The sequence below is a fragment of the Lithobates pipiens genome, unplaced genomic scaffold (genome assembly GCF_037356315.1).
Source record: "Lithobates pipiens isolate NorthernLeopardFrog02 unplaced genomic scaffold, aLitPip1_a1.2 Scaffold_13, whole genome shotgun sequence".
NCBI classification, from domain to species: domain Eukaryota; kingdom Metazoa; phylum Chordata; class Amphibia; order Anura; family Ranidae; genus Lithobates; species Lithobates pipiens.
Window position 1 is genome coordinate 23,509,247 of NW_027507718.1, and position 144,179 is coordinate 23,653,425.

The window sequence follows — 144,179 nt, forward strand, 5'->3', positions numbered from 1 at the left end:
TACCAGTCCTTAAGGAATAGCAGACTGTACCTCACTCAACCCTATGTACTGTAGTGCCCTATACCTTACCAGTCCTTATAAGGACCTTTGTGGAACTAGTAGGTTGTGAATGATTAGCAGACTGTACCTCAGTCCCTATACTGATAAAGGACTACTGCAGCAGAAGGGCAGCAGTCAGCAGTAGTGCACCTCAACCCTATATATTGTGGACCTATACCGGTCCTTAAGGAATAGCATACTGTACCTCACTCAACCCTATGTACTGTAGTACCCTATACCTTACCAGTCCTTATAAGGACCTTTGTGGAACTAGTAGGTTGTGAATGATTAGCAGACTGTACCTCAGCCCCTATACTGATAAAGGACTGCTGCAGCAGAAGGGCAGCAGTCAGCAGTAGTGCACCTTGACCCTATATATTGTGGACCTATACCAGTCCTTAAGAAATAGCAGACTGTACCTCACTCAACCCTATGTACTGTAGTACCCTATACCTTACCAGTCCTTATAAGGACCGTTGTGGAACTACTGCAGCAGAAGGGCAGCAGTCAAGTATAATATTCTTTCTATATTTGGAAGAAAGAATATTATACGTGTACAAGCCTATTACCATACCAGTCCTGAAATGAACCTTTGTGGACCTAATAGTAACAGCTACTGATTAAACTGACTGTCCCTCACTGCCTCACACACAGTTTTTCCTGCCTGTCCCTATTTAAACTGACAAAACACAGGCTGCTGGAACAATAACTTGAATAGCACTTTTGTGGACCTAATAGTAACAGCTAATGATTAAACTGACTGTCCCTGCAGCACACAGCGTCCTGTCCCTCTCTCTACACTGACAAAAGACAGGCTGCTGCAACAATCAGTAGCACAGCAGTGCCTCAAACCTATATCCTGAACTACACCTAACACCTATACCAGTCCTGAAAAGAACTTTTGTGGACCAAATAGCTAGCAATTTGGGTCACTGCAGTCTCTCCCTGCTCCACACAGCAACCTCTCCCTATAGTGACAGAAGAAAGAATGCAAAATGGCCGCCGGATCGGGTCTATTTATAAGTTAGGGGGAATGTCCAAGTGTCCATGTGCTGTAATGTCTCAATTGGCTGTCCTGTACCCCATGATGGATGTGTCATCATAGGTCAAAGTTCTTTTACACAGTTAACACGGAAGTCCGCCTGGCGAACGGCGGCAATAGTCCGCCGATCGGGTGGACGGCGAACAGCCGAAATTCGACGTGAAACGACCGCCGGGCAAACCGTTCGGCCATCCCTACTCAGAACTATACGTCGTTAAACTTGCAGTAGTGCACTGAACTATATGGCGTTAAACTTGCAGTAATGAAATTAAATATTCAACGTTATACTTGCAGTAACGCACAGAATTATTTGGCGTTAAACTTGCAGTAACGCAATTAAATATACTGTGTTAAACAGTCACTACACTCACACTTGACAAACTATCCCTACATTCACACTAATGTAAAGATGAATGGTCCCAATACACTCACACTGAACTATCCCTAGATGCACACTACACTGATATTCTACACTGACAATAGAATTAGAATAGCACACTATAGTACACTAACTGTTAATAGTACTGAATAGAGCCCTGTTCTATCTCTCCCCACACCGCTATCACACTACAAATAACTGCTATGGAAAGAATACATTTAAGGTGTGAGGCGGGATTAAGAGCAATGAGCCATGATTGGATACATTCATCGTGACAGCATCAAATCATGGCTCTGACAGTGTTCTGTTCCCTAATTGGGTGAAGCTTTCATTGTTTCAGCTAATGAGGGCTTTCAATGCACTATGCTGCGGCGCAGTGCATTGTGGTCATTCGGTGTGCCGAACAAATGGTCGAATGACCCTATAATTCTGTTGTTCAATTAAATTTGTTACTATTCATTACTATTTAATTTGGAGATCCAGATACATCTGTATCGAATAACCAAAAATTTGTCTGAATTTTTATTTGGACCGAAACAAATTGCACATGTCCAGTTTATGCTGTCTTTGAATGAGTAATGCCGCCTACACACGAGCGGACTGTATGGCGTACTTAGTTTGTCATACAATCCGATGGACAGTCCGTCGTACTTTCCACTGAACGGACTTGACCACACACGGATTCCCAAACAGTCCGTCGAAAGCTTGCGCGATGACGTGTACAGCACGTACGACGGGACCAGAAATAGGAAGTCCAAGACACAGCAAAGCACCCTTCCGCCGTGTAAATCCTTTCTGGGCATGCGCCATTCTTAGTCCGTCGAACTAGCATACTGACGACCGTACTGTCCGCTGAAACCAAAGTACGACGGACAGAATTTCTAAAAAAACGAAATTCTTAGTACGTCGGACTGCACGCTGAAAAAGTCAGCTGAAGCCCACACACGAGCGGATTGTCCGCTGAAATGTGTTTCGACGGACTAAGTGCGCCATACAGTCCGCTCGTGTGTACGCGGCATATGGAAAAACAGACTTTATATCAAACTGGAGAAATGTGAGTTTGAACAAAACCAGATCTAGTTCTTGGGATATGTTATTTCTCCAAAAGGAGTGAGCATGGATCCAGTGAAGATAAAAGCAGTGGTGGATTTGCTTGCCCTAGAAACACATAGGAAATACGATTTGTTTGATTTTACTTCTACAGAAAATTAATAAGAAACTTCTCTAAGGCAATAGCACTGATTATGCAGCTGATAAAGAAAAAGATGCTCTTTGTGTGGTCACCTAAGGCACAGACTGCCTTTAGCAAGCTAAAGACTTTTTTTTTTACATCTGCCCCAATATTGGTACATCCTGATCCTGAAAAGAGTAGTATTTTTTTTCCCCCAATCATGCTTACCTCAGCGGATGCAGCATGGGTCCAATGCTGCATCTTTCCTCCCTGGCGCCTCTGCACTGAAAATCATGCGTTTGAACACCGCTGATCGCTCAGTTTTCAGAGCTCCATGAGCAGGGAGCTGTAGACTGTCTATCACAGCTCTCTGCTCTTCTCCCTTCTCGCTCATTGGAGCTCTGAGCTGTGGAGGGGGCAGAGCAGGCCGTATCAGGCTCTCAGCAGGACACTGAAAGGCTGAGACTGGTGTCAGTCCAGGCACATGGCGGATCCAGGCTCCCATTGTAGGGATGACGTGCTGCCTGGACTGATTTCTATGATGTCAGCAGGGAGCCAGAGTTTTTAAGGCAGAAGAACTTTAATCACGTTCCCTTTGGTGGCCTGGTTACAAATATGATTTCAATATGGGATTTATTTCCTAAAGCTGGAGAAGGCAAAATAAGGCTCACTTCTACATAGAAATCAGCTTCCACGTTTTATTTCCAAAGCTTAATTGAACAAGCTCAGATCAAAAACTGATTGGCTACCATGCACATCTGCACCAGTTTTTGAGTGCACCAGTTTTAGTAAATCTACCCCTATGTGACATTGTGTTTGCACACAGTAAGACACCCCGATCTTCTCCTTTGGGGTTACTCCAACCACTCCCTATTCCATCAAGACCATGTGGGTCAATTCGTATGGACTTTGTGGTTGATTATGATTATTCCTCCCTTGAAAGAAATGACCACAAGGTAGGTTGGAGACTGTCATCACGCTAGTTTCCCACAGAGTAGACTACCATGTGTTACTCTCCAGTTCCCTTACAGCTAAAATCACATCTCAAGATAGATTCCACCTTGCAAATTTTTAACCATGCCGTTTAGAAATTTGGCCTTTCTTCAACCCATCTACATTTATTTATGATACTCAGTAATCCTGAGATTGCTCTAGGTGCCACAGATGGTCTATTCGCACTTTACTTTTGAGAAAAACAGAAGAATACACTAGAAATTGACTTCAACCACTTGCCACACTGCGATGTACCCGTATGTGACAGGACTTTGAGTGTATCAGGATGATCTCTGAAACTGCAGGAATCATCCCAGTATTGTTTTTTCGGCCAGTGGAGCACCTTTCTTTAAAAACAATCCTAGGGACTAAATACCTGCTGAGTTGCTTTTACAAGCCTTCCATCTGCTTCCTGGGCTCTCTTGTCCCACTGGGGAACCCAGCATTGCAGCCGGCAGTTCCATCAGCTGACCATAGAACCCCAATCATCTCTATGGTCTAAGAAACTGGAAGCGACAAGTATTTTGTAATTCATTGTTTCCCCGATTGTAAACTAACCATTACTGGTCTGAGAAAAGAGAGAGTAGAGGACCTGTGACTGCATATTGCTATCACAAGGGAATATTTACATTCCTTGTGATAAAAATAAATGTGATAAATAAAAAATGTAAAAGTACAGCGTAACAAAAACAATTAATAAAAAAACTTTTCAAGCAACCCCATCCCCCGGTTCAGGCAATGACTCTTCTTGCAGAGCCACCTGGAATACTGGATAGTTCACTGGACAATGTCTTAAATGATTCTGCCTTGAACCTGGGTTGCCTTGAACATTGAACTCTCTGCTTCTCCCATGAACTTCCTGATTTAAGTCATGTCTCTGCACTTGCTGTTTTCCAGATTATTGCACTCTCTCCAGCCATTATCTCACTTTTGTCTCTCCTGCTGCCATCCATATCTTCACTAATATTTGTTACCAACCCTCGGCTTGCTCCTCGACTACAATTCTCAATCCCAACTTGCTACCATTTCTTACTGACTTTTGGCTTGTTTACTGAATATGCTTCTACTTGATCCTTACCTGTTTATCTGCTACTGGACCCCAGCTTGCTCACCTCCTGGTGGGGTGATCCTGGGGGCTGTGACCTGGTACTAACATGCAGCAAGCTCTGGGGAATGCCGATTATTACTTAGACCCCGTGCCTCAGGTGAACCTGTGTCATCAACCAGGGTGACCTGCTTGTATACCTGTCCCTTTTGTCTGTGAGTGCCTGACTCCAGACCATGGGAGTCTAGTAGTATATGTGTTTCATCTGGTAAGGTCTCTGCCTAGAAGAGGCCTAATAGAATGGTATAATTTCTTTTACATGTGTACTTTCATTTTGTTTTAAAGAAATATGGTCAAAACCAATTTTTTACATTTGATTTTGCAAGTAAGTCTTTGGGCTGCAGTACTGAACTTTCCAGGATCATTTTGTGGAGGGTTTATTGAATCCTGTCTGACAGTCATGAAAACTGAACTTAGCAGCAAATGCCATTGAAGTCCATTGGGGGTGAAGCCTGCTTCTGGTTTCTGGCCATTTTTAAGGCTAATTGGCAAGCTGTTGACAAAGAAAGGACATGGGGTGCTGGGTACTACCATGGAATACATTTAACAAAGTAAAAAAAAAATGTAATGAAAAAAAATATTGGTGAGCTGGCAAAACAAAATGGCTGTTTAGGGAAAAAATTTTTTCATTGTAAGAATTTTAATCTGTGCTTATTTTTTTCCTATTTTTTGCACACTTGGCATACTGCAAAAATAACTCCGATGATTTACCAAAACTTCTGATTTATGTTTGATATAACCTGTGGCAAAAAAAAATCCTGGAGATCAGCATCTGGACTTTATTTTCAAATGGCACATCAACCCACAAGAAATAAACATCCTCTTATGATAATTTTTTGATGAACCAAGATCACAAGACAATTAACGCAATGCTTACTGTAATCAAATTATTCTTTGGTCAAGCTTATAACTAGACACAACCTACATGACATATGTCACATCATCTGAACACTTAATCTGAGAGTACACCACATTAAAGTAAAAATGGCTTACTCATCATACTTGAGTCTGCCTAGTCTCTATGTAGTTACTTAATATCGTATGAATTGGGTATCACTGACTAACAGATGCCAGGTATCTGAGTAGAAAAATCCCACAACAGGGGAAAGATTTCTATTAATGCCATTTTGAGAGTGACATGAAAAAAAAAACACCAATCCATTTGGTGTTACATGCTTGGGTGATGCATTAAAGCAGAATAATAGGATGCATAATAACCCACCTGCTTAATATTGTTTCCCTTTTGCCGAATCTCCCTGCATACTTTTTTCATTAAATCACTGTCTAAATATTTTTTTAATATGGCTGCAAAGCCTCAGCTAGTCTGTATGCCATGTGTGGACAACAACACCGCTGAATTTCATAGAATGGTGACATCAGCCCTCCAGTGTCCATAGCTTTCAGGTGTTGTCAGCCAGGATAGATTTAATGAGTATCAGCTACACCAGCAATGGGAAAAGGAGATTAAGCCAGAACTACATGGATTCCATTCTTGGCAGTTGTTTACTAGTGGACATGTGATCACTCTGATTGGTCACAGTGATCACATAGTACCCGGGCCAATCACTGCGACCCAATACCAAAAACTGTAATCCTCTGTGTCCAGTGGACACTGCGGTCACAGATTGCATCACTGTGTGCCGCAGGGGGCATAGGGGAGATGCTCATACAGAAGGTCATAAGGGTACTTCCTCCTGGAAATAGAGAGCATCCGCTCCACCGTTTTTATAAATTGGCTGGGCAGAAAGTGGTTAAAGTCTATAAACTAGTATATACTGTCCTGGATAGCAGCATTACCCGTAACCCATACAAAGCTGTCTTTAATCTCCAGCCAACTGTATGCACCAGTAAACAGTTCAATCTTGTAATCTTTATTTCCACTGCAGCTAGACACTGATTATGCACTGATCCTAAATGCCATTATATACAAGATAGTTATACACTGAACAGATGTATTTAATATACAACAAAATTGGTTATATTTTAACTATAATTTAATTGTATAATAAAGAAGATTGTGAATATTTTATTCATGCACATGTGTACAAGCTTTTCCTGGCACGGAGGTGCCATCATTTATTTTTCCTCAATGCCCTATGAACAGAAGAAGTAATTTTGTTGTCTACAAATAAAACTATTATTTTATTCTAAACTAAAAAAAAAATTCAAATTGCCAACTTTATACTGAAAAAGTCTTTTGTTTACTTCCAGAATTGTGTTTAAAAATATGAGCTTTTCTGTAACGTTTGTGATTTATGACATCAGTAGTAATCTTCAAGGTTTATGATAATGACTTCATCACACTTTAGACACGTGTATTTCTGTTACTATGTCAACAGTTTATAGGCAAATGAAAACCTCTGGATGGGTTCCATTATGTCTCCTTTGGTTCAATTCTGCCACAGCACATGAATAGCTGTGTGGGTTGTAATAATGTTTCTGCTATCTGGCAATTTTATTCACACTTAAACAGCTGTTGGAACATCTGTCCACTATCTTATGACTCAGCTTGTTTTACATTTTTGTGTAGAAGTAGAATAGGTTTGATGTCATTTTAAACACAAGGTGTTGATTTCTTTCCAGCTAACTGAATATGTCTGTTTTGTAATTAAAAAGAATATATATTTTTGTTCCTTTTATTACCAACTGCACACTTATACATACAATATATTACCAAAAGTATTGGTACGCCTGCCTTTACGTGCACATGAACTTTAATGGCATCCCGGTCTTTGTCCGTAGGGTTCAATATTGAACTGGCCCACTCTTTGCAGCTATAATTGCTTCAATTCTTCTGGGAAGGCTGTCCACAAGGTTTAGGAGTGTGTCTATGGGAATGTTTGACCAATCTTCCAGAAGAGCATTTGTAAGGTTAGGTACTGATGTGGACAAGAAGGCCTGGCTCGCAGTATCTGCTCTAATTCCTCCCAAAGGTGTTCTGTCAGGTTGAGATCAGGACTCTGTGCAGTCCAGTCAAGTTTCTCAACCCCAAACTCACTCATCCGTGTCTTTATGGACCTTGATTCGTGTACTGGTCCAAATCATTTGGTGGAGGGGGGATTATGGTGTGGGGATGTTTTTCAGGGGTTGGGCATGGCTTGGCCCCTTAGTTCCAGTGAAGGGAACTCTTAAGGCGTCAGCATACCAAGACATTTTGGACAATCTCCCAACTTTGTGGGAAGTTTACGGATGGCCCTCCCCTTTTCCAACATGACTGTGCACAAAGCAAGGTTCATAAAGACATGAATGAGTGAGTTTGGGGTGGAGGAACTTGACTGGCCTACACAGAGTCCTGACCTCAACCCAATAGAACACCTTTTCTAGGTCTAGGTTTTCTAGGCCTTCTCGTTCAACACCTGACCTCACAAATGCGCTTATGGAAGAATGGTCAAACATTCCAATAGACACACTCCTAAACCTTGTGGACAGCCTTCCCAGAAGGGTTGAAACTGTTATAGCTGCAAAGGGTTGGCCAACTCAATATTGAAGTCTATGGACTAAGACTAGGATGCCATTAAAGTTCATGTGTGTAAAGGCCTGTGTCCCAATACTTTTGGTAATATAGTGTATGTGTTATATCTCTGCATGTGAACATTAATTATATTAAACCATAGTAGCAATCACTATTTATTGTATTTATCTTGTATGTATTGCTTTACTTCAGCCCCCAAAAAATGTTATCCACTCTAGACTTCCCTGCCAGACTGCACTGGCAGTATCTGACCTCACTTTTCCCTGCCGCAATTAAAGTAATACAGCTTGGTCAAGGACTGCTCTAGCTTATGATTGGATAATCAAGGAGTGGCAAAACACCAATGAGGTCAACTCTGGTCTTTCTCCTCTTTTGTACCAGCTTCCATTGTAGTGTGCAATGTAGTTAGGCCTGGCTGGCTTACAGCTTTGTACTTTCTTCTCCTAGTTTGAATTATATTGTATAGGGAACTACAAGACACAAATATAAATGCAACAGAAGTACTATTTATGAATGCATGTCCATGTTTTAATGAATATACAAGATGATTAAATTGTGTTATTGTATATCTCCCTACATATTTGCTTTGTTTAAAGTCCATTTAAAGAAAACTTTATCTTTAAAGAGTAACTCCACTTTTGTGGGGGAAAAAAATAGCAAAAAAAGAAAAAAATAATATAGTGTATACAATTGTGACACAAGTCATATTGTATTGTAATGTTATTAAAAATTACCTTTTCTTTTCCATCTGCAGCCGCTGTAATTTTCTGAAAATGCAATGCAGTATGGTCACCTGGAGTTGTTCTGTACACAGAATATGTATTGAACACTCCCCAGAAATATAATTCCCTGCTTGTATGATTGGCCCACTGATTTTCCCAGAAGTCTGCCTAAGATACAAGTCAGATTTCAGGTATCCCCTGCAACAAAAATTGAATTTTTGCTGAGATACTCCCAATAGAAACATGGCTAAAGGGATGCAGGTCCAGTGCCTTTCCTCATTAGTGTTCTGCAGGTGCACAGCTGATTGATAATTATGAGACCACTCCCATTAGACCCACTATGCACAGGGGCACAGAGGAACAAGAAGTGATTTCTTAAGAATAACAAAAGGTAGGAATCTGCAGCAAAGGCTGTTATAATCCTTGCGATGTACATAGATAGGGGAATCTTTTTTCTCAACAAAAGTGGAGTTACGCTTTAACCTTAAATCTGCCCCCACCCACCTCTGATTCCTATGCTAGCTACCCTGTAGGAACAAGATGCTTATATTTACCTATTCAAGGGGTGCTCCAGTCCAGTCATGTGATTGGTTCCCAGCGGTCGGCTTCAGGTGAGAGGAAGGACAGCCAACAACAAATGCCCCATAATAAGCCTATGGGTGATGTCACCGCCCAAGCATTCCATCCATTGGTAATGCTCTCTTCTCTCTCCTGAAGCCAGCGGCTGGGAAGATTACATGACTGAACCGGAGTGCCCTGAGAATAGGTAAGTATAAGCATCTTCCTTTTACAGAGTAGTTAGTATAGGTGTTAGAAGGGGGTGGGAGGAGGTTTAAGTTACAGCCTGGAATTTCACTTTATTTTCTCAATCCCTTTTCTAATAATGTCAAAGCTCGTTTGAAGTGTAGGTATAGCCAATACTTGTTTTTAGTTTTAGAAGGTACAGGTTAAAACCTCTGCCTAGTTATCTTTTGCTGTCTGGGGGCCAATGGGGAAAGTTACCTTTCTGTCCCAGAAACACAACAGGATGTTAGAGGAATCTCTTAAAGTAAGGGGAAATCCCGTTTTAGACTGTTGTCTCTGGAATAGGTGTTGCCATTGTAATGTTTTCTCTTAACAACACTGAAAAAGAGGAATGGACATGTGGGCCCCAATTTATGAATCTAAGAGTGGTACCAACATCCAGACTAGCATGGAAAATACACTGATTAAATTGATTGTTTTTTTTAACCAATAATAAATAGAGATATATGTATTCAACATACTGGGTATACAGACTATCACATTAGAGGACTATAAGGGGGGTTGTAGCTCCCACCCCTAGGAGCCTGCAGGGGCAAGTTGGCTTACATAGTGGTAATTATACAGCTCTCCATTTGCATGGAAGGTTTTACCATCTTTGCATAAGGTACATACGGTATATTATTTAGATATGTTTGCCAAGTAATAGGTTTAATTATTAAATGACACTTCAGGAAACCTGTTCTGCTTTTTCCTCTGTTGTATCCTCCATGTCTTTAGAAACATGTTGGGGTTGATTTACTAAAACTGGAGAGTGCAAACTCTGGTGCAGCTCTGCATAGAAACCAGCTTCCAGAAAAATGGTAGCATACTGGATAGGGGATTTTAAAGGTACATATTTCAGATATACACTACAACGTGTTATTATAAAAGTACAAAAAACGTCTCTTTATTTATACACAACACTCCAATAAAATGGATACAGACATATATTCAGAGTCATAGGTATATACACAGAATCCATATTAGCAACACCATTAAATGCTGCAATTCCATACTTAAAATACTTCTACAAGTTTTGCCAAAAACGGCTTCATCAGGAAAAATGGACGAAGTTGTTCAAAAGTAATTTTTAGATAAATTCTGATATAGATTTTCAACCTTTGGTGTATAGAAAAGAAAAAAAATACAAATCAATAAAATACACATAAACATAAACAGCATTAGATCAATCCGAAGTGGCCACATGAAACCCCACCGGGGACGTTCATATCGGACGTAATCTCCCAATCCTATCCAAAATCCCTCCCCTTACACAAAGAAAAAAAAATAGGGATTCTGTGTATATACCTATGACTCTGAATATATGTCTGTATCCATTACTATCCAGTACTCTACTATTTTTCAAACGAAATGGGATGTCGGTACCTTTATGCATAAAGATTTTTTGGAAATTGATCTCTAGCCACATTTTGACAATCAGCTTCCAGGTTATATTTTTGTTAAAGCTTAATTGAACAAACTGAAGCTGATTGGCTACTATGTACAACTGCACTAGATTTTGCACTCTCCAGTTTTAGTAAATTAACACTTTCTGTTCTTTCTTTGGGGTGCTAGCATTGACCTGCATACTTCAGGTCCATCATCCTTAGCATCAATATGTTTGTGAGTTTTCTTTGGATAAATAAAAAAAAAAAAATTATATGGAATTATGATTATTTTGTGACAACACTCTCTGTATATATTGTAGAATATCCATTTCTTTTCTACTCCTGATGAAGTTGTGCAATTCACAAAACACGGTAAGAACTTTGGCTCCTGAAGCACTTAGTTTCTCTGACCATCGATGCTGACTTACCTATATTGCAGTGTTGCCAACCCCCCGAAGTGAAATTTACTGGCAGAAAACCAAAATTTACAAACGGCACCAATTTGTTACTGCAAAAAAATCATGAAATTTACTGACAGAACCACATTCTTTACTGGCACTGCAAAAAAGTCCCTAAAATTACTGTTTTAGTGCTAAAGTGCAAATGTCAATATTTGAAATATAAACACATAGCTAGTGTTATTAGCAATGTGTTTAAGTTAAACAAAAGTAAAAAAACACATATTTCTCAATTTATGAAGGTCAGGATACTATAACCCAGCCAGCACAGAGTTCTCCCTTACATCAGAGTCTGCAGGATGATGACCAGAGACCACCTTCTGCAGAGTGAATACACTAAGGTAAGGGGGGATAACTAATATAGGGCAGAACTTTTATATCAGTGTGCCCTTACATTATTGTATTCACTCCCCCCTTACATCAGTGACCCTCTTCAGACTGGCGTGGCGGCGCTGTCACTGACCTCCTCTCAGGTGCACTGTGCAGGGCTCAGTCAGACGGCTCCAGCTTGGCGGCTCTGGTTTTATTCTATAGTCTCCTCTCCACAGTCCACACATGTCTTTCTCTTCCATAACCCCCATCCCGGCGGCGCTCCCACTCTTGACTGCTTTGTAGGATCCCCCTCAGAGACTGCAGACATGATAAAAGACAAGAGATGATCAGAGGCTGCGGACATGATACAGCAGGTGGACAGAGGCTGCGGACATGATACAGGAGGTGGACAGAGGCTGCGGACATGATACAGGAGGTGGACAGAGGCTGTGGACATGATATAAGAGGTGGACAGATGGTGCAGACATGATACAGGAGGTGGACAGAGGCTGCAGACACAATACAGGAGGTAAACAGAGGCTGTGGACATGATACAGGAGGTGGACAGAGACTGTGGGCATGATACAAGAGGTGGACAGAAGCTGCGGACATACTAAAGGAGGTGGACAGAGGCTGCGAACATGATGGTGTCCTCCTTAACCCCCCACAGTAGCCTCCTCCTCTGTCCACCATCATATTACTTCTCCACATCATGAGTGTCCTGTGTCCTCCTCCTGTGCCCCTTTCACCTCTCCATAGGTCAGGGGAGCAAGGTGCTGCCCTAACCTGTGGAGAGGTGAAAGGGCACAGAAGGAGGACACAGCCCACCAATGATGTGGAGAAGTAATATGATGGCGGACAGAGCGCATCAGCCTCTGTCCCCTGCATGGCACAGCTTCAGCCTCCCAGCAATGTATTCCTCTCACTCTGTCCCCTTTTTGCTATGATATCATACCACAGTTTCACTCTCCACCTCCACCCATGATGAGTGCACTGCAGGAGTCGCCGGCTGCCATTATGTTACTGCGCATGCACTGCCCGGCTGAGCGCGTATGATCTTTCCTGGCCAGCTTCAAAACGGTGCATGCACAGTTGGCAACACTGCTATATTGTGATGATTAGTATCTGCAACCAGGGGCAGGCTGACAACACTCAGAGCCCCCGGACCAAATAAAGCAAGGGCCCCCTGTCAGGCCCCAGCCCTATACTTTGCACAAATGAGAGTCTCTGTTAGAGAAATCCCCCTCTCCAGGTCCCATTAGAGACTACAACAGTCTAATGGGACCCGGAGGGGGTCTCTGTCTAACAGTGTCCATTAGAGAGTCTCTGTTAGAGAGAGACCCCCCTCCAGGCCCCATGAGAGACTACAAAGGAGACTAGTGGGACCTGAAGGGGGCCTCTTTCTAACAGAGTGTACAGTGAACACCTCCATTCCCTCTGGTCCTTACGGGACTCCCTCCTTCCTTCTTGTGCCATGACTCTTACCCCTACCCCAGCCTCTCACAAAGTGGAAATAAACTTGGCACTGTGTATCGCTCCTCTTGCCTTAAAGCAGAAAGAGGGATTTTCCAAAAATCTTCCATTCGTACAACGCCCCACACAAAACACTAAAAAGTTATTATATTTGTGAATTTTCTTACTGTTTAAGAGATATGTCTGATTTAATTTTCAGAAAGTCAGCTCTGTGATTCAAAAAATGCATCATCTTTTCTGGCAAGGAGGATCTCTTATAACAGTGATTGCATCATATCCTCTTCTCTCTCTCTAACTGTAATCAGCCTACATTTCCCCTGAATCTTTGGGATTGGAGTAAATGTGGGAGGTACACTAGGCTTGTACATGTAAATGTGAACTCACCCACTTCAACATAAATCACACCCTTCATTCTGCAGCCAGCAAGCCATACATAACACACAGTATGATAGGTTACAGCCTTATAAATACAAAGCATTGTCAGTGACATGTCAGTGTCCACCATTCCCGAATGTCAGGGACCACCAGAGCCAAATGTCAGGGACCACCATTGCCTAATGTCAGGGACCACCAGAGCCGAATGTCAGAGACCACCAGAGCCAAATGTCAGGGACCACCAGAGCTAAATGTTAAGGACCACCATCAGCGCCGAATGTCAGGGACCATCACCAGTGTTGAATGTCAGGGACCGCCACCAGTGCCGAATATCAGGGACCATCGGTGCCGAATGTCAGGGACCATCGGTGCCTAATGTCAGGGACCAGCAGTGCCGAATGTCAGGGATCACCAGAGCCAAATGTCAGGGACCACCAGTGCCACATGTCAGGGACCACCAGTGCTGCATATCAGGGACCACCAGTGCAGATTATCAGTGCCCATCGGTGCGGTGACAGCAGTGCCGTGACACTCTTTGGTACACACAAAGCAAGTAGAGGGATTCTTCTCCTTTTAAAAATCAGCCAAATACATTTTGTTCTTCAGTGTTGAATTATCACTTTTAGAATACCGTTCTTGCTTTTGATGTATGAGAATATACAGTACACTACGCTCGTTCCTGTAAAAAGATGGTACTCTCAACACTATACTGTATATGAACACTGCAGAAAATAATTTGCAATAGAAGCTTCCAGAGAGAAATCAGACAAAACTATTTCAATTCTAAACACTTTTGACAACATATTCCATTTAAAATCAATACTAATATTTGATGCTAGAAAGACTAACAGTCAGGTGCCGCATTTGACCCTGAAATACGAAATTATCTAAAAAATATAATCTTTTTTTCAATCAGAAGCATACTTTCATTCTCACATCTGCACTGGCAAAATTTTATTCTCACTGCTATAAAATGATATACATACAATTTTTAATTCAAACTTTCTCCTATTGCCGATATCCACTTTCCAGGATGGCTGCTTTCAAGCACTACAGTCTTTAGAAAATAGCAGGATCTAATAAAAATCTTACTCATAAATTTTTATTTGCTACGTGTCACTACAATAAACTTACAATGCTTTGCAAAGTCATTTCACTATGCATTTTCATAATTAAATAAGTCATAGGACTTTTCCTACAGATCGAATTGTTTTAACTTGTCTTCTACTGTTCATTTATCTACATGTTGTCATTTTCAGAGTTTAAAAGCTTATGGCTGCTCCCACCATGTAAAAAAGGAATAAACCACTAAAAGATAAATTGGCTTGTGCCTAAGTGTTTTGCCAAAAGTAGATACCCAAGTTGAACAGATCTACTCTGCATTGATTATTTTGTTTAATATATTCCAGCTATTCAAAACATACTCTTGATGAAATTATGTGTCGGAGAAATTGTCAAATTAAACTTGGGCCCACAGTGCACAATCATAATTGCAACCAAACACATTGATAGCGCTTACCCTTAAAGCGACAGCCAAAATAATATGTATGTGCTACGTAGAAACTGCTGTATGGTTTATAAAGGTTGCTTTTCTAAAGGCAAATGGGCTGTTCACTTTGCCACAGAAGTTGCACTTTGCAAGGGACTTTGCCCCAGAGCTTAGCAAATTTGGTGAAATTTTACCTGGCAAAGTCTAAACAATTATTTGCTAGGAAAAGAAAAGAAAAAAAAAAAAACTGAATATTTGATAGTACATGAATGGATGATGAAGGTTAGCAGAACGTTACCTAATTTGCTAAACTTTAGGGCAAATTTTCTTTCAAAGTGCAAATACTGAAAGTGAGCAACCTATTTGCTTTGAGAAGTTTAACCCCATTGAAACATCAAATGAAACCTTAAAACAAATGTAAAGCCTGTTAAGGAATACTATTATTTTCTTCATGGCGTACACCAGGTGTCTCCAGTACAAGGGCCATATCATATATTGTATATTACAAATATTCCGGGGCTGAAAAAATACATTTTTTAGATGAACAATTCTAATTTAAATAAATGAATACATTTTACTTTTTTTTCAACACAATATGAGTTAGAGAAAATTAGTACAAAAAACGTCATTAAAAAAAAGCAATGAAATTCCAAATAAACACAAGCCCAAGAATTCCCCTTTACGTCAGAGTCCCCTTCGGAGTTCCCCCTTACATCAGGGACCCCATCAGAATCTTCCCTACATCATTGTTCCCTCTATCATCAGAGTTTCCCCTTAAATCAGAATCCCCATCAGAGCCCCCTTACTTGCAGCGGACTGGATTTGGCCTATGAGTCATAGTTTGGAGACCCCTGGTATACACTAAAATAAGCGTGATTGTAAATAATTTAAAGTTAATCTACAATCACAGCATTCAGAAAACAGCCCATAAACTCCACTGCTGATAAACATCCAAATACGCCCATAGGAACATAGGATAACATAGAGGGGAGTTTATGGGCTGCTAAAAAAAAATCCAAACTCCCAAAAACGGCAGTTTATGAGCTTCAGTGTCCATGCAGCCTTAAATCGGGCTCAGGAGTTGTTCTTCTAACCAAAAAAAACCACCAAGCTCTCATAACTGCTGATAAAGGTCGATAAACACTCAAAAACGTGGCTCACCAGCATTTAACTTTTTTGATCCATTGAAAAAAAAAACGCTAAAAACAGCCCTAATGTGGAAAAACGCAAAAAAACGCAAATAAGCGATATTGCAAAAACTTTAAAAAACATTGAAAGACTCACTGCAAATCAACTGACGTTTTTATAATGTTATTTTAACATCACGTGTGCATGGAGCCTTAAGCCATTTCAAACTAAATGCATTCAAGCACAGAGGTTTCAAGGTGGAATGTTCTGACAGCTTGCTGGATTTGAAAGAAAATAATTTTTAGTGATGTCACCAGTGTGTGGCCTGTCATTATTTGGATAATGACAGATCTATTCTTTTTTTTATTTTTATAAAGAATAGGGAATGATTAAACCTCAACAGGTTTTTATTGATATCTGTATCTCTACTGAACAGATTGCCCCCCCCCCCCCCAACATTTACTCCAAGTGACCATCGTTATAGGGACGAATAGTGATGCATAGAGAAAACTCTCTCTTTACTGAGCAAGTGAAGGTGTTTGAACAACTTTTACTATTTGATATATCTGTAGAAAGGGTTTGCCCTCTCTTGACTTTATTTTCAACAGTTTTCTTCTGGATCATGGCATGTAGAATAGGCTTGTGCAATTATTTTTGTAACAAATCGAAATTCGGCCAAATTTTCCATCCGAAATATGCATCCAAATGTCCAAATAAAAAAATAACGAATTTCAACTAATACGAAAGAAATGATAGTGGATATAATGAATGAATTCGACATGCTTTGGCAATTCGTTAAAGATTTAATGAAACAAAAGGTCAGCGCAAAGTAAATCCTAGAGTTCAATCAGCTGATTAATTTTGTGCTGGAGGTTGGATTACTGGCAAAGTGCATTCCTGAGAACTGAGGGAGAAGGGTGTTATATTTGTATTTGAGCAGAGGAGAAGAGATATTCTCATTGTGCGTGTTAATAGATTCAATAAACTACTTTTCATTATCAGGAATATATATACATAAATATCGAATTTGAACGAATACGAACGAAATTATAGTGCATATAACGAATGAATTTGACAAGATTTGAGATTCAGTATAACAAATATTGACACTCTACAGAAATAACAAATTATCCGAAAACATCTCAAAACATAACATAATGAATATAACAGAACGAAATTATGTATTTTACGAATGACAATGAATGGAAACCAAACAAAATTTTCCGTTGTGCACAAGTCTAATGTATAATGATTGGAGCTGTATTATTACATTTGTAACAACACATTTGGGTGAAAAATTACAAGAAAAACCCTAGTGTGCACCATAACAATATGACAGATAGAAGGCCCTCGTCTGGCAACTAGAGAATTATGAAGTCTATCCCTGTATTTACTGTGACTTAAAGTTTGCTTTTGGTCTCTTTTGCTACCACACAACTGTGTTACCTATTACTCTCATGGATCTACTCCACTTCTGGTAAACTCATATTACATTTTATGTATAGTAACCTTCTTAGTTACTTTTGATTTGTCTACAAGATGTTCATTGTTATACTGTTAATTTTGGATGCAAATCATTAAATAACGGGAAAAAAAACACAGTTGAGTACTAGATTATCATTTTTATTTTTTGTTTGCAAAACATTTTTCAGGACAAGCTTTCAAGAGATACAATGACTCACTGACTTTTTCAGGTTCATACAATGTGGGAGGCGAAACATGGCACCAATTGGCCAACATGGATTTATTGGCTACTACTGGCACTACTGCTTCATTATGGAAATACTGCAAACGTGTAGCATGCTAACTGAATGCTTTTTTTGTTGTTGTTACAGCTCTGAGACAGAATGCTGACTTTGTTTTCATACTTCCTTTCTATTCACTCACTGCCTAATTTCATGCCATTTATAGCTTTGACAAATTACTAGATGTGGAAAATTCTGGAGCTATTTCCTGAGTATACAGGTGACCTTGTATTCAGAGGGATATGTAGAACATCAGCAGTTCTCTGTTTCTAAATAAAAACATTCTGAATACATTTGAGACATTTTTCATTCTCTAGAACAGGCGTAGGCAACCTCAGCCCTCCAGTTGTTTTGAAACTACAAGTCCCATGATACATTGCAAGACCCTGACAATCACAGGGATGACTCCTAGAGGCAGAGGCATGAAGGAATTTGTAGTTTCACCACAGCTGGAGTGCCGAGGTTGCCTACTCCTGGCCTAGAAGTAGTATATGGGCAAAACCAAATGAAAGCAACAAAGAACAAAGCCAGAAGGTACCAAGTTAAGTAAGCCGTTTGGTAATTTGTAAAATAAATAAGGAGCTTCTAGGCTATATTTGCACTTGGTTCTCTAAAATGCAATCTGCAGGGGATCGCTTTAGTATGTAGTTAAGCAACCCCTGTCAGGCTTTCCGGAGGTGATCCTGCTGCCTCAAGAAGGCCTTTTCAGCGGAGCTGTATGAACGGTTTGTCGGATGTCTACAGCATTGGAGTTACGGTCGGCACATTTATGGGGACAAAGTTGTTATTTGCCGACCAGACAAAGATAGTGCCGTTTATTTTATTACCACTGTGGATGCACAAGAGAAAGACTTAACCTTACCAGACCCATGTTTCTATTGGTAGGAGAAAGGCTACTGGAACTATGTTTTTCTGAACTTAAAAAGAGTTTTACTTTTTTTCTCTAATTTCCTGAAAAAGGAAAGAAAAGGAACTGTGGGGTAGTTAGACAGGGTCAGCTCAACAAAACGCCATGTCAAGGTTACCTTATGGGTCACAGTACCTGCTTTAGGGAAAGACTGCACTTTAGTGACTCTTACAACTAGGTGGCATGAGTCAGCAAAAACAGTACTGTTTTTACCTGTTGAAAGAAGAAAAAAAAAAGTGTTAAAGTTTAGGAGAGAGGGCTCCATTGAGGCTGGGATGGAACCCTGCCTTCTAATAAGTTTGTGTGCAATTTGTTGGCTGTGTATTTTCTTCTTTTTTTTAGGATTCACCAAAGAACATCTATCAAGCTGCCGGAGAGTGGGTGGTTTAGGTAGACAGGTTTTGGGCTGCACTGTGTGCGTGTGATAATTCTGTGTTACTAAACAATGTTTTAATAATGTTTAAAGTTTTATTGTTCTTCCCTTTTCCCCATTCCCATCCCAAAGTTCAGGTACTCAAGTTTTCTAGGTTTGGGAACTATTTTTTTCCTAGACGATGGGGGCATTGTCTAAATTGGCAGGTGGTGTGTGTAGCGCTAGCTCCTGAAGAACATGCGCTATGTTTTTGAAATGTAATGTTACACCTGAACTGCAGTTTGGTTTGGGTATAATTATTCCACATTTGGACCTCAGCATCAGTCTGACTGGACTATAGGGTGTTCAGCCTGGCCATAGGGGGCACTGTCTCTTCTGGCAGGCATGGAACCACAGTCTGGTTGGGTGCTTTAAGGTTACTTTCTCTCGGAGCCAGCCCAGTGGGAGTGTCACTCTTGTTGTGCTTTCTGGGAGAGGGTACTTAAGATGTGGATGTCACGTGGTTCGGGGTTCCGGGCCAGAAGTATGTTCTGACTCCAGGGTCCTGGTCCTCCTGACCAGCCCTTAGGAAGGCTATGGCCTGGGGTGCAGATCCACCTGATTTTATGTCTTGGGGCTGGCTAGCCCGAAGCAAGGAAACTAAAGAAAGGATTCCGAGGTGGTCCGGTGCCATATCCGGTTGTGGAGAGGCCCAGTAACTTCGTAGCTATCCAGGGGAGGACTCTTCAGAAGGCCACGTACGGGTTGACTTCTTAGCAAGAGCCTGGTGAGGCTGAGAGACCTAAGTGAATCCAATCTCGTGGGTATCGCCGAACCAGCTGAAAGATACTGGTACCACACAAATGTTCTACAAGTTCTAGTTTCCTACATGTTCTACAACAACGTCTGTGGCAGAGACTTATTCCTACATGTTTTACAACAACGTCTGTGGCAGAGACTTGTTCCTGATTTAAGCACCTTGTTGGCTGCTAGGCCTTGTGTTAGAGGGACTATCCAACTTGAGTGAACATCCAGCTGTAAATGGCTATTCTCTGGATTTAGTTGAAGTAAGCAAGTCCTTTATCATTGACTTTGACACAAAAAGTACTGAACTTTCCTCCTAACCCTCTGATCCTATACTAAGAGACTGTTCATTATCTACATTTTTTGCAAATAAAAATCCCTTTAAGCGGATCTGTCGTCAGTCTCTAAAGTTTCTGGGCCATCTACCACAGGAAACCCCTAGATACAAATCAAGGTGAAGAAGGTAACGGTAAGCCCAATCAAACCAACAGCTCCTTCGGGGGTTAGTGCTACATGTATATCTGCTGTTTTCAGCTTTCTACACTCTTGGAAAAGATCATGTTAGAAATCTTTCTTCCTCTTTCAGCAGTGGATAGGAAGTCCGCACTTACACTGTGTGAGAGCTGATTGGAGGGAAATTACCCCCCCCCCCCCCCTGATAGGCAGAGGAACAAAGGAACATGCAGAGCTGTAGTCTAAATAGACAATCTCCCTGCTAATCTCCCTCTAATCTCCCTCCCCAACACAAATTTACAGCTGCTGTTATCTAATTTGTCAGAGAGCTTTCAGAAGTGACTCTGCTGATAACAGAGGAACGAAGCACCAGAGAGAAACAACACTAAGAGCTTTGGAGAGACATAAGTAAACACTACAGATATGTGTGTTTCATGAATAGCATTCACAAACACTTTAATGAACAAACTTAACTGAGAATCTGATTGATTACTATGCACAGCTGTACAGATTCTGGCTGCCCAGTCTTAGTAACTTTCCCTCAATTGTTTCCATATTTTCAGACACATTAATGTAGCGTACTACTCCCTTGGGAGCTGCTGGGTGTGTTCATACCTTTCTGTTAACTTTCTTCCACCCCTGCACGAATATCACAACACAGCAGACAGTCCATAAATTCTTAAAAAACGTTATTTTCTTGGTTGCAGTATGTTACAAGATGGCTTAGGGCAGTGATGGTGAACCTTGGCACCCCAGATGTTTTGGAACTACATTTCCCATGATGCCCAACTACCCTGCAGAGTGCATGAGCATCATGGGAAATGTAGTTCCAAAACCCATCTGGGGTGCCAAGGTTCGCCATCACCGGCTTAGGAAAATACAAGCTGCCTCTCTCTTTCTTGTTCCTGAAAGTAAATTAAAGTCCTTTCCTATGGTGAACTGACCAATGCTCTGTGGTAAAGGGATGCTGGAAGAGTCAGGCCTCACCTGCCTATCTTGACTCCTGCGATCATACCCCATCAGTTCAGGAAAGTTTTGGACGAATAAACACCTCTGGGTTGCACTTCCACTGCACTCTCCCACTGACAGTCCATGATTGCCACAGAAAGCCGATCCGTCGAATGCGTCCTATTTGCAGCTACTTTCCGCTCAGCATGGTCGGATGCATCCCAGGCTGAGATACCCGATCCACTTCTCCCGGAGTTACATGGTGTGTAGTGTTGTTGAACCATCCAGCACTGAGGTCTCTGAACCCTCAGGCCGCGTACACACGCGGGGACTGTTCGCCCAACTTTGTTCGTCAAACAGTTTGAGCGGACAGTCCGCTCAAAATTAGCATGGACGGACTTGGCCACACACGACGAACGAACAGTCCGCTGAAACTTGCGCGATGACGTGAACGGCACGTACGACGGGACTAGAAATATGACGTCCTATACACTGCAATGCAACCTTCGCCGTGTAAATCCTTTCTGAGCATGCGCGGAACTTAGTTTGACGAACAAGCCTACACACGGGCGGACTGTCCGCTCAAACCAAGTTTCAGCGGACAGTTTTACGGAATTTCCGAAAAACTTTGTTCGTCAGACTGTCCGCTGAAACTGTCCGCTGAAGCCCACACACGAGCGGACTGTCCGCTGAAACACTGTTCAGCGGACAAAGTTGGGCGAACAGTCCCCGCGTGTGTACGCGGCCTCAGGCATTCCGGTCTAGTCTATCCTGCTATCCAGTGCTGGGGTCTCTGCACCCCAAGGCCTTCAAGACTGCTAATTGTGGGTTACATTCTTGCTGCTCTGGATCCAACTCCTCCCATCTCCTCCCAGAAGCATGCGACCCTCAGTTTATATGCAAGGCCTGCCCCTGCCAATACAGTTTAATGGTTGGTCCAGGGCTCTCCATTCAAACTGCCTGCACCCCAGTCCGCCTTCCTTCCAGAACATTTCAACAGAAGGTAAGGGAGATCTTTCAGGGCAGAATGCAGGTGGCCACACCCTCCTCTCTCTACTCTGTCACTCCTCCCATCCAAACCAAACAACCAGGTCTAAAGAAATGTAAGGCCCTGACAAATTTACCTAACTCTTACCTAACTAGCACTCACCTACATTAATCCTAAATATTTATGCAAACTGGGATTTCTAACCTCATGAGCTAATTGTTAGGTATTTGATTTGAGAATCATTGAAGCCAAAGGATCAGCCAAGAAACTAGCATTTATAGAAGGTCAGCGGTAACAATCCATGTATTTCAGAACATGTTCTCTTCTATAGCATACCCTAGAAGAGTTTTGAGCAAATATTCTAGAAACCCACTGTGGAAAAAAATGCTGCCACGCTTGCTGCCTTTAACAAGTAAAAATGAACCCCTGATATAACACAGTGCATGAGAGGAGATGGTTACTGTCTGTTGAAATATATATTTTACCCCATTATCTTTTACCATCACCTGATGTGTATTGTCATTTATAGTTCATTCTTAAAGTGGAGAAATGTGCCAACATTTCTTAGTGACTGCTGTGTTCTTCTACACTGTTATGCCGCAAACACACGATCGGAATTCTCATCAGAAAAAGCTCTGATGGTTTTCCTGCCAGAATTCCAACGGAATTCCACTCAAACTGTCTTGCCTACACACGGTCACACCAAATTCCGACAGCCAAGAACGTAGGTACATACAACACGTACGACGGAACTAGAAAAAGGAAGTTCAATACCTAGTAGCCAATAGCTTTCATCTTGTAGTTGAATCTGAGCATGTGTGAGTTTTTGCTCGCCGGAATTGCATACACACGATCGGAATTTCCGATAGAAAGTTTTTCCATCTGTAAAATTTAGAACATGCTTTCAAATTTTTGCTGACGGGAATTCGGCCAGCTAAATTCCGATGGAGCATACACATGGTTGCATTATCCGATGAAAAGCTCTCATCGGACTTTTGCTGGCCGAAATTTCCGATTGTGTGTATGCGGCATTACTGTATTATATAGCTCTACATCTTACATCCCTGCCTTGTCATAAAGTAGCAAGACTGACATTTTTTATAAATTTCAGTTTATCCGAATATATTGATTGCACCCCTAAAAGGGCAAGATCATTATATGTGTTGCTACAATACATCAAATTTTTTCTCAACGGATTTGTTGCCGTACAATAACCTCTTTTATTTGAAGAGTAAATTTGGAGTCTACAATAGGTAGAATTGACAACACTTTTAATGCATATTCCCATACAATGTTCTCAAAATACAAAATGACCAGCAACCTGGAGGTTTTAAACAATAGATCCACTACAGCTATGTCTGAACCAAAAAACAAAAATCACAGGTAGGTAAGCTATGTTTCTTTATGCATTGGGAGGCTTGATTTCCAATCCTGACTGAAGTGTGGGGTTACATAAAGAATAATATGTTACACTGCATTGGTTTATGCCTCTAGATTCCTTGCTACATTTACTCACATAGCTGTAGTGTTCGCAGAATACAAAACGTGTAATAGAGAACTGTATGGTTTTCTCATTTAGCTCCTATTCTCTGCACTGCTTAAAGGGCACCCATAGATATTAAAAAGATGAGCAGACATCATCTGATCACCCTCAGGCATAAACAGATAACTTTAGAATTGCCAGGCTTTTCTTTTCTTGTGAATGAAGTTAAAAGGTGGGGGGAGGTAGGAAATGATCAGTGCTGGCAGGGGTTCCTGCCAGTACCACCTATCTTAGGGGAAAACAAGAATTGCATCGGGCTTCTAAACCTGCTTTATGAATGTTACCCCAAACCGCAGCTGGCTGATGGGGTTGTAGCTATATGATGCTAAAAAATATTTAAAACTAAAATGCTTTCCTGGGTTTCTTTTTCCAAGAGGTGGAGTGATGCTCCAGTGGAGTAGGGAGAACTAAGGATTGAGAAGCGAGTTTTGTAGTGACAGTCCATATCTAAAATAAGAAGAATTGGAGGGGAAACACTGCGCTATAGCTAAAGTGAGGATCAGCGGCTAACACCCAAACAAACAAAGTTCAGTGAAAATGGGGAAAAAAATGGTGTAGCGCTAGTGAGTGAATAAAGGAATAACTCAAAAAATTATATATTAAGGAGTGATAGTAGTAAAGCTAGTACTATACCACATACAAGTGACAAAAAAAATGCGTGAACCGAAATACAAATATTAATTCGCTAAATATGTAGATACACAATATATGTATAAGTGCACACAACTCTTGGTGGATGTCAGTGACTGAAATATAAGTCCCAGCAAAACAGTCCACATATGTTGGGTAGTGAACAAGTATCAATGTTAGTCTTCCCAGTGAAAAGATCAGGAAACCCACAATTCGGTTGGACCGGGAACAACGACTTGTCTAGAGTAATTTCAGAGAAAAATAAATACTCTTACCAGAGAGAATGGACTCATCTGTCGTATGACAGTGGGTCAACTGCGCTTGTAATCCCAGGTGATGTCAATCGGGTGTTGTAAGTTGGTGGTAGGTACACATAGATCTCCGCGCTATCTCCGGATTTCGCGGACTTCCAGTATTGGAGGCTGTAACGTGCGTCTCCCAGGTCAACAGGGTCCAGTTATTCGCATTGGGGGTGCCATCCCGAGTACGGTGGATCATAAAGAGATATTCAAAAAAAGGAAAAGGAAAAAAGGCTCCAAATGGTGCAGGTCAGACGGTAACCATTGGGTTTATTTAAGAAAGGTCATAAAAACCATGACATAAAAACAATATGTGATCACAAAATAAAATAGAACATAGAAAAGCAATGCGGGGTGCAAAATGCAATCCCGACGCGTTTCGACAACAAAAGGTCTTCAACAGGGGCATATTGTAACCCTCCACATTGCTACTAAATTTATAAACTGACCTATATCCGGTCCGCCTATTAAGGGGCGGAACCGAAATTAAAATCAGGGTGTGTGTAAGGTAGTCGTCCAATGGGTGCACATCAAAGAACCCATGGGCGGTCCACCCTGCACATCATAGCCAATGGGTGTCAGGTCGTCAATCCCATGTTCCCTTCATTTAAATGCAGATGAGCCCCATACATTATAAAGAATATATATAGACACCATAGCTTCAAATGATAAAGTTAGAGCACAACACTCACGTTTAAGCCAGAAATCCCACATCTCACCCTCATCCCATATCCTAAAAGATGTGTTTGCCAGTAAAGTAGTACATCATTCATCGGAGCATATGGGGACAAGGGAAGTTGTGGGCTTATGAGTGGTCAATCTGTCAGCTGATCTACGTCAGACAAGCCAGTCGCTGGGGGTATACAGCCGTCCAAACCCCTCTCACACAGGGGTTTGGCGCTCACCCTGTATGTCACAACGGGCAGCCTTCACTAAATCAGCGGTGATCTTACCTCATTAGGTAGATATCGCTGTGTGGATCCTATGGCGTCCGTGACATGTATTTTCCCGTTGCCATGACAGTGTACAAGACGCTGAACAGGCACTTCCTTGTTCTAGATCACGTCACCCCCGACGTCAGCGTTCTGTGTATTGAACACAGGCGCTCAATAGACATCATCACTGATATTGAAGTGGGCGTCGCCACTGCCTGTGTCCCCATACACAACTTTAGGCAAACGGAACTGAATCACACAGCATGTGAGGGAAAGCAACTAGTGAATTAATATAAAGATTATGCGGATTATAACCTGAAATATAATCTATCTTGCCTGTAATGTACAATACAATGGCACAGAAAAAGAGCTAAATAGACCTCTATATGTAGCAAAATGTAACTCTGCATAAGAAATGAAACCTAATAGTGAGTGTAACCAAAGGGATAAAAATATAGTAAATAACACCCAATATGAAAACATTGGGATATCTAGATACTCTGTGCAAAAATTCAATCGTGTGAAAAAGAATTTATATAAACATGATGATAGATATTTAAATTATAAAGCGCCAAAAGAGTAACAGCAATGGCTATATGCAATCAATAGATTTATATAGGATCATATTAAACTTCTATTAATAATAATTTTAGAGCACACTTTATATGTCTCCACAATTTAGTGTCAACGGCATATCGCCCGTGGGTCTAAAAGAAATATGGAACATCAAAAACTATAAAAATATAATAAAAGTGTATAAGGAGCATATTCGTCTGATAAAAATGTGTATCTCTTTTGAATACAGATTTATGCTTGATTAATAAAACAATTAATGTCCCAATCGGTGTTCATGCCGTGGGGTGAATAGCACCTCAACTCATGTATCCAGAAGGTTTTGAGGCGCGATACACCCCGCAGGCATGAATCACCTCTCCAATTGGGAATGAATCTGTCGATAATTTGAAACTGGGTACCTGTCGAGTCTCTACCATGATGCTCCAAAAAATGCCGGGGGACGGTGTGTTTGTCACAACCCTTTTTTATTTTTGCGAGGGGTTCGTTAACCCTAATCGAAAAGTTTCTGATGGTGCGACCCACGTACTGTTTTTTGCACGGACACGTAATAAGGTACACTATGAATCTAGTTGTGCAAGTAGTGAAATGCTTCATAGAATATACCCGCTGCGTGGTCGTAGATGTGAAAGTATCACTCTTTTTTCTCCCTAAAGCATTGTGTATACACACATTGCATTTTCTGCATGGGAAGAAACCCTTACATTGTGGAAAGAATTGAATAGGTTTCGGAATATCAATCGCATTGGGGGCAATATCGCCCTGAATGTAAATAACCCCTGCTTTCTCTGGGATCAGACGTCCAATGATTTTATCATTACGGAGTATTTTTCAATGTTTATTAAAAATATTCTTAGTAGAAAAGGTCATAAAAAATGACCATTTGAATTTGTCATTTTTATTAGTTTTGGGCTTTGTTTCAAGAAGCGAGGTCCTATCAGTTTGTAGGGCTGATGTTATGTCGGCATCCAAGTCATGTGGTTTATATCCCTTATCTATAAATCTCTGCCTGATAATATAGGCTTGAGATTTGAAATCACTGTCGTTGGTACAAGTACGACGCAACCGAAGGAATTGGCCACGTGGCACCGATTTTAGCCAATGGTGGTGGTGGCAACTATCCACAGGGATGTAGCCATTCCTATCGGTTGGTTTGAAAAAGGCTTTCAGCTCAAGGCGTTTTTGAATGACAGTGATTTCCAAATCCAGAAAATGTATACTGGTGGTACTGGCTTCAAAATTTAGAATGATGCCACGATCATTATCATTGAGAGTTGCCATGAAAGAATCTAGGGAAGGCCTGCTCCCTTTCCATAGGAGGAGGATGTCGTCTATATATCTAGCCCATAGGACCAACTCGGGCCTATTTAGGGCATAGACGACATCCTCCTCCCATTGGGCCATTAACAAAATGGCCAAACTTGGAGCGTATTTGGCTCCCATGGCTACTCCCTTAATCTGAGAATAAAAAGTGCCCTGAAACCAAAAATAATTATGTCTTGTGGCAAATTTCAAAAGTTCCATAACGAAATTCCTGTGAATGAAAGGGAGAGTAGAGTCTCTGGAAAGAAAGCACTCAACTGCGTTAAGACCCAAATGGTGTGGGATGCAGGTATACAAGGCAGATACATCAGCCGTGACCAAGATTAAATCATCATGATATTGAACCCTCTCTAGAAGTCTGATCGTGTCTCTAGCATCTTGTAGATATGATGGAATACGTCTCACTAGGGGCTGGAGATGAAAGTCGATGTATTTCCCAATTCGGGAAGTCACCGAATCGATGCTACTAACTATTGGACGTCCAGGCGGGTTGACAGGGTCTTTGTGTATTTTGGGTAATTGATAAATAATAGGGATACGTGGTGCCAATGGAATCATAAACTCTTTTTCTTTTTGGTTAAGTATGTTGAGGGCAAAACCTTTGTTTACAATTTCAATAAGTGCTTTCTTGTATTTTGAGGTAGGATCCCCAGGTAAGGGGCTATAAGTGGTGCGATCTTCTAGTAACCTGTTCATTTCCTGAATGTAGCATTCTTTGTCCAATATTACTATCCCACCCCCCCTTGTCGGCGGGACGGATCATAAGATCCTTCCTTTCACAGAGGGATTTGAGGCCAGCCTGTATGGCTGGATCTTGATGTATTCTTTTATTGGGCAATTTATCTAAATCGTTCAACACAAGATTGCGGAAAACATTAATCGATGGAGCTATGTTACCCGGGGGGTTAAATAGGGAAGGATTCGCTAATCCTGAATGCCTATCAGTATTCCGATCTGGGACTGCAATATTCCCAGTTGGCATAGATAGAAAATGCCTTTGGATATTAAGTTTACGAATGAATTTTTGCACGTCTATAAACGTAGTGAATTTATTCAACTTCCTAGGTGGGACAAATTTGAGGCCTTTATCAAGAATGCGTTTTTCCCTTTCAGACAGAGTCACTGTACTGAGATTGAAAATGCCAGTTCCTATTGTGTTCGCTTTCTTTTTCCGTTGGATGCGCCACCCTCCTCTGGAGCCTCATTTGGTTTTGTATTTCCTACATGATTGGGGGTGGGCCTGTGAAAATCCTGGTGTTGTGATGGTCCAGGATAGCTATGATTATAATTATATGGAGTCATGGGGATTTGTTCATCCTTATGGGTCATATAAGAATAGGGGTCACGATAGGTATCATATGGGCCTTCATCCCTAAGGGGCATATAGCGATTGTGTGTACGTATAGGGGTGCTATATGAATAATTGTCCCTCCTATTATTGAATCTATCATCGTGCCAAGGTCTAGTAGTGTCTCGGGGGGCCTCGTGGTGATATCCATTATTGGTTTCACTATGATGGTTATCTCTGCCACGATTATAGTTACCTCTACCTCTATTTCGGGATTGGTGCCTGCCTTTTGAACCATTGGATGGCACCCCAATGCGAATAACTGGACCCTGTTGACCTGGGAGACGCACGTTACAGCCTCCAATACTGGAAGTCCGTGAAATCCGGAGATAGCGCGGAGATCTATGTGTACCTACCACCAACTTACAACACACGATTGATATCACCTGGGATTACAAGCACAGTTGACCCACTGTCATACAACAGATGAGTCCATTCTCTCTGGTAAGAGTATTTATTTTTCTCTGAAATTACTCCAGACAAGTCGTTGTTCCTGGTCCTACCGAATTGTGGGTTTCCTGATCTTTTCACTGGAAAGACTAACATTGATACTTGTTCACTACCCAACATATGTGGACTGTTTTGCTGGGACTTATATTTTAGTCACTGACATCCACCAAGAGTTGTGTGCACTTATACATATATTGTGTATCTACATATTTAGCGAATTAATATTTGTATTTCGGTTAACGCATTTTTTTTGTCACGTGTATGTGATATAGTACTAGCTTTACTACTATCACTCCTTAATATATAATTTTTTGAGTTATTCCTTTATTCACTCACTAGCGCTACACCATTTTTTTCCCCATATCTAAAATAAATCTTTTCCTCTCCAAGCCTGTCCATTATAGCCAGGGGACTCTGTCCTAGAAAAACCTTATAGGAACAAGATGTGTGATCTGCATAATTGCTTTAATTGCTTTAATTGCAGTTGGTTTTTCAGAGTAGCCCTGCTGTCAAATTTAACAATGACTCAGAGGCAGAAATACCTTAAAGCATGTCAATGTAACATTAAAGAATCTCCTGTTACTATTGACATTCATTTACGAACCAAATGTAATCACGAGAATAAAATAATTAGTAATAAAAGGTCTGTTCAGAGAGCAAGGACAGTTACCAGCCAATGAGAGATTAACCCTCTATCTTGCTGGTATGGTAATTATGTTTATAACTTTATGTTAGCATGCTGTTTAAACAGACATAGGTGCAACAACCATTCTCATATACTATACTGTGAAAAAAGGGCATTTTACTGTATGCTGTGTGAGATCATGAGTTGGGACCCCTTCCCGTCTAGGCTCATTTCAATCAATGAAAAGTGAAAACAGTATACACCTGTGCTGCCCTAATGCCTAGTACACATGATGAGACAATCAGATGAAAAATAGCATCAGATAATCTAAATGTTAGTACACAGCTTTCCAGAACCGATCATGACAGTTCATGTGAAATTATCCGAAGGGACAAGATTTTTTGTTTTGTGCAATAACAGAACAAACGATTTTCTTTTAAACAGTACAGTATTTGTCCATAAAAAATGAGCAACCAAGGTCGCACATGTTCGGAAATGAAAGAATACATTACGATACTCTACATCATCATGAGAAGGTGTATTCTGTCTTATGAGAATTTTAGTAACCTATTCGTTTTTGATATGAGACTAGCATGCAAAAAAATAAGGATGATCATTCATCCAATATTCTCCAGGCTTTTGAAAATGTGTTAATTTTTCAAATCATTACTGTGCCGTGTCAGTAACAATAAGAACTGTGGGCAATCACCTCAATGTGTTCCCACATTAAAATTACAAATTGAAGTGAAATGATGCTCTCACATTAAACTACATTTGCAATAAAAATTATATGTGTTCAAAAAAAAATTATATATATATATATATATATATATATATATATATATATATATATATATATATATATATATATATATTACTTAAAAAATGAATTTAAAATGCCCAAATAAATTACACCAAATCCACCATATGTATGGCTCCACATGCATATACAAAACCAAAAAAAGAGTGGAGCTGGGTGATGTCCTGGGAGTATTATTTGCATAATATAGTATCTTGGAGTACCGGGAGAAGTACCAGGAGTGCTGTGATTGACGCAGGGGTGCTGTGATTGACACGAGGGTGCTGTGAGCGATGCGGGGGTGCTATGATTGATGAAGGGATGCTGTGAGTGAAATGGGGGTGCTGTGAGTGATGCGAGGGTGCTATGATTGATGTGGGGGTACTGTGCAGGAGTAACTTGGAGTAGTGTAGAGTACTAAGTGTAATTATTTAATATCCCCAATAGAGTATCGGGTAAAATGTCCAACAGGATTGGTGATGCGACCCAATGCACATCTTGCTCCATGTATGCATTCCTTGAAGAGCCGTTTGAGGGTGAATACTGCTGTGCTAGATGTGAGTGAATTGTTTCTCTGGAAGCCGAGATCCTAGATATAGAAAACAAGGTGGCAACACTGCACAGCACCTACAACCTGGAAAGCAGTTTGGACATTACTCAGCAGGTGCTGGTGGGGGCAGTTTATTTGAGGGTGGAGACATGGAGGCACAGGAGCCAAAGGTAGGTAGCTGGATGGCAGCTAGAATCAGGGTAAGAGGAAAAAGAACTAGGGAGGCTTGTCTTGACTTGTTAAACCCCAACAAATATGCCAAGATGCATGATGTTGGGGATATCAGCTCAGGGGTGTCAGTGCTGGAGTAGGCGCCCTCCCCTTGCTGCCAAGGAATGACTGCTCCGGTAAGGGGGGGGGGCAACGATACAAGAAAGGTTAGACAGGTATTGTTGGTACTCAATTATTAGAAGGGCAGATAGGGAAATCTATCACAATGACCATGATCGCCGATCAGTATGTTGTTTACCTGGCACTCGGGTTCGACATATCGCAGATGGGATGGACAGATTTTTGGGAGGGGCTGGGGAGGACCCAGCTGTCATGGCCACACCTAAGAGACAGCAGGAGCTTAGGGAACTTAAAGTGGAAGTAAACCCATCGATTTAAACAGTTTTTAAAAAAAGGCATCCCGGGAATGCTAACTGCACATTGGCTGTGCTCTCAGCCAAACTATCAAACCATCCAATGGCTGGTGTAATAACGAATCACATGTGCAGCACCATAGCAGTTGAAGATTAAACAGAGGCAAAGATGGCAGCTTCCTTGGCTGAAAACGATAGGGGAGTTTACTTCCACTTTAACAAGTGACTGAGGAACTGGTGTAGGAAGGGGGTTTTGGGTTCCTGAAGAACGGGGCTGACTTCTCAGTAGGTTACCAGCTCTTTTGTAGGGACGGGCTTCACTTTAATGGGGAGGGTGCAGCTGTGTTGGGAAAAAAATGGCCAAGAAGTTGGAGGGGCTTTTAAACTAGGTGTTGGGTGGAGGGTTTAGAGGTAGCGATACCCGGCAGTGAGCAGAAGACAGGGGGTGCTAGTGAAGGTAATAGGGATAATAAAAAACAAAGCTTGAGAAAACATAAGGAGAAAATAATATGCACCCATACAATACTGAGAGGCGTATACACAAATGCGAGGAGCCTAGCTAACAAAATGGAGGAACTGAAGTTGCTGTTACATGAGGAGGACTTTGACTGCTCACACAAATGGCTGGCAAATATCAAGAGGTATTTGTTGAGGAACGGGGAAAGTAGAAAAGGGGGAGGGGTGTGTCTATATATCAAGAATGATTTACGGGTGGTAAAGAGGAGTGACATTACAAAGGGAGCAAGGGGGAGGTGGAATCCGTGTGGATGGAACTTGATAGTGAAGAAGCAAGTGGGAAATTAATAGTGGGGGATGTTACAGGCCCCCTAACCTGAAGGAGAAGGAGGTGAACATCCTATCACAGTTATACATGGCAGGGGGGCAGGGAAATGTAATCAGAAGGGAGGACTTCAACTATCCTGATACTGACTGGGCAGAGGGGACAACGCACTAATTAAAGGCCTGTCATTTCTTAAATGTCTTGCATGACAACTTTATGTCCCAATTGGTGTATTCGCCATCTAGAAAGATTGCATTACTAGAGATATTAATTACGAATGATCCAAATGTGATCACAGATGTGGAAATATGGGGCACACTGAGATCTAGTCATCACAGGGTGATCACATTTAGCTTAAACCATAGAAAAAGGAGGCACAAGGAGAGTACAAAATACAACATTTCAAACGAGCAAACTTTTCTGAAGTGTGCTCAATACTACAAGACATTAATTGGAACCAAATCCTAGAAACATTGAACATGTAGGAAAAATGGGAATGCTTTAGGAACATATTAACCACTTAACAACTGGGCACTTAACCACTGGAGATCCACGCTATAGCCGAATGACGGCTACAGCGCGGACCTGCTTTGCCGGGACTACGTCTATTAACGTCGTCCCGTGCACGAGCGGCTTGCGTGATCAGCGAGTCTATGAGAGTCGTCTGATCACGTATCGGAGCAAGGGGTCGATCCTGACCCCTTACCACTTGATCAGCTGTCAGCCAATGACAGTTGATCATGTGACACAAAAGCAATTTTTCCTCCTCGCGCTGACAGCGCAAGGAGAAAAAAAAAAAGCCGATCACCGGCGGCCGATCACAGCCAGCTCATCAGTGCCCACCTGCCCCCTGCCAGTGCCACCTAAATATTAAAAAAGTGCCACCCATCAGTGCCCACAGTGCCACCCACAGTGCCCACAGTACTGCCTTATCTGTGCCTATCGGTGCCACCTTATCTGTGCCTATTAGTGCCGCCTTAACTGTGCCTATCAGTGCCCACCAGTGCAGACTATCAGTGCCCACCAGTGCAGCCTATCAGTACTAGGGATGAGCTTCGTGTTCGAGTCGAACGTACGTTCGACTCGAACATTGGCTGTTCGGCCGTTCGGCGAATTCCGAACGTTTGGGCCGTTCGCGTCAAAATTCGAGTGACGCGCGCGCGGACCACAATGCACTGCGGTGGCGCAGTGCATTGCTGCCCCATGATTGGCCAAGCATGCACTGTGACCCCGCATGCTTGGCCAATCGCAGCGCCGGCAGCGAGGAGAGCCATGATTGGCCACAGGCATCCTGCCTGTGGCCAATCATAGCTCAGGCTGTGTAGTGCACGCCCCACACTATATAAGGCCGCCTTTGAGGCGGCCTCGTGTAGTGTGTTACTTAGCATCTGAAGCAGTGGGTGTTCTGTGTACCTTCAACACAGTACACACCAATCGTTTTTGGCTGATTTCCTATCTTGCTGCTGTGTAGTGGTTGTTGTCTGTGCCCTGACTGCAGTATACACCACTATATTCACCTCACCTACATAGCTAGTGATCTAGCTTTAACCACTTAACAACTGCCCATTGCCGATTAACGGCTTCAGGGCGGTTGTTTAACTCTGAGAGGCCGCTAATTAACGACCTCCCAGAATTCTGCTCTCGCATGCCCCGAGGTGCGCGCACTCGAGAGCATCCGTGACCGCCGGGTCCACAGGACCCGGCGCATCACGGATCACGGTAAACGGCCGCTCATAGCGGCCGTTTACCACGTGATTGCTCCGTCAAATGACGGAGTGATCACTTGGAAACAAACCGGCGTCATGTTATGACGCCGGTTCCTCCCTCCCCTCTCTGTACCGATCGGTACAGCGGAGGGGAAAGAGATCGGTGTCAGCAGCGATGTGGGCTGCATCTGCAGTGCCCACATCGCTGCTCACCGAATTTAACCCCTCAATTCCCTGCCAATACTCTGCAATACCAGTGTATACTCTGCAGTACCCTGCCATTACTCTGCAGTACCCCGCCATTACTCTGCAGTACCCCGCCATTACTCTGCAGTGCAGTACCCCGCCATTACTCTGCAGTACCCTGCCATTACTCTGCAGTGCAGTACCCCCCATTACTCTGCAGTACCCTGCCATTACTCTGCAGTACCCCCCATTACTCTGCAGTAACCCCCATTACTCTGCAATAACCCCATTACTCTGCAGTACCCCCCAATACTCTGCAGTACCCGCCATTACTCTGCAGTACCCGCCATTACTCTGCAGTACCCCCAATACTCTGCAGTACCCTGCCATTACTCTGTAGTACCCCCCAATACTCTGCAGTACCCTGCTATTACTCTGTAGTACCCCGCCAATACCCCGCCAATACTCTGTAATACCCTGCCATAAATTGCCATACCCAGCCATACTCAGAGATACCCAGCCATACTCGGTGATACCCTGAAATACCCAGCCATAGACGCCCCCCACCCCTCACCGCCCTCCGGTGCTTCTACCAACTCGCCAGTACGATCAAAGCCAGAATCTTTTTTTTATTTTTTATTTCAGGCTTCCCAGCCTAGAGGTGAGATGTGGGGTCATATTGACCCCCCAGATTTCACTGTAAAGAGGACCTGTCACCCCATATTCCTATTACAAGGGATGTTTACATTTCTTGTAATAGGAATAAAAGTGATCAAAAATATATTTTTGGGGAAAAAAATGTCAAACTAAAATAAATAAAGTAAAATTAACAATAAAAAAATAAAATAAAAATTAAAGCGCCCATGTCCCCATGTGCTCACATGTGCCACACATGTGAGGTATCGCCGAGAATGTTAGAGCGAGAGCAATAATTCTAGTCCTAGACCTCCTCTGCAACTCAAAACATGTAACCAGTAAAAAAAAATTTAAAGCGTCGCCTATGGGGATTTTTTAAGTAGCGACGTTTGGCGCCATTCCACGGGCATGTGCAATTTTGAAGAGTGACATGTTTGATATCTATTTACTCAGCATAACTTCATCTTTCACTTTATGCAAACATTGGGCTAACTTTACTGTTTTTTTTGTTTGTTTTTTAAGCACAAAACTGTTTTTTCCCCCCAAAAAACGCGTTTGAAAAATTGCTGTGCAAATACCGTGTGAGATAAAAATTTGCAACGACCACCATTGTATTCTCCAGGGTCTTTGCTAAAAAAAAAAATATATATATAATGTTTTGGGGTTCTCTGTAATTTTCTAGCAAATAAATGGTGATTTTTACATGTAGGAGAGAAATGTCAGAATTGGCCTGGGTGCTCCAGAACGCCTGATGGCGCTCCCTGCATGTTGGGCCTCTGTATGTGGCCACGCTGTGTAAAAGTCTCACACATGTGGTATCGCCGTACTCGGGAGTAATAGCAGAATCTGTTTTGGGGTGTAATTTGTGGTATGCATATGCTGTGTGTGTGAAATAACCTGATAATATGACAATTTTGTGGAAAAAAAAAAAAAAGGAAATAGGCCGTCAGTACTTCAGGTGTGATCAATTTTCAGATATTGGCACCATAGCTTGTGGACTCTATAACTTTCACAAAGACCAAATAATATCCACCAATTTGTACTTATTTTTACCAAAGATATGTAGTAGTATGAATTTTGGCCAAAATTTATGAAGAAAAAATGACTAATCTGCTAAATTTTATAACAGAAACGAAGAAAAATTCATTTTTTCGCAGAATTTTCGGTCTTTTTTTCTTTTATAGCACAAAAAATAAAAAACCCAGCAGTGATTAAATACCACCAAAAGAAAGCTCTATTTGTGTGAAAAAAGGACAAACATTTCCTATAGGTCCAGTGTTGCATGACTGAGTAATTGTCATTCAAAATGTGAGGGCACCGAAAGCTGAAAATTGGTCTGGTTATTAAGGGTGTTTAAGTGCCCAGTGGTCAAGTGGTTAATAATAGAGCTTGCAGTCAGTAGTGTTAGGAGATAGTGCGTGCTATCTGCGTGCTCTGCACCCAGTACATACCGCTATAATATAGGGCAGGCCCCTACTTTCAAACATCCAACTTACAAACATCTCCTACTTGCAAACGCAAGGAGACAGCAGCAAGTGAGATGAAAAAAGATGGACGACAAAACAAATTATACAGGGGTGATAACCCTTCCCTATGTTTTCCAAAAAGCTTAAAAATCGTTTTTTTGACTGGAGCTACACTTTAAAAATGTACCGGTTGAAAATGACAAACAGATTCAACTTAACACAACAAACCTACACAGTCCCTGTCTTGTTTGCACCGCCTGTATACTGCTGTTCTGAGTATATAGGGCCTGGGGGCCACACGCATTTCCTTTTTTTAATATGGGTACGGGGTTCCCCTTAATATGCGTACAAGACCCAAATAGGCTGGTAATGGGCAGGGAGGGCTACCCATGCCATGTTTCTCAATGATTTTCAACCATATTGCAGGAACCAGATATAACATTAAAACCGCAAGCAGTTTTAAATGGTGTTATTTCCGTTTAATGTCATTTTGTGCAGGGACTGTTCTAAATACGGGAAACACGTGGCACTTCACAGGCATACTACAGACACCCCCCAGTCACCATATTTAAAGGAATATTTCACTTTTTTTTTTTCACTTTAATCGTCATTAAAATCAGTGCTCCCGCCAAAACGGCAGTTTTTAAAACTTTTTTTTGCAGTGACCCATGTCCCCTGAGGCAGGAGGCAGGTCCCCAAACCCTTTTTAGGACACTATCTTGCATATTAGCCGTTAAAATTAGCACTTTCCATTTCGAACGTTCGAGTCCCATAGACTTCAATGGGGTTCTAACGTTCGTACCGAACGCGGGGGTCGTTCGCAAGTTCTGGTGCGAACCGAACCGGGGGGTGTTCAGCTCATCCCTAATCAGTACCCACCAGTGCCGCCTCATCAGCGCATTTCAATGAAGGAGAAAAATGACCTGTTAGCAAAATTTTATAACAAACTATTAAACATGATTTTTTATTTTTTTGCATCTTTTTTTGTTTGTTTAGCAAAAAATAAAACTCTCAGCTGTAATTAAATACCACCAAAAGAAAGCTCTATTTGTGGGAAAAAAATGATAAAATTTCATTTGGGTACAGTGTTGTATGGCCGCGCAATTGTCATTCAAAGTGCATCAGCGCTGAAAGCTGAAAATTGGTCTGGGCAGGAGGGGGGTTTAAGTGCCCAGTAAGCAAGTGGTTAAACCCCCCTCCTGCCCAGACCAATTTTCAGCTTTCGGTGCTCTCACACTTTGAATGATTTGCACCACAGAGATCATCTCTCATTGGACACGCCGATCGCGCTGTAAACGGCCGCTGTGATTGGCCATTTACAACGATCTGTGACTGGCTGTGTCCAAGGGACATGGCCAGCACAGAACTTCCCCGATGCGTGCTTGTGGGAGCGTGCATTGCGGAAGTAAACAGGAGGATGTCCAGGGATGCCCTCCCGGAAATTGGCGTCTGCGTTGTATCCGTCTTTTGGCTATAGCGCGGGTGCGAAGTGGTTAAACAAAGGTATCACACTGCATTCCAATGGGCAATAAGTATAGAAGGTTAAACTTGGGTGGCTAAACCGTCATTTGAAAAGTCTTATTAAAGAGAAAACAGGCCTTTAAAAACTATAGTGATAGGTCATCGTCAGCATTTCAAAATGACAAGGAATGCAATAAGAAGTGTAAGAATGCAATCAGGGCTATGAAAGACTATGAAAGACACACAGCAGAGTAAAGAAAATCCCAGGAATTCTTTGTAGATATATTAACACTAGGGATGAGCTGGGTGTTTGAGAATGCATATTCGACTTGAACACCGGCTGTTTGCCCATTCGGCGGAACCAGAACTTTATGGGCCGTTCGCGCTATATTCGAGAGGCGCTCATGGCCCATAATGCAGTGTCATTGGAGTGCATTGCTGGCTGATGATTGGTCAAGCATGCACTATGACCTGCATGCTTGGCCAATCACAGCGCCGTCAGCGAGGAGAGCCATAATTATGGCTCGGGGGTTCAGTACACGCCGCACACTGTATAAGGCTGCCTGCGTGGCAGCCTTGCATGGTGTGTTGCGGGCAGCTCATAGAGACAGACACAGAGATAGTGTCTTCATTTCCTTTGAACCTAGTGCAATTACAGTCAGTGTGTTGTGCAGCCCTGCACAGTGTACACCTGAAGCTAGCCCATTTCCTGGTGTTGTTCTGGTCCTATACCACAGGTAGCTGTAGCAGTTACAGGCGGTGTATTGTCCCACCTGCACAGTGTACACCTGAAGCTACCGCAATAGCTGGTGTTGTTCTGGTCCTATACCACAGGCAGCTGCAGAATTTACAGTCGGTGTATTGTGCCACCTGCACAGTGTACACCTGAAGCTACCCCAATTGCTGGTGTTGTTCTAGTCCTATACCACAGGCAGCTCCAGCAGTTACAGTCGGTGTATTGTGCCACCTGCAAAGTGTACACCTGAAGCTACTCCAATTGCTTGTGTTGTTCTGGTCTTATACCACAGGCAGCTGCAGCAGTTACAGTCAGTGTATTGTGCCCCCTGCACAGTGTACACCCGAAGCTACCCCAATTGCTTGTGTTGTTCTAGTCCTATACCACAGGCAGCTGCAGCAGTTACAGTCGGTGTATTGTGCCACCTGCACAGTGTACACCTGAAGCTACCCCAATTCCTGGTTTTGTTCTTGTCCTATACTAAAGGCAGCTATAGCAGTTAAAGTCTGTGTATTTTGCCACCTGCACAGTGTACACCGGAAGCTACCCCAATTGCTCTTGTTGTTCTAGTCCTAAACCACAGGCAGCTGTAGCAGTTACAGTCGGTGTATTGTGCCACCTGCACAGTACACACCTGAAGCTACCCCAATTGCTTGTGTTGTTCTGGTCCTATACCACAGGCAGCTGTAGCAGTTATAGTCAGTGTATTGTGCCACCTGCACAGTTTACACCTGAAGCTACAGTAGGTGCCGCCGATATTGTGTTTCCAGTACGACAGTATCGCGCTGGTTCCCGGCGACAGGCTTCTCTAACCAGCGCGATCCCATTGTGCTGGCTGCAATAGGAAAATGTCATTTTCCTATAGCAGTCAGAGCGAGGCGATAATGTCGCCTCACTCATGAAGCCTGCATGCCTTCTCGGGGGCATACCAGGCCCTTAGGTCCGGTAGGGATTTTAAGGGGAATCCCCTTCGCCGAAATAAACGGCGTGGGGTTCCCCCCAAAATCCATACCAGACCCCTATCCGAGCATGCAGCCCGGCCAGTCAGGAAAGGGGGTAGGGATGAGCGAGCCCCCCCCTCCTGAGCCGTACCAGGCCGCGTGCCCTCAACATGGGGGTGCCTTGGGGGAGGCCGTTGGTTGTCGGGGTCTGCGGGCGGGGGGCTTATCGGAATCCGGGAGCCCCCTTTAATAAGAGGGAACCCGGATCCCGGCCCCCCATCCTATGTGAATGAGTATGGGGTACAATGTACCCCTACCCATTCACCTGTGAAAAAAATGTACAAAAAAACACACACACAAGGGTTAAAATAGTTTATTGTAAAGCTCCGGGGGTCTTCCGTCTTCGGGGGTCTTCTCGCTGGACTCCTCCACTATCTTCTGCTAGCTCTTTTGCTAGCGGAGGAGCCTGGCTTTCTTCTTCAGTAGTTTCTTCTGCAGTAATTACAGTCGGTGTACTGTGTCATCTGCTCAGTGTGCACCTAAAGCTACCCCAAGTGCTGGTGTTCTCATCTCCCTGCAGGCCATTAGTATGTCTGGAAGGCCAACAAGGAGAGGCAGACAGTCACGAGCCAATAAAAGAGGGCAAGTAGGCTCTATGTCTAGAGGCAACAGGGCTGGTTGTGGACGCGGTGCATCGTCATCAGCACATGGCCATGGGACACGCTTTTCCTTAATTCGGCAGCTGGTTGTGTTGAGCTGCAACATGCCAAAGACTTGGTAGAGTGGATGACCAAGCCCTCCTCATCCTCTCTCACCCAGGCTCAGGGTACTGGCAAATCAGCTGCCAACGTGGCCTCTTCCCTCGTCTCAATGTCATCAGTCACTCCTTCCCTAGACCCACCATGTCCTCCTGAGGAGTCCCCCTAATTGTCTGAGCACAGTGTTGGGTACATGCTCCAGGAGGATGCCCAGCGTTTTGAAGGCTCTGATGATGATATCCAGCTAGAGGGAGGCAGTAGCATGAGCCCAGAGAGAGGGGATGCCCAAGAGGGACATCAAACTGGCAGTCATGTTCCACCAGCATACTGCCAGGTTTGCTCCAGTGATGAGGAGGGAGGGGATGATGAGGTCCCTGACTCCACGTGGGTCCCTGATAGGAGAGAGGAGGAGGAGGAGGCAGATCTCCAACGAGGAACAATGCCCTCCAGGGGCCAGCTTAAGGGCAGCACACTGACTGAATCACAACGCAGAGCTCTGCCTGTGCAGGGCGCTGACTCTGCGTGTTATTCCAAAAGTTTTTTGGTGTGGGCCTTTTTTGAGACGAGTGCATCAGATCGCACCGCTGCTATTTGCAACATATGTTTCAAGCGTATCTCACGTGGGAAAAACATCAGCCGCTGGGGCACCACATGCTTGACCAGACATATGTTGACCTGCCATGCAGTTCGTTGGCAAGCGTACCTTAAAGACCCACATCAAAAAACAAAGCGGACCTCTCCTTGCTCCTCATCAGATGGGATCTCCAACCCCACTATACCTTCAGTCCTCTCTGAAACCTGCACTGAGAGGAATGAAGGTGTAGAATTAGGTGTGTCACAGCCAAGTACTTGAGAGCACTCTGCTAGCAGTACACTGACGTCCGATTGTACCAGGCAAATTTCCCTGCCCCAGCTGCTGGACCGTTGAAAGAAGTTCACTCCCAGCCATCCACATGCCCAGCGGTTGAATGCTAGCTTGACTAAATTGCTAGCACTTCAACTGCTCTCTTTTCATTTGGTAGACTGGGCCACCTTCCATGAGTTTTTGCAATGTGCGGTTCCTCAGTGGCAGGTTCCCAAACGCCACTTTTTCTCACGGAAGGTGATTTCGGCTCTCTACCAGCATGTGGAAGGCAACATCCATGCCTCGCTGGACAGGGCGGTTAGCGGTAAGGTGCATATTACCGCTGGCTCATGGTCCAGCAGGCATGGACAGGGATGTTAACTATCTTTCACGGCACATTGGGTGACTCTTCTGGCAGCTGGGAAGGATGCAGGACAAGGTGCAGTAGTGTTGGAGGTTGTTCCGCCACCACGCTTCCAAAATGCTACTACTGGTTGTGACACACCTCTCTCCTCCACCCCCTCCTCTTGTTCTTCCTCCATGGCCTCTTCCTGTGCTTTGTCCTCGGAACCAGTGGTGCTCCATAGGCGTTCAAGGGGCTACGCAAGTATGCAGGCAAAAAAATGCCATGCCGTTCTTGCTCTAGTGTGTTTGGGGGACAGGGTCGACACTGGGGAAGATATTCTGCCAGCTCTTCAGGGGCAGGCTGAGAGGTGGTTGACGCCATGCCAGCTTAAGCCAGGAATGGTGATTTGCGACAATGGCACCAACCTCCTCTCCGCCCTCCGACAGGGACAACTGACCCATGTGCCCTGTGTAGCTCACGTCCTTAACCTGGTGGTGCAGCGGTTCAACGGGCGTGCAATTACAATTTTTAATGCAGTATTTTGCAGGAGGGTTCGTTGCTGAGCTCAACTACAATATTTGTGAGTGGTTGCAGTGTTGTGGCACCAGCACCAGTGCCTAAGGCCCAATTTTGAAGCCCCTGTTTAACAATTCTTGATATAATATTTCACAGCAGGGCTCGTTCCAGCACCCACCGAGAGTAACTGTGAGCACCACCACCACCACCACCAAAGGCCCAATTTTTCTACCACTGTTGAACAATGGCATGTAATTACAATTCTTGATATAATAACTCACTTTGAGGGCTTACAGTGTTGTGACAACACCAACACCTTAGGCACAAATTTCTGCAGAGCATATAGGGCAGGCCCCTACTTTTAAACTTCCAACTTACAAATGTCTCCTACTTGCAAATGGGAGGAGACAACAGAAAGTGAGCTGATAATAGACGTACAGCAAAAAGATTATACAGGGGTGATAACCCTTCCCTATGTTTTTCAAAAAGATTAAAATTCGATTTTTTGACTGGAGCTACACTTTAAAAATGTACCAGTTCAAAATTACAAACAGATTCTACTTAACACAACAAACCTACACAGTCCCTGTCTTGTTTGCACCGCCTGTATACTGCTGTTCTGAGTATATAGGGCTTGGGGGCCCCATGCCTTTCCTTTTTTTAAGTTGGGTACAGGGTTCCCCTTAATATCCGTACAAGACCCAGAGGGGCTGGTAATGGGCGGGGGGGGGGGGGGGGGCTACCCATGCCATTTTTCTCAATGATTTTCATCCATATTGCCGGAAACAGACATTACATTAAAACCGCAAGCAGTTTTAAATTACCTTTTTTTCCGTTAGAAATGTAATTTTGTGCAGGGACTGTTCTAAACACGGGAAACACGTAGCACTTCACAGGCATACTATAGACACTCCCAGGCACGATAGTTAAAGGAATATTTCACTTTTTTTTCAATTTAAGCGTCATTAAAATCAGTGCTCCAGAAAAAAAACGTCTGTTCTTAAAACTTTTTTTTGCATTGATACATGTTCCCTGGGGCAGGAACCGGGTCCCCAAACCCTTTTTAGGACAACAACTTGCATATTAGCCTTTAAAATTAGCACTTTTGATTTCGAACATTCAAGTCCCATAGACTTTAATGGGGTTGTAAAGTTCGTACAAATTTTCGGTCCATTCGCAGGTTCTGGGGGGTGTTCCTAATTAACAGTAAAAAAGCGAGGTCAAAGCACATTGGCCACATAAAAGACGATGAAGGGAGGATGGTTACAGATGACACAGAGAAGGCAACTGTACTAAATGATTTCTTCTCCTTCGTTTTTACACAAGAAAAGGAGAGGTGTACTGACCAACACTGTATTGCTAGTAATACTTTGCAGGGTGTACCCTCATGGCTAACAGAAGCCGGTGTTGTGAAAAGACCAAGAAAAGCTTAACACAAATAAATCACCAGGACCAGATGGCTTACACTCGAGAGTCCTCAAAGAACTCAGTCAGGTTATAGCCAGACCATTTTTCCTAATCTTTGTGGACAGCATACCAACAGGAATGGTACTAGCTGATTGGAGAAACGCCAATATGGTATCAATATTCAAAAAGTGTCACAGACATATAAAGGTAAACTACAGGCTAGTCAGCCTAACATCAATAGTATGTAAACTGTTGGAGGGGATGATAAAGGACTATATCCAAGAATTTGCTGATGAAAATAGTATCATGAGCAGAAATCAGCATAGGTTTATGAAGGGTCCTATCTGCTAGACCAATCTGTTAACATGAGGAAGTGAGCTGCCAGCTAGATATGGGAAGGTCGGTGGATGTGGCATATCTGGATTTTGCAAAAGCATTCGCTACAGTTCCCGATAAATGCTTAATCTATAAACTGAGGTCTGTAAGCATAGACCATAGAGTTTTTTCATGGATAGAAAACTGGGTACACGGGTGTGTCCAAAGGGTGGTGATAAATAATGTGTATAATCAGAATGGTCTGGAGAAGTAAGTGGGGTACACCCTGGGACCAATTCTGTTTAATTCATTCATAAATGATATAAAGGTTGGTATAGAATCTCAGTTTTTGCAGACAACACAAAAATAAGCAGGGCAAATACTTTACCTCAGGGTATAGACATTTTACAGAAAGACCTAAAAAAATAATAATGGGATGGGCAACTACATGGAAAATTAGGTTTATTGTTGAAGCACTTGGGGGCTAAGAATATATATGCAAACTATTCACTAGGGGGAGAACCTTTGGGGGAATCAAGGATCGAGAAAGATCTGGGGGTCCTGGTAGAAGACAGACTGAGCAATAGCAGGCAATGTCTTGCTGCAGTAAGCAAAGCCTCCAGACTATTAGCTTGTATAAAAAGGGAATTTACTCCAGAGATAAAACAATTATCCTGCTACTTTATAAATATCTGGTCCGGCCACATCTGGAGTATTCTGTTCAGTTCTGGTCACCAGTCCTCAGAAGGGACGTGGTGGAGCTGGAGAGAGTCCACAGAAGGGTAACTAAATTGGTAGGCGGATTGGAAGACCTCAATTACGAGGAACGACTGCAAGCACTGAATTTGTTCTCCCTAGAGAAGAGACACTTGAGAGAACATATGATAGCAGTATACAAATACCTCAATGGTGACCCAAGCGTAAGAAGGAAACTTTTCAGTCTCAGGGAATGTAAGAAGAGATGGGGCCACACAATGAGATGAGGAGAGGAGAAGCGGTTTAACCTTAAGCCGCATAGGGGATTTTTCACTGCCAGGGAGATAAGGATGTTGAACTCTCTTCCACAATTGGTGGTGTCAGTGGGGAGACTCTTGGACGTGCATCTTAGTGAACACAATATACAGGGATATGGGAAAGGATTATTAACCACATAAGGACCGCCGCATGTAAATGTACGTCGGCACAATGGCACCGACAGGCACAAGCACGTACATGTACGTGCTTGCCTTCCAGCGGGTGGGGGGTCCGATCGGACCCCCTCCCGCTGGCTACGGCGGTCCGTTTCGCTTCAGGAGCGATCCGGAATGAGGGGATGGCCGTTGGTTTCTGGCCATCCCCTCTCGAATGCTCCTGGCGAATGAGAAGCTTCCCCCGCCTGTGTAGTGTAAACACAGGCAGGGAGGAAGTGATGTCACTCTCCTCGGGGCGGTCTTTTTGACCGGACTGCGAGGAGAGCAGAGATAGTAAGTGCACCAACACTACACTGACATGTAGGTACACATAGGCACACAAATCACCCCCCGATCACCCCCCCGGTCGCTCCCGATCCCTACCAAGTCCCCCCCCTCCCAGTCACAGTGTCACTGATTGCAGTGATCATTTATTTACTGATCACTGCATTTAGTGTCAGTTGTGACAGTAAAAAGTGTCAGGGCAGTTAGTGTTAGGTCCAGGGTAGCCCCCTACCCCCCTAATAAAGGTTTAACCCCCTGATTGCCCCTAGAGTTAACCCTTTCACCCCCCTTTGCCAGTGTCACTAAGCAATCGTATTTCTGATCGCTGCATTAGTGTCACTGGTGCCGCTAGGTAGCTAGTTATTTTTTTAGGTTCACCACCAGGTTTTTATAGCGTTAGGTACCCCCATATACTAACTAATAAAGATTTTAACCCCCTGATTTCCCCTAGAGTTAACCCTTTCACCAGCGATCACCGTATAAGTGTCACTGGTGATGCTGGTTAGCCAGTTAGTTATTTAGGTTCCTGTCAGGTTTTTATATAGCGTCAGGAACCCCCATATACTACCTAATAAAGATTTTAACCCACTGATTGCCCCTAGTTAACCCTTTCACCAGTGATTACCGTATAAGTGTTACGGGTGACTCTGATTAGTTAGTTTGCTTTTTATAGCATCAGGGCACCCACCATTTATTACCTAATAAAGGTTTAACCCCCTGATCACCCGGCGGGTGATATCAATTAGGTTTTAGGGTCAGGGTCTGCGTCGCCCCAGGCAGCACTAGGTTAGTGCCAGTACAGCTAACAGCCACGCGCAAAGCATATACCTCCCGTAGTGGTATAGTATCTGAACAGATCAATATCTGATCTGATCAGAACTATACTAGCATCCCCAGCAGTTTAGGGTTCCAAAAAAACGCATTGTTAGCGGGATCAGCCCAGATACCTGCTAACACCTACGTTTTGCCCCTCCACCCAGCCCACCCAAGTGCAGTATCGATCGATCACTGTCACTTACAAAACACTAAACACATAACTGCAGCGTTCGCAGAGTCAGGCCTGATCCCTGCGATCGCTAACAGTTTTTTTTATAGCGTTTTATATTTAAATCCTGAAGGCGGTGCTTGGTTTTTGGGGTCCTGTACGCGGCTAGGCTCCCAAAAAGTCCCCCACATGTGCTATCCCCGTACTCAGGAGAAGCAGCAGAATTTATTTTGGGGTGTAATTTCACTTATGCCCATAGCATGTGTGAGCAATATATCATTTAGTGACAACTTTGTGCAAAAAAAAAAAGTTTGTAATATTCCCGCAACTTGTGGCAAAATATTAAATATTCCATGGACTCAACATGCCTCTCAGTAAATAGCTTGTGGTGTCTACTTTCCAAAATGGGGTCATTTGGGGGGGTTTTGTGCTATTTTGGCATTTTATGGCCTTCAAAACTGTGATAGGTAGTGAAGAGTGAAATCAAAAATGTGCACCCTTAGAAATCCTGAAGGCAGTGTTTGGATTTCAGGGTCCCGTACGCGGATAGGCTCCCAAAAAGTCCCACATATGTGGTATCCCCGTACTCAGGAGAAGCAGCAGAATATATTTTGGGGTGCAATTCCACATATAACTATGGCATGTGTGAGCAATATATCATTTATCAACTTTTTGTAAACTTATTTTTTTTTTGTGTCATTATTCAATCACTTGGGACAACAAAAAAAAATATTCAATGGGCTCAACATGCCACACAGCAATTTTCTTGGGGTGTCTACTTTCCAAAATGGGGTCATTTGGGGGAGGGGGTTGTACTGCCCTGCCATTTTAGCACCTCAAGAAATGAGGCAGTCATAAATTAAAAGCTGTGTAAATTCCAGAAAATGTACTCTAGTTTGTAGAGGCTATAACTTTTGCACAAACCAATAAATATACGCTTATTGACATTTTTTTTACTAAAGACATGTGGGTGAATACATTTTGGCCTAAATGTATGACTAAAATTTAGTTTATTCGGTTTTTCTTATAACAAAAAGTAGAAAATATCTTTTGTTTTCAAAATTTTCAGTCTTTTTCCTTTTATATCATAAAAATAAAAATCGCAGAGGCAATCAAATACCATCAAAAGAAAGCTCGATTTGTGGGAAGAAAAGAACGCAAATTTCGTTTGGGTACAACATTGCATGACTGCGCAATTACCAGTTAAAGCAGTGCAGTGCGAAAATTGTAAAAAGACCTCTCTCTGGTCCTTAGGCTGACAATTGGTCCGGGGCTTAAGTGGTTAACATTGACACACATACACCTAACTGGATGGACTATTGTCTTTATTTAACCTTACCTACTATGAAAAAAAGTGGAGTGGGGTGATGTCACATACAGAAATTGAATCTTGACGGCACTCTGCAATTGACTAGTGTCAACATTTTCTCTGTAGTGCACCAGCTATGTACATAAACTAGTGTGCCAAATTTTGCATTCTCCAGTTTTAGTAAATCAACCCCTTTGTCATTCTTACCTGCTTTTAGCTTTCACAGAGAAACCCCAATTCTCCTCTTCTTGGGTCCCCTGCAGTGCTTCTGGCTCCTCCCCCCACTTAGTGCTCCCACAGCAAGTCGCTCATGCGGACTTGCTTCTGAGTCTTGCTCTGAGTCTTGACCCTGCTCCCTTGTCATTTGCTGTGATTAACAGCAGCCAGAGCCAATGGATCCCACTGCTGTCTCTGAGCCAAAGAAGTGGGAGCGGGCAGACAGAGCATGTGCTCTCATGCACATCGTTGGAACGAGATTGGGCTCGGGTAAGTATAAGGTGGGGGTTTAGAGGGAACTGCGTGCAACAGATTTTTTACCCTTATGCCGAGAATGCATAAAAATGTCTGCCTTTACAACCACTTCAAAGGGACACTGTGCAATGGATACTTTTCTGTTCTTCTTGCATTGCCTTGGGTGTCCTCATTCCCAGTCTCAGATCTTCAGATCTCCGCTGCTATGGTCTACCACTGGCAGGCAAATAACCAGACAGAGGTGCTCTCTCTTTAACTCCTTTGGTGCTAAAAGTGAGGAAATTTCCCAGGCAGTTTAATAACAATCATTTCTCTACTCATTGTATTGCACTGTGCCTATTCTGTGGTGTAAGGAGCCTATTTGTCCCATTATATGGCTGCCAAATGACAACTCCCAGAAGTCTCAGCACCCTGCATAGAAGTATGTGGGCTTGCTTGGCATTAGCTTTACCCCTGCTGGCTTCAGGAGAATGGTGCAGCATAACATCAGTATCTCAGTAGAGGGAGAGAAGTATAAAAGGCAATGCCTCTGTCTCCATATTGCTGTACCCAGCACCTGGCTAAGCTACATCTCTCCAAGACATTTTTCCGTTCAATGACTTTACATCATTTCACATTTTACTGTATCATGATAGAAGGTGAGCATCACCATCCTACAAAAATTGGAATGGCATTAACCCTCAGAAGCAGTTATCATGTGAAAAACATTAAAATGTATCTAAAGCCAAAACTTTTATTTTATTGGGTTTGGATAGAGCAGAAGATAGTTAGAACCCCTGTTTTCCCTGTGGAAATGTACCCTTTAAAGCATTGAAAGAGTTTAAACTGGGGCACATGTGTGGAGCTGAGCGGAGCGGACATGCCTGCCTGAAGTTCCGCTCCCTGAGGGAGGTAAAACCCAATGTTAGATAGATACCCGCAACTACACAGCCCCAACCTGAACCCATGGCACTCTGGGTCACAGCGATACTTGTGGTTCTGGGTGAAAAAATTAGTAAACAATTTGCCAAAAATGCAGCAGCCCATTCTGCAGCTAAAATGGCTGCCATCTTCCTTAGCCTCCTCACGGAGCACTGTGAGGGCCTTAAAGGCAAATACACATTCCCAGGCTCATTCAGAGGAAGAGGATTTTGACTCTGAAAATTGGGAGGATACCCCAAAAGGTGAACAAGCATCCCCTGCTATGTTGAAACAAATTAAAAAAAAGTTTAAAAAATCCTTAAAGTGCACCTTGGACCACATAAAAATTAGCCTCACTAAGGAGATCAGGGAGTTGGGCCATCGCATGACAGAACTTGAAAACACAGGTAGATGATATAGAGAACTATACTTTGAGCTAAATAGCAGAAATTTAAAACCTCAAAGAAGAAAATTTAACAATAAAGACCCGCTTGGAAGATTATGAAAATGTACGCATAAGAAGCATTCCTGTGTTAGACTTATAAGATTCAATGTTAGCACTATTCCAGGAATTATTGCCAGCTATTACAGTCAACCGCCTCGTGATGGCCAGGGTTCATAGAGCCTTGACACCCAAAAAACCTGAGGGTCCACCCTGTGCCTTCCTGAATCTTATTCACCCCCTTGATGAATCTAAAGAAGAAGTAAACCCTCCGGCAAAAAAAATAAAATAAAAACACACCCTGCAAGATAAAGGCATAATGAGCTAGTATGCATAGCATACTAGCTCATTATGAATTACTTACCCGAGAACGAATCCCCCGCAGCCATCATCGTCTCCCCCTCCGGCTGCTGACATGTCGCCTGGGGCTTGCTTCTGGGTATCACAGCTCTGGCGCTGTGATTGGCCGGAGTCTCGATGACATCACTCCCACGCATGCGTGTGGGAGCCGCCGAAAACTCCACAGTACAACTGAAGCAACGGCACATACTGCCATTGCTTCAGTTGGCTTAAGTGCGCCGACGCCATGCGGCACATGCAAATACAGGGATATCTCCTAAACTGTGTATCCAGTGCAGCTACAGGCAGGCCTAATTATAGGCTTGCCTGTAGTTTAAAGTGATTGTAAAGGGTTTCAATCATGTCTCCCCTATCCCTTCTTTTTTCCAGGCTGTACATATTAAGTTGCTGAAGACTCTCTCGATATGTTTTATCCCCCACACCTTTCACCATTTTGGTTAATTGTCTCTGGAGTCCTTCTATCTTATCAATATCTTATTGTAAGTGAAGTCTCCAAAACTGGACACGGTATTCTAAATGAAGTCTCACTAAAGATGTATATAGGGGAATCAGGACCTCCTTCCTCCTGCTGTTGACCCCTCTAGTAATGCATGTAATGCAGTATTCTATTCACTTTTTACACTGCCTGGTCAATAACCTAATATGCCTGCCTGGTCAATAACCTAATATATAATGAAAAAAAATAATAATGCCCAGCGCATCCAACAGGAGCATAAACTATGGCTATCGTGTGCAATTTATTAGATTTTTATGTCTATATGTGCAGATATACTTGGATCTTTCTTCAGATTGTTCACTCCAGTTTATCATTCCCAGCACACATGGCCCCCTGCACGGTGAACTCTCCATTTCCATGTGTCCTTTCAATATTTCATGGGCTTTATCTATCCTTGACTTTGGACTGTGACCATTTCCTGGTTTTGGAGAGTTTTGTGCGGCTCCTTAGCTGGGGATTATGCACTCTGTATGCCTCCGGGTCTTTGGAGCTATACATTATGTGCTTGCACCACCGCATCCATTGAATGGACACACCACGGGTTTCCGACGGATATGACGTAACTGTCTCCCGGAATCAGCGTCTTTGCACACCTGAGGTGGGGGACGACATGGCGGCTGGTTGGCACGCCACACGCGGCTCACAGCAGGGATCAGCTGTGTTTGCCGCAAATCACTATATGGCCTATTTTCATTGGTCTTTGTTCTTCTAATTGATGCCTCAGTCTACCAATTTTTACCCATAAAGAAAAACTTTGTGGCTGCAAAAACTCTTCGGCCCTTCCCATTGATCGTTTTTTTTGCCCCAATTCCATCAATAGCAATGTGCACTTCTTAACCTGGGATACGCCAGGACTAATGAGGTCCTTTTGAATTATCAAGTAAGTGCCTTTGGTAGCTCTCTGCATCATAGCTATCATGCAATTGTTTTTCTATATCTGTTACATTGAATCCATGCCAAATGTGTTCTCATTGGCATGGTTTATGCTCATGTTCATCGCGCTGGGCATTTATTTATCTTTTTATTATATATTAGGTTATTGTCCCTTGAATTGTTCTCTGGTTATTTGGACTATCTGGAAGAATCCTGGTGTCTGCATATGTTTGTTTTCTAATCTATAGATTGTTATTTTTGTATATATGACATGTTATATGTACAGAAAATTTTCATTTGTGCCCACCACCTGAAACGTCTATTTGTTGTCTGTATGAATTCTTATTCTAATATTGGTTTTAATGTATGTGCAATAAACTTTTGTATGTTTTATATAACTACATGTCTGTAATTGGTGCCTCTAAAGTCCCTTTCATAGCCTGTTTCTTTATCTTGTTGTGGAATGTGGCATCTTTGACATTGGACAGTCTAGGCAGCCCTGATAGATTTTACCAACATGATTTGCTTATTTTGCAATCATCTGAAATAAGCACCCCCAAATCTTTTTCTTCTGTAGTGCTGGCTAACACTATACCCCACTTTACTTGTACTCTCTCTGGGGATTCTTTTTCCCTAGGTGCGTTATTTTACATTTAGAAATATTAAACTGCAGTCTCCACTGCTTTTACTAATCTTCCAAATCATGTTCCATGTTACAGACACCTCCAGGGATATCAACCCTATTACACACCTTTATGTCATCAGCAAAAAGACTTACTGAATTACATAGAACAGGACCCAGTACAGACTCTTGTTTTGTACACTAGCACCACTAGTGACCAGTCTCTGAACCCCATTTACAACCACATTCTATTATCTATCCTTTAACCAACTGCATATCCATTGAACCATCCAAGGGTTAAGTCCTAGCTTGTACAACTTTTGTGGAACTGTATCAAATGTCTTGCTGAAATCAAGATATGCTATGTCCACAGCACCACCTTGGTCCAAAACATTGGTAATATAGTAAAAAAAATGAAATCCCATTAGTCTGACATTGTCATTGGCTTGGCAATTACAGATCCTAATTAAATTATAGTTTTGGCAAAGATAGATCTGCAATAAATGGACTTGAGAACTGCTGTCTAATGACTACAGAATATTTGTGTCATATAGATAATGAGTAAGATATACGAATACCTAAGGCCTCTTTCACATTGACGTGCCGTTCAGGCCCGCCTGTCAGTTTTTCAGGCGGACCTGAACGGCTGCTCCATAGAGCTCTATGGAGCGTCGGATGTCAGCGGTGACATGTCCGCCGACATCCGACCCGCTCCGATCCGAAAAAGTGTAACGGAGGAAAAAGCTATTTTTCCATCCGTCTGCGGATCGGATCGGGTGACGACGGGCACTGCGGTCCGTCGTCATCCGATCTCCCATAGGGGAGAGCGGCGCTGTGACAGGTCCGTCCCTGCGCAGTGTGCAGAGACGGAGCTGTCATTTCCCTGCTCAGCGGGGATCGGCGGAGTGATCCCCGCTGAGCAAACGGATATCCACGGGGCGGATCAGAACTGATCCGCCCCGTGTGAAAGGACCCTAAATCTCCACATGGTGGATCCATTGCTTAGATCAGGTTTGCACCTTTGTATTTTTAGTTTCATGCATTTAATACCGTGTATTTTGATGTGTATTGAAACAGGATTTGTACACATCTATGGGCCTCAAAATGCATAAAAGCAGACAGAAAAACCGACCTAAGCTATTTTAAAAAATGCGCTGGATGTGAGCACTGATTATTTTCCATATTTATGAAAAAGTAACTTCCAGTCTTATGCACAAAAAACCCCCAAAAAACATCAACAAAGGCAAACAAATAGACCTGAAAATCTTTACTAGCTGTACCAAGATCTGGAGGATTTGATTTCTGGAAGAATTTTAAAGAATGCAGTAGGGAGTTGTTGATTTTTATTAATACTAGACATAAAATATATTGAAGGTATAAAAACACTGATTAGAAGCACTCTGTAATTTAGAGTTGCAGCACAAGGAAAGCAATATTTAATATGAAGTTACACTGCAAGCACGGCAAGTTTCTATAGCTCATAGAAATGTCTCTTCCAAAAGCTGATATTAATAATAAAATTCACTTCGCTTCTTTCTCAAATAACGTTTTGGAAAATGTTATTTTTTCAGAGTTTCTAACTTTGTTCAAAAACAGTTCTGTCTGCTGCCAAACCTATATAATGCCATGGCAGTTAAATCACTTTAACAAATATTTAATCCATTACCCCCCCATCTCCAACTTCTATTCTGAAAGACAAAATACACAGTTTAGTGATAGTAATCTATTTGGGGGGCTCCGCCCCCACCCCCTGGTGCCGCCCATCATGAAAAGCCAGATCATGCTATAGTGCATAGTGTGTGTTCCCGGCCGTGCGCTGTCACATACAGCCCCTCCCCCTTGTCCGGGCACTTTTATAGACAGATCACCCGCAGGATTGGACGGAAGATCTGTCTGTCAAAAAGCCCGGACAAGGGGGAGGGGCTGTATGTGACGGCGCACAGCCGGGAACACACAGCTATTGAAATGAAAGCTGTGATGTTCCTGGCACTGTGATCAAACAGGCCAGCTGCAATGTGGGACTCTGGCTGCAATAATAAGGAGACACCCTGGCTGCAATAAATGGGGGACACTGGCTGGCTGCAATAAATGGGGGGCACTGGCTGGCGGCAATAAATGGGGGACACCCAGACTGGCTGCAATAAATAGGGGACACCCTTACTGGCTGCAATAAATGGGGGACACTGGCTGGCTGCATCTGATGGGCACTGGTGAGGCTGCATAGATCTCTTTTATCATGTGTGCAGTTTCTGACCATCTCCTGTACCACGTCCTCTGTCTCTGACCATCTCCTGTACCATGCCCTCTATCTCTGACCATCTCCTGTACCACGTCTCCAGTCTCTGACCATTTCCTGTACCACGTCTCCAGTCTCTGACCATCTCCTGTACCATGTTCCCAGTCTCTGATCATCTCCTGTATAAAAATATTTTTTTTTTAAAAATGTTTTGTTATCGGTGCTGTTTCGGTATCGGTTTTTCGTTTTAAAATTGATGCTAGGGCAGCTATTGGCTACTGGCTATGAACTTCCTTATTCTATGTCATCATGTTCGAATCCGCCAGACTTTTGGAGTGATCGTGTGTGGCCAAGTCCGTTGCTTGAAAGTCCGGCGGACCTCAGCTACAAAGTCTGGCGGACTATCCGCCGAACTAAGTCCGACGGATAGTCGGATCGTGTATAACAGTAATAGTAGGTGGTATTAAACTTAAAATAATAATTAAAAAAAATGACAGGCAGGGTTTTTATTTCAGAGGAGACTCTACCACTCTCTCCTGTTATATATACTTCTTCCTGCCTGTCAACATCAATGAACTTTGAGCTGTGCATGTGCTTCTCAGAGTGTAATATGGCACCTGCTCTTTGCGATGGTGAAATTACTCCTATGAGCAAGACTAGAAAGAAGACTAATGAAGATGGAAGCTCCCCTGCCCGAACAGCGCAGTACTGGAGGTCTTCCTTTGACAGGTGATTCTGTCATAATGTGCTAGTATGCACATTATGACATAGGGCTGCAGGGGGAGAATATAAGAAATTAACAAGTTTAATAGCTCTTTAAGCTCTTGTAAAGTTTGTTTTTGCTCTTTGTTTCCATGCTCCTCACTTCCTGTCTGATAGAACTTTGTCCCTAGAAAAGAACGTGAAAGGCAATCTCTCTAACAGAGCCCAGACCTTTGCTCATTCTATCCAAAACTATTAAAAGCACTGTAACATTAGTAATATTGCTAAACTAATCAGCTCATAAAGGATGCCCCCTGCCCTGTATTTTAAGGGTCTAAGGCTTGTTTAGTGTAGGGGGCATGTAATAAAGAGTTTTATGCACCTAATGCCTAGTACACGCGATGATAAAATCTGACAAAAACACCACATTCAGAGACTATCGTCTGATAATCTGTTCATTAGTATACGGCTTTCAAGAGCCGATCATGACAGTTTATGCAAAAATATCTAAAGGGAAGAGCAAGAAATGTTTTCTCGGAAGATAACAGAACAAAGATTTTTGTGTAATTAGTATAATATCTGTATGAAAAAAGTTGAGTGGCCAAGAACACGCATGCTCGGAAACAAAAAAATAAATTACAATACAGTACATTACATAACTTTCGAAATTTTATTCTGTCTCACGAGAATTTTTGTAACTTTAGTAACCTACAGGCATACCCTACTTTTAAGTACACAATGAGGTTTATTTACTAAAGCTGGAAAGTGCAAAATCAGGCTCACTTCTGCATAAAAAACCTATGAGCTTCCAGATTTTATTACCAAAGCTTAATTGAACAAGCTGAGGTTAGAGGCTCACAAGTGAGCCTGATTTTGCAGTTTCTAGCTTTAGTAAATAAACCCCATTGCCTGTATTTGTTTTCAATATGAGATTAGCATGTAAAAAAAAAAAAATACATAATGGACGATCATTTGTCTGATATTCTCATTGTGAGTATGGGGCTTAAGTCCTTGATTCCAGCGGCTTCCTTCCTGCTGGTTCCATTACTTAGGACCGGTTCTTTGAAGCTGCTCCTATTCTCCTGTTGTGTGGCCACACACTCACACCATCAGGACAAACAATGCAGAGCCAGCAGCCACCATTGGTTCTGCACTGTACATGAGCCACCCACATTCTGAAGGAACAACAGCAGAGATGGAACTTGGGAATAAGGTAAGCATTTCACTGCGTTAACACACCTAAATTACCATATTTATCGGGGTATGACACGCACCTTTTCCCCCTTAACATCAGAGAAAAATCACGGGTGCGTGTTATACGCTGATCCTCCACTATTTTGGAGCCTCTGGGTGGCTTTCAGCTGCCTTCGGCCATTCTCGGCGGCTTTTGGCCGCCTTCGGCCATTCTTGGTGGCTTTCGGCTGCCTTCAGCCCTTCTTGGCGGCTCTCGGCAGATTTCAGCCGCCTTCTGCCCTTCTTGGCTGCCGAAAACTACTGAGAACGGCCGAGAGCGGCGAAAGCTCATGAGAAGGGCCGAAAGCCGTCGAGGAGGGCCGAAGGTGGCCGAAAGCCGACGAGAGCGGCCGAAGGCGGCCGAGAACTACCAAGCACCGCCGAGATAAACAGGTCATCTTAGCGGCGCCATATTTAAAAATAAAACCTGAAAATAGTGCAGACAATACTGAAAATAAAACAGACAAGGGGACAACGATGGACAAGGCTGCAATGATAGACAGACTGCAATGATGGACAAGCTGCATGACAAAGCTGCATATGACACTGACAAGGGTGCAATGATGGACAAGGAAGCATGACAAGGCTGCAAATGACACTGACAAGGCTGCAGATGGACACTGACAAGGCTGTATTGATGGGCATTTAAATGTAAGTTTTTTTCCTTAAACTTCCCTCCTAAAAGTTTTTTTCCTTAAAATTACCTCCTAAACTTGGGGTGCATGATATACACCAGCGCGTGTTATACGCCGATAAATACGGTAAATGAGCATTAAATCATGAATGCATTTTTGTCTGTGGGTTAATAGTATATATTTATAGCTGAACAGAGTTCAGCTGACAAGCCATTGGGGGTTATTTACTAAAGGCAAATCCACTTTGCACTAAAGGTGCATTTGGAAGTGCAGTTACTGTAGATCCGAAGGGGATATTCAAGGATAATAAAAAAAAAACAGCATTTTAACTTGCACATGATTGGATGATAAAATCAGCAGAGCTTCCACTCATTTCAGATCTTTCCCTTAGAGTTAGAGCGACTGCACTTCCAAGTGCACTTTCAGTGCAAAGAGAATTTTCCTTTCGTAAATAACCCCCATTGTCTTATTACACTTCCTTCCATCTGAAACAGAACTATCAATGGAGAAATTTGGAGTGGTATCTAATACTGCACATAAATGTTTGCATACTATCTGCTGTCCAAAATTTTTTGAGCATTTAGAGCAGGGCTGTACAACTATACAAAGTAGCTTTATATGCCGTAGATTACAAACCCATGTGTGTAAAATAATACTGTAAAATATGCTATTAGTGCAGACAAAGCTATACCTAGTCATATTCAGGTACCTCACTGAAGTCTTGACCTCAATGTCTAAAAAAATATAAATTTAGCTTTGGTAGAAGGAATTGTGTAATTATATACGATGTATTTGGAATTCTCAGTAATAATGGGTAGTTTTTTTGGTTTTGTTTTTTTGCAACACACCCAATTACATCATGTATTATGTCACAGAGTCCAGGAAAAAGGGATGAGAGGGAGGTTCTATCTTGTTTCTGCCATCTGGCAATACTCTGCAAATACAGGGTTTATAAAACAGTTGGGGGAAAGGTGAATGATGATGCCTTATATTAGTTTTCAACATGGTCTTTAAACCAGTGACCCAGTGGCTACAGTGTATAAGAAAGTAACAACATGTAGCCCCATCTCTATAAAATGTTATTGCAGTCTCTCTTCTTTTTTTTTATTTTGGGAAATGATCTTAGAAGTGTGATTTCTATCAGTCATAGCTACATTTGTAAACATGCTGATCAAAGAAGTAACGTGCACACATGGGCACATACAATAGTAGCTGTGTGAGCATGTAATCTGAGGATAGCATTTCAGGCAGTGCTGTTATACATTTCTGTAGCTTTACTGATCCTTATTATCAGTGTGCTCTGATCCCAACTTAGGACTTCTAAGTAATAATTACAAATAAAACTGTCAATATGAAAACCCAGTTAGTAAAGTTTCATTTAGTTTCCACACATTTAGGACACTCACTCAGGGCAGCACTGATTTTAATTTGTTTTTATACTCTATATCTTCAGTCTTTCTGAGACAGCAAAGAGGGACATATTATAGCACAAAGTATGCAGTCAAATTGGGGCATAACATGTTTTTTTTTAATTTTGTACTAGCTTTTCAAAATAACAAATTAAATAGTTTGTTTGGAGGTTGATTTAGAGGTTTAGTGCAGTAAAACATTTTTGATAGACCTGTCAAATCACATGTCAAATTGCGCCAATGTGAACGGGGGCTCAATGAGGTACAGTTGAAACATTTGTCTTTAGCTGTCTTTGATTTTTTTGTATGCGATGGCCCGTGCACCTGGCTATGGCTAATTTAATTTGGATTGTGACAGTGTGGGCATCATCACACACGCACAGCACAGTTTTTTTGTTTTCTTTATTATGAATGTAGTAGTCCTCCACTTGGGGTGATGCATAATGACCCTTACGTGGTGTGGCAAGCTAATATTTCTATCCCAGTGTCTGGTTCTTGCTGTATTGTGGGGGGGAATAAGTTGGGTACCAGTCACTTTTTACCTTAAAGTGATTCTAAAATATGTGATTTAAAAACAAAACAATTTTTTTTTAATAATTACCTTCTCTGTGCAATATTTTGCACAGAGCAAACCCGATCTTCTTCTTTTTGGGTCCCTTGCTGGTAGTCCTGGCCCCTCCCCTTGCTGAGCACCCCCAATAGCAAACCTCTTGCCATGGGAGCACTTGAGCAGGCTGGCTCCTGAGCCTCGCTCCTGTGAATGGACATTGTCCATTCACACACAGAGCGTGGCTCACCCTCCCCCACACTCTCCCCTCATTGTCTCATTGGCTGCGTTTGACAACAGCCAATGGCTCCCACTGCTGTGTGAGCCAAAAAGGAGAGAGACCCAGGAGAGCTGCCGCTCTCATGCACATTGCTGGATTGAGATGGGGCTCAGGTAAGTATAGGGGGAAGATGCAACCAGAAGGATTTTACCCTAATGCACAAAATGCATTAAGGTAAAAATACCTTCAGCCTATAAAACCACTTTAACTCAATTATGGGAGAGAGGGTTTAGCAGTGCAGGATACCCAAAGTAGCAAAAATCAGACAGGTATTCTAAAGTTAGCAATTGGCCCTTAATGAGCAATCTCTTGGTAATTGCTGGCCATGTGAGTGCAGCCAGACAGATATTTTACCCTGTAAGAGCAGTCAGAGTCTCAAGCTGAGGCAAGGCCCAAGTAAAGATCCTTCTGTGAAAACGTCCTTTCCAGGCAAAAACACACGCAGTAGAGAATACTGTGGAATGGTGCCCCAAGTATATATATATATATATATGTATATATATATATATATATATATATATATATATATATATATATATATATATATATATATATATAAAAATCTTTCTAAACCATATCTCTGAATAAAGACATCAGGAATTTGCTTGGGTCCGATAAATGCAAATCTACAAAACACACTCGTTACCTGCCCACCTCTTTGACTCAGCCAATCAGATGAAGCTTTGCATTCATTCAAAGAGTACAAAGCTCCTTGTGAAAGGCTCAGCCAAACTCAGTTTTTCTCTGGGTGTGGGACAGGACGTTCCCATCCCACTGCTGAAACACAGCACTGTATGTTGTAAGTAGCTGGGGCTACAGACAGCTTACTCCTATGCCAATACATCTCCTAGTGAGGTAATAGTTCATTTGGATTAGCTTGGTCCAGGGGGAATGATTTAAACCTCCGTAAAAGCTGGAGATCAGCTTTAAGGATATTCATAAGTGTTAGGATGTTACAATTACAGCTATAGAAAAAAAACAAAGAGATATTATAAACCATATAAAATTGTACCAAAAACAATACAAAATAAGTGTAAAAATTAACTACAGCAGGGCTCATTAGCATGTGCACCTGAGTTAGCGGATACTGAGCTCTCGTGCACTTTTTTCTCTGTGGGGGTCATCAGAACCCCTCCAAGCACCAAAACATGTTTGAAGGCCTAGTGAGCATGGAAGCCTAAACTCATTTTGATGCCCAGGTATGGACCTGAAGATTTCCTTAGAGTGCAATACAAGAGATGAATATCAAGATGCACAATAAACACAGTTGGAGCACCTTTAATATAAAATGTATATATAAAAAAATAAAGATGAAAAGAAATAAGACAGTAAGGTGCCATTGTCTAATTGCTGATGCCTAATTAAAGTGGTTGTATAGTAATTTTTATGACTTTTAGCTACAGGGAAGCCTATAATAAGGCTTATCTGTAGGTAAAAAAAATATCTCCTAAACCTGTACGGTTTAGGAGATATTCCCCTTGCAATGCGCCGCTGACTGCAGCGGTGCATGCGCACAGGAGATTCTCGGCTGAAAGTCCAGCAGATGCCGGACCCTGTCAGAAAGAAATCTCCCGCGCACATGCGCAGGAGTGACGATATCGTGGCTCCGGCCACTCACAGCGCCAGAGCCGCGATACCCGGAAGAAACGCAGAGGGAACATGTCAGCTTCCTCGGCGTGGATCGGGCCAGATGTCGGGGCCTCGTTCTAAGGTAAGTATTTCATAATGAGCTAGTATGCGGTGCATACTAGCTCATTATGCCTTTTTCCCTTTGCAGGTCAGGAAAATAAAAAAAAACTTCAGCGAGTTTACTACCGCTTTAAGCAGGTGTCTACCCGTATTGTTTATGTACTGCAACTGGTAGAATGGAATATTAAACACACTTTGGGGGATTTGCTAAAACGGGCACACACAGAATCTGGTGCAGCTCTGCATAGTAACAGCTTCTAGATTTTAATTGAACAAGCTAAATTTAGACGCAGATTGGTTACTGTGCACAGCTACACCAGATTGTGTGTGCACCGGTTTTTGTAAACCTCCCCTACTGTCATGTTGAGCTGAGGAAAAGTGTTATGTAGGTGCAGCATGGAGGTGTGGCATTTATAGGGTTAAAACAGGTGGTGAGATGGAGACATAGCACCTCCTCTCCACCTGTCAAATGCCTCTGGGAAGTGAACCTGGATTGCTTTTCAGAGGGGCAGCAAGGGCTTGGAATAAACTTCCTATTTGTAGACACAAAGCAGGATTTAACCTGCAGCAAACATTTAGAATTTTTTTCCGCTGAAGTCCAGCTGGGGAAAGATTTGGGCACTTTTGCAATGTTGCAAACTTGAAGGTGCAATAAAGGATTTACCCTACAGCAAACAGTAAAGATTAAAATCCTCCCTTGCTGTTGTTCTGCCTTTCCCTCAGAACTTTTCTCCTCTGCAGTTGGTGGCCCCAGTGGAGGATCTGCCAACCTCAACATCCCCCACCTGCTAAAACATTGATGTCTTTTGCTGTTCCCTGCCTGATGCTCCTTTCCGCTATGGTCATCATGCTATCTTTCTTATCGTTAATCTGAAAGGTGTACATGACCAGCAGAGATCATATAATCGATTAATTATGCTAACTGCCCATTGTCAGTTTTTTGGGGGTTATTGAGGGATTAACAGAAGAGAGCACATTAGCAGCAGTTTAGACAACTGGCTTCTCTTTGCCCACAATTGCCTACTCATTGCTCATGTATTATCATGATTACACATGCGTTATCCATGTATTCCAACAAATGCAGCATAAGTGACATATTGTAGAATAACAACACGGTTGCCTCACCAGTAGATGTAATTCAGGCCAGGTTCACACCGCTGCGATGCGGGAACGCCGCGAATCCGCGGCGTTTTCCCGCATCGCATTACTCCCGCCGGCAGTTCACACTGCCCTATGCGGACGGCTGGGAGTGTCAATGATATGTTAATGACACCCCAGATCCGTCCGCATATCGCAGTGCGATCTGCCGACTCGCACAAGAATCGGATCGCATGGTGTGAACCCCCATGCGATCCGATTCTGTTGCGGACCAAAAAAAGGGTCCCGTGCGAGTTTGCTGCGGGAGCGATGCGAATTCAGCCATACTATCTGTATGGCTGAACTCGCATCGCTACGGAGATCGGATGTGATTTGCGGTGCGAATCACATCCGGATCTCCCCCCGCAGCAGTGTGAACCCAGCCTTAATGCCAAGGACCTGTGAGTACAATTCAGGGAGAGAAGGGGGAATTTACCCTGGAGGGGTGTTGTCAAAGGAGGAGGGAGTTGCTTCATGAGAGAATGGAAATTTCTTCTTGGGAGGCACTCTTTGCATTACCCATTCCTGACCCCTTGCACTCTTGACACAGAGTTGGCTCAGGTTTTATTTAACCATACCCACCGTTAGAACACTTTGGCCACACCCATCATTCTGCATAGCATGTTACTCATAATGCTTTTGGACCTGCCCTTAGGCTCCATTCACATCTATACATGTTGCTTTTGAGTGTTTTTGCAGTGCTTTTTGGGGTGCTTTCCACGTTTTTGGACAAGCGTTTTTGCCGCGATTTTGCCGCGTTTTGCGTTTTTTTGTTTTTTGTTTTTTTACACTGTGGTTGCTTAGCAACCAGATATATACAGTGAAAAAAAAGAAAAAAAACGCAAATCGCAGCAAAATCGCGGCAAAAACGTGGTAAAAACGCGGTACTTGCGTTTTTGATGCAGGTCCATTGACTTCTATTGTATGCAAAACGCTGCATTTTGCATGAAAAAAAGTCCCCGACCCTTTCCAAAAACGCAGAGGCACAAAAATGCATTGATGTGAACATGTTTCATAGGAACCCATGTTAAAAAATTTCCTTGCATTTCTGCAAAATGCAAAATGCATCAAAAAACACGCTAGTGTGAATCGAGCCTTACTCCAACCCTGTCCTGCCTTCAATAAAAGTGGGTATGGTCAATATGGTGTCTTCAAATTTCCTTTTCAAAATCTGGTCACCTTCCTGTATGGCAGCGGTTTGAAAAGTGTGGGACACGTAAAGTGGTTGTACAGGCAAAAGGTTTTTTATCTTAAAGTGGAGGGCCACCCTTAAAAAAAATTGCATTAATATTCTTTTTAAAAAAATGTAAAAAAATATATAAAAAAAATAAAAATGTTTTAAATTACCAGAAACCCCTGTTGCTAGTCAGTCTTCCTAATCTGTCTCTTCCTATTCCGCAGTGCGCCCTCCTCTTTGGCGAGCAGCCCCGTTGCCTGTTGTACACAACACGGCCATTCACAAAGTTCTGCGTGACTCGCGCATGCACAGTAGGAAACGGGCAGTGAAGCGGCAAGGCTCCACTGCCTGTTTCCCTTCATTAAGATGGGGGGGGCGACATTGCGTGCTCGCTGGACAGGTAAGTGTCCTTATTAAAAGTCAACAGCTACAGTGTTTGTAGTTGCTGACATTTGAATAAAAACACATCATGGTCAGAACGCCCCTTTAGTGTATTCTATGCATTAGGATAAAAAAATCTTCAGTGTGCAGCAGCCCCCCTCAGCCCCCCCTTATACTTACCCGAGACCAGCTTGCTCCATTGATGTTACACAAGAGGCTCAGCATTCCAGGAATCCCTCTCCTCATTGGCTGAGACAGCAGCGGGGCACCAAGTGAGTGAGCCAATGAGGAGAGAGGGGGGGCAGGGTTGGGCCACAGCTCTGTGTTTGAATGGACACACAGAGCAGTCGCTCGGCTTGCATGCCCCCATGGCAAGTTGCTTGCTGTGGGGTTGCTCTGTAGGAGGGAGGGGCCAGAAACACAGACAAGGGACCAGAGAATAGAAGGAACAGGGCTGCTCTGTGCAAAACCACTGCACAGTGCAGATAAGTAAAACACGTTTGTAATTTTTAAACAAAAAAAATCAAGACTTTAATATCACTTTAAGTGATTTGGTAACCAGTTGTGGGCCACAATAAAATGAAGAATTTCATTATTTTTTTTTTTTTAATAGCATAGTGAAGAATTTAACCAACAGGATCATCATTTTCTGTGGGACCAATGGGGATGTTTACCCACTTTTTGATGCAAACATTTTTTTTATTAACTAGATCACCATTAATTGCAGCTTTTACTTTATCAAGGTCTTTTGCAGCCATCACTTGAATGGCCAAAACAAGGACTGTGGACAATCTAAGCAAAAAACAACAGACCTGGAAAGTACATGCCCTAGTAGTGTAATAAACTTGTTTTGCTTTATTAAGCAAAGATAAAATGACACTTAATGCACTCACATACTCCTGGAATGACACAAACTCATCACACAATGTGAGAGTCCACCTTCAGAACCCCTGTATGGATTCCACTAGATGTAATTCACTCAGCTAAAGACTCTCTCCATATCTGCGTCTTAGGAAAGAAAGAGAAGAGTTGGAAGCTGGACGCAATAGAGCCTTGAGTATGACAGCTGCTGGGATTATGGAGGAACGGCAATCATTCAGTAGAACGCCGTGCACCTGAAGTAGGCTGTGCAGGTTGCCATAGGTTTGAGGTCACGGACCACATTAGATTCGCAGGCCACCGGTTAAAAAATGCTCCTGCACTAGGGATGAGCTTGATGTTCGGGTCAAACATAAGTTTGACTCGAATATCGGGTGTTCGCCCTTTCACCTAAGAGTGAACATTATGGGGCATTCACGGCAAATTATAGTGCAGCAGAATGCCCCATAATGCACTGTAAGTTTGCAGCGCATTGCTGTATGTTGATTGGCCAAAGCATGCACCTGATCTGCATGCTTTAGTCAATTCCAGTGCCCTCTGCTAAGAGAGCCATAATTGGCCAAAGGCAGGGTGCCTTTGGCCAATCATGGCTCAGAAGGACTAAGTCCACGCCCCACACTATATAAGGCTACCTACACGGCGGCCGTGTGTAGTGTTGTTGGTGGATGGAGAGATAGCTTGATTTAGATTAAGCAGGGAGGTTATTCAGTTAGCAGCAATGTATTTGATATACATACACAGTCAGTCTATGTATATATATATATATATATATATATATATATATTGTGGCAGAGCGTTGCCCTGCCAGGTTCAATAAGGAGGTTGTGACCCAGAATTCTCAACCAGACGGGTTGAGGGGTTCCAGGGAGCTTGTAACATGAAGAGGATACTGGCCTTTCAGTTTCCTCAGTGTTTTTCAAAGCCCACTTTGGGACCTGGAGCACGGATTTCTGAGAGATGCGGGTGGGATGAAATCCCTAGTCCCTGGTCCTGATTCTGCAACCAGCATACTGATTGGTCAAGTGTGTTCTGGTCTTTTAGTAGTAACCTTACCATGGTTCTGGGCTCCACCCTGGCAGATAGGAAGTCTTAGGCCTCATGTACACGAGACGCAGGTGAAAACTCAAAAAAAGCTGAAACGCGCGTTTAGAAATGTGCGTTTTGCTGCGTTTAGTCGCGTTTAGCCGCGTTTGCGTTTATAAGCGTTTATAAAGATAACATCATGTAGACCCTCCCCAAGCTCTCAAAGCATGTTTTTTTAAACTATTTCTGCTATTTTATCAGAGTGAGCAGCAGCAGCATAGAGAGCAGTTGTACACTTGCATTTGCCTCTCTTTCTGTGGTATATATTTTGAAATGGATCCCATATTGAATATATGTCAGGAAATGCTCCTGATGTTGCTCTTGATGAGACAGCAACGTCGTCGCAAATTTCGTGAGAGGTCCAGAGTCAGAGCTCGTCGATATTGGACCCATCCGTTGATGGGACAGCTAATGTCCGTTGGATATTTCACAAATATGTATGTGCAGCTGCGTACCTACCCCTACAAGTTTTTTTAATTTTAGCCGGATGTCCATTGTCACATTTGATCTGCTCTTAGAAAAAGTACGACCTGGTCTGACATTCATGGACACCAATATGAGAAACAGTGTGTCACCAGAGGAACGTCTGTTGGTAACGATCAGGTATGTGTATATATTTATAAAATATATTTATCTATAGATGTATAGATGCATTTTTTTCTCTGTCCTTTATTTTGAAAAAAATAATGTCTATTTATAGCAAATTATCCAATTTTTAAAATATCTAAAATTTTCTTGTGGCAATTTTTAAAATGTTTTTATTATTTCTAATATAAAACAATATTAAAATAGTTTTTTTTTTTAAATCTTAATATATTTTTTTATTCATTTTTTCTAGTTTAAAATTGTTTTATTAAAAAGCAAATCTATGTTAAGTAGATTTTTTATAATTGTTTTAAATTTATTTGGCCAATTTTTTAATATATTTTTATCGTGAAATATGTATTTATTAATATATTTTAATTCTTTGCTGCTGTATATGGTAGTATAATATTTTTTAATGCCTTATTAAAATATTCAGAATCCTAACTCTAACCATTCATCCTAACCCTAACCACTAACCCTACCCCTAACCCTAAACAATAACCCTAACACTAACCACTAACCCTAACCTCTAACACTAACCCAGCCCCTAACCCTAACAGCTAACCCTATCCCTTACACTAACCCTAACCCTAAACAACCCTAACCCTAACCCTAATCCAACCCTTAATCCTAAACAATAACCCTAACCCTAACGGATAACCACTTACCATAACACCCAACCCTAATGACCAAATTACATTGCTGCAGATGGTCACAGTTGACTTTGAGGCCATGTATCTCTGGTGCAGAAAAGCGCATGACATTTTGCGACCCAAATTTGGGGCCCCCTCTCTCGGGGTCACTTGGTGATAGAAACCTCAAATTTGGACATGTTGTAGTGCTAGTTCCCCAGTGTCTGCATACCGAATTTTGGGTTCCTGGCAATAAGTGGCCCCAAGATATGGGCCCCCAAGTCGGGTTACAAAATGTCATTCTCTGTTGCAGAAAAGTGCATGACATTTTGCGACCCCACGTTGGGGCCCCCTATCTCGGGGTCACTTGGTGATAGGAACCTCAAATTTGGATATGTTGTAGTGCTCTTTCTATAATGTCTGCATACCGAATTTGGGGTTCCTGGCAATAAGTGGCCCCAAGATATGGGCCCTCAAAGTCGGGTCACAAAATGTCATTCTCAGATCATATTTCTGAGTTTTCAGGTCCAAAAAATTGGGTTCCTTTAAAAACGCTTATAAACGCAAACGTGGCTAAGCGTGGGTGCCGCGTTTAGCCGTGTTTAGCTGCGTTTTGCGTCTGAAACGTGGAAATTTTTGCTTCTGAACCCATTTTTTTGCTTCAGGAAAAATACGGTTAAACGCAACTGCATAAAAGCGGCAAAAAACTAGACTGTGTGCATGGACACATAGGATAACATTGAATGAGTTCAGGAGCAGTTGAAAAAAGTGTCCAACTGCATCTGAACACGCGTTTAACAGCATCTCGTGTGCATGAGGCCTTAGTACCAGGAGTCAGGAGGGTGCCACGTGGGAGCCAGTGTAGCAAGAGGCTGCTAGCTATATGCACCAAGGTGGTTGGTGAGTCTGTGTGAGACAGACAAGGGCCTGGAGTTTAAGGCCAGAGCAGCAGTGCTGCAAGTGAGAGCCAACTAGGCTGAATGTCAGTTTGTTGATGGAAAAAAGGAATGCTGAAAACCCCTGCAAGGTAAACCTATGTTTGTTTGCTGAACTTGCTTTTAATAAAAATGGGCAAACAAAGTCCTTGAAAAGAAGAATCAGTGAGTGGCGGTGTCCTTAAGCTATACATTTGATACTAGTCGTTTACAATATATATAATATATATATATATATATATATATATATATATATATATATATATATATATATATATATATATATACTCTGCATTTAGAATAGACTATAAATTCAGTGTTTACTCTATAGTCAGTCAGTGCAGGCAATTTGTATCTATCTATATATCTATATATATATATATATATATCTATATATATATATATCTATATATATAGATATATATATATATATATATATTATATATATATACTCTGCATCCAGTGTAGCCTATATCTACAGTGCATTCCGTGGTGTACTGTTTCTAATAGACTTCAGGCACTGTACACAGTATCTAATACAGTGTGTACACGTTTGGTGGTGTACACAGTATAAAATACAGTGCAGCTGTAGTACAGTTGCTAATACAGTGCAGGCGGTGTACGCAATATCTAAAACAGTGTGTACAATTTCTACTACACTTCTGGTGGTGTACACAGTACACACAGTGCAGCCATAGTACAGTTTCTACTACTTTTCTGGTGGTGTACACAGTATCTAATGCAGTGTGTTGTCATGAAACCATGAAACAGACTGAGACAGAAGTACAATCAAATCACACTTGTTTATTAATAAAAATAAGAGGTAAATAGAAAAAAACGTAGTCAAGCATAGCCAGAGTCCAGTAGCAAGATCGGGTAGTCAATCAATCCAAAGTTCATTAACCAGATCAGGTAATCAGCCAGGCCAGAAGTCAGGGATCCAAGAAGAGCAACCGCAAGAAGGATAAGAAGCCAGGAGAGATGTAAGCAATCCAGTCTTTGAAACAAACAGCATCCTTGTGATGTGACCAACGTGAAGGCAAAGGAAAAAGTGAGCTGGAAGGCTTTAAATAGGCAGGTCAGGCGATCATCATCGGGAACAGCTGATAACTGTGGAAAGAGAAGAGAGCTGGTAATTAGCCGACAGCTGAGTGGCCAGCCCAGTGGAGGAAGGGCTAAGCCAGCCCTGATATGTGTACAGTTTCTACTACACTTCTGGGGGTGTACACAGTACACAATACAGTGCACTGTATTGTACCCCTTATTAAGTACAGTTGTTAATACAGTGCAGGCGGTGTACACAGTATCTAATACAGTGTGTACAGTTTCTACTACACTTCTGGTGGTGTACACAGTACATAATACAGTGCAGCCGTAGTACAGTTGGTAATACAGTGCAGGCGGTGTACACAGTATCTAATACAGTGTGTACAGTTTCTACTACACTTCTGGTGGTGTACACAGTATAAAATACAGTGCAGCCATAGTACAGTTGCTTATACAGTGTAGGCGGTGTACACAGTATCTAATACAGTGTGTACAGTGTCTACTACACTTCTAGTGGTGTACACAGTATAAAATACAGTGCACCCGTAGTAAAGTTGCTAATACAGTGCAGGCGGTGTACACATTATCTAATACAGTGTGTAGAGTTTCTACTACACTTCTGGTGGTGTACACAGTATCTAATACAGTGTAGTGTAGTGTTGCAAAACAAAATATCCATCATGTCCGGAAGGCCACCAAGGAGAGGCAGATGCTCACAGGCCACTAAAAGAGGGCAAGCAGCCTCTATGTCTACAGTCAACTGTGCTGGTCGTGGACATGGTGCATCCTGCAGGTGGCTGTGTGGCACGCTTGTCTGTTTTTTCTGCTGCTGGCCGTGTTATTGAGCCGCACATCCAAAAGAGTTGGTGGAGTGGATAACAAAGCCATCCTCATCCTCTTCATCCTCTGTCACTGTCAGGACTGGGGTCAGGCCTTCCCTCTCTGAGCTGGCAGCTCAGCTGTCAGTTAATTACCAGCTCCTTTCTCTCCACAGTAACTCAGCTGTTGTTGATCTGCTCATCAGTCCTGCCTTCTTAAAGCCGTCCAGCTCACTTCATCTCTGCCTTCTCCTTTGGTCACTTCTCAGAGACTTTTCTTCTGTGTTCTTGTTGAAGACTTGCTCGGCGGACATCCCTTCTGGCTCCTGATCCTGCTTGCTGTACTACTACATTGATCTCTGGCTCTCTGACATTGGCATTGACTGACCATCTGATCTGGTTACTGAACTCTGGCTATGTATTGACTACGCTTACTCTGTTTACCTTTTTATTATTAATAAACAAGTGTGATTAACTGTACTTCTGTCTCGGCCTGATTCATGGTTTCTCACAGTCACCCAGGCTCAGTAGTTACCCTTCCAATGCAGCTGCCAAAGTGGTCTATTCCACCGGCTCCTTGTCCACAGTCACTCCTTCCATCATGCACAGAGGAGTCCCCAGAACTTTTTGACCACGGTGTCGGGTACATGCTGCTGGAGGATGCATAGCAATTTGAAGACTCCGATGTTGGTTCCCAGGTTGAGGAAGGGAATAACGTGAGCCTAGAGAGAGGGGGTGAAAGAAGGACAAGAAACTGGCAGTCATGTTCCCCCAGCTGCAGCATACTGTCAAGTTTGCTCCAGTGACGAGGAGGGAGGGGATGATGAGGTCACTGACTCTACTTGGGTGCCTGAGAGAAGAGAGGAGGAGGAGGAGGCACAACTCCAATGAGGCAGGATGTCCTCTAGGGGGCAGCTTAAGTGCAGCCACCCTATTGCATCACACCGCAGAGCTCCGCAGGGGCAGGGCACTGCTGTCTCCCCATAGACTTTTAAAGGTTCCTTGGGGTGGGCCTTTTTCGACATGTGTGCAGCAGATCGCACCATTGCAGCGGATCAAGCGTGGCTGAACAGCAGCCGCTTGGGCACCACATGCTTGACCAGACATATGACGACCTGCCATGCATTCCATTGGCAACAGCACTTAAAAGACCCACATCAAAGAAAAAAGCGGACTTCTCCTTGCTCTTTATCTGTGATCTCCAACCCCACTATACCTCCAGTCCTCAAAAAACTGCACTAAGAGGAATGAAGGTATAGCAATAGGTGTCCCAAATACTTGCAGCCTATCTGCTATCAGTACACCGCTATCTGATTTTAGCAGGCAAGTTTCCCTACCCCAGTTGCTAAACCGTAAAAATAAATTCAGTCCCAGCCATGTACATGCTCAGCGTCTGAATTCTAGCCAAATTGCTATCATTGCAACTGCTGCCTTTTCAGCTGGTAGACTCTGCCGCCTTTCATGAATTTGTGGAATGTGCTATACCTCAGTGGCAGGTTCAAAAATGCCATTTCTTTTGACGGAAGTCCATTCTGGCTCTCTACCGGCATGTGGAAGGCAATGTTTTGGCCTCATTGGACATGCCGATCAGCAGTATGGTGCATATTACCGCTGACTCATGGTCCAGCAGGTATGGGCAGGGACATTACCTTTCCTTCATGGTGCACTGGGTAACTCTGCTGGCAGCTGGGAAGGATGCAGGACAGGGTTCAGTATTTTTGGAGCTTGTTCTGCCACCACACCTCCAAAATTCTAGTGGTTATTCTGCTCTCTCATCCACCCCCTCCTCTTCTTTTTCCTCTATGGCCTCTTATGCAGATTTGTCCTCAGAACCAGTGGTGCTCTGTAAGCATTCAAGGGGCTACAAAGAGATGCCATGCAGTGCTTGAGTTGGTCTGCTTAGGTCTGCTTAGGGGACAGGATCCACACTGGGGCAGAGATTCTGTCAGCTCTGCATGGGCAGGCTCAGAGGTGGTTGATGCCACACCAACTTCAGCTAGGAATGGTTGTATGCGACAATGACACCAACCTTCTCTCCGCTCTCTGACAGGGACACTTGACCCCGGCATACAGGATGTACTGAGACAGGCCAGAAAAGTCTGTGGTAATTTCCACTGGTCATACAATGCCAGTGCTTGGCTGGCTGACATTCAAAGGGAATGCAATCTGCTCACCAACCTTCTCATTTGTGACGCGTGAGGCTAAGATGGCCCCCACTCATCTCTATACCATACTTCCGCCCATACCTCTTAACCACTTTCAGACCGGACCATTTTGCTGGTAAATGACCAGAGGTCTTTTTACACTTTGGCACTGCGCTGCTTTAACTGGTAATTGCGCGGTCATGCAATGTTGTACCCAAACAAAATTTGCGTCCTTTTCTTCCCACAAATAGAGCTTTCTTTTGATGGTATTTGATTGCCTCTGCGATTTTTATTTTTTGCGATATAAACGTAAAAAGACCGCAAATTTTGAAAAAAAATGATATTTTCTACATTTTGTTATTAGAAAAATCCAATAAACTCAATTTTAGTCATACATTTAGGCCAAAATGTATTCAGCCACATGTCTTTGGTAAAAAAAAAGTCAATAATTGTATATTTATTGGTTTGCGCAAAAGTTGTCACATCTACAAACTAAGGTACGTTTTCTGGAATTTACGCAGCTTTTAGTTTACGACTGCCTATCTCATTTCTTGAGGTGCTAAAATGGCAGGGCAGTACAAAACCCCCCCAAATGACCCCATTTTGGAAAGTAGACCCCCTAAGGAAATTGATAAGAGGCATGTTGAGCCCATTGAATATTTTATTTTTTTGCCTCAAGCGATTGAATAATGACAAAAAAAAAATTTTTTTTTTTTTTTACACAAAGTTGTCACTAAATGATATATTGCTCACACATGCTATGGGCGTATGTGAAATGACACCCCAAAATAAATTCTGCTGCTTCTCCTGAGTACGGGGATACCACATATGTGGGACTTTTTGGGAGCCTAGCCGCGTACGGGGCCCCGAAAACCAAGCACCGCCTTCAGGCTTTCTAAGGGCGTAAATTTTTGAGTTCACTTCTCACTACCTATTACAGTTTTGAAGGCCATAAAATGCCAAGATGGCACAAAACCCCCACAAATGACCCCATTTTAGAAAGTAGACACCCCAAGCTATTTGCTGAGAGGCATGTTGAGTTCATGGAATATTTTATATTTTGCCACAAGTTGCGGGAAAATTACAAACTTTTTTTTTTTTTTTTTTTTTCACAAAGTTGTCACTAAATGATATATTGCTCACACATGCCATGGGCATATGTGAAATGACACCCCAAAATAAATTCTGCTGCTTCTCCTGAGTACGGGGATACCACATATGTGGGACTTTTTGGGAGCCTAGCCGCGTACGGGGCCCCGAAAACCAAGCACCGCCTTCAGGCTTTCTAAGGGCGTAAATATTTGACTTCACTCCTCACTACCTATTACAGTTTTGAAGGCCATAAAATGCCAAGATGGCACAAAACCCCCACAAATGACCCCATTTTAGAAAGTAGACACCCCAAGCTATTTGCTGAGAGGCATGTTGAGTCCATGGAATATTTTATATTTTGCCACAAAATGCGGGAAAATTACAAACTTTTTTTTTTTTTTTTTTTTTTCACAAAGTTGTCACTAAATGATATATTGCTCACGCATGCCATGGGCATATGTGAAATGACACCCCAAAATAAATTCTGCTGCTTCTCCTGAGTACGGGGATACCACTGCTTCTCCTGAGTACGGGGATACCACATATGTGGGACTTTTTTGGAGCCTAGCCGCGTACGGGGCCCCGAAAACCAAGCACCGCCTTCAGGCTTTCTAAGGGCGTAAATTTTTGAGTTCACTTCTCACTACCTATTACAGTTTTGAAGGCCATAAAATGCCAAGATGGCACAAAACCCCCACAAATGACCCCATTTTAGAAAGTAGACACCCCAAGCTATTTGCTGAGAGGCATGTTGAGTTCATGGAATATTTTATATTTTGCCACAAGTTGCGGGAAAATTACAAACTTTTTTTTTTTTTTTTTTTTTTTCACAAAGTTGTCACTAAATGATATATTGCTCACACATGCCATGGGCATATGTGAAATGACACCCCAAAATAAATTCTGCTGCTTCTCCTGAGTACGGGGATACCACATATGTGGGACTTTTTGGGAGCCTAGCCGCGTACGGGGCCCCGAAAACCAAGCACCGCCTTCAGGCTTTCTAAGGGCGTAAATATTTGACTTCACTCCTCACTACCTATTACAGTTTTGAAGGCCATAAAATGCCAAGATGGCACAAAACCCCCACAAATGACCCCATTTTAGAAAGTAGACACCCCAAGCTATTTGCTGAGAGGCATGTTGAGTTCATGGAATATTTTATATTTTGCCACAAGTTGCGGGAAAATTACAAACTTTTTTTTTTTTTTTTTTTTTTTTCACAAAGTTGTCACTAAATGATATATTGCTCACACATGCCATGGGCATATGTGAAATGACACCCCAAAATAAATTCTGCTGCTTCTCCTGAGTACGGGGATACCACATATGTGGGACTTTTTGGGAGCCTAGCCGCGTACGGGGCCCCGAAAACCAAGCACCGCCTTCAGGCTTTCTAAGGGCGTAAATATTTGACTTCACTCCTCACTACCTATTACAGTTTTGAAGGCCATAAAATGCCAAGATGGCACAAAACCCCCACAAATGACCCCATTTTAGAAAGTAGACACCCCAAGCTATTTGCTGAGAGGCATGTTGAGTCCATGGAATATTTTATATTTTGCCACAAGTTGCGGGAAAATTACAAACTTTTTTTTTTTTTTTTTTTTTTCACAAAGTTGTCACTAAATGATATATTGCTCACGCATGCCATGGGCATATGTGAAATGACACCCCAAAATAAATTCTGCTGCTTCTCCTGAGTACGGGGATACCACATATGTGGGACTTTTTGGGAGCCTAGCCGCGTACGGGGCCCCGAAAACCAAGCACCGCCTTCAGGCTTTCTAAGGGCGTTACAGTTTTGAAGGCCATAAAATGCCAAGATGGCACAAACCCCCCCCCAAATGACCCCATTTTGGAAAGTAGACACCCCTAAATTTAGGGGTACACTAGTGAGACTAGGTAATAAATGGCGGGTGCCCTGAAACTATAAAAAAATAACTAACCAACCAGCGTCACCTGTAACAGTTATATGGTGATCACTGGTGAAAGGGTTAACTAGGGGGCAATCAGGGGGCTTTATGCGGTAGTATATGGGGGTCCCTGGCGCTATAAAAAGCTGCAGCGAACCTAAATACCTACCTGCCTAACTAGCGTCACCTGTGACACTAATACAGCGATCAGAAAAACGATCGCTTATTAGGCTGGGTTCACACTGGAGCGATGCGGGAACGCCACGAATGCGCGGCGGGTTCCCGCATCGCATGCCTCCCGGCGGCAGTTCACACTGCCCTATGCGAACTGCTGGGAGTGTCAGTGAAATGTTACTGACACCCCCAGATCAGTTCGCATATCGCAGTGCGATCTGCAAACTCGGATCGCATGGTGTGAACACCCATGCGATCCGATTCTGCTGCGGGCCAAAAAAAGGGTCCCGTGCGAATTTGCGGCGGGTGCGGCGGGTGTGGCGGGTGCGGCGAATGGCTGAACTCGAATCGCACAGAGATCGGATGTGATTTGCACTGCAGTGCGGTGCGAATCACATCCGTTCTCAAACCGCTGCAATCTGAACCCAGCCTTAGTGACACTGGCGACGGGGGGTGATCACGGGGTTAAACCTTTATTGGGGGGGTTAGGGGGGTACCTTAGAACTAAAGGGGGCTAACCCTAACTGCCCTAACAGTTATTAGTCACAAATGACACCCGCCGGGTGATCAGGGGGTTAAACCTTTATTAGGTAATAAATGGCGGGTGCCCTGAAACTATAAAAAAATAACTAACCAACCAGCGTCACCTGTAACAGTTATATGGTGATCACTGGTGAAAGGGTTAACTAGGGGGCAATCAGGGGGCTTTATGCGGTAGTATATGGGGGTCCCTGGCGCTATAAAAAGCTGCGGCGAACCTAAATACCTACCTGCCTAACTAGCGTCACCTGTGACACTAATACGGCGATCAGAAAAATGATCGCTTATTAGGCTGGGTTCACACTGGAGCGATGCGGAAACGCCGCGAATCCGCGGCGGGTTCCCGCATCGCATGCCTCCCGGCGGCAGTTCACACTGCCCTATGCGAACTGCTGGGAGTGTCAGTGAAATGTTACTGACACCCCCAGATCAGTTCGCATATCGCAGTGCGATCTGCAAACTCGGATCGCATGGTGTGAACACCCATGCGATCCGATTCTGCTGCGGGCCAAAAAAAGGGTCCCGTGCGAATTTGCGGCGGGTGCAGCGGGTGTGGCGGGTGCGGCGAATGGCTGAACTCGAATCGCACAGAGATCGGATGTGATTTGCACTGCAGTGCGGTGCGAATCACATTCGTTCTCATAAACCGCTGCAATGTGAACCCAGCCTTAGTGACACTGGCGACGGGGGGTGATCACGGGGTTAAACCTTTATTGGGGGGGTTAGGGGGGTACATTAGAACTAAAGGGGGCTAACTCTAACTGCCCTAACAGTTATTACAGTCACAAATGACACCAATGCAAAAAAAAAAAAAAAAAAAAAAAAAATGACATTGGTGTCACTGTGACTGGGGGGGCAGGGGTAATTGGGGGGGTGATCGGGGGGTAAAGGGGGGGTGTGAGTGTGCCTGGCATGTTCTACTGTGTGTGTAGAGTGTTGGTGCAACTCACCGATCCGCTCTCCTCCGTGTCGGAACGGAAAATACTGACACGGAGGAGAGAATACATCACTTCCTCTCCTGTGTTTACATTACAGGAGAGGAAGTGATGTCACGGGGGATTTCCATTCGTCGAGAGCGATCGCGAGGGGGTGGCCATGAATGAATGGCCGCCCCCTCATCCCGGATCGCTCTCGAAGAAATGCCGACCGCCGCAGGCACCGGGGGGGGGCCCGATCGGGCCCCCCACCCGCGGGCAGGCAGGGACTTATATATACGCCCATATGCCTGCCCGTGCCATTCTGCCGACGTATATCGTCGTGCGGCGGTCGGCAAGTGGTTAAAGGTATATTTTTTTAATGTCATTTTTCCAAATGACTTTTTTTTTTTTTTTTTGCATTTAAGTCCAAATATGAGATCTGAGGACTTTTGGACCCCAGATTTCATATTTAAGAGGACCTGTCATGCTTTTTTCTATTACAAGGGATGTTTACATTCCTTGTAATAGGAATAAAAGTGATCCATTTTTTTTAAAACAGTGTAAAAATAAATAAAATAAATTAAAACAAATAAGAAAAAAAAAGGTTTTTAAAAACACCCTGTCACGACGAGCTCGCGCGCAGAAGAGAGCGCATACGTGAGTAGCGCCCGCATATGAAAACGGCGGTCAAACCACACATGTGAGGTATCGCCGCGATCAGTAGACCTCCTCTGTAACAAAAAATGCAACCTGTAGAATTGTTTAAATGTCGCTTATGGAGATTTTAGAGGCTAAAAGTTTGACGCCATTCCACGAGCGGGTGCAATTTTGAAGCATGACATCTTGGGTATCAATTTACTCGGCGTAATATTATCTTTCACAATATAAAAAAAATTGGGCTAATTTTACTGGTGTCTTATTTTTTATTCAAAAAAGTGATTTTTTTAAAAAAAAAGTGCACTTGTAAGACCTCTGCACAAATACGGTGTGAAAAAAAGTATTGCAATGACCACCATTTTATTCTCTAGGGGGTTAGAAAAAAAAATATGAAATGTTTGAGGGTTCTAAGTAATTTTCTAGCAAAAAAAACTGTTTTAAACATGTAAACACAGAGTATGAAAAAGAGGCCTGGTCCTTAAGTGGTTAATCCAAAATATAAAAAAAAATCTAATTTCAGCTTAAATCTGAACATCACTCTCTGTTAACCCCTTACCGTCGAGCGTACGCAGATCTGCGTACTCGGCTTCCGGGGGGTATACCAGGATGATGCCCGCACCTGCAGGCATCATCCCGGTACCGATTTTTTCAGCGGGTGATTGGCTTTCCAGCCATAACAACCAAAGCAGCTAAAAGCTGCTCGGCTGTTATGCTTTTTTTTAAAGCGAGCTCGCGAAGCAAAGAAAACGCATACGGAAGTCGCGCCCGCATATGTAAACGGTGTTCAAATCACACATGTGAGGTATCGCCGTGATCGCCAGAGCAAGAGCAATAATTCTAGCACTAGACCTCCTCTGCAACGCTAACCTGGTAACCGTAAAAAAAAATTAAAGCATCGCCTATTGAGATTTTTAGGTACCGTACTTTGTCGTCAATCCACGAGTGCGTGCAATTATAAAGTGTGACATGTTTGGTATCTATTTACTTATTTTTTTTTATAAAAAAATTTGGCTAATTTTACTGTTTCGTTTTTTTTAATTCATGAAAGTGTCCCTTTTCCCAAAAAGTTGCGTTTAAAACACTGCTGCGCAAAAATACCGTGTGACATAAAATATTGCAACAATCGCTGTTTTATTCTCTAGAGTCTCTGCTAAAAAAATGTATATAATGTTTGGGTGTTCCAAGTAATTTTCTAGCAAAAAATATGGATTTTAACTTGTAAACACCAAATGCCAAACATAGGCTTAGTCATGAAAGGGTTAACATTGACTATTTTTAATACTTATGCTGCTAGCATTATTACATAGATAGGAAGGTATATTATATTTACTTGTTTTATTTATTTTTTGTTACCTTTCTTCAGTTACTTTCTGGTTTCTAGGCCTCTGAAAATGATGTCATATATCCCACGAGTCTTCGGGAGAGGAGGAGAGATTTTCTCAGCTAAGCACACCCCCCTGTCTACATACCTGAGTTAAGAGTGGATGGAATTCAGGAAGTAAATACTGCATTAAATATAGTTTTTCGTTTGTGGTGCTCAGATGCATTGTAGTTCCACTCTAAAGAGTCAAATACTTTTTTATTTTTTTTTTTTAGATGTGAGTAGGTTACAACTTTAAATCCTATGCCAGGCCCTTGTGGTTTTTAGTTATGCTTGTGAGTTTTGAATTTAATTCACTTTTTGATACTGTTCAAGAAGTATGCTTCTCCCACTTCTAGTCCATTATAAGGCTTACTTTCTCTAATAGTCCAACACTGGTTAAATATCTATTTATTAGGAACGTCAACTGTCTCTTTAACTGGTATTACGCACCAAGGGCACACATGCAGCTGGGGCCTGCGGAGGTCATGTGAGCACAGATTTAGTCACATAAGAATTCTACAGCTGCTGATTCAAGCAAGGGAAGAAAAACAAGGAAGAGAAAATGTACTGACCAAGCCAAAGAACAACCATGTGATGATTATACAGCAAATATTGTGTGATGTGATGCACATACATCTACATAACTCTAGTTTCCTAAACCACGACAACCCCTTTACTATACCCTTTTTCTCTGTTGTAATGCTTAATTATGATGCAGAAAGAACCAATAAATTGAACATATATGCTTCTATTGCACTATTTGTTCCTCCAAAACCATAGTTGCCAACATTGTAAAAAAAAAATCCGGGACACTGTAGGCGGAGTTGTTTTATAATTAGGGGGCGGGGTATGTGGTTATAGGCATGGCACAGGAAAAGGGGAAAATGTGGCGAAAAATATGGGTGTGGCTTACGTAAAATAGTGGGTGTGGCTTACATGGTTGTGGCTCAAAGGGGTATGCTTAGGGTCTGAGATGAATGCGGGATGGAGAGGGAAAGGGGGGGGGGGGTGGAGGGACAGCAGCCCCAGATTCTACACTACAATAGCAGTATGTGTTTTCCAGAGTTTGACAATCAGCAGATAAAGATACTCCAAATACTTGGTGTTAGCGCTTCAATCATCCCGGCACTATGATTGTTATGGTGTCATAACATTTGCGGTATGCAGTATGCGGTGCATACTAGCTCATTATGCCTTTTCCTTTGCAGGTGGGAAAAAAAACAAAAAAACACAACAGCGGGTTTACAACCCCTTTAAGGTTTTTAGTTACAATCAACAAAAGACATATACACAATCCGTGTACTATACAATCATAATCACACAATCTGTACAATCATAATAAACACACATTTATAAGCAATATTTAAGAAGAAAAAAAAAACAGACCTCATAACATTGTATCCTACTAATATCTTAATCTCCCAACCCCATCATTCAAGTTTTTACACCGCTATATTTAGAGGTTCATATATATCCGGTGTAATAAATGGTCAATACATCATCACAACTATATCTGTCCTCAAATCCCTTGTGCCACTCTACATAATTGATGATTGTGAGTGCTGAACCCATGGTAGTCAGCCACATCCCCTCACACCTTACCAAATAATTCAGAGCAGTTCCTATGTAGATATATTTATTTTTCACTAAGCACCGTATCATTTATTTGCATTTTCCATTCGCCTAATGTCGGAGGATGTGGAGACATCCGTTAATTAAGCTATAAGTTTACGAGTCTGAAAGAGAGTCCTAACTATCGGTACATGGGTGTTTTCCGGGGTCCTAGATTCATCTATCATACTTAACCACTTCAGCCCCGGACCATTTTGCTGGCCAAAGACCAGACCACTTTTTGCGATTCGGCACTGCATCGCTTTAACTGACATTTGCGAGGTTGTGTGACGTGGCTCCCAAACAAAATTGACGTCCTTTTTTTCCCCAAAAATAGAGCTTTCATTTGGTGGTATTTGATCACCCCTGCGGTTTTTACTTTTTGTGCTATAAACAAAAAAAGCGTCAATTTTGAAAAATAAAAATTTGCTATAATAAATTGCACCAATTTTGAAAAAAAAAACACATTATTTTTAACTTTTTGTTATAATAAATATCCCCCAAAAATATATAATTTTTTTTTTTTCACCGGTTTAGGCCGATACGTAGTCTTCTACATATTTTTGGTAAAAAAAATCGCAATAAGCGATTATTGATTGGTTTGCGCAAAAAGTTATAGCGTTTACAAAATAGGGGATAGTTTTATGGCATTTTTATTAATAATTATTTTTACTAGTAATGGCGGCGACCAGCGATTTTTATTGTGACTGCGACATTATGGCGGTCACATCTGACATTTTTGACACATTTTTGGGACCATTGTCATTTATACAGCAATCACTGCTATACAAATGCAGTGATTCCTGTGTAAATGACACTGGCAGTGAAGGGGTTAACCAGTGGGTGGCAGTGTAGGGGTTAAGTGTTCCTAGGGGTGTGTTACTAACTGTTGGGGGCTGGGCTTTCATTTAGTGAACACTCCAATCTGCTCCAATCACACGGAGCAGAGATCAGCGTCACTTGTTGTTAGGCAGAACGGGGAGATGCTGTTTACAACGGCATCTCTCTGTTCAGCTGCCTTGTGAGACGATCGTGGGTATGCGACCAGACTCATGGAAGTCCTTACCAGCACGCGAGCGCGCTGCCGGTGGCAGTGCGGCATTAAAGATTGGACGTACCTGTATGCCAATATGCCTGCCCGTGCCATTCTGCTGATGTACATCAGTGTGCGCTGGTCGGGAACTGGTTAAAGGGCATACCCCAGGTTCTTACATCAAGTCTGACTTAACCACTTGCCTACTGGGCACTTAAACACCCCTCCTGCACAGACCAATTTTCAGCTTTCGGTGCTCTCACACTTTGAATGACAATTACTCAGTCATGCAACACTGTACCCAAATGAATTTTTTGTCCTTTTTTTCCCACAAATAGAGCTTTCTTTTGGTGGTATTTGATCACCTCTGGGTTTTTTATTTTTTGCGCTATAAATGAAAAATCTGAACATTTTGAAAAAAAACGCAGTTTTCTTTGTTTCTGTGATAACATTTTGCAAATTATTAATTTTTCTTCATAAATTTTGGCCACAATTTATACTGCTACATATCTGTGGTAAAAATAACCCATATTAGTGAATATTATTTGGTCTTTGTGACAGTTAGAGAGTCTACAAGCTTTGGTGCGAATCACACAAAATTGATCACATCTGATGTACTGGTGGCCGATCTCATTTCTTTCGAACCGAACAAGCCAGAAAAGTACAAATACCCCCCAAATGACCCATTTTTTGAAAGTAGACATTCCAAGGTATTTAGTAAGAGGAATGGTGAGCTTTTTGATGTTGTAATGCTTTGCAAAATGAAGATTTTTTATTTTATTTTAATTTTTTCCACAAAATTGTCATTTTAATAGGTTATTTCTCTCACATGGCATGTGTATACCACAAATAATGCTCCAAAATAAATTCTGCTACTCCTCCTGAGTATTACGATACCACATGTGTGGGACTTTTCCACAGCCTGGCCACATAGAGAGGCCCAACATGCAGGGAGCACCATCACGTGTTCTATGAGCATAAATTACACATCTAACTTGTTGACTACCTATTACACTTTTGAAGGCCCTGGAGCATCAGGACAATGACATGTGATACTGACGTGGCACTGATGACAGATGGCACTGATACGTGGCACTGATACGTGGCACTGATACGTGGTGACACGTGATGACAGACGCCACTAATACGTGGCACTGATGACACATTAATATGTGGCACTGATGACAGATGGCACTTATACGTGGCACTGATGACACGTGGCACTGATGACACGTGGCACTGATGACACATGGCACTAATACGTGGCACTGATGACAGATGGCACCAATACGTGGCACTGATGACACGTGACACTGATGACAGATGGCACTGATACCTGGCATTGATGACACGCGACACTGATAACAGATGGCACATGAAACTGACAGGTGGCACTGATGACAGATGGCACTGATACGTGGCACTGATGACAGATGGCACTAATATGTGGCACTGATGACACGTGACACTGATATGGCACTGATGACAGATGGCACTATGTGGCACTGATGTGGCACTGATGACAGATTACACTATGTGGCACTTATGACATGTGGCACTGATGTGGCACTGATGACAGGTGGCACTGATGACAGATGGCACTTATGCATGGTACTGGGGACAGGTGGCACTGATGACAAGTGGCACTGGTGACAGATGGCACTGGGGAGAGATGGCACTGATGACAGGTGGCAGTGGGGGCAGATGGCACTGACAGGTGGTAGTGGGGGCAGATGGCAGTGGGGGCAATGGGGAAAGGTGGCAGTGGGGACAGGTGGGCACTTTATTTTCATTTTATTTTTTTACACTAACCGCTTCATCTCTGCAGCGGTTCATCTCTCCCTCCTCACACGCTGTCTGTGTGAGGAGGGAAAGCTGGCGATGAGAGATGATCTCATATGTTTACATATGAGATCATCTCTCATTGCGCACGCCGATCGCGCTGTAAACGGCCGCTGTGATTGGCCCTTTACAGTGATCTGTGACTGGCTGACACGGCCAGCACAGAACTTCCCAAATGCGCCCCCGGATTGTCTGAATAGCCTTAGGGCTCATTTGAGCATGATGTGCCCTCTGAACAGCAATCCACATCCAGGTCGCTCTTCAGAGTCCATTTGGCAGGTGGTAAGAAGGTGTTATATTGCCTCCTCACCACTTGTTTAAACACGACAACGTTTTATAAACAGTTTAGATCCCTGTATGTGTGCTGTACAGGTTTTAAACCCCTTATACTGTTAGGAAAATGTTGTCACACCCCAATTTCTTCACAGAGCACACAATCTCCTTTTTATTTGCTGGCTGAATGTGAGCTGTCAGGCAGGCTCAGGCCCTGGCCCTTGTAGGTGGAGGGGGTCCAGTCATGCAAACTGTATGGGGCCCCATTTCTAACAGCGGCCCTGAGTGTGGGTGAATGGCACTGAATGCAGACAGTGCATGTCATATTAGGAGAAGTAGCTGCGTGTGTTCTAATCATTTTCAATGGACTGCCTGCATGCAGCACCTGGAAGTTACAGATGTTGCAAAAATGGCCTGTTCATGCTATATGGGCCTCATCACCCTTGTAAACAAGTCCATACAGACAGACAAAACGAATACAAATAAAACAGCGATAATTAATTATCCATGAGCATTTTAATATGCACTATGCCTTTAACCTAAGTGCTGTAAGTAAAAGTGTCTGTGTTCCTAAAGCTGGCCATAGACAGGTCGTATCTCGGCCAGTTCAGCAGGGACCAGCCACGATTCTAACCATGTATGCGCAGGCTGATTACGGGCTGGGTACAACCAGCCTGTCTGGTTTTTCATGTGATTATTGCCAGCCAGTGGGCTGGGATGAGTGGCAGGCAACCACCATTTTTATACGAAGGCCAACAATAGTCATCCTGGTATCCCTGTCATATCATATTCATTGTCTCTGGCACAAGAGTTTTGAACTTTTCTCTCTATAATTTGATGTTGTACAAAGAAAAATATATGAAATGTAGGTAAAGGTGCTAAATCTAATTCCTCTTTTTTTATTGCAGATGTATGCAATATTTACTGCAGACAAGGCTCACACGTCAGGCCTGTTGACCAACGCATTGAGACGCCGCCAACAAGTGACATTCAAATTAAGACTCCACCAGAGTGCAACCTAGACATGGCCACTCCACCAGAGTGCGACCTGGATATGGCCACTCCAGCAGAGTGCGACCTGGACATGGCCACCACTCCACCAGAGTGCGACCTGGACATGGCCACCCCTCCACCAGAGTGCAACCTGGACATGGCCACCACTCCACCAGAGTGCGACCTGGACATGGCCACCACTCCACCAGAGTGCGACCTGGACATGGCCACTCCACCAGAGTGCACCTGGACATGGCCACTCCACCAGAGTGCGACCTGGACATGGCCACTCCACCAGAGTGCGACCTAGACATGGCCACTCCACCAGAGTGCGACCTAGACATGGCCACTCCACCAGAGTGTGACCTTGACATGGCCACTCCACCAGAGTGCGACCTTGACATGGCCACTCCACCAGAGTGCGACCCTGGCATGGCCACTCCAACAGAGTGCAACCTTAACATGGCCACTCCACCAGAGTGTGACCTAGACATATCCACTCCACCAGAGTGCGACTTCCACAAGGAGACTCCACCAGAGTGTGAATTCCACAGGGAGAACCCACCAGAATGTGACTCTCACACTGAGACTCACCCAGAATGTGACGTTCACATTGAGACTACACCGGAAATCGGCGTTCACATTGTTACTCCACCAGAATGTGGCATTCACGTTGTGACTTCACCAGAACATGACGCTCAAGATGACACTCCACAAAAATGCCAGAGGAACCTTGGGAACATCTCCTCCAGTGAAGATGGGGGCAAAGTTCCAGCAAAGAATAGGAATATACTGGTGGTAGGGGACTCAATTATTAGAAGGACAAAGAGGGAAATCTGTCACAAAGACCGTTATTACCGAACAGTATGTTGTTTACCAGGTGCTCGTGTTTGAGACATTATACATTAGATGGGCAGATTGTTGGATGGGGCTGGGGAGAGCCCAGCTGTCATGATACATATTGGTACTAATGACAAAGTTAGAATAAATTGGGGTGCCCTAAAAAATGATTTCAGGAACTTAGGGGTTATATTGAAGAAAAGGACCTCCTAGGCATTATTTTCAGAAATACTGCCCGTACCTCGAGCCACACCATGGAGGCAGCAGGAGCTTAGGGATCTTAACAACTGGCTGACGTACTATTGCAGGAAGGAGGGGTTTGGCTTCATGGAGAACTGGGCTGACTTTTCAGCCGGGTACCATCTTTATTGCAGTGATGGATTGCACTTAATTGGAAGAGGTGTAGCTTTTTGGGAAGGAAGATGGCCAAAATGTTGGAAGAAATTTTAAACTAGGATATGATGAGGAAAAGGGATCAGAGAATGATTTTCTAGTGAACATGAGGGAGAAGATCTTCAAGTCGAGCCATCATCACCAGAGTCCAGATGTCATCACTCTCTTGAAAGATTCTCATCAGTACCTATCTTCAAAAGAGCAATACCTTCAGCTATCTTCGCCTAACAGGAGTGCCATATTATCTTTTCTACATAGTCCAAGTTTTGTGTGTGGGGATAGAATGTTATAAGACTCAATGGAAAGTCTGAGGAACCCTGCCAGGCTGCCACTCCAGTAACTGGAGGGTCTTCCCATCAGCCCCCTATTTCCCTTTCTGCAGCTTTTGGATCACCAACTATCTATGTAATTAGGCAAACAAGACAATTGGCTTTTCCTAGAAGAAATTCAACAATAATTTGAGGAATGCTTCCAGGGACCAGGTACGGCTGTATCAACACATGTTTCTACACTGGTAGCAGCTGCCACTCCAGTAACCGGAGGGTCTTCCCATCAGCCCTCTATTTCCCTTTCTGCAGCTTCTGAATCACATACTATCAATGTAGTTGGACAAACAAGACAATTGGCTGTTTCAAGAAGAAGACTCAACAAAAAGTCTGAGGAACCTTCCAAGGGGCCAGGTACAGCTGTACCAATACAGATTCCTACACCGGTGGCGACTGCCACTCCAGTAACTGGAGTATCTTCCCATCAGCCCTCTATTTCTCTTTCTGCAGCTTTTGAATCACCAACTATCAATGAGGTTGGACAAACAAGGCAATTGGCTATTCCTAGAAGAAGGCTCAACAAAAAATTTGGAGGCTGGTATGGTTGTGAGGCGTGTTTTGGACTGGCTATGAGAGAAGGTTGGAGGCCGGTATGTTTTTGAGGCGTGTGTTGGATCGACTATGAGGGGAGGTTGGAGGCTGGTATGTTTTTTAGCCGCGTGTTGCACCGGCTATGAGGGGAGGTTGGAAATCTTTGTCTTCAGGGGTGGGAGGAGTCTTTCCAGCTTTATTTAGGCTTTTTCTGCTGGAGAAATTAGAACTCTTCTCACCAATAAGATCCTTTATGGAGAAGTCCAAGGCCTCACTCACATGGGGTGTATGAATCTGTATCCTGTGTGGGGGCTGTATTTACCCCAGAAAGGACATCCATGAGGGTGCAGTTGTGCGGACGCACCCTGGGTGCATTTCGGGGCCGTGCACAGCACCCACACAGATGTCACATTGGGTACAGCTGCTGCACCCCAGTTGACAGCAATGGGACTGCCTACACAGGATGCTGGGAACACCTGTGCATCCCCATTCTGGTAAACACGGCCCTCCCATGGGGTACGGCTTCATACCCTCCATATGAATAAGACAATATGAATGGAATCATTAGCTCCTTTGTGTTGCTAATTTGGGGACCACTGAACTCTTTATTGTTGGTTTAGGAGTGTGTCTATGGGAATGTTTGACCATTCTTCCAGAAGCACATTTGTGAGGTCAGGCACTGATGTTAGACAAGAGGGCCTGGCTCGCAGCCTCCGCTCTAATTCATCCCCAAGGTGTTCTATCGAGTTGAGGTCAGGACTGAACATACAGGGCGCTGGGCATGGATTCCAATCAGGGTTTTTTTTTACCTACTTCCCATCCTGCGTATAGTAATATGATGGCCGCAAGGTGGCTCTAACATCCCGGACGGGCATCATATAACGTCCTCGGCTTCCTGGCGATCTAGGGGGCGTGCACGCCCAGCCTCGCTGCGTCACTTGGGAGCTGGTGCGTGTGCCTGGCAGCCGCGATGTCCGCCGGGCACCTGCGATTACTGGTCACAGAGTAGGAACGTGGATCTGTGTGTGTAAACACACAGATCATGTGTTTATATTATATAGGAACACTGATCGGTCACCTCCCCCAGGCAGTCCCCTCCCCCCACAGTAACACATTCAACCCCCCTGATCAGCCCCTAGTGTTAACCCATTCCCTGCCAGTGATTTATACAGTAATCAGTGCATATTTATAGCATTGATCGCTGTTTAATTGTCAATGGCCCCAAAATAGTGTCAAAAGTGTCTGATCTGTCTGCCGCAATGTCGCAGTCATGATAAAAATCACTGCCTGCTGCCATTACTAGTAAAAAAATAATAATAATAATAATAATAAAAATGCCATAAATCAATAACCTATTTTGTAGGCACAAACCAATAAATATACGCTTATTGCAATTTTTTTTACCAAAAATATGTAGATCGGCCTAAAATGAGGAAGAAATTTGTCTTTTTTCTTAAATTTGGGATATTTATCATAGCAAAAAGAAAAAAATATTGTGTTTTTTTCAAAAAGAACGCTCTATTCGTGGGGGGAAAAATGATCAAAATGTCATATGGGTACAGTGTTGCATCACTGCGCAATTGTCATTCAAAATGGTACAGAGATGAAATCTGAAAATTGGCCTGGGCAGGAAGGGGGTAAAAATGCCCTGTCTTGAAGTGGTTAAGCACATGATTAGGGCCAGAGGCTTTAAATCACTCGAGTCTAGTCACTTAATTTCGTATATGTAAATTACTGTGGTTGATTCATCTGCAGTGAATGTTTGGTGAATTTCGAATTCACTGCTTTATAAATATTCCTTACAAAATGTTAGAATTGTATATATTAATGATATAAGTGATATATCTTTCAGCTCCACCATATAAACTGAATATTTTACATGAAGTGGTGCAATCAAAATACATAGTATTGTGAAAAAATCCTGAGCTTCTCAGAAACAATATTGTAACAAGTGTTACAATAGTCAGAACAAATATTATGAAAGTCCTGTGTTCCAAATGAAACTTCAAGTGTTTCAATCGTGTTAAAAATAAATCCTGTGTGTTCTTCACAAAATAATACATACAAATACACCAGAAGCCCTGTATTCCAAATGAAGCACCCAAGTGTTACAATCCAAATATAAATATCACGTAAATAAGTAATACGTGACTTATGCAACTCTCTCCTTATTGGCCTACCTCTCCATAGGCTTTACCCTCTTCAGGCCGCGTACACACGCGGGGACTGTTCTCTCAACTTTGTCCGCTGAACAGTGTTTCGGCGGACAGTCCACTCGTGTGTGGGCTTTCAGCGGACAGTTTCAGCGAACAGTCTGCTGAACAAAGTTTTTCGGAATTTCCAAAAAACTGTCCGCTGAAACTTTGTTTGAGCGGACAGTCCGCCCGTGTGTAGGCTTGTTCGTCAAACTAAGTTCCGCGCATACTCAGAAAGAATTTACAGGGCGGAAGCGCTCGGTCTTGTAAAACTAGTGTTCGCATTGAAGCTAGCATATTCGTCATGCTGCTAATTTTGTGTTTTTTTAATATAGCCCGTTCTTTTCTTCTTCGTAATGCAAGAAAAGTGAAGTAGCATTGCTGCTTATATTCACACAGAGTTATACTACATGTTTTTATTCATCCTCATCCTATGATTAATCTTCCAATTATAGAAAAAATATATTCCAAATTAAAAAACAAAACATAAAAAAACCCTCTAAAAAAAAAAAAAGAAAAAAAAAATTATATATATATATGTATGTGTGTCTATCTTAAAAAAAATATATATAAAAAAAAAAAAAAAAAAATGTATATATATATATATTTATTTCTGTAAAAAAAAAATTGAATTTATCTATTACTATATATTTTTGGAACTACTATTGTCATATATATTTATTTATTTATTTATTTTTTTGTGGGGGGGTTTGAAACAAGATGGACTTTTTTGGGCCAAGCAGGACTATGCAAGTAGAGATAGATAGATAGATAGATAGATAGATAGATAGATAGATAGATAGATAGATAGATAGATAGATAGATAGATAGATAGATACCCAAACCAGCATTTTAGCTTACACATGATTGCATGTTCAAAATCAGCAGAGCTTCCCCTCATTTCAAATGTTAAGCCTCAAATTTACAGCGACTGCACTTCCAAGTGCACTTGCAGTGCTTTAAAAATTGCACTTGAAGTTAGCATATTTATATTAACATGAACGTGTGTTTTGTAAATAACCCCCAGAGTCTTTTGACGTGTATCTGCCTACTTACAAATAAACTTTGTTTTTTAAGCCAAAATTAAAAAAAAAAAAAAAAAAACATACAATATTTTTTTGAAATAATAAATTTTTATTTTTCCTCAGAACAAAAATAAATCAAGAGGGAGGCAACACTGGAGACAATTTTGACGTTTGTGAAGCCTTTTGTCCCCCAGGCACACATCAAGTGAGTGGCCACCAAAATTCCGAACCTGTGTAGCATGTAAATAGGGAGCACAACCAGGTCCTAGAATCCCAAAGACCAGGAACAGCAGCAGATGAGATCTATGTCCCCAGACTGTGGTACTACAACAGCCTGCGTCTTCTTTCAGAGCAGACTGAAGCCAGGCAGTCACTTGCGACTCTTCCGTCCAGCCTTCCCTCCACGCGTCGCCTGATGCTGTGTCTCTGGTGGTGGACATGTGGTAGGAGGAGGAGGAGGAGGAGGAGGAGGAGGAGGAGCAGTAGGGTCTGCGTTATAAAGCTTGGTGGTGGGTGTGAGCTCACCCTTCAGACCCCGTTGGATGGCATCAAAAAATATTGCTTCACACAAGTTTTGCTGTGGTTTGTCCATTTCAAGTAGCTTACTAGCCAGATAAGTGGCATAGGCCTCCTCCGGATTGGGGGGTTTGGACAGAACTTGTGTGGCTTGGTGTATAAGCGCCAAGGACTCCTCCTCTATACGGGTCATCCTCCTGGGCCTTTTGCTGGCTAGGCGGAGGGGAGGGACCTGGCTTTCAGTCCGACTCCTGCTGGGCCCAGCTAGCTCTTGTGTGTGGCTGGTCCCGGCCTCCTCCTCCATACCACTGGTCCCGGCCTCCTCCTGGGTGAGCTCATCCTGTGTAAAAAACAAAGAAATCAATAAATAAAATATGTCTATATTTTGAAATCATCAATCACTAACAATTTTACAGTTCTCACTTGCAAATACATTTGTCTTGAAATACAAAAGGCTATCATTTTGACACCACCATTTTTCCATCAGTTCACCAAGATTTGAGCCACATTTGTGTAAACTACTGTATCCTTCTATCTAATTTAATTTGTGATGAAATCCTAGATTTGGAAGCAATTCAAACATTGAACTTTACAGCATTAATATTTGAGCAATCCAAACTTTAGAAACGAAAATATACCTGGCTCCAGCTGGGTGCATCAACTTCGTCCAGCAAGGAAGGGTCTGGATCTTCCAGGGATGGCTCACCTGAGGTGGAGGGAAGGGTGGAGGGACGGGTAGACGGAAGAGTCGAAAGTGACTGCCTGGCTTCTGACGTGTCATCCAGAAAACGCAGCCTGTCATAATACCACAGCTTAGGTACATAGACCTGACCTGCTGCTGATCCTGATGTTTGGGACTCTAGGATCTTTCTGCGCTCCCGCCTATACACGCTACGCAGGTTCTTAATTTTGGCGTTCACAAAGTCAGTGTCTGCCTGGGGGAGTCGGGTTTTCACAAACGCCAAAACTGTCTCCAGTGTCTTCTTCCGGGCAGCACGGCTTGAATATTGGGGGTGTTTTGAATCCCAAAGACTACTGTGCGACTCAATTAAGTCCAGAAATGTTGAGAGGAAGGCCTCCTCCTTAAAGGGGTCTGGGGTATACCTTTGCATTTTCTGAAAAAAAAAAAAAGTCAGACCAAATGCACACTATATTGTGACAATGTAGGCGAGACACACACTACCACACACGCTACCCCCCCACACACACACTACCCCCCACCCCCCCTATACACCCACCTCCACCCCCACACTACCACACAAAACACCAATCCCACTCAACCACCAACCCACATAAAAATCAATTAAACATCAATAAGACTAAATTGCAATATACACATTCCTAACGCAGACTTTAAATTAAACGAAAATAAAACGACAACTATCTTACCGTCGCGTGTAGCACTCGCTTCTTCCGTTCGGACAAGGCCTCGCGGTAACGCTTTATATACAGCGCATGCGCTCAGGTTCCGCCTGCGTCGCCCGCCCCTGACGTTCCTTGTGACCATATTTCCCCCGCCCCTTTTACCCTCGTTCCGCTGTGGGTGAATGATAGGAGAAAATGGCGGATGCAAATTCAATTAGCAGCGTGAGCAGCGCAGAGGAAAGCCATGGCCCCCATGCTTCTGGAGCAAGGAGGAGATATAAGGCCACCAATATGGCCTTTGAAGAGATGGTGGAGATGGTGGCTATATTAAGAAGGGAGGACTATGATGGGGAACATGGCCCGTACCCCAAACCCAATGTCCGGAAAAGCGGCATTTTGGAGGAGGTCGTCACAACTTTGTACAACAAATTTGGGGTACGAAGAGGCAAGGACCAGCTCCGGAAACGATGGTCCGACATCAAGTCTAGGGAGCCGGAGCAATATCATCGGATCAGAAAGGCCCTGAAAAAAAGTGAGTAAACTCCGCGTTTATCGTGACTGTCGGACATAATCGTTCGTGTACATACCGTATGTGAATCCGGCGGATTTGATCCTAATCGTTCGTGTAGGTACCGTATGTGAATCCGGCGGATTTGATCCTAATCGTTCGTGTTCATACCGTATGTGAATCTGGCGGATTTGATCTTAATCATTCGTGTAGGTACCGTTTGTGAAACTGGCGGATTTGATCCTAATCGTTCGTGTACATACCGTATGTGAATCTGGCGGATTTGATCCTAATCTTTCGTGTAGGTACCGTATGTGAATCCGGCAGATTTGATCGTTCGTGTAGTTAATAGTTCATGTAATGAGCGCATATGGTTGTTCGTATATGTGGGCGTAAATAGCATGAATTTGTATATGGTGTAAATTTATCTGGTGTTGGATTAGATTTTAATTAGTTATTAATTTTTTGGTATTGTTCATGATAAACTGAATTGTCACGCTCAGTTTATAGGATATGAATTTTTACTAAAGTTTCCTAAATTTATTCAGTGCAATGTAGACTCAAAAAAAAATTAGATAGATAGATAGATAGATAGATAGATAGATAGATAGATAGATAGATAGATAGATAGATAGATAGAATGCTGGTTCAACATCTGGACTGGGAAACATTTAAGTGTAGTTTGGGACATCATAGAACATTTTTTGACATAATCACACACAGGTACTCCAGGGGATGATTCGAGTGTGTCCGTCTGTGAAACTTGGACAAAAGATATAAAGTATCACAGTTTGGTTAAAGGCTAGGTTCACATTGCTGCAATGTACGAGATCAAATGTGATTTGCACCGCACTGCCGTGCAAATCACATGTGATCTCTGTGTGATGCGATTTCAGCCATGCATATAGTATGGCTGAATTTGCATCGCATCCGGCCCAAACTTGTACATGGCCCTTTTTTTAGTCCACAGCCGAATCGGATCACATGGGTATTCACACCATGTGGTCCGATTCCTGTCCGAGTTTAAAGATTGCACTGTGAAATGAGAACTAATTCAGAGGTGTCAATAAAACTTTACACTGATACTCCCAGCAGGTCACATAGGGCAGTGCGAACTGCACATGCGATGCGTGAAACCACAGTAGATTTGCTGCGTTCGCACATCGCACCAGTCTGAACACAGCCTAACTAAAAAAAAAAGTCATTTTAAGGATGTATTAAACTAGGATCTTGTAATAACCAGCTAATAATTGTACACCACTTCAAACCAATGTTTCATATTCAAATTTCTGAACTCAAATATCACTATGCTTAAAAGTATCTTTTATTTTATTTTTCTTTTTTTTCTTTTCATTCTCATAGGGGAACAAAGACTCAGACAAGAGGCAGAGCAGCCCATGACCCCCCGACCTCGCCAGCCTGATTGGGCACTTAGCCCCAGCCCTGCGTCGGTATTGGAGCTGCCCAGTCCTGTGTCTGCGAGGGAGCAGCCAAGCTCGGTATCCTCCGCTGGACCAAGCTCCGTAGCTCCACTGGATGAGCCGAGCCCAGGGCTAGATGTGGAGGAGGAAGAGCAGGTGGAGTTACACACCCCACAAAGTGAGTGTCTGACAACCCAGCTTAAGGTAAACAATTAATGGCTGTATATTTTAACCAATTTTTTATCTACACATGTTTTTAGGTGATCTGGTTGTGGTAGAACAAGTCGCGGACCCATTTACCAGTGATAGTGCCCAGAGGATGATTGGTGACATCATGGCCTGGAATGGCCAGATTGATCGGATGGAGAACCAGATTCTAAACATCCAAAGAGAACTGGTCACTATGAGGCAGGGAATGAAGAACATGATTGATGTTTTAGGGAGAATCTAAGCCCCCTTTCCCTAAAACCCAATCGATCATGTTCTTCATTCCCTTTGAAAAAAGTTTTTAATGTTTTTACATCCTTGTTTTTAGAGGCCAAATTTTGAAGATGCACACGGTGTGTCAACATGTGCTATGTGCCATCAGAGGATCGCAATGTACGCATTTGGTGTTTGCAAACCCTTCCTCATTCTAGTATGTGAGAGGAAGGGATTGCACACACCAAACACGTCCATTGATCACTCATGATGGTACATAGCACATGTTGACATTACCATTTTTTGGTGTGCATCTTCAAAATTTGGCTTTACCCCTTGTCTTATGTAAATAGTTAAAAATCTGATTTTATTTTTTTATTTTTGTGATAATTGTATTTTAGATATTTCTATATATTTCTATGTTTACAAAAAAAAAATAAAAAATTCCAAAAAAAAATAAAATAAAAAAAAACAAACGATTTCCAAAAAAATTAAAAATAAAAAAAAAAACACAAAAAAAAATATCTAAAACAGAGGCACTAGTTGGCATGTGCACTATTAAAAAATCAAAAAAAAAGATGTGTGTGTGTGTCTACTTCTTTCAATACTCAATACCAGTTTGGGAAGTCATTTTGTGTTTTCTGTCACAAAGGGCCTTATTTCCTATTGTCAAAAACCACTTTGCAATACAATTGCACTAGGACAGGAATATGCAATTAGTGGAAATCCAGCTGTTGCAGAACTACAAGTCCCATGAAGCATAGCAAGACTGACAGCCACAAGCATGAGACCCAGAGGCATGATTGACTTGTAGTTTTGCACCAGCTGGAGGTTGGCCAATTGCATATCCCTGAATTAGGACAATGTAGGAGACAAGCAACGTTAAAAGCAAACAAGAACCAAACTTAAAAATTTGAACAGACAAGACATATTTCAAGAAAAATACATTTTTATTGCTCAGCTGGCATTGGAATAGCCCCCCTACCATTAAAATAGCTGACATAGCGGTCACGCACCTCACGTGCTGTTTGGGGGGCTAAGCCAGGAAGGGCATGATCCAGCCCTGTCAGTTCTGGAAATATGAGTCCGGCCTCAGGCCCAATAGGCTGCAGGTACTGGTTACCTGAACATTTACGTAGACAATTGTGCAGAATGCAGAAGCACAGAATCACATAGTTCAGTTTATATTCTGAAAGGTTGATGGCTGTCAGTAACAGACGGAACCGGCTGGCCATAATGCCAAAGGCACTCTCCACAACCCTTCTTGCTCTGGCCAGCCGGTAATTAAAAACCCTCCTCTCCGGGGTGAGGGTCCTTTGGGGGAAGGGTTTCATAAGATGTTCACTCAGACCGAACGCTTCATCAGCCAGAAACACAAACGGTAGACCCTCCACATTCTCGGCATCTGGTGGCAAGTCCAGGCCACCAGTGATGAGACGGTGGCAGAACTCGGTCTGCCTAAAGACTCCTCCGTCAGACATCCGGCCGTTCTTCCCCACATCCACATAAAGAAAGTCACATTGTACCGACACCACCGCCATTAGCACCACACTATGGAACCCCTTATAGTTCCAATAGTAGGACCCCAAATGGGGTGGGGGCACAATCCTCACATGTTTCCCGTCGATTGCCCCTCCGCAGTTGGGAAAGTCCCAACGGGCAGCGAATTGGGAAGCCACAGTCTGCCATTCCTGTGGCGTGGAAGGACACTGGGGAGTCAAACACAGGGGAAAAAAAAAAAAATAGTCATTAAATAAAAACAATTCATAACAACTAAAACACCAAGCCCCAATATAGCACGAACTCGTTCCCAAGTACGTCCACTCTCCATGGCTTTGAAACGGTCGGCTGGACAGACAAGCTCAACTGAACGCACTGAAGAACAGCCAGACCTATGAAGAACGACCTGAAACACAGAAACGAGCGGACCAGAAGCGCCTAATAACAGGTACAACTGATCCACGCGTACCGAAAGGCAGATATAAACCTCACAGGTAGACTGCGCCGCAGTGAACGGACAAATTAAGCTGAAGTCTAAAAAGCGCGAATCGTCTCTAACCAAACTTCTACTAACGCAAAGTCAGCAGAAGGAGCCCAAAGGGTGCTTTGCTTTGTTTTGTACTTCCTGTTTCTAGTTCCGTCGTACGTGACGTACGTCATCGCGCACGGTTTCAGCGGACTGTTCGTTCGTCGTGTGTGGCCATGTCCGTCCATGCTAATTTTGAGCGGACTGTCCGCTGAAACTGTTTGATGAACAAAGTTGAGCGAACAGTCCCCGCGTGTGTACGCGGCCTCAGTCTATCATGAATGTTGCTGTCAGACTCATGTACCTTACCAACTGCTCAGTGACCACCATCCCTCTCCGCCAATCCCTACACTGGCTTCCGATCGGCCAGCAAAGTAAATTCAAAATACTAACTACAACATACAAAGCCATTCATAACTCTGCCTTGAGCCACATCCCCAATCTTGTCTCCAAACATCAACCAAACCTGCTCCCAAGACCTCCTGTTCTCAAGCTCCCTAGTTTCCTCCTTCCATACTCGTCTCCAGCACTTCTCCAGAACCTCTCCCATTCTCTGGAACTCTCTACCTCAATCTGTCCGGCTATCTGCATCTCTGGCTGCCTTTAGGCGATCCCTGAAAACTAATCTCTTCAGGCAAGCCTATCACACCTCCTACTAATCTTTTATCACTTCCATCAGCTCATTCCCCACAGTTACAACTTTTTGTACCACTTGCCCCACCCCATTAGATTGTAAGCTCTTTTGAGCAGGTCCCCTTTATTGTATTGTAACGTTTTGTCTCCCTTTTATATTGTAAAGCTCTGTGTAAACTGTTGGCACTATATAATAATAATAATAACAGTCCAAAATCAAATATACAAAGTAAATTTGCCACTGTCTAGCTCCAAAGACAGCAGCCCATGGCAGTCAGTGCAACAAGCTCTGCCCATAAGCTAGACAGCGACATACATGGGAGTGAAAATATACCGGCTTTTATTATGCTTTTACTTTGTATATTTGAGAAATAAATGCTGCATTAAGAGGCTGCACGCCTCCCCCCGTCCCTTTCTTTTATGTCTATGTGATTATGCATTGGGACATAGAGAGAAAAAACAACTAACTTCCTTCAGTGACTAAAGGCTACTAGATGGCTTCTCCAGTCCCAGCAATATTACAGCTCACCTTCTGGGCAAACACAGTGATTAGTCCATTCTCTGTCCTGCACTCAGGTGACTCTGGCTGCCAGCACCCCCATCTCAGCACTCTGGAGCCTGCTCAGGCCATCAATATGCAGCAGTGATGGCTCACACTGGACAGCGATGTACACTCTCTGGTCTCCCTTATAGCAAAAGGAAGCGGTGTCCTGTGCAGCCTAAGAAAAAGCAGCTCTTTCCCCTCCTCCTGGCAATCACTCTTTGGGAAATGCAGTTCAAAAGCTCTTGATTACAGTAGAGTCTCTTTCCTCTAGACCAGAGGTCTCAAAACTTTCTAAACACAGGGCCAGTTTACTGTCCTTCAAAATTTAGGGGGGCTGGACTGTGGTGGTGTCAGTGGGAGTAAACAATGCCCCATCATTGGTATCAATGGGAGGAATAGTGCCCCATCATTGATATCAGTGAAAGATATTGTGCCCCAACATTGGTGTCAGAGAGAGGTATAGTGCCCTATCATTGGTGTCAGTGGGAGGAATAGTGCCCCATCATTGGTGTCAGTGGGAGGAAAATTGCCCCATTGTCAGTGGCAGGAACTGTGCCCAATATGTTGAATAATGCCCTAAGGGCCGGCTAAAAGCAAGCAAAGGGCTGCAGTTTGGAGAGTAAAGCCTCGTACATACACTTAGATTTTTGGACAACTGAACGTACGTTTTTTGTGGCATGCTAGTCTCACGTCAAAAGTGAAGAGGTTATTCACAATACCAAAAATTTTCATACTACAGAATACACTGTCAGAAGTGACATAATGGGGGTTATTTACGAAAGGCAAATCCACTTTGCACTGAAAGTGCACTTGGAAGTGCAGTCGCTCTAAATCTAAGGGGTAGATCTGAAATTAGGGGAAGCTCTGCTGATTTTACCATCCAATTATGTGCAAGCTAAAATGCTGTTTTTTATTTTCCTTGCATGTCCTCCTCGGATCTACATCAACTTTACTTCCAAGTGAACTTTCAGTGCACTTTAAAGCGCACTTGCAGTACAAAGTGGATTTTCCTTTAGTAAATAAAACCCAATATGTTGAATAGTTTTGTATGTATTTTTCATTTCTGAGCATGCGTAGTCTTGCTTTTACAATTTTTTTCATACGAAAACGAATTGACCAAAAATACAATTACGGTTTAGCCACCCAGATTTAACCTTCGCTCTTCTATATTTATTGCCCATTGAAATGCACTGTGTGATACCTTTGTTCAATATGCTCCTAAAGCATTCCCATTTGTCTTCTGTGTTCAATGTTTCTAGGATTTGGTCCCATGTAGTAATGAAAAGTTCATAAAAATTGGCGTGTTTAAAATTTTGTGTTTTTGTGCTACCCTCATGCCTCTTTTCCCTATGAATATATTTTACTCCTCAACGGTTAGACAGAATATATCCATCTGTCCCTTTGAGATGCTGGAGAAGTACAGTCCATCCAGAGGACTTTTGAGATGCTAGAGATGTACAGTCCATCCAGAGGACTTCACTTCACATTTTATTTTTAGGTTACATCTGTGACATCTATATTTGGGCCTGGTAAACTCCTTGGCTCCTACTAGGGCCCTAAGAATGCTATATGGTCTGCTTTTATATTGTGCCGGGAAAGCTATGATTCTAAATTGTTATGCCGCGTACACACTATCGGACATTCCGACAACAAAATCCCATGGTTTTTTTTCCGACGCATATTGGCTCAAACTTGTCTTGCATACACACGGTCACACAAAGTTGGTCGGAAATTCCGAACGCCAAGAACACGGTGGCGTACAACACGTACAACGAGTCAAAAAAAAAAAGAAGTTCAATAGCTAGTGCTGCTCTTCCTCTTGATTCCGAACATGCGTGGCACTTTGTGCGTCAGAATTGTATACACACGAACGGAAAATGTGAAAACCAGATCTCAAATTTTGTGCAACGGAAATTCCGATAGAAACTGTCTGATGGAGCCTACACACGGTCAGAATTTCCGACAAAAGGCTCCCATCATACATTTTCCATTATAAAATCCGACCATGTGTGCCAGGCATTCGTTTCCTTCAGCCCCTACTCTTGATTTCTGTAAGCATCTAGTCAATACAGCCATATCCCTTTACTAATTCACAGAGGTTGCCCTAAGAAATTCTCTGGGATATCTGGCTTAATTCACCCTCTACTGGAGGCGTATTCCTAGTATCAAATATGGCTTGATGTGGTTGTTTGGGGGACCTCCCTTCCGTAACCCAGTTAGGGGGTTATCCTGACTGTAGGGGAGCGAGTGTTATTCCAAAGAACTGCTTCCAACAAGCCAACACTTTTTTCTGTACTTAGCCTGTCTGTGGTCTATACAGAGTGCACATAGGAATAAGTCTTTTGTTGCTTGTTTTTCTTTGTTCTGTGTACCTATTGAGCAAGGATATGCCAACATGTCTCAGTTTTATACCCTTTTTTCTTAAAAAAAACAAAACTGGAGACAGAATCTGGAGCTTTTGTGCGTGACAACCAACCGTTTTTTCAGGTAAACATTGAAAATTAAATATAGAAGCTCTGTTCACTCTGAACACATGAGGAGAGCAGAGCTCCTCCTGCCTATGTTTTCCTGCAGACAGGCCGGGAGAGAGCGGGGCCATGTGACAACTGTATATCGATTAGGAAAAAGTCACCATAGTGATATACCCAATTGATGATAGAAGTATGGAGTCTGGGAGTCCACAGTGATGATTTAGAGGATCCGTTCCAAGGTGATCTATATTTCCTGGTCCAATCCTAAGGATGTGGAAGAATTATACTTAAATGCTCCCTATTGTTTGCCGCCTGGTAAGCATATCTGCATCTCGGTGGTTGGGCATCCTTTTTTCACCTGTATATGTGTGAATCACCATGGTGCTAAAATAAGAGTTACCAGAGACAATTGTGTTCTTGCAATAACCCCTTATTTTGCGAATGAACTGTTGCTATGTGGAAGTCATCTCCTGCTAATTTTATTAGCTGATGAGGACTAGGGATGAGCTTCGAGTTCGAGTCGAACTCATGTTCGACTCGAACATTGCCTGTTCCCCTGTTCAGTGAACAGTGAACAATTTGGGCTGTTCGCAGCAAATTCGAAAAGCCGGAACACCCTATACAAGTCTATGGGAGAAATCTAAAGTGCTAATTTTAAAGGCTAATATGCAAGTTACTGTCCTAAAAAGTGTTTGGGGACCTGGGTCCTGCCCCAGGGGACATGGATTAATGCAAAAAAAAAAGTTTTAAAAACGTCAGTTTTTTCAGGAGTAGTGATTTTAATAATGATTAAAGTGAAACAATAAAAGTGTAATATTCCTTTAAATTTTGTACCTGGGGGGTGTCTATAGTATGCCTGTGAAGGGGCTTAGAACTGTCCCTGCACAAAGTGTCATGTCGCAAGGAAAAAAAGTATTTTAAAATCACTTTGAATTGTTGGCTCCCGTAATACAGAGAACACTCAATGAGTGTTCTCTGTATTACGGAGCTGACAATTCATTCATTGATAAAAAAAAACCGTGGGGTTCCCCTAAATTCAATTACCAGGTGAAGGAGCGGTGTACCATAGTTGCCAACATTGTAAAAAAAAATGCAACTGCCTGGCCTGCAACTGTTTTTGTGGAATCATAAATTCTGAGGAAAATATTATGGAATCACCATTGAAAGGATACGACAACCTGACTTACAACAAGTTTATAATACCTTTCTATCATTAAGGATGTACTCCCTATATATTACTTCTATACTAACCTGTGCTGGCACTCTCCGTTCCTCACTCCCAGACACACACGCAGAGCTCTGCGGGGAGCCATGTAGACCACAGTCAACACATGAACACAGAATAATGCATCAAGTATTTTAAATACATTATACTATCAGGATATGACCAAGCGATACACCAATAGAAACCAATAGAAAAATGTCCACCCATTTGCTTGTCATCATTAAAGACTAACCCATATTCACAGAATTGCCTTTACACATATGTTTGCCACTCTTACACATATTAGTAATTACTACACATCTTTATAAAGTATGTATGTGTTTGTGTTATTGTACAATCTTAATCTTGCTGATTAGGCTTGGTCAATGCACGCATTGGAACCTGTAAATGGTTCAGTGGTAAATCCGGATTCCTGTGGTGGCCTCACTCTGTGCTTCAATATGGTAATGTAGTCCCCTTTTGTGCCTCAGTAATACCAATAGAAAAAGAAGGACTTCATAGTGTAGTATGTTAAAACTTTTATTATGAACAAAGTAAAGATCCCTTACAGGGTACTCACATTTGCAAGCACAGAGTGAGGCTACCACAGGAATCCGGATTTACCACTGAACCATTTACAGGTTCCAGTGCGTGCATTGACCAAGCCTAATCAGCAAGGTCACACGCTCTAAGGTGAGCGGCCATTACCTGAGGGGAACACCTGAGTGCACACGCAGCACCTTAATGTTGGATTGATATCACAGCAACCACTGAATCGTATGCATTACATTGGAGCACTTTTGAACTTTTTTTGATTGCACAGCACATTGATTTATATCATATATTTTTTAGTTTAAGGATTTTTTAGTTTGTTCACCATCATATTGTTTTTAGGATTTTATTGATTGCTTTTTTTCTCACCATATGGACGTTTTATCATATCCCGCACAAAAGCACTTTATTTGGAATATTGTTTGTAACTTATCACACATTATCACTTTATTTCTGTTGACATATAGCACATCTTTATATTTTTTCATTTCACTATTTGGATTTTATGTTTAAAAGCGCAGCGTACTTTAGAATATTGGATGATCTTTGCATGGTTTATAAGACATGTGCAATGCTAGTTGCTGATTAAAAATAAGAGTGTAATTTGAGAGACCCGATTTGGGCTTTTAGTATAGAGGTGGCTCGCAGGACATTACATTGTTTGTTGATCTTTAAAACCATGTACTTTTCAGTTCTAAAACAAACATTTGCATCAGATTACATCCTGAAAAATGATGTCATCATCACCAAACATCCTTTCAATTGATGGAATAAATAAAGTGTCCAAAATCTCAATATAAACTTGTGCATTTATTGAAGATTTAATGACTGTCACCTCCCCCGTGCCTTTACCTGACATGCAACTCCTTATCATCAATGATTTTGGAAATTTGCATATTTTTCTTCAAGCAGTCGTCTTAATACATTTCACTGGAGCGGCATCAAACAAAAGTTCCAGCATCATCACCTTGCCCAGTGCAGATTGGTGATTCATCATTGAATATCACTTTCATCCAGTCATCCACAGTCCATGATTGCTTTTCTTTAGCCCACTGTAATCTTGTTTTTTTCGGTTTAGGTGTTAAGGATGGTTTTCGTTCAAAGTTTTCAGTACAAATCAGAGGGGAAGGTTGTTAAAGGGAAGCATACTGGTTTATAACTGATATACAGTATATGCCTGTGCTTCTCAAAAAGTTAGAATATCATCAAAAATTGTATTTATTTCAGTAATTCAATTCAAAAAGTGAAACTCATATATTTTATAGTTTCAATATACACAGGGTGATATATTTCAAGCATTTCTTTCTTTTGATTTTGATGATTATGGCTTGCAGCTTGTGAAAACCCAAAATCTCAGAAAACGTGAATATTGTGAAAAAGTTCAATATTGTATACTCATGGTGTCACACTCTAATCACCTAATTAACTCAAAACACCTATAAAGGTTCTCTGAGCCTTTAAATTACCTCTCAGTCTGGCTCAGTAGGTTACACAATCATGAGGAAGACTGCTGACTTGACGGTTATCCAGAAGACATTCATTGACATCCTCCACAAGGAGGGTAAATCTCAAAAGGGCATTGATAAAGAAGCTGGCTGTTCACAGAGTGCTGTATTCAAGCATAATAAAGAAAAGTTGAATGGAAGGAAAAAGTGTGGTAGAAAAAGGTGCACAAGCAACAGGAATAACCGCAGCCTTGAGAGGATTGTGAAGCAAAGGCCATTCAAGAATTTGGGGGAGATTCACAAGGAGAGAACTACGGCTGGTGTCAGTGCTTCAAGAGCCACCATACACAGACCTATACAGGACGTGGGCTACAAACGTCACATTCATTGTGTCAAGCCACTCCTGAATCAGAGACAACGTCAGAAGCGTCTTACCTGGGCTAAGGAGAAAAAGGACCAAATTGTTGTTGTTCAGTGGTCCGAAGTCCTTTTTTTAGATGAAAGTAAATTTTGCTTTTCATTTGGAAATCAAGGACCCAGAGTCTGGAGGAAGAGTGGAGAGGCACAGAATCCAAGTTGCATAAGGTCCAATGCAGGGACGTGCAGTCAGTGGAGGCAGGGTTCCATGTGCAGTCTGTCAGAAGCTACATACAGAGCGACCAGTTTAAATACCAGCTGGCACACTCTGTTTGCAGCAGACTGAGAGGATGAGCTCACAGTGCCTCTCCTCACTTCTTGTCAGAAGCACTGAGCTCAGTGGACACTTTGGAGTCCTGGACTAATGGTAAAGTACCATTAGCCCTAGCTGTCCAATAAAAATGCTGCAGTGGAGGTATGCCTCTCATTGCAGTGTCATAGAAGGGGCATGTGTCTAAAAGAAAAATCCTCTCTTTCAGCCCAACCCTCTTAACTGCAAGGAAATACATGGGTTTATGGGTATACGATTTAACCACAATCCCATGCTTTTCTCACACAGTTAAAGAGGAATTAAACCCTGTTGGGTTTACTTCCTCTTTGTCTCCCTGCAAAGGTAAAGGATAATGGGCTACTATGCATCGCATAGTAGCCCATTATGTGTCACTTACCTGACACAGGAGCCAGCGATGTCACCACTGTCCCCATGTAGCACGAAGCATTCATCTTCTTCCGGGTATCGGTGCTCTGGCCACACAGTGCCAGAGCAGTGATGAGGTCACTCATGTGCACGGGAGCCACCACTAACGGCATATCGCCGTTAGCAGCGGCATGCTATGGCGCATGCGTCACAGACAGCGGTGCCTGTCTTTTTGCAAATATCTCCTAAACCGTGTAGGTTTAGAAGATATTTCATGGACGTACAGGTAAGCCTTAATCTAGGCTTACCTGTAGGTCAAAGTGGTCTGTAAGGGTTTACAACCACGTTAAGAGGCAGAATGAGAATCTGTAGCTGTTGAAAAGGTACTGTTATAATCAAGCTAAATAATATATTTATATGCTATATGTTATAACATAATAATTGATTATTTATCTATTTACTGTGAAATGACTGGTTTGATTTATAACTTCAATCTTCAGTAATTTGTCCGTTAAGCCACCTGCTTGAGTGCAGTAATTGAAAATATAGTAAATTACCTTAAAAACAATATATACCGTATTTATTGGCATATAACACTTTTTCCCCATGAAAAGAGAGGACAAACAGTGCCTGCATGTTACAGTGTATGCCGATACTATGTTTTACCAACAGGGGGGCGGGATCGGGCGGTCCTCCTCAGGAACCACCCATTGGGGGTGCCCCACCTCTCCTTGTCCTAGGACAGTGATGATGTTAATAGTGGAAGTCTAGGGATACTGGGGGTCTCCTGAGAGTGCAGGGGGAGGGGCAGTGTACTGGATGGGGGGCTGTATACTGGGGAGGGGTGCTGTATAATGGATGGGGGCTGTATACTGAATGGGGGCTGTATACTGAGGAGGGGGGCTGTGTAGTGGATGGGGGCTGTATACTGGGGAGGGGGGCTGTGTACTGGATGGGGGCTGTATACTGGGGAGGGGTGCTGTATACTAGGGAGGGGGCTGTATACTGGATAGGGGGCTGTATACTGGGGAGGGGGGCTGTATACTGGATGGGGGGCTGTGCACTGGATTAGGGCTGTATACTGGAGAGGGGGCTGTGTACTGGATGGGGGGCTGTATACTGGGGAGGGGGGCAGTGTACTGGATGGGGGGCTGTTTACTGGGGAGGAGTGCTGTATACTTGATGGGGGCTGTATACTGAATGGGGGCTGTATACTGGGGAGGGGGGCTGTGTATTGGATGGGGGGCTGTATACTGAGGAGGGGGTCTGTGTACTGGATGGGGGGCTGTATACTGAGGAGGGGGCTGTGTACTGGATGGGGGCTGTATACTAGGGAGGGGGCTGTATACTGGGGAGGGGGGCTGTATACTGGATAGGGGCTGTGCACTGGATGAGGGCTGTATACTGGGGAGGGGGGCTGTACACTGGATGAGGGCTGTATACTGGGGAGGGGGGCTGTGTACTGGATGGGGGCTGTATACTGGATGGGGTGCTGTATACTGGGGAGGGGGGCTGTAAACTGGATGGGGAGCTGTATACTGGATGGGGGCTGTGTACTGGGGAGGGGGGCTCAGTACTGTATGGGGGGATGTGTACTGGATGGGGCTGTATACTGGATGGGGGCTGTATACTGGGGAGGGGGGCTGTGTACTGGGGAGGGGAAATGTATACTGGATGGGAGGCTGTGTACTGAGGAGGGGGGCTGTGTAAACATTTTTTCCTAAACTTCCCTCTTAAAATTGGGTTGCGTGTTATACACCTGTGTGTGTTACATGCCGATAAATACGGTAGTACCAATGCTTGGTTTAATGATCATGGTATCACTGTGCTTGATTGGCCAGCAAACTTGCTTGACCTAAACCCCTTAGGCCGTGTACACACGGGCGGACTGTTCGCCCAACTTTGTCCGCTGAACAGTGTTTGGGCGGACAGTCCGCTCGTGTGTGGGCTTTCAGCGGACAGTTTCAGCGGACAGTTGGATGGACAAGGTTTTTCGGAATTTCCGAAAAACTGTCCGCTGAAACCTTGTTTCAGCGAACAGCCCGCTCGTGTGTAGGCTTGTTCGTCAAACAAAGTTGCGTGCATGCTCAGAAAGGATTTTCACGCCGAAAGCTATAATGCAATGTATAGGACGTCGTATTTTTCGTCCCGTCGTACGTGCTGTTCACGTCATCGCGCACGGTTTCAGCAAACTGTTCGTTCGTCGTGTGTGGGCATGTCCGTCCATGCTAATTTTGAGCGGACTGTTTGCTGAAACTGTTGGACGGACAAAGTTGGGCGAACAGTCCACGCGTGTGTACGCGGCCTTAGAGAATATGCAGTATATTGTCAAGAGGAAGATGAGAGACACCAGATCCAAACATGCAGATGATCTGAAGACTGCTATCAAAGCAACCAGGGCTTCCATAACACCTCATCGGTGCCACAGGCTAATCGCCTCCATGTCACACCACATTGAAGCAGTAATTCATGCAAAAGGAGCACCGACCAAGTATTGAGTGCATACTATACTGTACATGTATTCTGTATTAAAAATCCTTTTTTTGTTGGTCTTAATTAATATTCAAATTTTCTGAGATACAGAATTTGGGGTTTTCACTAGCTGTAAGCCATAATCATCAAAATTAAAATAAAGAAATGCTTGAAATATATCAGTCTGTGTGTAATACATCTATATAATAAGAGTTCCACTTGTTTAATTGAATTACCGTATTTATGGGCGTATAACACGCACCTTTTCCCCCTTAAAATCAAGGGAAAATCGTTGGTGTGCGTGTTAAATGCCGATACTCGCCGATCCCCCACTGATTTTAAGGAAAGGAGCAAGTGGAGCCGAGATATACAAAGCCGAAGTACACTCGGCTTTACTCGGCTCCTCTCGCAGTCCCACCCACCTCCACTGATTGCAAGAGGAGCGAGCGCTGACATACAGAAAGCCGAATGTACTTCGGCTAGTCTCGGCTCCTCTCGCAGTCCCACCCACCTCCACTGATTGTGAGAGGAGCAAGTGCCGCTGACATACAGAAAGCCGAATGTACTTCAGCTAGTCTCGGCTCCTATCACAGTCCCGCCCCTGACTGGGAGCAGAGCCGGGACTAGCTGAAGTACACTTGGCTTTCTGTATGTCAGCGAGCTCGCTCCTCTCGCAATCAGTGGAGGTGGGCGGGACTGCGAGAGGAGCCGAGTAAAGCCAAAGTACGCTCGGCTTTCTGTATCCTGGCTCCAATCGCTCCTCTCCATCAGCGCCAAATTTAAAACATGGAAATAATGCAAAGAGACTGGCAAGGCTGCAAGGGCACTGGACAAGGCTGTACAGGTACTGGGCAAGGCTATAATGAGGGACAAGGCTGCAGAGGGACACTGATAAAGCTGCATTAATGGAAATTTTTTTCCTTAAACTTCCCTCCTAAAAGTTTTTTACCTTAAAATTCCCTCCTAAACTTGGGGTGCGTGTTATACGCCGATAAATACGGTGGAAACATTTTTTTTGATGATATTCTATTTTTGTCAGATGCACCTGTATAAGTAGATCTGCCCTGATTAAGGATTTACAAATATTTTCAAGCTTCAGAATGCACACTCCACTGAAAGGGTTAAAGGGCCCTAACCCTGGCAGAACTGTAGCTAAAACTTCCACAGTGGTATAGTCAAAGTTTGAGATAGCTAGGCCATTCTCCTTTACAGTCAGTTGTGCGTTATTCTGTCATTTATTCAGTGAGTTAATACCTAACATTGCCGTTGTAATTTATTTAACACAAACCTTTCTTGTAGGACTTTTTACTGTTCTATTTAAGCCCCTTTCAACTGTTACTGGTGTGCCAGTGATTGTTGGGTCTGAGTAGTCAATTGGAGCAAGAACTTTAAGAAGGATTCATCTATTTAGTGGCTCCTTAAGGAGCTACAGAAGGTTAGACAGGCCTAGACACATGCCCCCCATGTGTCAAGCATCAAGCTTCTCTTGCAGCAAATAGGAGCCACAACATAGGTGGAAGCCCAGGCAAAAGGGGAACACAGCACTGCCAGCAGTGATTGGGGTGTGCCCAGGCACACCTGACATACCCCTGTGCATGCCAATGGGAGGGAGAAAATATTAAAGAACAGCAATCACAGAAGTTGGTCCCCATATATCTATTCCCTTAGGACTCCCCCTCTGGTGTCAGTTCTCCGTATCTACACTATATATAGCCCAGAAAGACAGGATATGACACCCCGGCAGTGGAAGAAGTCACACACACACAACCATACCCTTGCAGCAATTAGCCAGAAAATGTAAAGTCACATAACAACATAATAATTATCACAGGCAATTTAAAACAAAATAGTAACATGCAGTAGGAACATGCCTACAAACCTGAACAAGGACCTCCATGACAGGGTCATCAAGTATTATTTAATTAAACCTGCAGATTTAAAAAATATCAAAGAGAACTTTTCAATTCACTTTGAAAGAACTTTGAATTCACTCCCCCCAACTTGTCACATGTGAATTCACATGCATGACAAGTTGGGGAATTTGTAGTTCATTGGTAGCATCAGACAGTGAGTTTGCTCCATGCCAGAAGTAGGTTTTATGGCTTTTTCTGCCCGCTTTTATTTAAAAGAAGCATACAAGTTTACAAGGATGTCTTCCCACACAGGGGGTTCTCACCATTAATACAATAAGGAAAACTAACATTCAGCCTTGTGGCTCTTTATTACAGCTCAACTTTGGTCTGCAGCTTTTCCGTCTGTCCCTGTCAGGGCTGGGCTCAGCCCTTCCTTCTCTGAACTGGCCACTCAGCTGTCGGCTAATTGCCAGCTCCCATCTCTCTCCACAGTTACTCAGCTGTTGTTCATATCCTACTAGTCAGTCCTGCCTACTTAAGCCATCCAGTCCAGAGGGTCTCTGACTTCACCTTGGTCAACATCACAAGAAACATCTCCTGCATTCCTATTTAAAGACTGGCTTTGCTGACACCCCTTCTGGCTCCAGATCCTGCTTACTGCTCCACTACTTTGATCCCTGACTTCTGGCTTGGCTGACTATCCGTTCCAGTTACTGAACTCTGGCTATGTTTTGAAAACGTTTTTTCTTTTTACTTTTAGTATTAAGTGTGATTTAACTGTACTTATGTCTCGGTCTGATTTCATGGTTTCTGACAGTAGACGAAGGCCATCAATTCAGAAGAAGCAGTCAATCCACTTGTTGGTAATATTTTTTCCAGATTGAATCAACAGGATCACTGCATGGATCAGTTCGCCATGGCATTACAAACGCTCCTGAGTTGCACAGTTCACCTGGAATCTCCCACTGTGGCCGCCCCGGTACAACTTATGTTGCAGGCTGACCCTGCTGCAGCGCCAGTCTCTGTGCAGGCACCTGCCTCGAGTGTTACCTCTATAAGAGGTATGTCTGGTTCTGCTCCGCTTCCCCAGTGATTTGGGGGTGATCCAGTCCAATGCAGAGGGTTTCTCAACCAGGTTGAGATATACTTTGAGATGCTGCCCCAGGCGTTTCCCACGGACAGAAGCAAAGTAGGTTTCGTGATATCTTTGCTTTCTGAGAGAGCCTTGGCCCAGGCAAACCCTCTATGGGAGATGCAAAAACCCATTGTCTTGAGCTACCCTGAGTTTGTGGCTTTGTTTAAAAGGGTATTTGATGTTCCTGCATGTTCCGCTTCTGCTGCCAAGTGCCTCATGTCCATTGAACAGTGTACGAGAACTGTTGCCATTGAATTCTGTACTCTCACAGCAGAGGTTGCGTGGAACAATGAGGCCCTCGTGACTGCTTTTTCTCATGGTCTCTCGGATATCATCAAGGATGAGATAGCAGCCCGAGATTTACCCACTGAGCTGGAGAAGTTGATCACATTTGCCATCCTCTTTGCCTCCAGACTCAGAGAAAGACTCTCTTTTAAGGGGCGCTTGCGGAAGTCTCCTGTACGTTTGTCTCCGTGCTTTGCAATCCCATCCCTGCCTCCCTCACCTCCCATGCCTCCTGGTACCGAGTCGATCAGTGCAGGTGAACCCATGCACTTGGGTTCCACGCGACTTTCTGTGGATGAGAGAGCCTTTAGGAGGAGGGAGAGATTGTGCCTTTATTGTGGCCAGGCAGGTCACTTTTTTAAGTCTTGTCCTACCTGTCCAGTGAACGCCCAAACCTTGAGGTCCTGTCAGTTATCCAGAATGATAAGCCCCTTGTTTCAATTACCCTTTCTTGGGCTGAGTTGTCCATCGAGATGCAGGCTCTAATCAACTCTGGGGCTGCAGGCCTGTTCATTGATGCTGCCTTTGTATCAAAGCACTCGATTCCGCTGCAGCTAAATGACACTCCACTTGCCATTGAGGCTCTTGATGGGAGACCTCTACAGCCTGCCCATGTGACTCATGAGACGGTTCCATTGTCCATGGCCGTAGGGGCTCTTCCCCATGAGATAAAAAAAGTAAAAAGAATTCCAAGACCCATATATTTGTATAGAAAAACATATAAAACCCTCATAGGTAGGTGGGACTTTGAAAGTGACCAAGAACAATAAATTGTATCAAAAATAGAAAATGTATTACAAAAATATATATTGAATAAAAGACTTAAGTCAAGGACAAAAGAATACATCAATATTGATACATTTGATTGGATTTACAAAGTACATACAGACAACTAAGGCTTATTGGATGAACCCGACGTTTCTGGCTTGATGCCCTTCTTCAGGGAATTTTTACATCCAGAGCCCTGTGTCTATTAGAAAAATATATATAGACACATCATTAAGTACATATTCAATACAACAATATATATATATATATATATATATATATATATATATATATTCTCTTTATATCTCAAACAGGATGAACTGAAGTCGATTCATATAAAAGCACACAAAATAAGTAGCACAGGTCGCATACCAGACAGTATATTTTGCCCATATGTCATGGAAGCAGGGAAGGCCCCACAAGTAAAAAGACAGAGAAGGCTGTTTCTGTTTTCAGAGAAAAATTAGATCAAATGATCTGAAGTGGAATTGAATATAAAAAGGGTATATACTGATATGATGTCTGCATGGTTTGCAAAATTGCAAAGTATCCGGACATAATCCGCAAAGTATACATACCTATAGGAGAGACATATCTGAAATATCACTGCACAATGAGAGCACATCCAATACTTGTAAAATGACTGAAAGAGTACACAATGATTGTCCAGCCCAGGGAGTATACCTGTAAAGGTGTATACAAATAAAGGAGTAGAAATGTATATGTCATCTATGAAGCCAAACAGTGTAGACCCATAGATGTCAAAGTTGTGTGGCTTACCTCCATTGGATATACACTCTACAGCGTTCTGTGATCAGAGCCATCGCAGCTGTGTTTACACACCATGGCGTTTTCGCATGCGCATAAGCGTGGAGACGTCATGACGTATGCTCCGTGATGCAAGAGCGTCACCGAGCATGTGCATTAACTAGGGTGCCCTACCAACTGTCCCTCAAACACAGGACACTGCCCCAAGTAGGCGTGGCAGTGCCCTGCACTCAGGGGACAATGGCGCGTACCCACGATCAGCAGCAATGAGCACAGCTCAAAACGAGCCCGATCATGCCAGAGTCATGGAAAAATGCAGGGGCATCGGCGCTGGTGAGCACCGAATGTCCCCCCAGTGTGCCGGGTGGAGGGTCAATAAGGAAACAAAGAGAGGAAAACCACACAGATAGGCCAATGAAAAGGAGAGCATAACTGAGGAAATGTAATAAGCAAACAATATATACATAAAGAGCAACATGGATAGACCATAGAAATATGAATTTCAAATATTAAAATGAAACGACCACATATCAAAGTACCTTGTATTAGGGTGTGGAACAGAATCCTAGATAGTAAGAAAAAGTCAATTGGATTTAATTGTAGAATATTGAGGTGTTGGTACCATAGCTAATACATATCAAACCGCAGGGGAGAATTTACTCCTCCCATCCCCTAGATGAAAAGCCTTCCAAGAAGGGACGATAATTAACCATATCATTTAGACCCGGGGGTAGGGTGGCATTTAGATTAACCACTTAAGCCTTGGACCATTTGGCTGCCTAAAGACCAGAGGACCTTTTACAATTTGGCACTGCACTGCTTTAACTGGTAATTGTGCGGTCATGCAATGTTGTACCCAAATGAAATTGATGTCCTTTTTTTCCCCACAAATAGAGCTTTCTATTGATGGTATTTGATTTCCTCTGCTATTTAATTTTTTGCGATTATAAACAGAAAAAGACCGAAAATTTTGAAAAAAAATGATATTTTCTACTTTTTGTTATAAGAGAAATCCAATAAACTCAATTTTAGTCATACATTTAGGCCAAATTTTTTTCAGCCACATGTCTTTGGTAAAAAAATGTCAATAAGCGTATATTTATTGGTTTGTGCAAAAGTTATAACGTCTACAAATTAGGGTACATTATCTGGAATTTACAGCTTTTAGTTTATGACTGCCTATCTAATTTCTTGAGGTGCTAAAATGGCAGGGTAGTAACACCCCCCCCCCCCAAATGACCCCATTTTGGAAAGTAGACACCCAAAGGAAATTGCTGAGAGGCATGTTGAGGCCATTGAATATTTTTTATTTTGCCCAAAGTGATTGAATAATGACAAAAAAAATATATTTTTCTACAAAATGTTCACACATGCCATGGTTATATGTGGAATTGCACCCCAAAATACATTTTGCTGCTTCTCCTGAGTATGGGGATACCACATGTGTGGGACTTTTTGGGAGCCTAGCTGCGCACAGGGGCCCCGAAAACCAAGCACCGCCTTCAGGCTTTCTAAGAGTGTAAATTTTTGATTTCACTCCTCACTACCTATCACAGTTTTGAAGGCCATAAAATGCCAAAACGGCACAACCCCCCCCCCCCCCCCAAATGACCCAATTTTGGAAAGTAGACACCCCAAGCTATTTGCTGAGATGCATGTTTAGTCCATGGAATATTTTGCCACAAGTTGCGGGAAAATGACAAACTTTTTTTTTTTTGCACAAAGTTGTCACTAAATGATATATTGCTCACACATGCCATGGGCAAATGTGGAATTACACCCCAAAATACACCGCCTTCAGGATTTCTAAGGGTGTAAATTAATGATTTCACTCCTCACTATCTATCACAGTTTCGAAGGCCATACAATACAAAGATAGCACAACCCCCCCCCCCCCATGACCCTATTTTGGAAAGTGGACACCCCAAGCTATTTGCTGAGAGGCATGGTGAGTATTTTGCAGCTCTCATTTGTTTTTGAAAATGAAGAAAGAAAATAATTTATTTTTTATTTTTTCAGTTTTCAAAACTTTGTGACAAAAAGCGAGATCTGCAAAATACTCACCATACCTCTCAGAAAATAGCTTGGGGTGTCTACTTTCCAAAATGGGGTCATTTGAGGGGGGGGGGGTTGTGCCATCTGGGCATTCTATAGCCTCCGAAACTGTGATAGGCAGTGAGGAGTCAAATCAAAAATTTACACCCTTAGAAAGCCTGAAGTTTGCTTGGATTTCAGGGTCCTGTACGCGGCTAGGCTCCCAAAAAGTCTCACACATATGGTATCTCCGTACTCAGGAGAAGCAACAGAATGTATTTTGGTGTGTAATTTCACATATGCCCATGGCATCTTTGTGCAAAACAAAATAAAAAATGTGTCTTTTTCCAGCAACTTGTGTCAAAATATAAAATATTCCATGGACTCAACATGCCTCTCAGCAAATAGCTTGGGCTGTCTACTTTTCAAAATGGGGTAAATTGGGGGGGGGGGGGGGTTGAACTGTCCTGGCATTTAATGCACAACATTTAGAAGCTTATGTGACACAATGTCACACATCATCCACTCTTCTGACCACTTGAAGACAAAGCCGCTGAAATAATTAATTAATTGAAAGGGCGATTGTCTTTGTGTGACTGTGATATGGCATGACTGATAGCACTGATGCCCTGCTGGTGGGGGATTGAGCTATATAGAGCTTCAACATCAACTGCCACCTGCAGGGCATCGGGTTGCAATACCAATTCTTCTAAATTTTTAAGGAGATTCAAAGTGTCTCTAATGTATGAGGGTAAGATCATTACATATGGTCTAATTTGTTCATCAATTAATTTATTAAAATTTTCCGTCAATGCATCACAACCAGAGACTATACTGTAGGTCGTCCCGGAGGGTTACTTTTGCTTTTGTGGATTTGGATAAACCACTTCACGCTAGTAGTGCTCATCTGGCCCAGCTAATAAAATCCACCCCATAGGGCCAGTTTTTGCAGATTCACCGTAACTGGTAAATATCATGAAGAGGTAAACAAATTGAGAGATAGACTGTTACTGAGAGGATATTCACTCACATGTCTTAAAAAGGCATTTAAAAGGGCCATTTGTAGATCTAGACATGATTTGTTATTCAACAAAAAAAATTCTGAAAAATCACAACATGGAACTATCTAATAGTGTGAGAATTATCACACAATATATACCAAACAACATAGGAAAAAAATTAAGGCCATCATATCCAAACACACTCCTATGTATTGATCCACTATTAAGTCCATCTGTTTCAACTTGTCCTTACATTACTTACTATAGAACTTAATCCTTAAAGGATATATTCATACAGAGTGAATTCATAGGAGAATTTCATAACGACCCATGTAACCGTCTAGGCACATTTGTGGTGGATGTAGTTATTGTAAATACATGTCCATTGAGAATAACATTAGACTGCCCAATGGTAAGATCTTTAAACTGGTACATTTTGTCAACTGCAAAACACCTGGAGTTGTCTATATGCTGGATTGCCAGTGTGGTTCATTCTATATAGACAAAACCAAGCAAGAATTCAATAAAAGAGTATATAGATATATCTTAGGTATGAAGAAATCCAACCCTGATCTTCCATTGGGAAGACATGTTAGAGATGTGCATGGCAGTAGAATTCCCCAGATAAAATTCCTAATCCTTGATAGAATATATCCTTGTATGGAAGTATTTTCCAAGGCCCTGGAGAGCCACCACACAGATGTCTGTCCTGTGCTTCAGAAACTAATCTCTATTGTAAACTGGAGAAGTGCGAGTTCCATCGTGAACATGTTACATTCCTGTGCTATGTCATTTCCACTGCTGGTTTTTCAATGGACCCAGAGAAAATTTCGGCAGTCCTAGAGTCGCCCTGACCCATGGGTTTAAGTCCTCTGCAGCATTTCCTGGGCTTTTCCAACTATTATCGGAAGTTTATTCATAACTTTTCGTCTCTGGTCAAACTCCTGACTGATATGACCAGAAAGGATGGTAACCCACAGTCTCCAGAGTCTATAAAGGCCTTTAAGAGTCTCAAGGCTGCCTTTGTTTCTGCTCCTGTGTTGGCACATCCTGATCTCACATTACCTTTTATCCTTGAGGTTGATGCTTCTGAGACTGGTGTTGACGCCCTTCTGTCTCAACGTCCTACCTCTCAGAGCGCTATGAATTGTTGTGGCTACTTTTCCAAGAAATTTTCACCTGCGGAGTGCAATTACGAGATTGGTGACAGAGAACTGTTGGCGATCATTTTATCCCTGAAAGAATGGAGACATCTCAAAGGTACCACTGCACCGGTTATCATTCTTACTAAGAATCTCACATTCTTGTCTGAGGCCGCGTACACACGGGCGGATTGTCTGGCCAACTAAGTTCGTCAGACAATCCGACAGACAGTCCGTCCAAAATTTGCATGAACGGACTTGACCACACACGATGAGCAGACAGTCCGCTGAAAGCTTGCGCGATGACGTGTACGGCACGTACGACGGGACGAAAAATTCGACGTCCAATACACTGCAATGCAACCTTCGCCGTGTAAATCCTTTCTGAGCATGCGCCAAACTTAGTCTGTCGAACTAGCCTACTCACGAGCGGACTGTCCGCTGAAACCAAGTTTGGACGGACTGTCTTACGGAAATTCCGTAAGACTTTGTTCGTCAGACAATCCGCTGAAAAAGTCCGCTGAAGCCCACACACGAGCGGATTGTCCGCTGAAACACTGTTCAGCGGACTAAGTTGGGCAGACAATCCGCCCGTGTGTACGCAGCCTCAGGCTAAACACCTCTCTCCCAGAAGGGCGCGATGTGCTCTTTTCTTGTCAAGTTTCAATTAAATTATCTCATTCTTACCCACTACTAAGAATGTAAGGGCTGACACTTTCTCACTTTTGCTCGGGAGATCTTTCGCTTACACGCGCTACCCAAGGTGATTGTCTCAGACAGGGGTAGTCAGTTTGTGTCCCAGTTCTGGTGATCCTTTTATGCACAGTTGGGAAATCAGCTTGCTTCCTCCTCTGCATATCACCCGCAGTCTAATGGGGCCGCAGAACGAGCCAATCAGTCCTTGGAGCAATTACTATGTTGATATATTTCTTACCATCATAACAACTGGTCAGACCTCCTACCGTGGGCAAAGTTTGCTCAGAACAGTGCCTTGAATTCTGCTTCCCGATTGCCCCCATTTATGGCGAATTATGGTTTCCAACCTTCCATGTTGCCTGAATTGTTTGTTCTGCAGAGTATTCCTGCATTAGAGGAGCATCTCCGTGGTCTTCGTTCCACTTGGGCACAAGTCCAGGAGGCTTTACATCATGCTAATGATAGGTATAGATTCCATGCTGACCGCAGACACCTGCCTGCGCCTTCCTACCAGGTTGGGGACAGGGTTTGGCTGTCATCTCGCAACCTCCAGCTCCGTGTTCCCTCACTGAAGTTCTCACCTCAGTTTATTGGGCCTTTCCCATTTTTCGCAGGATTAGGCCAGTGGCTTACGCATTAGCCCTTCCTTCTAATATGCGTATTTCTAATATATTTCATGTCTCCTTATTAAAAACCTTTGGTCTGCAACCGCCTTACCACCTCAGTGCCACACCCTCACCCTGTACAGGTTAAGAACCATGAGGAGTATGAAGTGCAGTCCATGGTTGACTCCCGTAGGTTCCGTGGGCGCATACAGTACCTGGTGCATTGGAAGGGGTACGGTCCGGAGGAACGCTCTTGCGTCTCATCCTTGGACGTACATGCCCCTGTCCTCCTCCATGATTTCCATATACATTTTCCCCTCAAGCCTGGTGGTCCTCCGAGGAGGAGGAGTCATTGATGAGGGGGTACTTTTAGGGCTGGGCTCAGCCCTTCCTTCTCTGAGCTGGCCGCTCCACTGTCAGCTAATTGCCAGCTCCCATTTCTCTTCACAGTTACTCAGCTGTTGTTCATATCCTGTTCGTCAGTCCTGCCTACTTGAGCCATCCAGTGCAGAGGGTCTCCGCCTTCGCCTCGGTCAACATCACAAGAAACATCTCCTGCTTTCCTGTTTAAAGACTGGCTTTGCTGACATCCCTTCTGGCTCCAGATCATGCTTGCTGTTCCACTACTTTGATCCCTGACTTCTGGCTTGGCTGACTATCCGTTCCGGTTACTGAACTCTGACTATGTTTTGACTACATTTGTTCTTTTTACTTTTATTATTAAACAAGTGTGATTTAACTGTACTTCTGTATCGGTCTGATTTCATGGTTTCTGATAGTCCCAGACTCTCTCACAGGTTCATGCCTCAATCTGTCCTTTCCTTGGCAATATGGTACAATATGTTCCTTTTGCGGCTCCCTTGCAATCACTGACCTCATCATTAGTGTGCCTGCTTTCTGTAAAAGCTGGCCCAGACCGCCATATTAAACAGTGGCACCGGTTCACCCTGCCACACATGTTAAATCTTACATAAAGTTTCAGTGATAGGGTTTACAATTACTTTAACTTTCTGAGAAGAACTATACAGAAAATCAGCACTGATAATACACAGGTGGGACCTTCTTTCATGTATGATAAAGATTTCAAGAGGGTCCTGTTAATCTGGAGTGTTTGTAAATCCATATAAGTAGAAATCCTAAAATTATATCATCCAGTGCAAATATAGGCATCCTAGGAGAACAAAGGTGCAGGAGAGTAGTATTGTAAATATTTTACCTAGCAATTGCTTCTAGTGATGAAAGACATACTGATGGAGGATTTCAGAATGCTTAGGAACTTAAATATTATAATCCAGCAATAAAAATGCACAGCCAGAAGAAAAACAGACTTCATCTCCTGCTGGTAACGATTTTACATACTTTAAAGAAATGCATGTGTAAGGACGTCATTGACATAAACATCCTAGATTGAGTAGATGTATTAATGCCTGTAGGAAAAATCTAATTTCTTGAGCCACTATGGTTTATTGCATAGGAAACATTTGTAAGGGTTTATGACCTATACTGGTTATGATAATCAACATTTACCAACCACAACTATGTTATCATAGCTTGACTTAGAATTACTGGTATATTCATAGATATTGATATATCAGGGGCTACTTGTAGCACTCACTCCACAGTTATGCACAGTATAGGAACATTAAGTATCTGCAATACTAACTGGTTTATAACTGCTGCTCTGTCCTTCAGCTATTTGTCTGGTATTGATTTGTCTGTTAAATGTGGTTGCTGGTTAAAGAAGAATGATAGGAAAATGCTAATAAAACCACCACTTAATTGAGGCTGAAGTCGTTTTCAAACTATCCTACCTGTAATTGTCAGTTATACTTTGCTTATTAAAGGGCCAGTCTACTCAAAATAGTATATTTTAATTTGGCTGTAAAAATTCTGGTATTCTAGATATTTGGCGAAGCATATTGCACATCACCTGCCTTCTTAAATGCAACACTTTGGGCTTCGGTTTTTTGTATTTTTCAAATCTAGTTAGAAAAATATATTGTTTTTTTTTTCACCTCCAGACTGGAAGAAAACATTCCTAATCTCCCACAAGAGCTTAAAGTGTAACAGACATGTCATACTTACCTGCTCTGTGCAATGGTTTTGCACAGAGAAGCCTCAGTCATCCTCTTTTTGGGTCCCCCGCTGGCATTCTTGGCCCCTCCCCCCCACTGAGTGCCCCCATAGCAAGCGGCTTGTGTGTGCTCACTCTCAAGCCCCTCTTTCTGTGTCCACAAACCACAGAGAGCAAGGCTCAACCCCATCCCTCTCTCCCTCCTCATTGACTAATTTCAGCCAATGAGGAGAGCCTTGGCTACTGTGCACTGGATTGAGATTGGGCTATAAAATTAATTGAACTAAATCAGAACCCTTAATTGTCACCATTCCCTACACCAGAATGCAAACATTAGAATACAACTTCCCTTTCAAGTGGGCAAGAGAGAAACTTAAGTACCTTGGAATATATCCTACCTCAAAATTAGAAGATGTCTTTAAGGAAAAAAACGCTTTACGTCTGTCAGGTACGCTTCGTCAGGATCTTTAGAAATGGCAAGGTCTCACTCATACATGGCTTGGGAGGAATAGGATTCCAAAAATGAATGCACTCCCCGATTACTGTATCTATCAAACTCTTCAGATTGTAATTCCTTCTAGTTTCTTGAAATCAGTGAAACATGAATTCTCTCAATTGTTGTGAGAAGACCATAGACCTAGAATTAAAGCAGGTATTTTGAGTCTACCAAAACTGATGCAAACATGCAGTGACCAAGAGCTGGGTGATGCTTGAACAGGCACTTTTACCATTCCTCCTTCAGGCTCTTGGATATCAATTTCCTGTCATTCAAAATTTAGAAAAATACCCTCTAATAGGTACAACAATAAAGATGATCCAAAAAATGAAAGGGAAAGTTTTCTCTTTAACAAAATCTTAGGGCCAAAATATTGGAAACTCCCACAGTTTCCCCTGGGGATACAAGATCCAAGCTTCCGGCCCCTTATCCCAAAATATATATTTAGATTAATATATGTGTGCGCACTGCGCTAATGAAAAACACCTGGTTGTGCTGACCCTTAATATTCACGAAACATGCAAATGCGGTGAAACAAATGTCAATGTAAAGAATAGAGAGAGACAAATAATTTCCCAGTAGAGCACTTAATTAATCTACAAGTCTCCTAAATATTAGCATTGTCAAATGATCAATATAAAACACCCATACATAATGAAAAGTGTCCATATGGCATATCCAATATATATATATATATATATATATATATATATATATATATATATATATATATATAAAACATATATATATATATATATATATATATATATATATATATATAAAATGTGCTCCAACATAAGGAAATCAATATGGTAATACAGTGCAAGTGATTGTGATAAAGTAAGGTGATAGTGAAACAAAATCTCATTGATCCACCAAAATCCTTCACCAAAATGATGTGTGCCAATTCCACTCCCTTAAGCCCTTGTACACACGGTCGGAGATTCCGACGGAATGTGTCCTATCAGACCGTTTTGTCGGATAATCCGACTGTGTGTGGTCTCCATCGGACTGTTTACGTTGGAATATCCGACGGACCACGTTTTCCAACTTGTCCATAAAATTTTCCGACAAAATGCTCCGATCGGACATACTCCGATCATGTGTAGCCTACTCCGACGGACAAAGTGCCACGCATGCTCAGATCAAATTCCTAGACCAAAGATATTGGCTGCTAGCCTGAACGTAGTCCCGTCGTAACAAAATAACGTCATCACGTTATGTACAATCGGATTTTCCGACAACTTTGTCCGACCATGTGTATGCAACAGTTTCGGACAAAATCCAACGGACAAAATCCGTCGGACAAAATCCAACGGATTTGGTTGTCAGAATGTCCGACCGTGTGTTCAACGGCTAAGAATAAAGCTCACCAAATGCTGTTGCCATTCACTCTTGTGTCTGGCAAATATTGCCTTTTTAGACTGTTATTGAAGAGCCGCTTGTACACGCCAATCTCCCTCCAGATTAATAAAGACACTCTCCGCATATAGAAAATGAAACAGAGCCTCCAATAGTGTAGTTTTTTAATTTTTAGGTGCCCCATTGGGGGACTGTCCCTAGGCAGGATGGGGTCCCTGTCCCCAGAAGAGATGAGGGCCTTTTCTCCATGGCAGATGAAGTTACTGCCCCCAGGTGAGAAGGGGTCCTTGTCCCCACGTGAGAAGGGGCCCCTGTCCCCAGGGGGAGATGGAGGGGGTAAGTAATGGTGTGTGGGGGATGGGGTCCTCTCACTCACCATGACCAAGCTGCAGGCCGCGCACTCATCCATGTTGGCCTGGACTCCATCTAGTGTGCTGGACCAGCATATCTCCCAGAAAGACCTTTCATCATCTGTGTATGACTGGGGAGGAGGGGGGCTGGCAGACACGCCTGCAGTGTCCTCCGGGGAGCTGGCTCTCATAGGGCTGCACTGCATCTGTGTGCTTAAAGTTTGTTTACCTGGGAGAAGTATGCAGTGCAGTGTGGGCCGGACTCGGGGGGGGGGGGCAGGACTGGCTGGGGAGAACAGACATCGGACTGAGCGGCAATGCATGGAGCAGGAGAGGGGTACTCCGAGGAGCCGGCCGAGGACACAGGTCATGCGGGGAATGCACAACTAAAGAGCAGCCAGTGCGATAGTCGAGCATGGAGCTCTGCTAGTCACCCTCCACCTCTAGCCACCCATGTGCATGGTGCACTGGTACCCCTAGCTGCCTATGCTGCTGCCGGCCATATGTAGAGGGGGCTGCATGGGCCCCCTGCAGCACAGGTCCCAGTTGCGGTCGCGACTGCTGCACCCCCTATAGTTACGCCCCTGGCTAGGAGTTATAATTCCCCTTTAGAATTATGTAAAATAAACTTTTTACACAACAACAAAGGTGCTTTATTGTTGTCAAAAAGAATGGGACAGAGCATACAGATTAGCTTAAAACAAAAACGTACAAAATGCTTGGAGTTTTAATTCTAATAGATAAGAGTTTACATTTAATAGGATCTGTGGGGTGCAATTTTATATGCATTTTTATATGTATTTTTATATGCATTTTTATATGTATTTTTATATGCATTTTATATTTTATTACTTCAGTGTTTGTAATGATATTTGTATGTGAGAGGATGGCCATAGATGACGTCAGATGTGCTCTAAGGTTCCATATTCTTAGTGAGAATTTTTTTTTCATATGAGTAGAGTGCTTTTTTAATAGAAGATTCCTTTTGGGTGTATTTTCCTTTAAAATCTAGAGGCTAGGGTGTCCCCATTCTGAGGCTGTTTATTAAATAGGTGATGGGTTGGTCTGGCCCATAAACTGTGATTGGGAGACAAAGGTTTCTATAATATACATATTTTTTTATTGTCTATTTGTAATAACTTTATCCCTGACAGATGGGCTCCATTCAGGCTATAAGTATGGCTATTTACCATGTGCGGCTGCGCTGCTTGGTTTGGGAGTGAGCAGTCTGACAACGTATCTCCGACCCCACGCTGAAGAAGTACCGCCCACAGAACGCATACATAAAGCTATGTCTGACGTCAACCGCGGCCATCTTTTTCGTTTGAAACTTCACTCGGTACATGCCTGTATGCCAGCACTCAGCCGGAGTGCTGTGTTTGTAAGTGGATTTCTTTTTATCTGATCATTAACATTTTAAGCAGAGAGCACTAGCTTGTCCCCTTCTTTTTTATATGTCTGATATCACCACCGGCTGGATCCACAAGTGATCAGTACCCCGGGTGTGGGTCAAATGTTGTGTGACCTTTTACAGGTAAAGTCTATGAGGTGAGAGGCTGGAGTATCTGTGGTGGAGGGGCTATAATCACTGCTGCATTGTCTGTGTGTATCATTGCACCTCAGGCAGGGCCGGGACAAGGGGTGGGCAGGAGGGACGGCTGCCCCTGGCACAATGGTTTATTGCAGGGGTAGGGGGCACCCTGACCCTAGCCCTAAAGGAAAGGGTGGCGCACTTTGGCATCTTTGCCCTGGGCGCTGGATGACCTTGTCCCAGCACTGACCTCAGGAGGCTCTTTTTGTGTATTTATTGACAGGACTTTTTATCATCAATTGAATGAAGATTTGGACTGTTTTTTTCTTAAATTTATTGTGCTGCACTGTATTCTTTCAAAATCCCTTAAAATATAAACATAATCCAATTCTCTTCAACAGATAATGCCTGGACCAACCATTCTTGGTGTTAATATTTATGACTCTTGATAGCCAGTTGTATCATGTGTATTTAGGAAAGCATGAAAGTATTTTTTTTTCTTTTTAGAAAGCAACTTTGTTTGACAACTTTGGAAGGTATTTAATGGGTTTGCCTTCTCTTGTCCCCAACCAACAACTCTGAGTTAGAGCTGATCCTTTTACTATGAATATGTTTAAAGAATTTTTTAAACATTCATTTTAATATATTTACATGGCTAAAGCTCTTTATTGTGTTTTATATTTAGTTTAGCTGCTGACCTTGTTTGTTGTGACTGTGGATGAGATGCAGGTACCTGGATTTAGTTCAAGTCAAGTTTGGCAAACATAACTGAAGTTTTAGTGCTGAATCTAAATCCTATTGAAATCAATGTTAAAAAACAGTAATAGACAGAGGATTGGCAAATAAAGGGCATGGGGACTGGGCACCGCCCTGAGAAACATATACTAAAACAAAGAACATTTTTAAATATTATATTTATTGGGAAGCAGCGATTTTAATAATGCTTAAAGGGCAATATTAAAAATGCAAATTTCCAATAAACAACATGCCTGGGGGATGCTCTCAACTTGCTTCTGAAGTGGTGCATCTGTGTACAACCTACTAGAGCAAAACTGACATTTACAAAGACACAAACATGCCATTTAAATTGCCGGTAAATGACAGCTCTCATCCACTTACTTAAACTTAAAAAGACATGAGGTTGCCCTAGAAAATAATACCAGATACGTATACTTATGCTTAATGAGGGTCTGGTATAAATGTCAAGGGGCACCCTACACAAAAAAAAGTTTTTGACAAGTCTTTGATAAAAAAAAAAAAAAAAGAAGAAGAAGAAAGCCCCACCATGTAAATCCATAGTCAATCGCGTTGTCCAGTGAATCACATCCCTGACAATCACAATGAAGAACACCTGCTAACTCGCTGATAAAACAAAAAGATTGATCGACAGATACGTCAAATCCAACCCTTCATTGGCTGACCCACTGCTTAATGTAAACAAAGGGGTTGGGTATACCCTGTGATGTCATTGCCCAAATATAGCCATGTGGTCATATTTAACTGTTTTCTGACCAGCCAGGACAAGTGTCGTTCTAGGAGGGAGGACATATTTGTACATCCTCCCAGAACTGCACCTGAGATACCGGTCCTCCGCCCTAGTACCATGTGATTTCTGTGACCAACATGTCATATGTCCAGTAGTTAAAATAGCTGCCGTTCATACAGGCATTCAGAACTACTGTGATTTTTGTGTCATTATGGTGACATTGTACCACTGTGACAGTGATCTTGTATAATAGCTGGCTGCTCTGATATCACTGTATGTCACCGTCACAGCAGTACATTGTCACCAGACCAGTTCTGCCAGGTGATGTCCTTAATCATCACCACACCAGTCAGTGTCCTCAATCACTGCCAGCCACTTACAGTGTCCCTAATCACAGCCACACCACTCACAGTGTCCCCGATCACTGCCACACCAATCATATTGCCTCTGATTACCATCACACCAGTTGTATAGACCCTGATCACCGCTACAGCAGTCATATTGTCCCTGATCACCACAACACCAGTCCCAGTGTCCCTGATCACTGCAACGTCAGTCATTTTGTCCCTAATCACTGCAAAACCAGTAATATTGTCCCTAATCCCCCCCCCCCCCAATCCAGTTAAAATGTCCCTGATCATTGTCACACCAGTTACATTGTCCCTGATCACTGCCACATCTGTTGTAGTGTCACCACACCAGTGTACGCCAGAAAGTGGCGCTGATTGTCACCACACCATTTCCAGTGTCACCTGACCAGTGTAAGTAAGCAGCAGTGTTCCTGATTGCTGCCATACTAGCCCCCAGTGTCTCCAGACCAGTGCAGCCATTAACAATGTTCCTAATCACCTCCACACCAGTGCAGTGTTGCCTCTGCCTGTTGCCTGTATTAACCATGGCCTGTTTATTGACTTCTTTTCTGCCTGTTGCCTGGACCAATCCTTTGCCTGTTTGCTAACCATATCTCTGCCTGTGGCCTGAACTAACCCATCTGCAAATCTGACTGACTATACACCTAGGAGACACCAGTCTCAGCCATCTCCTGAGGACAACTGCAGTCCTGGAACCACAGGGACTCTTTTATTTTCCTTTCTTCAGCAACCTGTACTTCCTGGTCAGTGGATATGGCATTCCTGGGAGCAGCCATGTACCACTGGGCTAGGCTAGCTTGGCTTATAGGAAGTGGGACTGCTATAGGTAATGCTACACTGAACTGTATTCCCTGATGACTTGTATAGAGGCAAACCATTACAGTACATTGGTTCTGTTGATCATTTGGCTGATTTGTTGATTTGTGTGATACACAAGATACAATGTCTGGTATATGATCAGTCCAGTCTGTGAAGTTTCATACATGTGGTATCACCATATTCAGAAGGAGTGGTAGAATGTGTTTTGGGATGTAATTCTAAGTATGACTATGCTTATTAAATTGACAACTTTGTGTAAAAAAAAATATATTTTCATTTTCTTTCTGCAGTTTTCAAAAACTTGTCAAAAAACAAAGTCTTCAAAAGACTCACCATGACTTTAAAAAATACCATGGGGTGTTTTCTTTCCAAAATGTTGTGTGTTGTGGGTGTTTCCACTGTTCTGGTGCCCCAGGACCCTCAAAAATATGATAGGTAGTCAGGAAATTGGATGCATAATTTATCCCTCTAGAACATCTGAAGGTGCTCCTTAGATTTTTGTATTGCCATACATTTTTTGTAGATTTTGTATTTTGGTATTGCCATACATGGGAGAAGGAGCAGTATGTGTTTTGGGGAGAAATTCTAAGTATGCCTATATTTTGTGTTAAGCGTATTCTATTATTTGACAACTTTGTGTAAAAAATACATTTTCATTTTATTTCCTGAATTTTCCAAAAGCCTTTCACAAAACATTACATTTTCAAAAGACTCAATATGCCTTCCAGAAATACCCTGGAGTGTTTTCTTTTCAAAATAGGGTAATTTTGTAAATGCGTCCACTGTTCTGGAGCTCCAGGGCCTCGAATGTGATATGTATTAGGGAAATGAGATGCGTAATTAAAGCTCCTGGAGCACTTGAAGGTGCCCCTTGGAATTTGGGCCCCTCTATGTAGCTAGGCTGTGAAAAAATCTCACTCGTGTGGTATCTCCATACTCTGGAGGCATAGCAGAATGTGTTTTGGGGTGTAATTGTAAGTATGCCCATTCTGTTTTTTGAGAAATAACTGACAAAAATGTCCTCCCAGGACAGACAGACATGTCCTCCCAGGGCAGGTTGGTGACCTTTATTATGTCTGCTGCAGTTAAGCACTATAGCTATGGTCCCCTCTCTGCCCCAGCCTATGACTGGACAGGGAAGTAGAAGTAGCAGTCTAATGAGCTTACCTGTCTGTCACTCTTCCGGTCAGCATGACCCTTTTCAGCACAGGCACATACAGCAAAGCTGTGTGGTGAGGTGGTCAATCTTTATATCTGACATGTTCTTTGCCTCTCACATCAATGAACCCTTTCTTGTTTACAGTCATAAAAAGTATTAATTGATTTATGTTTTCTATTAATATTGTCAGATACATAGGTAGACCAAATCTCTGCATAGCCATCCTTGAGAAATATAGGCGATTTCTGTTGAAGAAAGTGATGCTGTGCTTAATGCAAGTCATTCAAGTTATGGCAGTATTGGTTTCAATTAGGGATGCACCAAATGGGTTTTTTGGTGCCGAAACCGATACCGAAAATGAAAAATACACTAGGCCGAAAACCGAAACCGATACCGAAACAGCACCGATACCAAAAATGACTGTTTTTAAAAAATATTTTTATACAGGAGATGGTCAGAGACTGGGGACATGGTACGGGAGGTGGTCAGAGACTGGGGACATGGTACAGGAGGCGGTCAGAAACTGGGGACAAGGTACAGGAGGTGGTCAGAGACTGGGGACATGGTACAGGAGGTGGTCAGAGACTGGGGACATGGTACAGGAGGCGGTCAGAGACTGGGGACAAGGTACAGGAGGTGGTCAGAGACTGGGGACATGGTACAGGAGGTGGTCAGAGACTGGGGACATGGTACAGGAAGTGGTCAGAGACTGGGGACATGGTACAGGAGGTGGTCAGAGACTGTGGACATGGTACAGAAGGTGGTCAGAGACTGTGGACATGGTACAGGAGGTGGTCAGAGACTGGGGACATGGTACAGGAGGTGGTCAGAGACTGGGGACATGGTACAGCAGGTGGTCAGAGACTGTGGACATGATTCAGGAGGTGGTCAGAGACTGGGGACATGGTACAGGAGGTGGTCAGAGACTGGGGACATGGTACAGGAGGTGGTCAGAGACTGGGGACATGGTACAGGAGGTGGTCAGAGACTGGGGACATGGTACAGGAGGTGGTCAGAGACTGGGGACATGGTTCAGGAGGTTGTCAGAGACTGGGACTGGCGGCATGGTACAGGAGGTGGTCAGAGACTGGCGGCATGGTACAGGAGGTGGTCAGAGACTGGCGGCATGGTACAGGAGAGGGTCAGAGACTGGCGGCATGGTACAGGAGGTGGTCAGAGACTGGCGGCATGGTAGAGGAGGTGGTCAGAGACTGGCGGCATGGTACAGGAGAGGATCAGAGACTGGTGGCATGGTACAGGAGGTGGTCAGAGACTGGCGACATGGTACAGGAGGTGGCCAGAGACTGGTGACATGGTACAGGAGGTGGTCAGAGACTGGCGACATGGTACAGGAGAGGGTCAGAGACTGGCAGCATGGTACAGGAGGTGGTTAGAGACTGGCGACATGGTACAGGAGGTGGTCAGAGACTGGCGGCATGGTACAGGAGAGGGTCAGAGACTGGCGGCATGGTACAGGAGGTGGTCAGAGACTGGCGGCATGGTACAGGAGGTGGTCAGAGACTGGCGGCATGGTATAGGAGGTGGTCAGAGACTGGCGGCATGGTATAGGAGGTGGTCAGAGACTGGCGGCATGGTACAGGAGAGGGTCAGAGACTGGCGGCATTGGTACAGGAGGTGGTCAGAGACTGGCGACATGATAAAAGAGATAAGTGTGTTGTCCCCTGTGCAGCCAGTGTGTTTGTCCCCCGTGCAGCCAGTGTGTTGTTTGTCCCCTGTGCAGCCAGTGTGTTGTTTGTCCCCTGTGCAGCCAGTGTGTTTGTCCCCGTGCAGCCAGTGATGTAGCGAAGAGAGAGGAGAGCCGCCTCCGCTGTCTGGTTTAATAGAGCGCTGGGAACATCACAGCTTTAATTTCAATAGCTGTGTGTTCCCCTGTCGCGCGCCGTCGCATACAGCCCCTCCCCCTTGTCCGGGGAACTGTGAAAGACAGATCACCCGTCCAATCTGGAAGGGTAATCTGTCTAACACAGTTCCCCGGACAAGGGGGAGGGGCTGAATGCGACGGCGCACGACGGGGGAACACACAGCTATTGAAATTAAAGCTGTGATGTTCCCGGTGTTCTGCCATATAGTGTCCGGCCATGATATAGTGTCCGCACCGTACTGCGCATGCGCAGTACGGAGCAGACGAAGCTTCGGAAAATCACCAAAGCTGAACAGCGCCTGCGCCGTGAGTGGAGGTAGTGGCCCCACCATCCAAGCGGACATAGGGTTGTGAATATTAGAGGGCCCCGCCCAGGCCCCGCCCCGCCCCGCCCAGGCCCCGCCCCTTTTCGTCTCAATTATCGGCCGTTTTTTCCTTTCGGCAAATTGCCGAAAAGGGCATTTTCGGCCGATATGTTTCGGCGGCCGAAATTTCGGTGCATCCCTAGTTTCAATACATTGTTTGTGCTTATACAACAGGAATTAGAGTGTGGTTGCAGTCAGCCAAGACATCCACTCTGCATTTCACCACACCAAAAAATACTGGGCTGTTTGCAAAGAGGATACTCCATGACTTCATGAACTTCATTTTGCACATGTGCAGTATCAAAATGCTGCAAGATCTCACAAGATCTTACAGCTTAGGTATGGGCTCTCCCTGAAGGCACTAGTGAAGTTGCCTTCTCAGGGGAAATCAGTGTGGCCGGGGCTATGCTACCACTGACTTTAGGGGCACAATGAAGGGGATGCAAAAAAAAAGTAGTCATCAAACAAATATTTAAATCAGAATTAGAGGATTTCATATGCAGTGATGTGCAGTATACTGATGTAAATATTAGAAAAAGGGGGACATGTATGCTTTAGGGAGAATTCCTTGAATTCCTCTGTGATTAACATACAGGTAGTTAGCAGAATCTTACCAATAGGATGCATACAGTTAAAAAAAGCACCTCTTTAATAGTGTTGAAAGGTAAGGTCCTCAGTTATTGTTTTATTGCTGTATTTGTCCCCAATGGGGAGATTTCTCCAACTTCCTGTGTGTTCAATATCTTTCTAGAACAGGAAGATATTTTAGTGTTTTGACTAACACTGTATGAAGTATATTTTTCTTCCCACGTGGCGTGGACCTCACTTTAACCAAAGAGAGATTGCTATTGTTAATATTTGTATTCTTATCATTTTAATTATTGAAATGAACAGAGATGTCTCACTAATATGAGATGTTTTTTCTAAATTCTGCGACTGAGCTAAACTTGTGCTCTGCTTTGCTATGCTGGATGACCTGAAGATGCAATTTATTTGTTATGTCACCCTGTCTTGATGCAAATTGTGGTAATGTCAGCAATATTCAGCCCCAGAAGATGGTAATGCACATAGATACAGATAAGAACTGTACTTCATAAAACTAAAAATTGTTCACATAAAAAAATAGATTTTAGAATAAGGTATATAATAGCAAAATAATGTTCAATAATCTGCATTATTTTGTGTGGCAAACATTGTCAGCCAGGTGGAGATGACAGTAGTAGAAATTGGCCTAATTTGGAAGATACATTTTCTTAGAGATGCTTTGCAAGCTTTTACACGGCTCATGGTTAGGAAAAGCAGCAGGAAGTGCTTATTAAAGGTAAGCTACAGGAGTTGAACAACATTATCAAGCTGAGCTACATGAGTATGTTTCTGAGCAAGGATTTTCCATGTTACTGTATTTACATGGATTCTGGAAAATGAATAAAACATACCTTATCTGGTTTATGTTAAACAACAATTTCCTACACATCTTATCTTTGACACACCCTTAATTTTTTATGTAGCTTTTGTATTGGGCAATTATTTTCCGTTATGTTCAGACCAGTAAATTATATCTAAAAAATAATCTGTGTAAAGTGAGAACTGTGGTCAATTTTAAAGTGAAACTGAAAAAAGTCAAAAAGGAAGTGTAACAGATCACCATCGCACTCCGCTTGCATCTGTACACTGCTACCTTACAGCAAAATATTGTAACCAAGAACCAGACTAACCTAGCTTAGTTACAAACTGAACATGGAACTGTTTATTAGAACAAGAATACAGTCCTATATACAATTCAGAAGGAGGTTCCCCTTCCTGATCATATTATCTTAACAATACAACTGTAACCAGAAACATAAATTAACATAACCAATTAACTAGTCATTTACCCAGCCTAGGTGACTCAGAGGTATGACCTTTCAGGTCATCCTTGCCATCTTTAAGCTCAGAAGACACAACACACATTTTAATAAATATAAACACAGGACACCTACTCACAATAGCAGAAGGTCCCAGAATTTAAATTAGCAGTGGTAATATTGCAGTCACACATACCAAGGGGATGGGGTTGCCTTTTGAAATCATTGCCCTAATAAAGCCACATGGCTATATCTTGGCAATGATATTAGGGTGTGTCCATTTTAAAAATCTGGTCACTTTAGCTTATGGCTGTAAATCTTCAGTTTTACATCTAACTCTGCTAGTCTCAGGAGATCTGGTGATGTCAGTACTGTTCTGCTCAATGCTCTTCTTGCTGGATGCTATGACATGAGGAGGCAAAACTCTGAAGCAACTAAGATGGCTGTCTCTATATGGAGATACAGTGCAGAACAAGGCATGCTAAATCAGTCATGGGGAAAGATCAGCTGGAGGGAGACCACCAGTAATACTGGGGACTAGTCCTTTACACTCTGCTTAATCATTTCAGGGCATAGCTTTCAGAGTTCTATTTTTCTTTAAAGTAATACTATACACACACTATTAAAATCACATTATCTCTTCTCTTTCTGTATGTGGATGATGGCACTGTGATTATTTCAATTAAAGGAGGAGCTTCCAGTCCTCTGTTGCTGGTCACATGTTCAAAATAAAAAAAACTTTGGGATACAGAGTAAAAATAAATAAATATCAATACATTTTTTTACATTGTCTATATATATATATATATATATATATAGACACACAAGTATATATTTGAATTAAATCTTCATAATTGTTTTGATAATAACATTGTGTGGGTGAATTTCTGCCAGTCACAGGCTGTGCCATGCCCCTTCAGCCTGTGTCTTAGAATTACTGGGAGATGAAGCCTCGATCAATCAAGATGTAATATCCCACTAACCCAATCCAATTGTGTTTAACTGCTTAGTGGAAATTGAGGAGGAGGGGGAGTGGGCTGTCATGTATACGCCCACATGTGTGACATCTGTGACTATAGTCACATGAACAGTTTAGATGTGATGGGGAGTAAATGCTCAGCATAGAAACACTGAAAACTGAGCATGTGCACTAGCTGCCGACACTGCTCTGCAAAATCCCTAAATGCAATGGGAACATAGACAGGAGGGGGAGACAGAGAACAAAAGGATCAACCAGGTTTTTTGCAGAATACAGAAAACAAATCCCATAGTGACTGAGTGAGTATGGGTAGCATGTAATATGGCATTTAATGATAGTTTTTGTATGATGTGGGTTTAATAACACTTTAAATTTGTGTTGAAATGCTTTGCTTGATATACCGTATTTATCAGCATATAACACACACTTGTTTCCCCTTAAAATCAGGGTAAAATTGTGGGTGCGTGTTATACGCCGATCCCCCGCTGATTGTGAGTGGAGCGAGCTCTGCCGACATACACAAAGAAGAGTGTACTCGACTGTGAGCAGAGCCGAGACTAGCTGAAAGCACTCGGCTTTATGTCCACTCCGCTCACAGGGCGTGACTGTGAGCGGAGCGGATCGAGCACCGCCGACATACACAAAGCCGAGTACATTCGGCTAGTCTCACTTCCACTCACAGTCACGTGGGCGAGACTAGCCGAGAACACTCGGCTTTGTTTATGTTGGTGGTGCTCGCTCCGCTCCCAATCAGCGGAGATCGGCGCCAATTTTAAATTCCTGCAATGAAGCTGCAAAGAGACACAAGGCTGCAAAGAGACACAAGGCTGCAAAGAGACACAAGGCTGCAAAGAGACACAGGGCTGCAAAGAGACACAAGGCTGCAAAGAGATACAGTGATGCAAAGAGACAAAAGGGCTGCAAAGAGACACAAGGCTGCAAAGAGACACGGGGCTGCAAAGAGACATAGGGCTGCAAAGAGAGTTTTTTTCCTTAAACTTCTCTCCTAAAAGTTTTTTCCTAAAAATGCCCTCCTAAACTTGGGGTGCGTGTTATACGCCGGCGCATGTTATACTCCGATAAATACGGTACATATTTCATATAATAGTAAATGGGTAAAAATGGCTTTACATTTTACAATTAAAATACATTATTCTGCCAAACATTTTATAGGAACTCAAACTTTCTATAATTGTTATGAACATTTCACCTTGCCCTAGCCATTTAGTCCTTGTGCGTAACAGATATTGCAGAATATTCTTTCAGTATAATAAAACATCAGGTGGAAGCATTATAATTGACTTCTAAATGTTATTTCTTCTCTATTTTGCAGAAATAAAAATAGCATTTAAATGTTTTAGTAGGAGCATATAAAGATAATACAATATACATTTACTTGTTATAGTCTTGTAAGTCAGGCTATTATGACAATTAAGGTATTCTAAGCTGATCTTTTACGGTCCACTACCAGTGATCCAATCAGCATGTCCCTCTGGTGAAAGCACATTCAAGCTGCCTGCAATCTACAGCTGTTAAGGATATCAATGTCAAATGCTATTGCATACTTACTTTTACCATAGTTACTGATCTCGGTAATAATGTTGCTTCTTCTATATCATACGATGCTAAGTCCTCATTGCTAGGGTCAAGGGTATGCCTTTAGGCTGGATTCACACCTATCGACTTTTAGTGCTTTTTGCATTTTGCAGATTTGCACTACAGTCCATTTAACAAGGTTTCCTATGGAACATGTTCTGTAGTGCAAATCTGCAAAATGTGTGAGGTGTGAATCCAGCCTTAGTGTGAATAAAACAACGTTCTCAGTCCCTTATCAGAAAAAGCCTGCATAAGCTATTGTCAAATTACATTCAGGTGACATTGTTTATAGTAGAACTATGGCATTCAGTTAAAGAACATGTGTTGCAACTGCACTTTCTATTCTATTAGTTTCTCTTCAAAGCCCCACAAATACCCATTGAGCCTGCCAGTAAAGTGCACTTAAAGCAGATTCCTTTGATTGGGTGGCAACAATGCTGCACTGCTCCTGAATTCAGGACCTTGCACTACAGTGGGATAGGCAGTCGTTGCAGGAGGACTGGCTATCAGATTTGTCACTGCTGCCACAAGCCTGTAGATTAGGGTTTCTCAACCAGGGTTGCACGGAACCCTGGAGTTCCTCCAGAAGTTGCTAGGGGTTCCTTGAGCAGTGAGCAATGTCTGCCTCTCAGATAGGTTTCCACTGACAGCATTAATCTTTTAAGCTATCTGTAAGGGGTAATTCTTCCCAATGACCACAGGTGTATGGAGCATTCTTCCCAATGATCATTGCACCAATGTATCAGGGATTGTAGATATAGTAATTTTTAGAAGGGGTTCTCTGAGACTGGAAAGTTATTTGGAGTGTTCCTTCATGATTAAAAGGTTGAGAAACCCTGCTGTAGATTGTCAATCAGCACCTGGCAACAACTAGCCTTGCCCATTGCTTTCTGGATTGACAGCAGGGCTCAAGTCCTGCGGGAACACATGGGAACGGAGTTCTTGTACTTTTTCCACAACAGGAACTCAGTTCCCATTAGCAGCCGTATCCTGCAAGACTTTGAAGTATGCGAGCTGTATGGCAGGTGCTACACCAGCTCGCACTATTAAGTGCTGCACAGCTGACCATTCAGGCATTGCCAGTAGGGGACCCCATGACAGCTTCCACTTCAATCTACCTGTCAATCACAGCTAGCTGATGGGTAGATCAGGTCCCTGCCGCTAAGAGATTGTATTTAGTCAGACCTCTCGTGATGCGCTCCTCCCCACCGCCCCCTCCTGATTTTCTGTCTCCTCACCCCCCCCCCCCCAGTCTCCTGCATACTTGCTCTGTGTGTCCTGCTGAATCCCCCCCTCCTCTATCTTCAGTGCCATATGATGAGAGAACCCACAGGAGGAGCACAACTATTATGCTCACAGGACATGCAGGGAGAGAGGTGAGCTGAGGGAGGAACATCAGTTTGGGGTGGTAAGCTAAGCACAATACCTGGCAAAGTTTAATTCCAGGAGGGAAGTTTATGTGGAAATATGGGAAGGGTTGGAATAGCAGCGAGTATGTGTTGGAGCCCTGCAGAGTTTGCAGCCCCCAAGCTAACATACATCTCCTAAGCAGGAACACATCACTATCTCCCCAAGCATTCTGTCCAGATAATGTGCCGTTCATTTATGACCTTTCCATTTAACCCTGTGTTATCCAAACTCTGTTCAATGAAAAGTGTAAACTCACCACATAAACACTCTATATACAAAATAAAATTCCCCAATAAAGATCAGAACATGATGTTCACATTTGCATGGAAGCACAATTGAATGAATGCTGATTATTCAGAGAATTACAGTATTTATGTTTATTGAGGATTGTTTTTTTTTTGTTATGTACTAACAGTTAAGCTTCATACGCACAATACGAAAATTGGATGAAAAATACCACTTTTGAAGCATTCGTGCATATGAGCGTATCACTTTATTATTTTTTTTGGTGGGGGAGTGGATCTTGGGTGGGAGTTCCCACACTTTTTTCCCCAGGACTTGACCCCTGATTGACAGCACTATCTGTGTTGCTGAAACCCTCTCACTGTATGGTGCAGTGTCTGGGAGGAGGAGCATGTGAATCACAAAAAAGGAAGGGTTAGCTCAGTCAGGATAATTTTTGTTTACTTTACGAAGCTTGGAAATCACCCTTTAAGCTAGGTTCACATATTGTAGGTACAGTACAGAAACGTGCTACTCTTGAGCAAATACGTGGGGGTGCCATTGATTCCTTATTGGCACCACCCCACGCATTAGCCCTATGCTGTTTCGTTACTTGTTTTTAAAAAAGAGTTGGGGACATACTGATGTGACATCAACACTGTATGGAGTAAAAACTCACTAAAGCGCATATGAAAATTAATGTAAACTGATGTGAAACTGATGTAAACTCGTGTCTCTGCATTGAAAAAAAATTTGCTTGGTTTTTCCATCAATTCTCATGTATGTACAGTATGAATGAACCCTAAAGGATGTTATGAGCATGAAGCATTTGGCATTTTTATTAATAGAGTAGAGTCTGACTAGAGAAAGATCATTTTGAATCAGTTGGCCAGCTCAGACATGTATTGCCATATATTCAAACCAAGAATCCCTGTTTTAATGCAAACGTTTGCCAGAAATGTGAGAATTCACTGCAGTGTGCATAGCAGTGTGCAGAAGATTAATTGAGAATTCTGAGTAGAATGTTGTTACCTCTCTCTAGTACCTCATACCTGTATGTAATAAATATGTAAGCTCTTTGGATTTGAGCACAGACATTGCTTTAGCTCTAAGCGTTTTTACCATTGCCTACTCCACCTGAAAATGTTTTGTCTTTTTATTTTACTTAAGATCTTTTCACTGCAGGAGAAAGTTGTGACATAAGGTCAGCAAGAAAGCATGTAGAACATGGTAGGTACTCAGAAGACCAGCACTTTCTGTTTCAAATGCCAAAACATTTAACATTTGTTGAGACAAATTTTATGTATAATAGCAGTATTACTACCTCTATTATAAATGAAAGCTTCCTGCTGTCAGTGGTTGTTAAGGACACCGGTGAGTGCAGACATCACTGAGTCCTTAACAGCCAATGACATCTCTGGCCCTATTCACTTACTAGGCTAAGAGTCGGGGGCCAAAGGGTAACTCCACTTTTGTGGGGAAAATAAATAAATAGCAAATAAAGAAAAAATATTATAATGCATATATCTGCGACACTAATCATATTTTAATAGAATATTGTTAAAATTGACCTTTACTTTTCAATCTGCAGCCACTGTAATTTTCTGAGAATGCATTGCAATATGGCTACCTGGAGTTGTTCTGTACACAGAGTGTGTACTGACCACCCCCCAGAAACATAATTTCCTGCTTGTGTGATTGGCTCCCCAATTTTCCCAGAAATCTGCCTAAGATACAAGTCACATATCAGGCATCTCATGCAACTAAAATGTAAGTTTTGGAGAGATACTTTTAATAGGAAAATGTCTAAAGGGATGCAGGACCAGAAGATTTCCTCATTAGAGTCCTGTGGCTGCACACCTGACAGTTAATTATGAAACCACTCCCATAAGACCAACTCAGAACAAAGGCACAGAAAAACACACATGGATTTCTTCAGAATAACAAAAGGTAGAAATTTGCAACAAAGGTTGTTATAATCCTTGTAATGTACATAGATCACCCAGAGGGGAATGTTTTTTTTCTCAACAAAAGTGGAGTTACGCTTTAAGCAATGGGGCCTTGTGGTGGGACAGGCCTGTGTATCAATAGATGTTTTTTGACAACTGGTCCTGGATTTAGGCTGGATTCACATCGATGCGTTTTTAGTGCTTTTTCCATTTTGCAGATTTGCACTATAGTCCATTTAACACGGTTTCCTATGGAACACATTCTGTAATGCAAATCTGCAAAAAGCACTACAAATGCAAGTGTGAATAAGGCCTTACAAAGCTGGATTTTTAGGGGTTTTAGTTTTTTTTAAATAAAGGACTTAAAGGAATTAAAAATGTATGTGACTTTGTGAATGAGCAAGGGGGCTTCCAGATTTTGATAAGTCTCCTACCACACCCCTCAAACATTGGGCCTGGGTTTTGGGGTACAGGCCATTGTCCTCATAAAAATGAAGGACAATGGCCTGTATCACACTAAAGGAAAGTGGCCTGGTACAGCATGCTAGGCAGGCTGTGTGCTCGAATTAAGAGCCCGGTATGGATGTAGGAAGGAAATCACACACTAAAATATGTTCCAGATACAAAGGGACCTGTATGTATTTTAAGCTGGTCCCCATTGCATTATGTACAAAATAAAGGAAGATTTAACCACTTGCTGACCACCCTATAGATGTGTTACGTCATCCTACACTTCCGGGTATTGGGCACGATTGGGTGCTGTCGGCGACGCGCTCCTGCTCAAACTGTGTCCACCAGCACCCACTGGTCATTCTGTACACAGGCAGAATGATGATCTGCCTATGTAAACAAGGCAGATCACCATTCTGTCAGTTCACTGCTTCCTGCAAAACAGTATTTTTAATTCTTTTTTTTGCAATGATACATGTCCCCTGGGTCAGTGTCCAGCCCTCCATCCAAATCCCTTGGCTAATAGCCTTAAAAATTGAGTTGACGAATTCATCTTCCCTTGACTTCAGAGGAAATGAAACTTGACATTCAAACTTTTGCTATATTTTACTGAACCTCTGAGAAGTGAGCCCTTGTGTTTTTGGCTCTTCCATAATGTCAAGTCATATATGTGTGTTTTTTTTTTAATACAAACGATTTTATTAAAGAAATTCAGCAAATACAAAAATGAAATACATCGGATATAGTACAATGAGGAGTACAGATACCTGTAGAACCAGCACATGTACAGTATACAAAAGATGATAGTAACTAACCAGGTGGGGGTCAAGTGGGGAGAGTGTTTGAAGTGGAAAATCTCGCCCAATATTGGGGTGCAAAGTATCTCGCCACTCGACGCCCACCCGTATAAGTTCACAAACACAGGTAATCCATAAGCTGGTATAACAATCATAAGAACTAAAACTCATAAACAGGAAACCAAGGATGCTACGGGACATCCAATAGGGAGGTGCAGGTAGTTGAGCATCATGACACAGGGAAACCCAAGTAGGGGAGGGGGAGAGGGGGGTCATGGACCAGGGGGCCAGGACTTCTATTTCAGATCATAAATGGGTGTTGTATCCATAATTGTGTGAAACACCTTTTCCATTAGCTGGATGGTCACCATGCATTTAAGGACTTGGTCCCAAGGGACCCCTGGGGTGTGCCAAAACAGGGCAATGGCCCAATGTACCGCACTAAATACAGTGTGGGCGAGCTTTTGTTGGGGGGTGGCCCCAGGAATATTGGCGAAAAATAGACACAATTGGTAAGTGAGGGCGGTCGAGATACCCGTGATCTCGGCCACCTTCTTCGTCACTCGTTGCCATAGGACCCTTAAAGAGGCGCAGCTCCAAAATATGTGCAAGTGGTTACCCTTATCAGGGCATCCTCTGAAGCAATTCTCTGTGACTGAGGGGAAAAATTTGTGGAGTTTCGCTGGGGTATAGTACCACCTGGTGTGGAGCTTTACTACCGTTTTTTTTCACAGCTACAGATTTCATGCATTTGTGCATGTTTGAGATCCGAACCAACCACTCCTCAGGGGAGGCCTCCTCACCCGTCTCTGCCTCCCATTTAAGTATTGTGGAGGATTTGTCTGGCAGGCCTAGGCCGTCCAAGTAGCTATACAATAGGGAAATTGTACCTCTATCCCTAGAAGAGGGGCCACACAGATCTTCAAAGGTAGTCAGGGGGTTGGCTTTATACCTGGGGTAATGTGAGTCGTAGAAATGTCTGATTTGCAGGTATTTGTAAAATTCTGACCTGGGAAGGGAGTGGGAAGATTCTAAGGATAGGAAGGAGCGGGTCCCCCCGTCCCCCAGTAGAGAGTCCAGGGTGACCAGCCCCCCTGACATCCACAGGGCAAAGGTATTTGGGTTCGGGAATGCTGCTGGAAAGGAGGGGTCACCAATAAACGAGGCCAACTTTGGGTGGGATGGGAGAAGGGAGAATCTATGTTTATATAGGGACCACAAATGCAGGGATTGACCAACCACAACGTTCCGGGTAGAGATATGCTTGAGGCGGATAGATTTTGCCCATAAAAGGCCCAGGAGGTAGAAAGGAACAATTGAGGCCCGTTCAAAGTGGGGCCAGGGAATTTTGTGTGGGGAGGTATGCCATTGGGCGAGTTGTAGTAGTCTAGCTGAAAGGTAGTACAGCCAGAGGTTTGGTAGGCCCACGTCGCCCAAGGGTCGCGATCTGTATATCATTTGTTTGCCCAGGCAAGGTTTTTTATTATGCCAGACAAATTTGTTCACGCCACGTTGTACTTGTTCGATCATCTGTTTGGACACATAGTTGGGAAGGGCTCTAAAAGTTAATTAAAGTTTGGGAAGTATGGACATTTTCACTGCTTGTATCCTGCCCAGAAACGTGATGTTAAGAGAGCACCAGGCGTGTAGTAGCTGTCTGATACGAGAAAATGCAGGGGGGTAATTGGCAGAGTAAAGTTTATGTAAGGAGGGGGCTAGTTTAATTCCTAGGTAGGGTAATGTCAGGCCATCTGTAGAGAAACCGAAGTTGGATTGAATCAGGGAGGTAGTGCTTTGGGGGAAGTTTTTTGAGAGGGCTGAGCATTTTGAAAGGTTAACTCCCAAGCCAGAGATTTATTGGAACCTATGGAGGGTGGCTGTGAGGTAAGGGATTGAAATTATGGGGTCCGGCAGGAATATTAGAACGTCGTCTGCAGATAAGCTTAACTTGAATTCGTGTCCCCCCTTAGTATATGCCTTAATGTTATTATCATTAAGCGGATTGCTTGGGCAAGGGGTTGGATGGCAAGGGCAAACAAAAGAGGTGACGAGGGGCATCCCTGTCTTGTACCTCTGCCTAAAGTGAAGTAATCCGAGTTGCATTCTGAAAGTCTGATTTGAGTGCGGGGATGGTGGTACAAGGCTCGGAACCCATGAACAAAGACCCCAGAAAAAACAAATTTTGGTTTCCAGGAAGGGCCAAAGGACACTGTCAAAGGCCTTTCTTATATCCAGGCTCAGGAGGAGTACCTTACAGAAATTTAAATCAGCGTCTTGGATGATGTTGGATGCGAGTCTAATGTTGTCAGTGATTTGCCTGGAGGGGATAAATCCTGTCTGGTCTGGGGAAATTAGGGAGGTGATAATGTTTGACAGTCTGTCTGCTAAAATGCGGCCGAAGATCTTCAGGTCTGTATTAATGACTGAAATTGGTCTGTAGTTTTGGGGGAGGGAGTGGTTTTATTGGGTTTTGGGATCAGGGACATGTTCACTAGAAGCATGTCATCTGGGAATTTATTACCTTCAAGGACATAGTTAAAGAGTGATTTTAAGTGTGGGATCAGGATGCCTAGAATTTTTTTTTAAATAGGGGGCTGAATAACTGTCTGGCCCAGGGGTTTTGGAGGGTTTCAGGGACTTGACAACATTGATTATTTCAAGGTCTGAGCAAGGGGCGTTCAGTTCTTGAATTTGTTCTAGAGTGAGAGTGGGGAGGGGAAGATTATCTAACCAGGTGCTAAGGGCCGGATTCGGGGGAGAGACCGGGGGGAGAGTAATTCTGAATAGAAATTAGTGAAAATTTGTAGTATTTCAGAGGGGTGAGAGACTATGTTTCTGTTATGGTTCCTAAGTTTATATGTTTTTGGGGGTTGGAGGGATTGGTTGAGCTTCCCCGCGAACATGGCTGAGGCCGAATTGCTGTGGAGGAGGAAATTGGCCTTAGACCACCTTAATGCTTTCTCCGTCTGGTCCGATAGGATCTTGTCCAGTTCGAGTCTAAGGCTATTGATTTGTTTGAGTATATCTGGGGAGTGATTCTCAGAGTGTATGTGGTATAGTTTGTTGAGGTCAGTGGTAAGTTTGGTTATGTCTGCAAGGCGTTGTTTCTTTCTTTCTGCAGTTATTTGAATTAGGTGGCCCCACACCACCGCCTTGTGAGCCGCCCAAAGCGTGGCAGGGGAGATGTCGTCAGTGTTGTTGATGGTGAAGTATTCTTCTATGTGTTTAGCGATTTGGGAAATTACCACTGAGTCTGACAAGAGGGCTTCGTTTAGTCTCCAGCCGGCCATGGAGGGCTGTTGACCTATATGGGAAACGCCTAGGGAGACCATCTGGTGGTCTGACCAGGGACAGGAATAAATGGCATCGGAGGTGGTATTAGCAAGGAGTATAGGGGAACTAGGGATGAGCCGAACACCCCCCGGTTCGGTTCGCACCAGAACTTGCGAACGGCCCCCACGTTCGTTACGAACGTTAGAACCCCATTGAAGTCTATGGGACTCGAACGTTCGAAATGGAAAGTGCTAATTTTAACGGCTAATATGCAAGATACTGTCCTAAAAAGGGTTTGGGGACCTGACTCCTGCCTCAGAGGACATGGGTCAATGCAAAAAAAAGTTTTAAAAACGGCCGTTTTGGCGGGAGCACTGATTTTAATGACGATTAAAGTGAAAAAAAAAAGTGAAATATTACTTTAAATATGGTGCCTGGGGGGTGTCTGTAGTATGCCTGTGAAGTGCCACGTGTTTCCCGTGTTTAGAACAGTCCCTGCACAAAATGACATTTAACGGAAATAACACCATTTAAAACTGCTTGCGGTTTTAATGTTATATCTGGTTCCTGCAATATGGTTGAAAATCATTCAGAAAAATGGCATGGGTAGCCCTCCCTGCCCATTACCAGCCTATTTGGGTCTTGTACGCATATTAAGGGGAACCCTGTACCCATATTAAAAAAAGGAAATGCGTGTGGCCCCCAGGCCCTATATACTCAGAACAGCAAACAAGACAGGGACTGTGTAGGTTTGTTGTGTTAAGTTGAATCTGTTTGTAATTTTCAACTGGTACATTTTTAAAGTGTAGCTCCAGTCAAAAAAACTATTTTTAAGCTTTTTGGAAAACATAGGGAAGGGTTATCACCCCTGTATAATTTGTTTTGCCATCTGTCTTTTTTCATCTCACTTGCTGCTGTCTCCTTGCGTATGCAAGTAGGAGATGTTTGTAAGTTGGATGTTTGAAAGTAGGGGCCTGCCCTATATTATAGCGGTATGTACTGGGTACAGAGCATGCAGACAGCACGCACTATCTCCTAACACTACTGACTGCAAGCTCTATTATTAACCACTTGACCACTGGGCACTTAAACACCCTTAATAACCAGACCAATTTTCAGCTTTTGGTGCTCTCACATTTTGAATGACAATTACTCAGTCATGCAACACTGGACCTATATGAAATGTTTGTCCTTTTTTTCACACAAATAGAGCTTTCTTTTGGTGGTATTTAATCACCTCTCAGTTTTTTTATTTTTTGTGCTATAAAAGAAAAAAGACCGGAAATTCTGCGAAAAAATGAATTTTTCTTTGTTTCTGTTATAAAATTTAGCAGATTAGTAATTTTTTCTTCATACATTTTTTTTTACTGGTTACATGTTTTGAGTTGCAGAGGAGGTCTAGGACTAGAATTATTGCTCTCGCTCTAACGTTCTTGGCGATACCTCACATGTGTGGTTTGAACACCGTTTTCATATGTGGGCGGGGCTTACGCATGCGTTTGCTTCTGCATGCGAGCACATGGGGACATGGGCGCTTTAATATTTTATTTTTTTTGTTCATTTTACTTTATTTATTTTAGTTTGACATTTTTTTCCCCAAAAATATATTTTTGATCACTTTTATTCCTATTACAAGGAATGTAAACATCCCTTGTAATAGGAATATGGGGTGACAGGTCCTCTTTACAGTGAAATCTAGGGGTCAATATGACCCCACATCTCACCTCTAGGCTGGGAAGCCTGAAATAAAAAATAAAAAAAAGATTCTGGCTTTGATCGTACTGGCGAGTTGGTAGAAGCATCGGAGGGCGGTGAGGGGTGGGGGGCGTCTATGGCTGGGTATTTCAGGGTATCACCGAGTATGGCTGGGTATCTCCGAGTATGGCTGGGTATGGCAATTTACGGCAGGGTATTGCAGAGTATTGGCGGGGTATTGGCGGGGTACTACAGAGTAATAGCAGGGTACTGCAGAGTATTGGGGAGTACTACAGAGTAATGGCAGGGTACTGCAGAGTAAAGGCAGGGTACTGCAGAGTAATGGGGGGTACTGCAGAGTAATGGCAGGGTACTGCAGAGTATGCACTGGTATTGCAGAGTATTGGCGGGGTATTGGCGGGGTACTACAGAGTAATAGCAGGGTACTGCAGAGTATTGGGGAGTACTACAGAGTAATGGCAGGGTACTGCAGAGTAAAGGCAGGGTACTGCAGAGTAATGGCAGGGTACTGCAGAGTAATGGCAGGGTACTGCACTGCAGAGTAATGGCGGGGTACTGCAGAGTAATGGCGGGTACTGCAGAGTATTGGGGGGTACTGCAGAGTAATGGCAGGGTACTGCAGAGTAATGGGGGTTACTGCAGAGTAATGGGGGGGGGTACTGCAGAGTAAAGGCAGGGTACTGCAGAGTAATGGGGGGTACTGCAGAGTAATGGCAGGGTACTGCAGAGTATGCACTGGTATTGCAGAGTATTGGCAGGGAATTGAGGGGTTAAATTCGGTGAGCAGCGATGTGGGCACTGCAGATGCAGCCCACATCGCTGCTGACACCGATCTCTTTCCCCTCCGCTGTACCGATCGGTACAGAGAGGGGAGGGAGGAACCGGCGTCATAACATGACGCCGGTTTGTTTACAAGTGATCACTCCGTCATTTGACGGAGCGATCACGTGGTAAACGGCCGCGACGACCCGGCGGTCACGGATGCTCTTGAGTGCGCGCCCCAGGGGGCGCGCGAGAGCAGAATTCTGGGAGGCCGTTAATTAACGGCCTCTCAGAGTTAAACAACCGCCCTGAAGCCGTTAATCGGCAATGGGCGGTTGTTAAGTGGTTAAAGATAGATCACTAGCTAGCTATATAGGTGAGGTGAATATAGTGTAGTGGTGTATACTGCGGTCAGGGCACAGACAATAACCACTACACAAGAGCAAGATAGGAAATCAGCCAAAAACGATTGGTGTGTAACTGTGTTGAAGGTACACAGAACACCCACTGCTTCAGATGCCAACACACTACACGAGGCCGCCTCAAAGGCGGCCTTATATAGTGTGGGGCGTGCACTACAAAGCCTGAGCTATGATTGGCCACAGGCAGGATGCCTGTGGCCAATCATGGCTCTCCTCGCTGCTGGCGCTGCGATTGGCCAAGCATGCGGGGTCACAGTGCATGCTTGGCCAATCATGAGCCAGCAATGCACTGCGCCATCGCAGTGCATTGTGGTCCGCGCGCGCCATACGAATTTTGACGCGAACGGACCAAGAGTTCGGATTTCGCCGAACGCCCGAACAGCCAATGTTCGAGTCGAACGTACGTTCGACTCGAACACGAAGCTCATCCCTAAGGGGAACAAAATAAGTCTGGAGTAACTGTCATGGGGATGGGAATAC